At 39.5% G+C, this 124,367-nt stretch overlaps 1 protein-coding gene across 4 annotated transcripts; it reads right to left on the bottom strand.

The window, feature by feature from the left end:
- Positions 1–12,993: 12,993 nt before the first annotated feature.
- NEIL3 (nei like DNA glycosylase 3) lies at positions 12,994–77,012 on the bottom strand. Of its 4 annotated transcripts, none has more exons than XM_049704151.1 (10): positions 76,918–77,012; positions 42,943–43,070; positions 35,266–35,400; positions 34,741–34,954; positions 31,917–31,991; positions 30,189–30,355; positions 22,889–23,058; positions 21,033–21,450; positions 14,735–14,909; positions 12,994–13,347 (listed from the first exon to the last, which is right to left on the bottom strand). In XM_049704151.1, the coding sequence occupies exons 2-10, from the start codon at positions 42,966–42,968 to the stop codon at positions 13,165–13,167; spliced, it is 1,563 nt and encodes a 520-aa protein (XP_049560108.1). In that variant the 5' UTR covers positions 42,969–43,070; positions 76,918–77,012; the 3' UTR covers positions 12,994–13,164. The 4 variants fall into 4 exon arrangements, with proteins under 4 accessions (XP_049560108.1, XP_004280971.1, XP_033263702.1 ...); XM_004280923.3 differs by lacking the exon at positions 76,918–77,012 and adding an exon at positions 51,503–51,744; XM_033407811.2 differs by lacking the exon at positions 76,918–77,012 and adding an exon at positions 51,503–51,744 and having other exon boundaries at positions 22,889–23,055.
- Positions 77,013–124,367: the final 47,355 nt, after the last annotated feature.

The raw sequence follows: 124,367 nt of genomic DNA, 5'->3' as shown, positions 1-124,367 counted from the left end.
TAGTCTGTGCTAGAAAATGGATGGGCACTGAATATAAAACGTTACTCTGCATATAGGGCATCTGCCATTACGTGTTTACCGAACTGATTCCTCAGTGTCATCATTATGAACCTAGATTCCTATTCGAGGCTGTAATAAAGGGTTGACTTTACAACTGAATGAGACAGTAAGGCCCCTTAACATTTTGAATTCTTGATCTCTGCTTTTTGTGGTTTCCTGCATTTCTCTGTGTCTTCTTGCTTTTATGAGTGTGGATACCAAGAAGCAACCTCTCTCCCTAACTCTCATTTCTGCTTTGGTCTCCCGAAGTCTGGAATAATAGACATTTATAATGAAAATAATGCACGAAGAGTAAATAGGCTGAGAATCTGATCCTCATTTTTAAGATGGCAGGAGCTCACCCCGAAAATAAGTTGTGGAAATTTAGTGCCTAGACTTGGGGAGCTGTACTTTATCTCCTCAGAAGCATGTTTTGCTTATTCCATGGTGCTCTACTTCTGTACGACTTGGACACAGAGGTTCAAAATGCAGATGTCATGAAATCTGTTAGTGAGGTAGCTAAGGGTGTGCTAAACATTTATTCACCTCTGAGATGCGTGTGCCGTGGCCACTCCTTCAGGTGAAGAGAGTAATAACTTAGGGGCAGGCAGTAGGCAAGGGAGCAAGAGGAGAGTGGTTGGTGGTCTCCACAAGCCCCCCGCCCCCGCCCCCCAGTTATCTGCCACGTGTGGTTAGTCCAGGGGAGGACAGGAGAGCCCCTCCCCCACCCCACCCCCTGCCGGGGAGTTTGAGATAAAGTTGTCCTCCATGAATAAAATCAGGAAAATTCAAAAAGGTAATGGATGAGATTAGTTATCTGTGGAAATGACATACCTTAAGGAATAGTCAGAAAGATTATGTGGAGAAATTTAGAAACACCCTGAGGAATTTGACAATGGCAGAAACTTGATTGTATCCATATATTTCCAGCAACAATTGAAACAAAGTAAATGGATGAAGCTGTAACACAATCAAGCAGGAAGCTAATCTGTTATAGTGAATAGATTAAGTGCTCTAATCACAATCAATTGTACCGTAACCCACCTGAAGAACGAAGGTACTAGCGGATGCTGGGGGCTGGAGAGCCCAGGAAGCCAGGATTTGTCTGTGACCAGCTCCCTCCGCCAGGAGAAGGGCAGCCTCAGCCTCCACTTCCAAAACTGAGCCCGGGGCTGTTTCCATAGCAATTTGTATTTCAAAGGCTTAATTCACATGTAGATTTGCCTATGGGGAGAGCGAGCTTATCAGCAAAGCAGACTTCCCTATCAGTTTGGTGGCCAAAGGATTGCATTCTTAGAATTAAAATAACAGCCAAAGAGCAGTCAGTAAAACTAGTAAAGTAAGAGGATAATGTTAATTTAACAGCCGCTACGGAACGCCTACCATATTGAAGCCGATGGCCTAGGAGCTGGGAATCCCATGTTGAATAACAGAAGACCCGTGCCTGCGTGGAGGGTTACGTGGAGGAAGACAGACATTAAACAATTATCCAGTACATTATTTTGTTACAATTGTGATTATTTCTAGGAAGAAAATACACAGGATTTACTTGAACAGAAAAAAACAAAAAACCCACAGAGGGCCCTGAACTGATCTGAGGTTTAGAGAAAGCTTTTATGAGGACCCCTTTGGTTGATTTACGCTTGTCTGTTACAAAGGGGAAAGGGACGGAGCAAGATGAGAATACACACAAGTTGAGGGAATAAAATTAGATTAATACTGTGCATATAGTGGTGACAGTAAGTAGCTCAAAAATGACCTGTGACAAAACAATTATCCAGAGAGAGACTATCTAGAAGACCATTGCTAATATTCCTCCAAGAGAGGCTTACAGAGTGACCCACATTCCGGAGATGATGTACTCTTCAGAAGTGAACGCCTTCCAATATATTTAGACCAGACAACAGCTTTGAAGATTTTACACCCCTGGAGTTGACCAGGAATCAGAATTACCTATGCTCGCTCCCGAAACAAAATGAAGCGTCCTGGAGACGTGTTCTGGACGCACGCAGCCCCTTTGTAGAGCGCTGGACAATCGGCTACAGCGGACAAGGTCAATTTGGGGATGCAAGACCGGAAGACATAAAGGTGGAATGACTGCAAAGTGATGCTGAAATAGAGCATTCTCCTGTAATTTCCTATTCGAGGCAGAGAAGGGTTATTGAAAAGTTTTAGATCAACCAAGCACATGCTCTAAGTGGGTCTCAAGGGCGCTCGAGCAGAAGCCGCGTTACCCAGGAACATGTTAGGAGTGGGGTGCCGGCACATAAAACATGGGGCACCAACATGCTGTGCTGTGTAAGAGAGAGGAGAGAGAGCCCGCATGTGTCAGCCCCGCGGTCAGAGATCACAAGAGAAAGGGAGCTGCAGCAGATGAAGCAGCAAATACGTGACTCGAAAAACTGTCCCTCGTTGCAAAAACAGAGAAAATATCTTGGAGAGATGCTCCAAGGACTGTCAAGAGAACCAGTCTTACCGGGGCTAAGATTACAAGGCATTCAGCACCGATTCTTTAAGTCTGTATCCCTTAAACTTGTATTGAGAAATTATTTGTTTAGAGTGTGATGCAAAATGTTATGGGGGGTTTACCAAACCCCGCCTTTTAGAAGTTTACGGTTTCCCATATGCAAGATTTGGTGCCAAGGCAGCTCAACAGAAAGGAAATCAGTATAAGAGAAGATGGAAGGAAGGAAGGAAGGAAGGGAGGGAGGGAGGGAGGGAGGAAGGAAAGGAGGAAGGAAGGGAGGGAGGGAGGGAGGGAGGGAGGAAGGGAGGGAGGAAGGGAGGGAGGGAGGGAGGAAGGGAGGAAGGAAGGAAGGGAGGAAGGAAGGAAGGAAGGAAGGGAGGAAGGAAGGGAGGGAGGGAGGGAGGGAGGAAGGAAGGGAGGGAGGAAGGAAGGGAAATTCTAATGGACTGTGTACAAAGGGAAGGGTTCAGTTTTTTCTCTAGGTCTCTAGCTCCTGAAATCTTAACTTTAGTGAAACATTGTTTTCTTCTTAGTTCCCATCCCCTGTGAACTGTTCACTTGACATTCAAGACAGAATATTTCACACTCCAAGATAAAGACTATTTGTTTTGTTTTGTTCTAAAAGTCTATTGGGGAGTTTTAATCAAGGAGACTTCACGGGAGTTTTAATATGTATCAAAGTGAGGGGATCCCATTTTAAATAACTATGTAGGGAACCAATCACTGACCCCATAGCGGGAAGGTAGAAAGAAAAGGAGGTTTAAAAATGATGGACGGGAAACACGGCAGAGAGTGAGGGCTGGACTGCTTTCAAAAGACACAAGAGGAGAAAACAACTGAAGATCACCTGCAAAGAGACTGGCATGCATAAATTATTTAATTATGCAAATACTTAATGTTAAAACCCGTTCAGAACCACAGTATTTTAGACTTGGAAAGGGATTTTAGAAATCTTCCAGTATAACCTCTTCGTTTAATGGCTGAAGACCCCGAGGTCCACGAGAAGTTCAGTATCTTGGTGGAGTGAGACATTATTTAGCGGCAATTATTCTTACCATTTAGAGGCAGGGCTGGAGTTAGAAACTAGGCATCCTGACTCTCAGTGCATTCACTTTTTTTTTCCAACCTCACATCCCCATTTCACTTCAGATTAATTTACCTGTTAGAGCACACTTAAAAAAAATTGTCACATGTTTATTCTAGTATATTAGATTAAATGTTTTCTAAAACATGTGCAGATACTCTGCTCCAGAACAGTGGTTCACAAACTTGAGCCTGTAGAGGTTACCTGGAGAGCTCGTTAAGGCGGGCCTGCCTGGGCCTCCAGCCTGGAGCATTTACCAAGCCCTAAGGCGATGCTGGTGTTGCGGGTTCACATTTTTATCAGCACGTTTCCTAGCACTGGCCCTAGGGGACAGACAGTAGTTACAGTAACCATTCTTGGAAATCTGGATGAGAACAATCAACAACTTGCAATGAGTGAACAACACGGGAAAAATGACCAGCGCCAGAGTTACTTGGTTAGCTCTAGCCATCGATCAGAGGCGTCATCAAGAGCCCCTTTCCAGGCCAAAGCGCCTTTTACAAACCTTTCTCTCTGCCTACAGCCGCGTCCTGCATGCCACCTGGCACACTCCTCATCCCCAGCCTTGCCTCCTGGTGTCTTTCAGGTTGTCATGGGAGTTCTCTCCCCTATTTTCTCTTCGAATCCCCTATCTCTGTCACACTGAACTGTGACTGCGATTGCCGCTTTGAACGCTCACTTCAGCCTTGCCCAGCAACAGGCACAGAAATAACATCTGTTGAATGAATGCTTTTATAAATGAGGATAACTCGAGAGAAAACAAATATAAAATACATATGATAGAACTAATTCGCTGTGAGTGAAATTCATGGTTCTTAGTTGTATGTTTATTATCTTTTATTTACCTATGTATCCGTCTATCCATCTACCCATCCATTTTATCCTTAGTAGGCCTATAAATAAAATGAAAACTTCTGTCAAAAAACAATAAGCATGTGAACATGTGTAAATGTAATTTCACGGGATATCAAATCTTTAATGCAAGTATTCAGAAAGTACCACCCCGAAGTTTAGCACCATTGATGATAATACATTCATTTATTGCTGTACTATCTCCCCTACACATGGGATTTTACAATGTACCTTCTCCTCTAGTGTCTGAGATTACAATGGGGAAGAAAACCTTTGATAGAACCTGAGGTCCTTCTAAGCACATCCAGCCTTGCAGGAAGTCAGGCACTGAATTTAGTTGATGACGTTCCTGGCAGGACCTAAGCACCTTACAGTATACTCATTTCCATTTTAAGAACTCTGAAAATTTTTGGAATTTTGTCTTGTTATTAAATGTATAATCTCATATTTCTCTGGACTTGTATGGAACACACATAATTCTTTTTCCTATCAGCCCCTCAGATTTCTAGATTGTTATCATGGTCTATCCAGCATATTGCCTTTAGTTAAAAAGGGATAGAAAAAAATGAAACTGTGTTTTTTGCATTTTTTAATTTAAGAAAATACTTATCAAGTACATATATTAATTCAAATGCAACTATATATTTACTGTATATACCATCATTCAGATACATGTCTGAATATAATCTCATTCAGAAGGGATATATGGGAATAATAAGCACTCATTAAGAGAACTTTACAAATTGATTTCTGTCTTATCCTATTTCAATTTCCAATTTTACAGGAGCCTTTTGGTCATCGGTAGTATCCTTGCTTCCATATTTCTCATTTATAGAATTATATCCACATGAACATTAGGAGTATTATCAGAAGAAAATTGAAAGTGGCCATCTGCCATCCAGCCTTAGAACCGTCCTTGATTTTATTTCATGGTGACACTCCCGCCCAGTTCAAGACATAGCTGATAGACCTCCCTTCCACTTGAGGTCTCCATGTCTGTTAAAAAATGAGATACTTGAGTTTATGCAGCTGTTCACGAGCTAATTATCTGCAATCACTTCTGATTACTTAATAGGCCGTGGTAGGATGTGTGTTTGCTGCTGTGCGGACTTTACACATTAGGTTTTAATGCGCTGATATGGTTAATTGTTGTGCTCACTGCTGCCTGCTAATAGACCATTCCTGAAAGCGAGACCATATCTCAATGGAATTTGCTTGGTTATTTAAATAAGTAATAACTACAAACTCAGATCCTAGATCTAGTGTTTACCATTTTAAGAACACACTTTTTTTTTTTTTTTAGTGCTGGTCATTCCTAATGCATTCAAATTATTCAAGTTTGGAGAAAACGAGTTACTAAACTAATGAGTCCATAACCAACTCAGATAGTTAGATTTAACATTTTTCCTGCTCTGTTCAGCTTCCTAAATTGTTTTCTGTCATTGACAGCAAAATAAATTCTTTTTAAATGGAGCTAAACACTCTGAGTATAATAATATAATGAGAAAGATATATGCATATTAAAAGCAGATGAATATTTATTAATATGTAAACCAAGATGCCAAGGTGAGCGATTGGGAGTGATACAGAGATGTGCACACAGACAGTAGGTGGGGAACTGTTGTAATGAGACTGCTCATTTGCTTTGCAGTTTTGCATTTTATGATAGCATTTAGTCCAAAAGCTAGTGCTTAGTTTTAAAAATTTACAAGGCTGTTCTTTTGTTGACTATCCATATATTTGTGTTTCTGATGGCTAAAAATGGAGGCATAGTGTCCGATAGATGCTTTAGGCATTTCTCTGTCTTTCCCTTTCTGTTCATAAGATCTCTTTTTTCCTACCATCACTTTTTCATTTCTTCATCTCTTTTAATTTCCTGTGTTTTCCACTCCTTCACTATTCTTTTATTAGAGAAGCAAATAGGATTTGAATAATAAATAGAAAGTATTTCAAGCCCAAAACCCTTGGCCTTTATTCTGCAACTTCCAAGAACAGTAGAGTTCATCCACGCTCCATGTGTTTGGGGGCCTTGCTCTGCCTTGTCAAGCACTGGATTCACCCCTTTAAAAATAGATTTCAGTGAATGGGACTCTAGGCACTGCTGGGGCCCATCACTCTGGGTGAAACTGTGCGACCCCATGACCTGCTTTCCCAGAAACACTATATGCAGTGCTTCCGTGTGCTCAAAGCCAGAATCTCTTCTGCAGTCAAAGAAATAGGGAGAGAAGGGGATGCGAGTGATTGCAGTTGATGAAGATTTATACTCGCTGTTGGGATATATGATTTCTATCTAGAAGAATGGATGCCTGGATTCCTATGAACCTACGGCTCTCTCAGTTCTTCATGAAGGAAGGCTTTTCAGAGTTCCTTCATGTTTTGTGTTCCTAAGTCTCTGATGTGTCACTGGAAACTTAAAACTGAGTCCACCATCTTCTTCCTAATACCTTCCTTATGAAGTTCCAGGCTCTCCGTTCCCCAAACACGACCACACTTCCTCCTGTCCCCACGCTCTCCTCACATTGCTCCCTTCCATCCCGAGTCCTTCTCTGTCTGGTGAAATCCACACCCTTTTTTAAGGCCACTACCAGTGCTACTTCCTCCCCGAAACCTCCCACGATAACCGCTGTAAGGGTACAAGGAGGAGCAGGAACAATGAAGATAAAAAAATGAACTCTTGTGTTTTGACGGCCAGGGATTGTGCTCAGCCCTTTAAACAGATACAGCACTTTATCCTCAAAACAGCGTTGGAGATGGTATCATCGCCACGTAACAGGTGAGGTACCTAAGACTCAGCACACAGTATCCCAAACCTAATAAAATATCATGTTCAAGGTCACAGGGTCAAGGTCAGGGTCAGGGGTGGGGCAGGCTTTGAACAAGCGGTCTGACTCCAGAACTCAATGGTTTTCTAGAATCTAAGTAATTAAACACTATACATACCATCTTGCACAGCATTGGCAGAATAATTCCTTTTTTCATTTGTTCAGAAGGCCCACGGGTTGCATCATTAACCCAGCACAGGTCCCGGTGGTGTGCACTGGCTTGCTTCTCTGCCATGGGCTCCCTAAGGGGAAAGAGTGACTTTTTACTTTTATATCCTGGGAACAAAGATCTGGCCCATCCTAGGAACGCCATTGGTAGCAGCGAAATGGAATGAATTCTTCCTTTACAGATTTTCCCCCTGTATTTTCCTTCATATTCCCTATGATCTAGCCAAACAGGACTCTTTGCTATTCGCCACACAGTCCCTGTGCTCTGAGCTTCTTTGCTGATGCTGCACCTACAGCCTGAAATGCCCTTGCACATATGCAAATCTTCACCAAGGTGAAATTCCAGCTGCTGTCTCTCCTGAGGTCCCTCCAGCTCCTGAATCAGGTGTGGGCTCTCCTTCCACACTCTGCGTATAGAGCTGCTACCGCTTATTATCTCTCTCTCATTTAGGCATTGGCAAGATCTACTTTAAAAATACGTATCATTGGGCTTCCCTGGTGGCGCAGTGGTTGAGAGTCCGCCTGCCAATGCAGGGGACACGGGTTCGTGCCCCGGTCCGGGAAGATCCCACATGCCACGGAGTGGCTGGGCCCGTGAGCCATGGCCACTTGGCCTGCGCGTCCAGAGCCTGTGCTCCGCAACGGGAGAGGCCACAACAGTGGGAGGCCCGCGTACCGCAAAAAAACAAAAACAAACAAAAAAAACCGTATCATTGAATTTTTCACATAGTAGGTGCTCAATAGAGATTACTTGAATTAAACACTAAGAAGTGATTTAAACCAGTTGACTTGGTTTCCTACAAAATGAAGAGGTTCAAACTCATGGGCGTTGCAAGGGGTACTCAAATTTTTTTTCATCTCTATATGTTATGAAACACAGGGTAGCACTAAGGCAGACTTATGCTTTCTTTCCTTTCCAGTGAATGCATACCCTTTGATCTGAGTAGTTTGGGCCTGTCCGTGAAGACTTTCATTTAAATTACCAGAAAGATTTAACAGCTTTTAGACACCGAGGAATTTCTTTCTCTTTTATAATAAACCAGTGACACTCTTTTCAATGACATTTCAGTGACTTCATGTTTGAATAGTGGTAACAAGGTTAACAATGTTCAAAAGACTGACATGATATTAAACCTTCATCTATTAGATTCATCAAATGTTTACCAAGTTTCTACTGTGTACAAGGCACAATCTTGGGTAAGAGTCTGTGAAGAACAAAGAAGGGTTACATACAACCCCTTAGGTGAACATCAGGAAACGCAGACAGGACAAGTAATACAACACAAGGCAAACACTAGCATAAGCCCAGAAGAGATATAAGTGCTGGAAAGATATACCAAGAAAAAGGAGGTTAAATTTTTTGGAAACTCATTGGAACATTTGTTCCTTCATCCCACACCCCAACTTGCTAATAATGGTGGTCTAGAATATGCGATGCAGGTACCTTTAGAAAGTACATGAAAATAACGGATTTTTAAAAAGAATTTTAATAGAAATTAAATAAATAAAAGCAATGGAAAGTAATGGAGATTTCAAAGAAATTTATAGAAATTTTAACATGACAAATTTTAGAGAAAAAAGAATGACCACGATCTTATTATCATCCGACAATTATTTTCGTTTGTGTATGTTAGATATCTATACATATCAACAACATACAATTCTGGGTACAGACAATTTTCTTTAATACATGGAGAGGGGAGAAGCTTATTCAGAGCTTGCAAACTTCATTCAAACCACAGCCTGAGTGACACATATCTCTGACTTAACGTACAGCAAGCCAGCTTTCTTAAAGTGTAAAATGAGAAATAACAGTAATAGATGTCACAGGGCAGTCAAGAGGATTAAATGAAAGAATCTATGGAAAGTGACAGCAGCTGTCACCAGATAAGGGCTCAGAAACAGTGGCTCTTAAAATCACCTTCCTCATTTTTGCCCCCTCTCTCATTGTTTTCCCCCAATCATGAAAAGCCTTTATATTCACATGATATGGTTTGAAGTACCAAGAAATAGGCAGACAAACTCCAGAGAGATGAATACCAGCAGACCACACAGCAGCTTCCAAAGGTTCAGACAATGATGAACAGATGCATCTCTGAAGGCTGCCAGCCTGGTCCTGGTTCTGCTTCGGTGGGAACCAATGTGGTTGATGCGGAAGGTAACAATACCAGTTGCCTCCGCCCGGTGGCATAAGGAGACACAGGCACAGTGGCTTCTGCCCACACCCCTCTGCAGAAGATGTCCTAGAAGCACCAGGCAGCCCAGGGAATCACCTTCTGTGTCTGCAGACAGCACCAGAGGGCTTGATGAGGACCCACAGCAAAACCAGAAAAAAGCAGACCCGAACTGGATTGCTGTCACTGGAAATAAAGCCCACAATGTAAGTCAGAGCCTACACACTTAGCTAATCTGGGTGACTGCATGCTAAAATATAATATTTACATAGGACCTAGAGCCTCCTAACATAATAACAAACATCCCGGATACAATCAAAAAATCACCTGTCCTGCCCCAAACTGAAAAAAACACATCTGAAGGAGAAAAGACACTCAACTGATGAAGATACTGAGATAAATCAGGTATGAGAATTATCCGATAAGGATTTTAAAGCCGACATCATAAAAGTGCTTCTGGAACCAATTATAAATTATCTTGAAACCCATGGAAAAAAATGGAAAATCTCACTAAAGAAATAGAAATTATTAAAAAAGGACCAGGTGGAAGTTATAGGTATGAAAAATACAATTATTGAAATAAAAAATTAGCTGGATGATCTCAGTAGTAGAGTGACGATGACAAACAACAGTCAGTGAACTTGAAGACAGATCAATAAAATGTACTCAGTTTGAATGAGAGTGGGAAAAAATAGACAGGGAAAAATAAATAGAGCCCAGAAATCTGTGGGATAATAACGATCTAATGATCTAATATTTGTATCACTGGAATCTCAGAGAGGAGGAAGCGTGTGGAACTAAAAAAGTACTCAAAGAAATAGTGGTTGAAAACTTCCCAAGTCTGGTAATAGATATCACATATAGACACTCAACTTTTTACAATTAGAGTTAATATAGAACCACTTCACACAAAATGTAGAAAACTTGCAATTGTATAGCTCCTTTGACCTCTTTATGCTACAGTTCTCATATCTACATGCATTATAAATCTCACAAGACTATGTTATAACTTTTTTTTGCTTTGAACAGTCCCATGTATTATAATGAAACTAAGAGGCAAAAATAATATTTTATATTTATTTAGATATTTGCATTTAAGAGTTTCTGTATTGCTTCTTGAAGATTTGGTATCATCCCCATTTAGCATTTACTTCCGTGAGCATAGTTATATGGCTGCTTTAAGATCCTTGGTAGATTCCAACATCGTGGTCATCTTGGAGCTGGTCTTGGGTGTTAGTCTTTTCTCTGAATCTGGGTCACATTACTCGGGATCTTCTTATGTTGCATAATTCCCGACGGAACCCTGAACATGTGAGTATGCTATGGTGGAGACTCTGGATTTGGTATATTCCTCTGGACAGGAATATGATCCTGTCTAGAGGAATGTTGATCCTTTTGTCTAGGGCAAGTGGGTTCAAAGTGCAAATTCTCTTGGTTCAGTTCTTTTATCTATCCAGTTCTTTTAGCTGCTCTGTGTTGTCTGCCCCACACCAGTGTGTGTGGTCCAGAGGTCATTCAAGGTCATGGGCAGTTTAGACGCAGAACTTGGGCCCCCCATCTTGGAATCTCTTCTGAGATTTCCCTCTTCCTGGTGGCTGTGGTTGGCCAGACTGTCTGCTGGCTCTTCAGCCCGACTTTATGCTGCCCTCAGGATAAAAAACCTGGGAAATTGCCTCCAGGTAATTCTTCCACATTTTACACACCTCCAGAATCTGCCTGCTTTTGTTCACTCTCCATTATTGTTCTTTTGTCCAGAATCTGAAGCTGGGTTCAGTTGGAGCTTACTCCACGATGGAAGCAGAAACCTCCTTAAGATTTTGATGGGAAGTTTCCTTAAAACTCAAAATTATGTTTGGAAGAATGATATTTTTTAAACATCCATTCTTTCCAATCAAGATCCTGCTTTGTCTATCCATCTGATTCTTTGATGTTTGTCAGTAAAATTTTCTTTGTTTCTTAGTAGATAAGTCTCTAAACTTATATTGAAATCGATTGTGTTTCACTTGCCTATATTTCTTTGTAATTAATTTGCTAATTTTTGGAGACTGGAATTTATGGAAGCTTAATTTGCAGTAGGCCTTTTCCCTTGTTGTACAATTAATTTGTAGTTGTCTTCTGAATACACACTATATGTACTTCACATCATGTCACTAAGACCATCAATGGTCCAGTCTCATTCCTGGCTTGCTCTGTAGTTATTACCCTGTTGAGCAATTTAGGTGAAGAGCACTGATCTTAGGTTGGTTCTAATTGTGTCTCTTCAACGTAGAGTTCAAACACAGGACGATGAAATATGCTCTGTCCCTGCTGGTAATTTCGTATGCTGTTAACTTCTAGAGCTCTGCATGGGCCATTTAGTTTTAGAAGGGGGAAGGGTTCCAGCCATCTTCCATGCTGTCCTTTTTTTTTTTAAATAGATTGAACCAGATCTGAATGGAATTTTCCACCAACATGCAGAAATGCATTGATTAATGTTTTTCTTTTCTTTGGGGAAATAATACTACCTGAACTAAATTTTTTAAAAAAGGAGAGGAGTTAAAACTAGAAATAAAAAAATAATATCACATTAAGCTTTTGAAATGAACTTACTTTTAAAAATTAATTAATAAGTATTAAAATCAAGATCAAAAAAGTTTAAACCAACTTCTCTTTTAAAGATATAGAGATGACTTCTTTTCTTAAATGTTACTTTTATATTCTGAATCCCCACAGCTTTTCACAAAAATGCATTTGAAGTTATACAAGTGTTTGGCATATCTCTAGCATCTAGAGGAACTTGATGTTTTTATTTATTTGTTTGTTTATTTAATTTATTATTTTTGGCTGCGTTGGGTCTTCGTTGCTGTGCGCGGGCTTTCTCTAGTTGCGGCGAGCGGGGGCTATTCTTCGTTGCGGTGCACGGGCTTCTCATTGTGGTGGCTTCTCTTGTTGCGGAGCACAGGCTCTAGGTGTGCGGGCTTCCGCAGTTGTGGTGCGTGAGTTCGGTAGTTGTGGCTCGTGGGCTCTAGAGAGCAGGCTCAGTAGTTGTGGCACACGGGCTTAGTTGCTCTGTGGCATGTGAGATCTTCCTGGACCAGGGCTCGAACCTGTGTCCCCTGCATTGGCAGGCAGATTCTTAACCACTGTGCCACCAGGGAAGCCCTAGAGGAACTTGATGTTTGTTGAATAGAAAAAAAGAAGAAAATATGATTTTCTATAACGAAGATCCCATTTCTTACATTTCATTTAAGAAAACAAGAAGTTCCTTTAATCATATGTTATGAATAGTGGTGATACCGGAGAAATTATTCAGTTCAGACAGAATACCTTATTATTTTATTGTACTGCATACTCTACTCCTAAAAAAAAAAATCACTGCTTCCCCAAAGAAGATACAAGAGACTAAGAGCATACTAAGAATACTTTATTGTCATAACTAAATGCATTAAATATACATTCTAAATGGAATATATTGTATATTTGATAAAACACATATAGCATTCATCAAGGCAAAAAAAAACACTGAATGAAAAGATGGCACACAAATAAAAGGAAGAGTTCTCAAATACTGCAATAACTTCAGCATCCTGGAATAATGTTTATTCCTGGCCCATTTTCTGCCCATTGGAAAAAACTGCACTGTTTTTCCTTCCCAAGAGGGCACACAAAAAAATTCTTTCCATTATTAGGTCCAATCTTCAACACTGTTCTCATGATGGAGCGTTTGCCATGGCTGCAGAATGGGAAGGACAAATCTGCCCACTGGGGGGGAAAAAACAGATTGTGAAGTTTAGATGGAAGGTAGAATGACAGACAGGCTCAGCCTCGACGCATTTGATTAGTACTGTACTGTCTTCACTGCTGTTCCTATTAATTTGACATTGTAAGATACACGTAAGTCATTAGTCGTTGCCCCTAAAAAACCTTATATCCTATAAGAAGCATCTCTAACAAATTCGCTTGAATCACACAGAAAATTGTCATAATTCTGAGTTTCCCTCTGTCCAAAGGCATATTTACAGAAGTTCCTTCACTTTATTGAAAATCTCTCTGTAAAGCAAATCACCAGTGTTCCTGATATAGCTGTTTAAGCTATGAAGGTCAAAGATTTGTTATGATTTTAATATTAACCTTCCTTAGTCTCCTAGGAAAAGAAAGCATCCAATACAGAATTACCAGGACTAATTCACGCAAATTCCATTGTATTATTCTTATCCTTATTAATTTTGGCCTCAAGAGAGCTACCCAGAAGGCTATGATGTTGTTAATATTGCTAATAATATTTTCTCCATTACATCTATACAAGCTTTGAGGGGAGATCAGGAAGTTGAGTAGGACGGAGCCACATCTCGGGCAGGGGTTATGCTCTAAGATCATGATCAAATTTTCCCTGGGGAATTCCTTAGGAAGGTATCACACTGAAGACAGATCATTTCTCTCTCAGCAAGCCCAATCAGAAAACTTTGCTCCAGTGCCGAAACAGATCCATACTTTCTTTTTCTAGTTAGGCACCAGATGAAGCAGCTGGGAAAAATATGTATCTTTAAACCTTAGGATCACAGTCAGAAGTGAGAGGCTCTGGTTCTGTGGAAGGCAGAAAGACTGACCAAAAGCGCCCAGATTCCTGTCTTGTATCTCACACTCATTTGCAGTGACAAACTCACAGATCGAAAGGTTGGGGAATCACCTACGTCTAAACTGTTATTGTGCCATCACTTGTTTTGGTTAAGCCTGTGTGGTAGGATTTGCTACGTTTACTGTAAATCCAGGGCATGTAAATTATTTCCCTGGGTTCTTCTATCCAGTGCATAAAACAAAGGTTTGGATGTCACACTGAAGTCAGGAAGAGCAAATATCTATCTTGGATTATCAGTCACCTGGTGACTCAATACCTCTCTCTTTGTAAGCCAAGGGGGTTACAAGTATGATATACTCTAATAATGGAATAGCTGTCATTTGATTAATTTTTCTTTTGGGGATGAACCTCTTTGAATTTTCAGTTATTCAACATTCAGGTTTTAGACTAAATGTCAGTCAGCAGGGCTTTTAAATTTAAAGGTAAAACCAGAAACGGACTGTTATTTGTTACATTTTAATAACTGAAGTATTCAAGGACACTATCATTAAGCTTGATAGGTCGTACACGTACTTCGAAAAATCCACATTGTGCTTCTCTCGGTAGAGGACAAGCATAAAAGTGCCTGCCCTTGTTTTCTCCATCCTTCCTCACCACTTGGAGAACGCAGGGGCGGTCATGTTTACTGCAGCGGGGACTGCAGGCATTTAATGAACGAGGACCACCTGGCGTGTTACTCTGAAGCTCCCTGTAATGACAAGTTACACAATAACTGCAGCATGATCGTGCTAAAAGGGGTCATTCACACCACCTCACCCCGCATCGGAATCCTGCCTGTACAAAGAGACAGTACCAGAAAGCGACCACCGTCAACTTCCCGCAATTACTGGGTTGGCCAAAAAGTTCGTTTGCTTTTAAGTAAAAATAAAAGACATCTTTCATTTTCACCGAGAATTTTATTGAACAATGTATTCACTAACTGAACGATCTTTTTGGCCAACCCAATACATACACTCCTACATCTTTTTTTTTTAATAGTTTTTTTAAAATTAATTAATTTATTTTTGGCTGTGTTGGGTCTTTGTTTCTGTGCGAGGGCTTTCTCTAGTTACGGCAAGCGGGGGCCACTCTTCATCGCGGTGCGCAGGCCTCTCACTATCACGGCCTCTCTTGTTGTGTAGCACAGGCTCCACATGCGCAGGCTCAGTAGTTGTGGCTCACGGGCCCAGTTGCTCCGCGGCATGTGGGATCTTCCCAGACCAGGGCTCGAACCCGTGTCCCCTGCATTGGCAGGCAGATTCTCAACCACTGCACCATCAGGGAAGCCCCTACATCTTTTTAATTCTTGGTTTTCCCAGGTAATTTCCTTCCAAAGCTACCTATTTATGTAAATTAAATTTAAATTAGGCATATCATTTAAACTTCTCAAGAATAGAAACAGCTGAATTGCACATCCAATCTTCTTAGTTTTCATTTGTGACATCTGGTTCTTTTCTTACCCAACATGACAGGGTGGCTACTTTTATTTCCCTTAAAATATTCTCAAGTCCAGCTGTCCCCCGACGCCCAAAGGAACTAGAGTCACAATCTTCTCCAATTATTTTCTCATCAGTAGCAAACTCTCATCAATGGTTCTGACAAGGCCAAAGAGATCTGCTGTCCAATTTAAAGACAATTTTCTATGCTCTTCTTTGACCAAGTCTACCTTAATAGTTGCAATCATATTTCACCAAGTAACAGGCTGCCTGGCAGAGCAGAAATGTGTATTTTGTAAAGCTAGTGAGGAAGCTTTAGTCTCCCCCCATGATTAGATCAAGAGTGTCTGGAGGTTACCCCTGAATACAGTGTATAAAGGCCAGAAGCCAGGCTTCCACTGTAGCTGTCTAGGTAGAATTTTTTCTTTGAAAAGGAGCTTCATGATTATTTTTAATTTTTTTATATTTTGCATATTTTAATAATGCTTTTATAAAAGTCTTCTTAATAAACCAACTGAAGAGAAAAAGAGCTCTTATTAAAACCAGAAGTCCTTCCCCTTAATAGCCCCATTTTTAACTTTTTAATGATAAAGTTCTTCCTTTCTTTTTTTGTTAACTTCTAAAGAACAAAATACCATTCTTAAATGATTTTTTTAAAATACTTATAAATCAGAGGTTGGTTCCCTTTTCCTTGCTTCCTAAACCACATTCTTCCCATACTTGTTCCTATAATGATGCCTTGAGGCATCATATCTAATTAAAATGTTCAGAGTGTGAGATATTTTTTCCAGTTTTATTGACATAGAATTGACATACAAGGGATCTTTTATTTGTGGTGAAATTGGTTTACACTCGTTTATAAAATAGATGCTTAAATATATTTCTTTAAAGGGATGGACTCAAACATCCTGAAGTTCCTGAAGCTGCTTGGGCAGCAGGCGTGTGCAAGATGAAAGCAGCTGTGGGCACTGCTAAGGACACTGTTATCATTAAATATTTCTCCAGCAGCTATTTTGTTGGTAGCATTTTCAGGGTAGGGAATAGTGGCTTATATTTTAGCGTCATGGGGGATGCTAACCAGAAATAGGGAGGGTGAGGGGCAACAGACTTCTCTTTTCCAAACCCCCTTCACTTCAACAGCCCCTCTCCCCAAAAGGGGCAATATTAAAATGTTAACTTCAAGAGAAGCTGAACATCTGGGTGGTTGTAGAGAAGTTGAGTGATTTCAAAATTGAAGCAAGTGGGTCATAAACAGTGCTTAAAAAAAACTTAGAGGAGGAACACAGAAGGTTAAGAATCTTAAAGGAAAGAAAGAAACTGGTGCTTTCGTAAAAAAAAAAAAAAAGTACACACATGCGAACAGTTTTATATATTGGAAGGCTGTCTGAGGTAACAATTAGTTAAACATTTTCAAACCCACTTGCTTCAACCTAGAAATCTCCAGAGTTTCGCAAATCCAGGGAGATGTTTAGATTTTCCTACTAGTAAAGCTTTCCTGGAGAGGAGCACGGTGGAAGTCAGGATTAAGGTAGAAAGGAAAGATCCCAGTGTTTCCTATAGCTTCCTCATTTCTGTCTTCAATTCTGTTTCTTCCTTGGTATAAAGTTAAAGGAGAAAATAGCCACATGCTATCTTATCCCGGCCCTTAGAGTGGGGTCCATCTGACCAGAAGCATCAGCATCACCTGGCAGCTCCTTACAAGTACAGAATTATCCTCCCCTACTCCAGATCGCTGGCAGAATCAGAATCTGCATGTTAACAGGACTCCCAGGTGATTCATACACACATTAAGTACTGAAGCACTGAGTTAATGTAACCAAGACACTGATGCCATCTGTGAACACATCAGCTCTAAAGATGTACAGGGAATCTTAATTTTATGATAGCAAACATTACCCAGGGTAATTAAATGTTCTGATTAATTGAGGACATCTTGGTTCCTCTTTGTTTCAATCATTACTTTAAAAACTTCTGAAAATGTAGCAGAGCATTTTCTTGAGTAAACTTAGCATATGGGATAGCTTAACTTATTTTGATAACTAGGACCATCATTTTGAATACTAATACTGGATTATAAACGGTCAATATAATAGATCAGGGTTGGAAAATCTTTTGCAGAAGGGACATACGTTTAGGCTTGTGGGCCTTATGGTCTCTGTTGCAAAATACTCAAATCTGCTGTTTTAGCATGAAAAGCAGCCAGAGGGAATATGTAAACCAATGGGAATGGGATGTGTCCCAATAAAACTTTATTTATAAAAACAGGGGGTAGGCTGACTTTGGCCCTTCTGGCTGTAGTTTGCTGAGGTAGAGGTCGTCACTAGAACCAAGAGTAGTGCTTAATGTATAATAGGTTCTTAATAAATACTTATTAATAAATAAACACTGAACATGTTCAATAAGCATTGTTCAAGTAACACTGAACAGAGATCAGATAAAAACTATTATCAAGAAGGAAGACATTACCAAGCACAGGTTTGTAATTTTTAAAATGGGTATTTTTTCAGTGATCAATTTATCATGGTTTAACTTATTTTACAGATAGGGTGATTCATTATAATAAAAACACTGAACTGATCAGGCTCACTGAATGTAGATTTTGTAGCTCAGCAGTATTTCAAGGATCGTAACAAACAAACAGAGGTTAAATGACTCATCCTGGATGGTCCCAGGTGGTTCTGACATCCTTGGGGACTGAAAACACCAAAAGGTGAACCAGAAGCATGAACGAGAGGTGAATGCTTCACTGGTGATTAGAGGTAGAATCTGGCAACCCTGATGGCGGCAGACCCGAGAAAACGTTAGTGATTTTCATTTCACTCATCTCACTCATCTACGTGAGCCTTTGCATCAGCTCAGGAAAAGCTTCAACCCAAAACACGTTATGCTTCTTTGAAGTGGTTATCACTGTGTTTTGTTCTGCGTTTACAATAGTTGGATCAAAGACTTAAAAACTGTCTAACAGTCATTCTTAACTGCTTAAAAATTGGTTCAACGATCTAATTTATAATCCAGTAGCTGGATAAAATTCAAGTCTATCTAAAGACCAATCTGAAAATATGCCCCATCAACATGGCATGTATCATGTGGTGATGAGAGCAGTAATTAAGAGAACAAAAGGCAAATTAATTACCATACAATTATTAAAGAAACAATGAACTGGCTATAAATTCTCTGAGTGGACCACCTGCTTTAATCCTATTATGTTGTGAGCTTCTGCTCGGCATCTTGTCCACAAAATGAACACTGTAGCTGCCAGACAAGGAGAAAAATGAAATAAATGACAGTAATTTGCAATTTATTCCTTGTAAAGTAGCTGGGTGCAGAAGGGCTGCTGGGTGAATGTATTTCATCACTTGACATTTATTCTGCTAGTTGATGTTGATTGATTTTGGAGTCTCATTCCTGGGGTTCTTATATTCAACACATATGCACGCTGCAGTGTTTCTAAGTAAAGCTGTGTGCTGTGATTAATCATATGACCCTATTACTAATGGCTTATGAAGAAATCTTTAAAACTTAAGGTTACATTAATGTTTTTTTAAATCCATAATTCATTAGTTAAATTGTCTGAGATTTTCTACAAAGCACTAAGGAAATAAAAATATGCCAAGATACTTCATTTGAGTACAACAAAAGCCACAATATTTTTAAATGATCACATCTGCTTCTTTCCACTTAAGCTACACAACAGAAAAGGCTGTTCAAAAATGATTTTCCTACAGCATAGCCTCCCAACTAAGACACTCTTAACTAGCTCCTTCATGAACTTCCGTCATGACACATTAATTAGTGTTCAGTGAAAAGGTGGCATACTGATCAAGTCAGTTAAAAGTTTGCCCGCCATAGCCTAACTCAAATGTCTATATTTTTTGAGTATTATGGACAAAAGTCAAACCAGTTATTATACATGATTATGAACAACAACAACAACAAAAAATCAGCCAAGGATAAACGATCAAGATTAACTGATGGTAAAATTAGAGTCAGTACAAGAAACTCGAGATTAAAGCACCTATTGACCAAAAAACATCTCCGAATTCTGTTATTAAAGTATTCCCAGAGGTTGGTCTAGGTTTGTGCAATGGTGGTCCTTCATCTCACTGCCCAAAGAATCTTTCCATCAGCAAAGACATAGCTCATCAGATGAAAAGCTGGAGATCAGAACGCCCCTGAGATTATTTTAGATCCCGTCCACAGCAACTCTTCCTCTCCTCATCCCCCACTGGCAAGAAAAGGCACAGGGGAAGAAAACTCACCTTCACTCCGTTTAAAATACTCTTCCCTGGGCTTCCCTGATGGCGCAGTGGTTGAGAGTCCGCCTGCCGATGCAGGGGACACGGGTTCGTGCCCCGGTCTGGGAAGATACCACATGCCTCGGAGCGGCTGGGCCCGTGAGCCGTGGCCTCTGAGCCTGCGCGTCCGGAGCCTGTGGTCCGCAACGGGAGAGGCCACAACAGTGAGAGGCCCGCGTACCACAAAAAAAAAATAAAATAAAATACTCTTCCCTTCATTTAAAGGTGCTGGATATACAGTGTCCGCTTTCTGAAGGAAAAGAAAATTGTGGAGAGATCTCTCTCCCTGAGGAGGCATAATATCAGGTGTGAGAGGAGCCCCAGATAAAGAAATTAAACAAGGTTGGGGAAGAACATTTCCAGGATCTGCCAATAATCATTAAGGCACAAGGATGACATTGTTTATTAAAATGTCTCTGTCTCTGGTGACAGCAACTGGGGGGTCTTCTCCTGAACATGTAGCTGGTAGTCTCATAAAACATATCTGATCTGGTAGGGTTCATTAACTGGAATTACAACTTTTTAATTTCAGGTTCAAAAGTAGTACTCACGCTCTTTGAGCCTTTTTGGTTGAAACAAATACCACACTCCCTGCCCCCTGGCTGTTTGAAATACAGTCACTTTCTTTGGCAGAAATGTCACTAAAAATATCTCAGATCCCTCTCTTTAGAACAGAAGACATTTACTAAGTGTTATGAATGATAGTTTCCCTTCTAGAAGAACTATCTTTCATCGGAAGAAAAGCTTAAACAAAACTGCTAACAGTGGAGACTGCTAACCGGTAAGATTATGGGGGATTTAATCATTATTCTTTATACTTTCCAATATTTTCCAAACACTCTGTATTAAGCATGTATATGGTTACAGCCAGAAAAAAGCAAAACACAATTTTCTACAGATGGAGGAAATTCTGTTTTTCATTCCCTTCCCTTCTCTAATATTATAAGCTAGAGGAGGCAAGGGAGGCAAATTACCGTAATAGTCTTTCAGGTTTTGACTGACATTTCCAAGATCAATTCAGCTTCCTCAGCAATGGATGATCTTTCTGCATTCTTAAAACTTACGCAAATACCTTAAAGAGCAAGGTTAGAAGCATCATACCTGTTAGAAAATCCAGGGTTGCCACTTTTGAGATCCCATGATGAGCAGTGGGTTGTTTTTAATCTTTTATATGCTGGACTAAATAATTTAGAGGGAGAGCAGACCATAGATGATATGTTTACTTTGTTAGATAGTTGAGTTCTATAGTTTGTTCTCTCCTTGGAGGGGTGCACTGTATCACTAAAGCAAACGTTAGTAGGAGGGTTTGGAAATTCCCCATCTAGTATCTGGTTTTGGCTTTCTTCTCTTTCCAAAGCACTGGATTTATTGCTGAAATCCGTCAAAACAAGGGTTGTAGTTCCAAATGCAGTTTTCCTGTTGATCTTCACTTCCGTCCTTGGTTTTCCAAAGCTATTACAAGGGTATTTCACTAAACTGTTAAAGGCGATAGGATTCTCTTCATTCTTGGGTACCGAATCTGGAAGGAGAGACCAGTAATTCTGCATTATTCCTATAAATACACTGACTGTTTGAAACATCTTTTCATTTGATTAAAACATTTAGTTCATTTATTACAGTGACCTCATGTATAGAACTAATAATACAAAGTTAGCTTGAGCAATTCAGAGTTAACCACCTTTAGATTAGGAAATAAAGTACCATATGAAGTGCAAAATTTCCAGGGACTCAGAGATGGGTTTAATAAAGATTTCTACTTGTTATGCTTTATGTTATGTTTAAGCATTTAAAGGTTACTGAGCTATCAATTTTGTTGCTATTAGACCAAATATTAAAGCAGTGTAAATAAGAGGTGACACCCCACAAAGCTTTCGATCAGCAGTTAGAGCCTATATCTAGATTATCAGGAATGTTTCTGTGAATGACAAGACCAAGTAAAGGCCTATTAAAATTAAGTAAAGATGAATTACAAAGACTTACATTTATTAAATATGTTTCAAAAAAGCATCCTAGGATCTTGGAATCTGTAATTTATTCTAAAGTGCAGTTATCTGCCTTTCATACTCAGAAAAAAATAACAAGAAAATAATTAAGATGTGTAAAGGCATTTCAGAAGGTCAGAATAAATGTGGAAACCTAAGACTGGGGTTTTCTGAGGGCTCTCTGTTGAACGATACTGCAGAGGGAGGGACAGAAATAGGAGACACAGTCCCTTCTGCTACTAGCAAAGGTGTATATGGGGTGATGCCTGCATTTCTGGCCCAGCGAACACAACACAACATGACAGCTCACACGATGGGGGGTCCAGAAGAATGAACTTTCTCCCCTAATTGAAGAAAGAAAGAACACTTTGAGAACACAGAAGAAGCTGCATCAGGGAGATGGCTCTTAATCACAGGTTTCCTCTGAGCTTCTACATCCTCTGCACGCACGAAATTGTGAGCTACGATGAGTTATTCTGAAGGATTTCAATGAAATCAGTACAATTGTCTGAGTAAAGATTTTAATAACAAGGGGTAGGAGGCTAAAGAAGAGAAAAAACTCAGCATTTTCCTATTCCACCTGCAATGATATTCTTACAGAAATCCTCCCTTTCAATTTATGAAACACTTGGACTGAATAACAAACTCAAAAGTTGCTGAAATCTGCATAAAACAAAGCTTTATTGAATAATTCATTAGAAACAGTAGAGAACAGATGTGATCATCTCAGTTTTTTGAGATACAACGGCACATACTCTTTTAGCACAAGCGTGTTTCCCCCCCGTTAAAAAAAAAAGTGCTCAACAGAATGTCAGCATCGTTTACATGCAAAGACTGGCAATTCCTTTAAACCTTTCAGAAAGAGAGCATTTTACTTCGTTATGAAATATCAAGACGGAACAAGACATGTACCTGACTTTGTATAATTAACCCTCTTTGAAATGGAAGGCACTCAGAATCAAAATTCAGTCTTACCTGTAGGCCTTGAAGTCAGGCAAGCATCACATGCTTCAGAAGACGGCTTATTTATTAGCGTACAGACCTCACATGTCCACTGCTCTTCAGACTTCCGGGCCACAGAGTCCATAAGATGACCCCCTCTGCTGGATGGCCAACTGACTGTAGTATTTCTAGCTGGCAGCCTGCTACAAGAGAACTTCTAAAGTTAATCATTAACACTTTCGTTATTGTCTTGTTCTTATACATTCTGGATATCTCAGAAACAATTACAGAACCATTAATACCCAAATGCTACATGTTTACTATTGCTTAGAAGTTCTCTCTCTCTCGGAATAAAATGTTTTTACTTGGGCCCTGCTGATTGCTTTTAAAGACAGAAATAAGTTTAAAGTGAAAGAGTTGTGTGTGTGTGTGTGTGTGTGTTTTAAACTAACTAAAAATATTTGACATAACCACTAGGGAGCATTTCTCAACTAGTTTTTTGTTTTTGTTTTTTTTTGCGGTACGCAGGCCTCTCACTGTTGTGGCCTCTCCCGTTGCAGAGCACAGGCTCCGGACGCGCAGGCTCAGCAGCCATGGCTCACGGGCCCAGCCGCTCCGTGGCATGTGGGATCTTCCCGGACCGGGGCGCGAACCCGTGTCCCCTGCATTGACAGGCGGACTCTCAACCACTGCACCACCAGGGAAGCCCTCAACTAGTTTTTTAAGTAAGTGGGACTCTTCCCAAAGCAAAACTAAAATATCTTCATTCAAATTAGGGAGGAAATGAGTCATGTAGAAATTAGAGCACTGAATGTAAGGTGAGAAAAGTTTTACGTTTACTTCGTGTGCCTCTGGAATTTCTCAATATCTGCTGGGCACTAAATCAACTGATCTATAATCTGTAACGATGGAATTCCTAAATGACTCCGTACTGTTACAGGAAATGTCTTTCTAAAGCTCTGATACAGTCCTGCTCTTTAGCACACGGCTCTGGGGCTACAGAGCACATCACGCGGTTCAGCAGCCAATGCAGTGTCATGGATTCCTTTCATGATTCCAAACATTAATACTGAAAAAAAGTTCTTTCAGTAAAGGCTTTGTACCTTACGTTTCAGAACATGAGTTCTTTGACTTTCAAAGGTAGCCTTGTCTTCTGTAACATTTTGCTCCTACCCATAATTATAACAGGTTTAAAATTCAGACTTGTCTGGTAAAATCATAAATAGCATAAGAAAATCTGAAAGTAAGACACATCTCATTATGGTTATTTTTATCTTTACTTACCTTGACTTTTAATGCCATTCAATATTTATCCCTGTAGATCAACTATACTTTAATAAAATAAATTTTTAAAAATATTTCTTATTCCTATGGAACACCAGACCTTCTATAGAATTTACTTCACCTAATCCCTGCCCTCTACTAACTTACTCTGAGGCAGCATCATACATTTATTCATAATTAAGTAAACACAATTTAAATAACCTTCAGATTTTCAATGTGCTCCAACTTTTAACCATTTTCATCTTCTATCCTATAAATTCCATTAACCATGAGGGGATATTTATTGTTACATAAAGAAGCTCTGGAAGCATTCTCTCCTTGCTGCTCCGTTTCTTAATCGCCTACTAATGAATTCTTTCCGATCTCCAGTTGGACGTGTAACAGGAATTCCAACCTTAACCCGTCTGTAGTGGGCTGAACGATGGCCTCCTAAGGACAGCAGGTCACAAAACCAGGAACCTGTAACTGTTACTTTATGAAGAGGATCTTTGCAGATGTAATTAAGGATCTTGACATGGCGAGATGATTCTGGATTATCAGGGTGATCTCTTAATGCAAACACAAGTATCCTTATGAGAGAGAGGCAGAGGGAGATATGATACACACAGAAGGGGAGAAGGTAACGTGACCACACAGGCAGAGACGTTAGGAGTCGTGTAGCCACAAATGAAGAACACTGGCAACCACCGGAAGCTTGAAAAGGCACAGAATGGATTCTCCCCTAGAGCCTCCGGGAGCACAGACCGGCCCACAGCTTGACTTTGGCCCGATGAAACCGATGCTGGGCTTCTGGCATCCAGAACCGTGAGAGAAGAAATTTCTGTTGCTTTAAGCTGTCAGGTTAGTGGCAACTTGTTATGGCAGCCATGGGAAACTAGTACAAATAAGTCAGGACCTCCTGCCCCCATCTGCAACTCTGCTAGTTTGTCACATCTCAGCAAATGGCATCACCATCACTCAGCTGATCAGGCCAGAAACCTGTGAGCCGTCCTTAACCCTTCTTACCCTCATAACTGGTCCACCAGCAAGTCCTGCAGGCTCTGCTGCAGAGGCAAATCTACTAGAAGGTCACGAAGTCTCCACGGCTTGCTGTGCTGTCCTCTGTGGATCGGAGTGGCAGGGTGCAGAGTGCGGGCAGTCACTCCAGCTGCACGGGCGCTGAGGACACTGTCGCTGGTGTCAGTCCTGGGGCTCTCTCTGGGCAAGGCCCACGTGCTGCCAGCACCAGCTCATACCTGCTCGGTGCCCGGGGACGGTGTGCTGGCCTGGCACAGGGAACAGGTGCACTGTCTAAACTTCCAGGACAAGCGATTCTGCTCCATTCCTCTTAGGGGACGTCATGACCTGGGCTGCGAGTGCACTCAACACAGGCGCCACCCACCACTGACCCGCAGACAGCCTGGTAGAGGCGCAGGGCAGAGACAGCTGAGGGAGAGAGACCCAAAGGCTGGTGGTTCTCAGAGAAAGGTCCTTGGGCTCACAGCGCCAGCACCACGTGGGAACTCGGTAGTCAGAGTCCAGGCCTCTCCCCAGACCTGTGAATCGCACACTCGGGGTAAAGCCCAGCAATCCGTCCAAATTCCACTTCAGCTGAGTCAGTTGCCACAGTCTACTCTGATCCCTTAGTCAGGGAGCCACAGTACTTCCTGGAAGCCCCCCAGAATGTGTTTCTCCTGCTGAAACCAGAGAGAATCTGCTATCATGAGACTTGAAATGAAAGGGTGAAGCAGGAAGCAGCTTAGACCTGCCTGTATTCTTTCCACTTGTTCCATCTGTGGGCAGCCCAGGCAAGGTCACCTTTGGGAGTTCCAGTTCCTGAGATGTGGGTTTTTATAGTTTTTGCATTGATGCTATGAAATTACCCCAACATTTATTTTGGCTCCATAATCCATAAACTCCCATTTTAATTTAAGATAATTTGTATTGGGTATCTTTCACTGTAGTCAAAATTTGAGTCCTTTGTAAACTATGTCAATGTTACTCTCTCACTTAGTCCCAGCTTACCCTTCCCCATCCCCATGTCAAGTCCATTCTCTACATCTACATCTTTATTCCTGTCCTGACCCTAGGTTCATCAGAAGCTTTTTTTTTTTTCAGATTCCATATATATGTGTTAGCATACAGTATTTGTTTTTCTTTTTCTGACTTACTTCACCCTGTATGACAGACTCTAGGTCCATCCACCTCACTACAAATAACTCCATTTCGTTTCCTTTTATGGCCAAGTAATATTCCATTGTATATATGTGCCACATCTTCTTTATCCATTCATCTGTTGATGGACATTTAGGTTACTTCCATGTCCTGGCTATTGTAAATAGAGCTGCAATGAACTTTGTGGTACATGACTCTTTTTTTTTTTTTTTTTGTGGTATGCGGGCCTCTCACTGTTGTGGCGTCTCCCGTCGCGGAGCACAGGCTCCGGACGCGCAGGCTCAGCAGCCATGGCTCATGGGTCCAGCCGCTCCGCGGCATGTGGGATCTTCCCGGACTGGGGCACGAACCCGTGTCCCCTGCATCGGCAGGCAGACTCAACCACTGCGCCACCAGGGAAGCCCATGACTCTTTTTGATTATGATTTTCTCAGGGTATATGCCCAGTAGTGGGATTGCTGGGTCATATGGTAGTTCTACTTTTAGATAAGGAACCTCCATACCGTTCTCCATAGTGGCTGTATGAATTTACATTCCCACCAACAGTGCAAGAGGGCTTCCTTTTCTCCACACCGTCTACAGCATTTATGGTTTGTAGATGTTTTGATTATGGCCATTCTGACTGGTATGAGGTGATACCTCATTGTAGTTTTGATTTGCATCTAATGATTAGCGATGCTGAGCATCTTTTCATGTGTTTGTTGGCAATCTGTATGCCTTCTTTGAAGAAATGTCTATGTAGGTCTTCTGCCCATTATTGGATTGGGTTCTTTGTTTTTTTGATATGGAGCTGCATGAGCTGCTTGTATATTTTGGAGATTAATCCTTTGTCTGCTACTTCGTTTGCACATATTTTCTCTCATTCTGAGGGTTGCCTTTTCATCTTGTTTATGATTTCCTTTGATGTGCAAAAGCTTTTAAGTTTCATTGGGTCCCATTTGTTTATTTTTGTTTTTATTTCCATTTCTCTAGGAGGTGGGTCAAAAAGGATCTTGCTATGATGTTATAGACTGTTCTACCTATGTTTTCCTCTAAGAGTTTTATAGTGTCTGGCCTTACATTTAGGTCTTTAATCCATTTTGAGTTTATTTTTGTGTATGATGTTAGGGAGTGTTCTAATTTAATTCTTTTACATGTAGCTGTCCAGTTTTCCCAGCACCACTTATTGAAGAGGCTGTCTTTTCTCCATTGTATATTCTTGCCTCCTTTATCAAACATAAGGTGACGATACGTGCGTGGGTTTACCTCTGGGCTTTCTATCCCGTTCCATTGATCTATATTTCTGTTTTTGTGCCAGTACCATACTGTCTTGATTACTGTAACTTTGTAGTATAGTCTGAAGTCAGGGAGCCTGATTCCTCCATCTCTGTTTTTCTTTCTCAAGATTGCTTTGGCTATTCGGGGTCTTTCGTGTTTCCATGCAAATTGTGAAATTTTTTGTTCTAGTTCCGTGAAAAATGCCACTGGTAGTTTGACAGGGGGTGCATTGAATCAGTAGATTGCTTTGGGTAGTATAGTCATTTTCACAATGCTGATTCTTCCAATCCAAGAACATGGTATATCTTTCCATCTGTTTGTATCATCTTTAATTTCTTTCGTCAGTGTCTTATAGATTTCTGCATATAGGTCTTTTGTCTCCTTAGGTAGGTTTATTCCTAGGTATTTTATTCTTTTTGTTGCAGTGGTAAATGGGAGTGTTTCCTTAATTTCTCTTTCAGATTTTTCATCATTAGTGTATAGGAATGCAAGAGATTTCTGTGCATTAATTTTGTATCCTGTTACTCTACCAAATTCATTGATTAGCTCTAATAGTTTGTATGTTATTTGCTGCTTTTCCCTTGCTGCTTTCAATATTTTTTCTTCGAATTTAATTTTTGATAGTTTCATTAATATGTGTCTTGGTGTGTTTCTCTTTGCGTTTATCCTGTATGGTACTCTCTGTGTTTCCTGGACTTGATTGACTATTTCCTTTCTCATGTTAGGGAAGTTTTCGACTGTAATCTCTTCAAATATTTTCTCAGCCCCCCTTTTTTCTCTTCTTCTTCTGGGACCGCTATAATTTGAACATTGGTGCGTTTAGTGTTGTCCCAGAGGTCTCTGAGACTGTCCTGAATTCTTTTCATTATGTTTTCTTTTCTGCTTTCTGGCAGTTATTTCCACCGTTTTATCTTCCAGCTCATTTATCTGTTCTTCTGCCTCAGTTATTCTGCTATTGGTTCCTTCTAGAGTATTTTTGATTTCAGTAAGTGTGTTGTTCATCACTGTTTGTTTGCTCTTTATTTCTTCTAGATCCTTGGTAATTGTTTCTTGTAATTTCTCCAATTTGTTTCCCAGATTTCGGATCATCTTTACTAGCATTACTCTGAACTCTTTTTCAGATAGGTTGCCTATTTCGTCTTCACTTATTTGGTCTTGTAGGTTTTTACCTTGCTCCTTCATCTGTAACATATTTTTCCGTGGTTTCATCTTTTTTTTTGGTTTGTTTCCTCTTTTTGATAGGTGGTGCTGTATTCCTGTCTTACTGGTTGTTTGGCCTGAGACGTCCAGCATTGGAGTTTGCAGGCAGTTGGACAGATCAAGGTCTTGGTGCTGAGATGAGGACCTCCGGGAGGCCGTACTCCGATTAATATTCCCTGGGGCCTGAGGTTCTCTGTTAGTCCAGTGGTTTGGACTCAGAGCTTCCACCACAGCAGCTTGGTCCCGACCTCTGGCCTGAGAACCAACATCTCACAAGCTTCATGGTGTGGTTAAAAAAAAAAAAAGAAAGAAAAAAAGGAGCAGTACAATATCAAAGAATAAAAAACAAAATAAAATTAGAATGATAAAAAATACATTAAGAGAAATAAAAGTATAATTGAAACAACTGGTCGCTGGGGATTCCTCCCGTCCCCTTAGGTGTCTGTGGTCTCCCACCAGTGCCTGGTAGGTGCCCTAGCTGTGAGGAGACAGAAATTCCGCATCCTCATAGTACGCCGTCTTGACCCCGTCCCCCTATCTCTTTAAAATAAACTTCAAGTTACACTTTTTCCATGAGATTTTCCCAACCTTTTGTATACCTATAAACTTCTAACATCCCCCAAACTTTTGTAGCACTTTATGTGCTTCATGTCTGTACTGATTATTTTGGCTTGTAATCACATATAGTTCAGCTCCTTTATACTGTTAATATTTCAGCCAGCCTTCCCCAAAGAGACCTACGGCCTCTTACCAGGGTAAGTACACTGTGGAAAAGGAAACTGTCAAAGCTTTGAGGACTTCTGGACACTAGTTCTGAACTGACACTAATTCCAGGAGACCCAAAAGTGCCACTGTGCTCTGCCAGTCAGAGTAGGGGCTTGTGGAGGTCAGGTGATCAATGGGATTTTAGTTCAAGTTCATCCCACAGTGGGTCCCTGAGCCCATCCTGTGGTTACTTTCCCAGCTCTGGAATGCAGAGTGGGAACAGACTTACTCAGCCACTGGCTGAATCACCACACGTGTGTTTAGTAAGTAGTCAGTTATTTCACCAAGAAGACTGCAATTTTGTAAAGAGAGCTTGCTAACGTTTTATAATATTATTTCAAAAGCAAGAACTTTGGAAAATACTTGCATTTTCCCAATTATTGACAAAACTACACCTCCTGGTAATCACTTTACAAATGAGATGAAAGTCAAAGCCTGGATATTAACATCAAAGTTAGAGATTTTCTACTGAATTCAGAAGAGGCTCGTAAGTCATCTTCAGCTCATTCTGGTTTTTGGATGATATTATTTACTATTTCCTTCCAAGTGTTCAAATACTTGTGAGTTATGTTCTGTTCTTAATAGCCTGATAGCTATTCAACTATGTTCTCTTATTAATAGCGTTTTTATTAGAGAATTAGGGCAAACAGTAAACTTTAAATTAGATTTCTCACCATATGTCGACATGTTGAGCATTTTCCTTCTGACACTGAGGACAGAAATATGTCATTCTCTTATTCTCCCCTAAGCGACACACAGTTATTTTGCAGCAGCACTGACCACAATTAGGACGCTTGTAAACCTTATAGTGGTTAGAGACAGCAGATCCTGCTTTGTGGCACTAAAAACAAACAAACATTACAATGTTATCTACAAAATAGTATTGAAAGATATATTCTTGAAAGTCATTTCCAAAAATAATTTGTTAAAAATGTACATATGTTTATACATATGTCCTCATAATCTTTTCTTTCATTTGAGAAAAAGATATTGACAAGATTCAGCAACATTTGTCAAATAAGATTTGTGTGAAATAATTAAGTCATTATTGTATAACTTATTAGTATTCAAAATTGTTCTTTGCATGGCTTTACCCTCCTATCTAAATGGGATATAAAAGTTCTATAATTTAAAATGTCTTTCATGCCTTTAAGGTTTTTATAATTAAACATAATTATGTGGTTATAAGAAAAAGACTAGATTAGCTTTAAATCTGATTATTTTTAGAACACCGAAGCTGCTCACTTTGTTTCAACAGTCAAAAAATTTATTCCTAGGGAGAAACACTTAACAAGATCATCTTCTTTGTTGACCTGAAAAGGGACAGTTTTTTTGTTTTTAATCTTACAGACTCACTGAAAAAGAAAAATTTAAATGCCATCTTAGCAGCGAACATGTTCTGTTTTGGCATAAGTTCTGATACTCTCTGTCACAGTTTTATTCTACTCACATACAGTTAAAGCTCCTACAAAGAGAATGTTAGGGATTTACATCAGCAGTGTGAAAATTTAAAAGCCCAGAAGTATGGTGGATCATATTAGAAGCTGAAAATTACAGGAACAACTCATATTAATTTAAGCAAAGTACTGAAATGCCCATCTTAATCTGAGCAGAAAATGGGTAGGTATCTGTAATCATCTTTCCCTAGAAGAATAAGTGAGCGTATGTAATACTAAAATAGCCATCGATACTCAGGACAGGTATGTAAAGCAAGAGGCTCATTAACACTTCAGGCCAATTAATGAAGAAGCCTACAATACCTGACTTTCCAACAGTAGTAAAAACAAACATTTAGAATACAGGAAATGGACTGTAGAGAAAAAAAGACATATTTATGATACTTCGTTTAAAGGCAAAATGTGTTTACTTAACTCTGTATATGCATATATATGTATATATACAACTTACAAAATTTACAGTTTAGTGAGGACTTATTCTCAAAACAGTCTCTGTGGTAGATAGAGAAGTATTATTATCCCGTTTTACAGATAAAGAAACTAAATCTAAATTAAGTTACCTAAATAACATTAACCACACTGATAGGTAAGTGGCAAAATCTGATTGAACTGAAGTCTATATTTATCCCAAAGTACTGAATCTCTCTCTAGGCTACCTATATGTTACTTTTATATATCCAAAATTAGAACAAGAGTCTAAGTAAGTAAAATGCTAACATAGTTGTCCCCCAACTTAGTGTAAAGATAATTTAATATAATTAGAGTTAGACAAGTTTGGACCGACCTGTGACCTAATTTCAAGGTGTTAATTATGCCCATAACATGTCACTCTCCCCTATTGCACCTCTATGCTCTTACCACTAGATGGCTACATACAGCCTTGACATTTCTGGTGCAAAGGGAAATAACTGACATTTTACATAGTTGAAAATTTTTTGCTCTTACCCTGTAAAAAAGAAGGCTGAAATCACGTATCATTTTCACAAGGTGATGTGTCTGTTCATCTGTTAACTGACAAACCTTAAAATAGAAAAACAACTCAGGAGAGTTTCATAATTTGTTCATTATTGTAGAAAAACAATACCACTTGCCAGTTCTACCTAAGAGAACTTGAAATAGATTTGAAATATATGCATCTCTTCTAAAACTCATATATCTATTCAGTGTTATTAACAGTGTATATTTTTAAGTGATGGTACTACAGATAAAAAATACCATCCATTCTCGAACTTATTTACAAAACAGAAATAGATCCACAGACATAGAAAACAACTTATGGTTACCAAAGGGGCTAGCCGGGGGTGGGGTGGGAGATAAATTAGGACTTTGGGATTAATGGATACACACGACTACATAGAAAATAGATAAACAACAAGGACCTAACTGTATAGCATGGGGAACTATACTCAGTATCTTTATTTTTTTTTAAGATTTATATTTTTTTGTTGTGGACCATTTTTATAGTCTTCATTGAATTTTTTACAATATTGCTTCTGTTTGATGTTTTGGTTTTTTTGGCCACGAGGCATGTGGGATCTTAGCTCCCTGACCAGGGATCGAACCCGCACCCCCTGCATTGGAAGGCAAAGTCTTAACCACTGGACCGCCAGGGAAGTCCCCTCAGTATCTTTTAATAACATATAATGGAAAAGATTCGGAAAAAGAATACATATATGTATATAACTGAATCACTCTGCTGTACAGTTGAAACTAACACAACACTGCCAATTAACTATACCTCAATTTTAGAAAAATTCAAAAAAGAAAAATACCATCTTATAAACTTTAATTCTAAATTCAAATATTTATTGAATACCTATTCTGTACTGGACATCTTCAAAGTCCCAGCATTGCCTATCAGCCACCTTGAAAAGTCTTGCAGGAGAAAAAAGGAAGGAAAAAAAAAAAAAAGACCAGAAAGAAGGGACAAACAGGTACAGGAGTAGATGTTCTCCAAGGTCACTATCAAGCTTTAAAAAGATATGAATTTATAGACATGCTTTAATATTAAAGTACATGTTAACACATGGAAGAACGCAGAAACAGACCTTGCTGAAGAATTTTTTTGTGACACAGCCTAGCATAAACCTCAGGGTCACCCTTTGCAGAATTCATTATCATTTGGCACATGTAGTTTCAATAGTAATTCCAGAAGAAATTCTAAAGACTCACCTTTGTTGTGTGTATATGAATACATATGTATATCTTTATACAACAGAAACAAATTTATCAGTGCCTCTAAAATCTAAAACCATCTAATCAACATAATCCTTCTAAAAGTATTTTTTCATTTATTTAAAGTTTAAAACATATGTACTTCTCAAATTCATTTATTTCTTACCACATCTTACTTACTACGTTCAGTCACATCTTAAAAGGCTAGATTATACTTTTTCAATCATTGTGCGTGTGCTTTTAGGGGGCTAATAGCTAAGCTTCAGAAAGATTAATTTTTAACCCCCTCACGCATTACGGCCGGCTGGACGTACTGATAAAAAGTAAATTGTCAGTTTATCAAAGGTAACAACAATGTTCTGGTTAACAACACTCTGGGTACTTTTTTCAAAAACATTTTCCATAGAGTTCTAGATGATTTTAAAAAGTTCATAAGCTCATTAGTGTTAAAATTCCGTCTCATTATTCCCATATTACAGAAATTTGACAAGCAGGTTCCAAGTGTCAAAAAACAGAACCAAATCTACAACAATTATTAACTGGTTTCTTTGAAAACTTATTTCCTACTGATCTGAATTTTATAAAAACTCTCTGGGAAGCAATTACACAAAATAAACAGGTACCTTTGGAATCACGTAAAAGATGGTTTAGTTAATAGACACTATTTGGGTCTGGATAAAAGCCCTAATGTAGCTTTCTTCCCTGGAAACTAAAATATATGTATCCTTCCACCTGGTTTTGAGTTCTAACCGCTCTGACCTTCTTACAACTTGGTCCTATTAATCACCGTTCCTTTTTTTTACAATTTTAACCTCTCCCTCTCGGCCAGTTTGGTTTTTTTTCCCAACATATAAATAAGTTCATGTCACTCCAGTTGAAGAACAAGAAAAAAAAACCCCTAAAAATCCAGTTCTTGTCCCAACTTCTCCATCCAGCAGTCTAATATTTTCCCTTTGTTCCAATCTAAGCTATTTTAACAATCACTCTAAGTTTTGTTTCCATTTTCTCACCAATCACTTATTCCTTATTCTCTGCTACCTGACTTCCATTCTTACCATTCCACCAAAACAGCATTTTCTAATGTCATGAACAGGTACAAACAGGAATATATGAGTGTGTGTAGAGTGTGAATTTAATATGCCAGATAGTAAAAGAAAGTTGTGAGCTTCGCTCTTTCATACATTCAACAAATATTTCTTTAATGCCTTCCAAATGCCAGACACTGTATTCTAGATACTTGGATACATCAACGAACCAAACAGACACCTTCCTCCTAAGGGACTGTGTTCTAGCAGAAGTCAGATCCTAAACAATGTATATAACAAGTAAGTATCAGGTGATCAGTGGTGTGGAGAAAAATAAAAAGCAAGCAAGTTATGGAAGCCTGGGAGGAAGAAGTGGGTGGCAGGGATGCACACAGCAATTTTTAAAAGAGAGGCCAGGGTTGGCCTCACGGAGAAGCTGGCGTGAGCGAAGACCCCGGAAGTCTGTCTGGGGAGAATGTGTTACTGCCATGCCGATTTAAGTGTTCCACGTTGGTCCCTTCACAGTATTTAAAAATATAGAAATCATTTAAAAACTACTTAACACCTACTTTAACAGCGGGATGGAGACCACTGTCAAAGAGAGCTTCATTTTTGATGATGTTTCCCACGCCGGGTAACACTTTCTGATCCATTAACACGTCACATAGCATCCGTCCTCTCTGCTTTTTCACTTCACTTTCTGCTCTTGGGAAACTAAAGTTAGGTGAACATACATCTAATTCTTCCATCATTCTTATTCTCTGTTGGCTTTCTGCTGAGTTTCTATAGAAAGGAATAGAAAACACATTAATCATGTGCCTGGTTACAATTCACAAAGTGTCATTTAAAATGATCTTTGATATAAACATAAACACTTTATGTTAACCAGCTTATAAGAGTTACATAGCCAAACAATGACGACCCTAACAAAACATGTTATTTGAAGAATCTTTTAAAATGACGTTTTATCAGTTATAAACTACTTTTAAAATTTTTGTTTATTTATTTATTTTCATATGTGACATTCCCAAACCCAACTGCAGGGCAAACTTTGCAGTTTTGCAGCTGAAGCAATTTTTAATTCAATCTTTTACCTGATTTCTACTGATGAGTCAAAGAAACAAATCAGATCTTTGGTGAGCTGTACTTCAAAAACAGGAGGAAGTCCATTTTTATTTTTAGACTTAACTGGATTAATCACGAGGAAGCCTTTCATTCCAAAATGAATCCTAGAACAAAAGCAAACCCATCTTTGAGCGGCAGTAAGTATATCATGCAAGAAATTTTTGTTCCTTCACTTTTTGGAATATAAGCAAACAAATGTTAGTCACAATAGACACTTCAAGGGCACAAAGTGATAGCTAATGTCGTATTTTTGTTAATGGCTTTGTATCCTTATAAAACTAGATATGGCAATCATTTTTTCAACTCACAAAGAAAATAAGTTCCTAGAGAAATAATAAGGCCCTGATAGTAAGCCCAAGAAAACACACCCCTGTTCTCTTTTCTTGTCAGATGAGGTACCTTTTATTCACACCACAGTCTACTGTCTCTCAGCTTTTTCTCTGATTCAAAGGCTTGGGGTGAGATAAGGCTAAATTTAAATTGCCTATAGTTGGTGTTTTTATGAATTCTACAAAGCCACCAACATTCACATTCCTTACTTCTAGCTACAGTATATTGGAAATGTTTACCTATTCCAAAATGAGATCTATAGTTTAAGACACTTACTCTTTTCTACCCCCCTGCTTTGGGATAACACAGTGAAACAAATTTTTGCAAAATCTTTCATATTAAAAGAAAAGAGAACAAGTCAAAATGCTATTGTCTTCAATTCTTTTAGTTTCCTTCTACCTTTGTATGTATTGGGAAGAGGGGACTTGTAAATATTTACGGTTAACTTGAAAGCCACAGTGCAGTGATGAAAAATTCATAGCCTTTCAGTTTTTACAGGATTGATTAGTATGTCCAGTTTTAAAAAAAAGAAAAAAAGAAAGTGGTTTTACAAGACTTCTGATGATGAAGATCAGAAATGACTCTCAAGATGAAATAGTTTTCTGCCTTTCAAACCCTTCTCCTTATAGCTTTGTTGAGTTAATAAATATGGCTCTTTGGGCAGCAAACGTTACTGCTCTGTGCTTCTAATTCCAAAGCACCATGTTACAGTATTGTACAAGGTTAACCAGTCTAACTTTAAAGATGTGGGTTTTAAACGCTGTGCGCCCTACTGTCATTCATAAATGCATTTTACATGCCCCACAGTTCTTGACAGGAAACATGTGTGCCTGTAAGTACTCCATAACTTGGCCTACGGAGGTTCAACGCCAGTGAAAGGTGTACAACTGTCATGCCCAGAAGCCATCATACCTAAAATCTTTTCAGCTGCATGGCTCCTACAGTGGATTCTAAATCCCTTTCCATAATGAAACTGCATCTACATATAAAATCTCAAAGGTTAAGACCCAGTTCAAATGCAGGAGTAGCCCCAGTAAGAACCCCAAATCAAAGAAGTATGCCTTTTTTGGTCTTATAAATCTATTCAGGGGGAAATGTGCATAAAAATAACTATTTTTATAATAAATTTTATTTTTATGAATTTTTATGAAATAGAGAAATGTTATGATGACTGAGCCCCAATAAACCAATGAATTTTGTGTTTATTATTAAGTACCCTTTATCTTAAACTAAGAAAAACATATCAGTACCATGAACATTTTCAAGGCACAGTAAATACCTGTACTGTCATATTTCTATCTCTTGATCCTCTCAAGCTCCACCCACTCCCAATCCAACTGGCTACCTGAGACCACTCACTCTGCATAACATGATGGCCTGCCCACCGTGGGCTTTAGGCCCAGCCGGGAGTGGCCTCTGTCCTTTCCTCTGATCCCATGCTTTTTACACAGCTGATTCAGGAATGGAAACCTGGATCAAGCTGGATTCATCAGCATTTTCCTGAGGAATTTATCTGGGACACAGAGAGATCAGTTTCTTGTTAGGATTGGGAGATCTATCATGGGAGCTGTCTAGGGTAATGTGTCCTGACATGGGCACCAGAAAAGCCATGAGAGGCCTGTCTGCAGAGACACAGACGACAGGAGATTTCAGCGGGGAACAGAATCAGGAAATGCAGAGAGTCCTCATAGCGTTTAGTCTTCGCTTCCAGTTCTACCTGAAGCCTGACTGCATTATCTTCCGGTATCAAAAGACACCCATATTCTTATAATAATTACTAAGCTTGTTTAAGTTGGGCTTCTGTCGCTTGCAACCAAAATTCTAATATAAAAATTATGTTCAAACTAAAAATTGAAGTGATAGTAAGAAAATTCCTCTAGTTAGAAATAACTGCCTAAAACAAATCAATAAATAAGACCCAATACTATTTTAACCACCAGCCACATTCTTCCTGTTATCACTAGCAGAATAATCTGAACCTCCTTAACCAAACATAAATAGCATCAACGACAGTATTGTCACAGGTTCAGATTAATGACAACTACACATGCAGATGAGGCAACTGCTTATGAAGATTATCAAGTGGTCAAAATCGTCATATGGATACTAGCGTGTAAAACAGTTGAATATAAAGATTGTAAAACTTATGCTGGGAATTCAAAGAAAGAGGTTATAAAAAGAAAGATATGGTCTTAACCATGTTGAAAAGGAAAAAGGGAGTTCTGCTTCTACTTAAGATATAGAAGCTAAAAGTGAATATGGATCCTACCCTAATAAGGAGAGAAAAATCACAGTATTTACAAAATCCTAAATTTTCTTGAGCAGGCAGCCAGGTGAAATAAATTCCAAAGAGTGACAAGCCCCTCTGTGGAAAGACAGACACACAAGTTATTCCATCTGGGAAAGAGTACGGGAGAAAGACAGCTACTGTAGAAATGGATAAGAAGAAAACAGCTAATATTTTCAACAAACTTTTAAATAGTGTGGCTAGTATGACGGTTTAGAATCTCTGGAGCCCCAGACACAAGGAGTGTGCCCTCACTTGTAAGCTCTTTCCCACAGGCATCCACAAGTTAGCTGCCCACAAGTAAGATGTGAGTCATGGCAGGGGACCTGAAAGAGCCACCCTTGGTGACGTGGGACCTGCCTGCATGAAACCCTGTCTGCTTGCTTCTTGAACATGCCTCTTACGTGAAGCAGAGGTCTTAGAAAGTTTTAAGATGCTCTAGCCAATAGAGAGGTACAAACAAAAAGCTGAGTAGTAACAGGAGTAACAGGAAACTACCTGCAGGCAGAGGAGTAACAGGAAACTACCTGCAGGCAGGGGAGTAACAGGAAACTACCTGCAGGCAGGGGAGTAACAGGAAACTACCTGCAAGCAGAGGAGTAACAGGAAACTACCTGCAGGCAGAGGAGTAACAGGAAACTACCTGCAGGCAGAGGAGTAACAGGAAACTACCTGCAGGCAGAGGAGTAACAGGAAACTACCTGCAGGCAGAGGAGTTACAGGAAACTACCTGCAGGCAGGGGAGTAACAGGAAACTACCTGCAGGCAGAGGAAGTCTTGTGCCAGGTAACAAGGATAAGCAAGCAGTCTGCCACTGGGGAGGGAAGGAAACCCTTCTGCCTCCAGGCCCAGGCCAAGTGCACTGCTGTTCAGAACGAGCCCAAGCAAAAGCCATCTGCCTCTAGGCATGAGGCAGGGAATCAACCTTGGTGCAGACTCCTGCAGTGATACTCCAGGCACCAGTCCCATGGGAGAGAGCGAGGAAACTCTCTGACCTAAGGCCACCCACACAGCGAAGGAAGCATGGCTGCCTTAGGGAGGAGAGGGGCAGCAGCTCTGAGAAAACTGCAGCCCTGAGGCCCACATGCTCAGGGCCTGTCCAAAATTAAAGCTGGTCTGGAAGAAACAAGAACCTCTGTTTCCCCATCACGAACCTCTCACTGAGTAACAGGCAACAGCAGTCTGCCACCGGAGGGCTGGGGGACCTGAGTGTGGAGAGACTCCCTTAGGACAGGAATATGCAGGGTAGGTAGTCAGTAGGTAGCTGACTAAAAAAAATGATGATACATCCATAGAGTAGAACACTTTGTGCACGTTAAAAATAATAATGTACATTTTGACATTGACCAATGCAATACGCATGTTATGTAAAAGGGAAAAATATAAATTAAAATTCCTATTTATATAAAAATCATAACATGCAATATCATATAATTCATGCATATGTAATATAAACTATGGTATATATACAATTTATATTTTATCTATGATATTTACAAAAACTGTTGAGTGTTTTCTTTTTAACAGTAGTAATTATGGGTGGTATTTACTTTTTCCTTTAGATATTTTGGAACTATCTTAAGGTTTTACAATTGGCTTATATATTACTTTAAAATATGGGAAAAACTGCAATAAAATGATGTGTACTGTGAAAAGAAGCAAGACAAGGAAAGTGGCAGAACTAGTGACCCTGTAGGCTGTCGGGTGCAGAAGGGAACGTAAATGACTGCGGTAAGGATTTCCATATTTTCTCCAGTTACGCATGAAAGCATTATGGTAACTGAAATACAAGATAAAAGCTACTATTTAAGAAATTAAAAATATGTATTTTTCCACCTGTAGATTACTTTAATGGTCAGTTTTCTTACATTGCAAGTGACAGAGACCCAACTCAAAAAGCTTAGGCATTAAGGGATATTTGGTCGCTTATGGAGTCAGGAAGGCTGAAGAATCACACTGCAGGAAAGGCAAGAATGTGGCTGGATCTTAGCAACAGAGGGAATTGGGGGCTAAAATGCCTCTGGGATTCTCTCTGCTTTATGGAGGCTGGCTGTATTTTCCATCACCTTGTCTTTCTGGACAAGCCAACGGCCACCTACAAGTCTTAAGGCCTCACAGCCCCAGCTTTCCTCCATCACCGAGAGCCTAATCTGCCTCGGCTCCAGCTGAGAAAGTTCACAGAAGAACTTGGGCTGACCCAACCGACTACGTGGGAGAGAAAGTTAAGTAAGATTATGCTAAATTCAACTTGAATTCTTTGGTTATTGTGACCAGATGATCAGTTTCCAGAGGAAATGCTGTCCCCAAAAGATAAGTGCGCATGTTGGACAAACAGTAGGTATTCACTACTCTCAAGTATAAAATTTCATTTGGAGTCCTTATCACACTCCAACTTTTCCTAACATGTTACGTGACAGATTACAAAACTATGTTTAAGCTCTAAAACCCTCTTATAAGTAGCATATGTATCATGGATTCCTTAAAGACCTTTCAGCAAACCAGAAAGAACTGTCACATTATCTCTTGCATTTCTCCTTAGAGGATCATATCACTCAAGCTCCAATAAATTACAAAATTGATTATGTATAACGCTTCACTAAAATGACAAAGCCTCCTAAATATTTCAGATACAGTTTCTGGTCTCTGAGTATGCATGTAATTGCAAACAATGGGAGTCACATAAACCATAAGTTGGAAACACCAAAGTGTTTTAGAAAAGATATTCATTTAAAAAAAAAATATATATATATATATATATAAGTTCACGATATAAGCTGCGTTCATTTTGACTGAAAATAGCAGCTTGTAGGATGGGCATGCCTGGGTGAACAGAGTTACAAATATATGCACACATAGTACCGGCAATACATGCACTCATGGTTAATAGAGATTCTATTTGGTAGTGGGATTGTGAAGGTATAAATTTATTCTTGTTTGTTCATTGTTTCTCAGTTTGCTCTAATGAGTATTTGATACATATTTAACAAAAAGTTAAACATGACTTTTTTTTTGTTGACAGATGAAGAGCTTCTGTAAAGTGTTCAGAAAGAGTATAGGTATTAATCACACCTAACACCACATCTGCGCTCCTAAAATAAACGTATACCAAATCATTTTTATTGTTTTCTGGCACTATTCTGAGCACTCTGATACATCTTTTAGCAACAGAAACAGTCACTGTCTAATTTATATCTTTCTGAAGTGTGGATTTTACATGGCAGATCCTCTTCCAGAGGGCTAGGCCTGTATTCTACTTTCATTAACAAACGAATCCCAGGAAGATTCATGGCCTGGCCTATAAGATGTACTAAATCCATGGGCAATTTGAGTTGTGAGAAGCTGCCTATTGAGGGAAAACTGTGATCATTAAGCATGTTTCCTACTATCAGCTTTCTAAAGAGCAGACCAGCCTGGTGGGGAGGAAACAGAGGTCAGAAATGAAGACTACATTTCTATCTCACGCTCACAGACCTGCAGCCTTACACAGGACCCCATTTCTCTGACACTGTCATCCATCCTCCCAAGAAGCACAGGTTAGGAGAGCATTTTCCTAACTTACATTAAATTGTGAAAGGGAATACAGGTGATTTTAGGTTGTTAACTTCATATTCAAACAGCTGATCTGCCAATGACCTTCAACTGTTACATCACATAGCAGTCAAGGCCATAGGAATCACACTGGTCTCCATCCATGTACTGAGACACATACTCGCCAGGGATGGTACTAGTTACTTAGTTTGAGGAAACAGCTGCCCTTGTTTAGAACTTCATGGAACACTTGCTGACAGCTCTGCACTGAGAAATGATTCCCCCCTTATCAGTCTGGTGGAGAACACTTGGTAAAAACCTCCCTCTCGTGCTATAGAAATAAATCTGCACCTCACAACAGAGAATCAATGACATATCAATGTTTTCAACTATCTTACATGGATCCCATTGTGTCCTACTTTGTTTGGAGCAAAGAATTTTCAATCACATCAATCAATCTATTACCACAATAATGTAGCCTGCAGTAGATCACTGCTGCCTGAACCGGGAGGCGGATGCTGATGTTATCAATTCCAGGCTGAGAAAAACCATGAAGGGACAACGCTGTCCAGGGACAGCAGCTGCTGACAATGAAGAGACCACGTCAAAGGAAAAGCAATCACATAAAGTCTGAAGTACTCTAAACATGCAATAGATGAGATGCAATAAATAACAATCACAGAGTCATATTATCTCTTTGCAACCATTATTCACCTTCACTTAGAAGCATGGGGTCTGGTAACAGAACTTTTAAGCAGGTGAACACTGTGTAATATCTTAAGGAAACATTAATAAAGATTCAAATTTACAGTTTGCAACAGATTAGGCTAAACTCCGAGAAGACAGATTTGACAGACGTATTATTCCACAGGCCTTTTTTTGTATGTTTTGCAAAAATTAGATAGGTGATTACATACATTTCGACATTTTTATCATTAAGTCAACCAATGTGTTAGCAATGAATTTCCATAAGCACTGTGAGACAGCAGAGAACCGGTTACTTCTGTGGAAAGTTTTGAAATCTATAAATAAGTTTCCCTTTCCGTACAAGGCTTCAGAGAAAGAAGGAAGAGAGAAAAATGTAAAAATCTAGAGAGACATTCAAACCAAATGAGGAGCTGTCATAAATATAAACAGAATAATGTCGCTAAATGCAATAAATATTTGGTGGAAATTAGAGGGAAAAGAGCACCCCGGGGAGTTTGAGGAGGGGCAAAACAGAGCTGTAACGCTCTAATATCCCTTGGGAAGCCCTGCCAGACTGTCATCTTTTTTTAAAAGAAATAAATTGACTAACCCTCCAAGGAACGATGACATCACAATTTATTCTTCTTCTGCTTATTGCTTTCCATGATAGAATCTCAACCTCTTGTATTAGAGCTCTCTTAAAAATGGAGTACTTTCTATGTATTTAAATGTGACATGCAGCAAACTGCAAGAAAAGCCTTCTACACATCTCTAAACATAGAGAGATAAGACGTACTGTACAGATTTACCTTACCGTAAAGCTTTTGGCCCAAAGTACATAAAGAGCTCCTTCCCCAAAGTTTCCACGCCGCTGTAAATGTGCCCATTAAACAGTCTCAAGAAATTCTGGCTGGAATCTTTATTATTATTCAGTGCAGCAGCCTAGGAGAAAATACATACACATATGTAAACACACACAAACTCAAAACAAAAATCATAATTTAATTCTTAAGGTTTTTATATTACTTCATGCCCAGGTACATCCAATGAGAAGAATAATCTCCAACAAGTCGAGTAACGTAATCAGCTGTTTACATACATTTTGTCAAATTACTAGGCAGTCATTTAAAAAGAGAGAGGCCAGAGCTTCCCTGGTGGCGCAGTGGTTGAGAGTCCGCCTGCCGATGCAGAGGACGTGGGTTCGTGCCCCGGTCCGGGGGGATCCCACATGCCGCGGAGCGGCTGGGCCCGTGAGCCATGGCCGCTGAGCCTGCGCTCTGCAACGGGAGAGGCCACAACAGTGAGAAGCCCGCGTACCGCAAAAAAATAAAAAAAATTAAAAACAAAAAAAAAACAAGTGAAAAGTGAGAGAGAACCCCAAAGGTAAGAAGCCAGCTTCTATCAGAAATGCATTTTACCAGACATAAGGAATGAGCGCTTCAATTTCATGGTCTTGTGGGATACGGGGTATCAGAGATAAAGCCTGGGGTCCCCCCGAGGAGGGGGATCTGATTTGAGGTCTGCTCCTCTCTCCCTCCCCAACTGCAATGTTCAGAATAAAGGAAAAAGAAACCCACTACTCCTTCCCCCATCAGCAAGCAAAACCAAACAACATAGTGTCAGAATTACAACATATGAACTGAACATTATCAAGAAGATCAAGGAAATTATAAACATAAAATCTCAGTTCTTCTGTGGGTGAAGGAAAGGAATGGGCTGAGTTTAGATATCCCTTGAGAAGCCCTGCCAACCTATCATTTTTTTTTAAAAGAAATCAATTGACTAGTCTTCCAAGTAACAATGACATAATGACATAGAAAATGATGACATAGATAATGCTCTTTTTCTTAAGCTGGGCAGTATATATACTGGTATGATAAACCGATAAAACAGTTTTAGATACTGTCTGTGAGCAAATCACAACTTTCCCTCCACTTATGTTAGGATGTTACCATTCAGTGATTCTCAGACTTTTGGTTTACAGACATGTCATCCTATATATTTAAGATGATATGTTCATTCTATTCTTTATTTGACTAAATTGGTCCTTGTTAAAAAAAAAAAGACACAACTGTAGTATTTAGCTCAAAGGGATAAGAGATGTTAAAAAGAAGAAAAAAAAATTGCAAATTGCTAGGGACTAAATTGTGTCCCCTCCAACACTCTTTACGTTGAAATTCTTACCCCCATTGTGACGGTATTTGAAAATAGGGCCTTTAAGAGGTAATTAAGGTTTAATCGGGTCATAAGGGTGGGACCCTGATCCAATAGGATTAGTATCTTTATAAGAAGAGACACCAGAGGACACACTGTCTTCCTCCTGTATACTCAGAGGAAAGGCCATGTGAAAAGAAAGTGGTATCAGCAAACCAGGAAGAGAGCTTCACCAGAAACAACTGGCTGGAACCCTGGTCTTAAACTTCTAGCCTCCAGAACTGTAAGGAAATTAATTTCTGTTGTCTAAGCCACCCAGTCTGTGGTATTTTGTTATAGCAGCCCAAGCAGATGAAGGCATGAACAGACACTATTCTTCCACTAAATCCATTCACAGTTGTAATGGCTACAGCCAATGCCAAACTTTCCCAAACTGCCTGAAGTTCAGAGAACTGGCTTTACATCTGTCCTTTGCAAAATAAGAACTGCGGAATCAATCACAGACTTACAGCGACCAATGAACGAATGCACAGGAGTAATTAATAGCGACAGCCTTGCAGTTCTGCACGAACCAAAAAACAAACAAACAAACAAAACCCCCCAAAAACCCATGGGAGATTCTAGCATCAGGAACTATGGACACATGTCACCATGTCCTCAGAACATCTGCCTCTGATTCCTCTTCTCTTTCTTGGATGAACTCTAGTGCCAATTCACTGGACCACCAGGGAAGTCCCAGAATTCGTTATTTAATACTTGATGAGGTGCTTGGGTTTAAAATGACATGTTAGTATAACCTCTTCCTTGCTCACATGTATTGTGTGTCCCTCTCTCTGGTACTGGAATTTCCCCACTGGAAAGAGGAATCATCTTGAGGTTTTCAAAGTGCCAAACCCAGCACAGTGTTTTCACCAACCACTATGATGGGACTTAACAAACTAAATGATGATCCGTCTGTGACTTGTGTTTCTCCCTTATTTGTCCATAAGCTCCTGGGGAAAAGTAACTCTGGTGTTTAATATCCCTGGGAGCCTCACACAATGCCTGGAATTCAGGAAACATCTGTGGGATTAATCAGATCCCTCCTTCTTCCCCTCTTAAAACTGAGTGTGGCTTTAAAACACAGGGTTGCTGTCTTCCCCACCCATCATCCCCATCTTGCTTTACCTTTCCCAAGGTTTCTTGGCAAAAACTTCTACTCTACCACCTGTTTTATCTCCTTTGAAAATTATTAACACCCTAGTCTCTTATTTTCTAATTATCTTCAATGGAGTGAGGCTTAAATATAGGAGGACCAAATTCTCATGACTACCAAAAGCTAGATGGATGTAAAATACTATATTTACCAGTTTCCCATAAAGTAAAAAGAACTTTATGGGAAGGTTTAGGAAGAGATTAATGTATTTTCAGCGGCCAGTCCCAGCCTGTCCCGGTTTTTATTTAAGATGCTTACTTAGCATTTAAATGGCTGCTTTGAAAACATCTATTCCAATACCTTATTTGGGTTTTGAGGTGATACAAAAAGATCTTTTTATCCAGTTTTCTATCACGTGAGCACCTGACCAAATCCCCTGATTCCCAGTACACTATCATTTCTAAAATAATCAGCTTTAGATAATATACTCAGGGCAAAATAAAAAATTCAACTTATAATCGCCCATCTCAAGCACTTGCATATATTTTTAACTGTTTTTTAAAAACTCCATTTAGGGGAAATTCTGGTGTACCAGTGATGGTTTGTTCCATTTATTTTGAGAGCGCCTGTGTACAAACTGGGAAAGGCTTCTGCAATAAACCAAAGATTTACAAGATATTCACTTGCCCTACTGTGGAATCTGGGGTTATCACCTCTTTGTATAAGCTCCAGCTGTCCAGACAAATTCAAAAATTAATTTCCACAAGCCTATTATTTTTGCTGTAACTATACACAATGGCCCAATATATACGTGGCTTTCTCATTTGGGCCCTTATAATCCTATTACAATATTATTTGAACATTTCATTCTTTTTTTTTTTTTTCCTGAAATAGAGAGGAAAATCTCCTTTGCCACAATTTTAAGTATGATTGAGAAGGGTTCACGTTCCCATTTTCAAGTAGCTTAATAATATGAAATCGTCAAAACAACATATATCTTCGGAGACAGCACATGATTTATTGTGCTGATTACCATTTATCCTGCCTATCCATGGGTGAACAAGGAAGATGAACTTTTCAGAACAGAATAAGACTTTTCCATAGATAAATGTTTCAGCTCTAGTGCGGTTACATATTTTCCCCACAGAGGAAGAAAATAATACCATATTTACATTCATAGTCTGTCCTCCTTTTTGTCTCCCACATGCTTTACCTTCCTAATACAACGACACTTCCAGTAATCAGAAGTCACTTCTCTACCAATTTAGACCACCAAAGAACCTAGTTTTAAAATGGTCTCTAAGCCCCCAAATAGAGGTCTTTAGGTCCTTTCATCAAAATATATTCTACAATTTTGTAAGAGGAGAGGCTATAAGCGCTTACTCAGAGGCTAAATGCTTTATACACAATATGAGGGCACCACAAGATTACACCCCTTCATAAGGCAATAGGTCATGCCTCTGATAAATGGGTCTGGTGAGAAAGCCCTGATGTGGGAGAAAAAGGAACAAACAATTACCAGGACGTTTACTTTACATCGCTAGGCACTAAGCTAAGAGTTTTATATGTCCTCTAATCTAATCCTGACCAAATAAGCAAAGATGTAAGTCATAAGCACCTCCAGCTGAGGAAGTAACAAAGGAGCTGGAATTCAAAATCATGTCCTTTTCTCTACATCACCCCCAATACTTCGTTGTTTGGTGAAAGCTCCAGTGGCCATGGAAAGTCATCTCCCTGAGTTTCCTCATCCGTATGTTATCTGTTCTCTGTTGACCCTTGTTCCACGGCTCTATATAATGCTGAGTGCTGGTAATAACGATCCTGAGTCATTAAGGTGAAACCATTATCAGTATCCACTGAAGAAGGTAAGCAAGTACTCTAATGCAATGTTAAAAGCCCTTTTTGGATGTAAACAAATAAGCTTCATTTGGCTGGAAAACGAATCTCTGTGGATTAGCTCCTTCCTTTACATACTGGCAATAAAAATGAGCTATGATTCTTTCCCCCCACTATGAAGAAGGGAAAGGAGGGAGGAAAACGTTTACTATGTGGCTTCATGATTTTCTTGTAATAGGAATTTCCATTTAACATACATAACAAAACACATACTCATAAAGAAAGATTCTGAACTGCTTTTAGTTTTAAATCCTTCATCAAAACTACTTTGGCACTATTCAGAACTTTGCGCTTCTCCATCCATTCAAATGTTTATGAGGCCTACTCTGCTCCAGGCACAGTGAAGGGCAGATCAAGAAGGGTAGGAAGAGGGCTTCCCTGGTGGCGCAGTGGTTGAGAGTCCCACGGGTTCGTGCCCCGGTCCGGGAAGATCCCACATGCCGCGGAGCGGCTGGGCCCGTGAGCCATAGGCGCTGAGCCTCTGCGTCCGGAGCCTGTGCTCCGCAACGGGAGAGGCCACAACAGTGAGAGGCCTGCGTACCACAAAAAAAAAAAGAAGGGTAGGAAGAGCTAGCTACATGTATCGAACCTGAAGGAGTGACTAGGTAGCCAGAGGATCATGTTTCAAATGAAATGAATACAAGTAAACTGTTTCCTATCCTGTTTTGTGAAAGAAGATCGAAAACTTATGCAGATTACATACCTATTTCACTACAATACTGTATCCACCCAACAATTAAAATCGGAGGATTGACTCTTCACAGCTCATTAACCAGACATGTTCATTTATATTCCAATGTTGCTTTGTACCATAAGGTTCCAAAGCTCCAACAGAGTTTTATGCAATGTGCTTACAGAGTTGCATAATTTTATGCTGACAAGACAGTGGATCAAAACTCAGAGAAATGATACAGCGCGTGCAGGACTAGCGAATGCCGGGACCTTCTATGGCTGTAACCTTTCTTCTTCTCAATGAGGATCGCTTGTCACCGAGAGACGTGCCTTAAAACGTGTTCTCTATGGACTTGTCAAACTGCAGCAAAGAGGAAGGCTATATGCCACAGTAACTGGTTCATTATGGCAGTAGCTACGGAGGTGTTTTTTTTGGTACAATGATTATCTGGAGTTTAAATCATTTATTTTAAATAGATAATATTTCTTTAACTCTCCTTTGTATTTTTCCTGTTTACTGCAATATAAAGAAGATTGTATGCTGTTATTTTTCAACTGCTGCCTTGTGAAAACTAATGACTTCAAGCCAGTAGCAGACACCTTTAAATAGCTTTAACTCTGGCATAAAGGCCTAGAAAACACGGGATCATTACCTGTTACAGTAATGATCACGCCAGAGATCTGTGACAACCTACCATGTTCTGATGCAATTTACTATGGATCGAACAACCCTCTAAAATGCAAAGAACCCTTCATGTTGATAAAGATTATTATTTTTTTAGATCAAAGGCCCAGAAAGTGAAGCCATGGCAAAATATTTAGAATATTCCCAATAACGACAAAGGGATTATTCATTCCATATTGATTTTCAAAGCCAGTTCCCACAGAACCAGGTTCCTGAGATCCCAATCATAAAGACCTTTTCTAACTTTTAATACCTCTTTATGTCAAGGTATTAAGCATAACAGCTTTACGTTCAAGGCTGTTTACTTAAGGGGTATATAGCTCATTTAGTAACGCTGCCAAGTGATACTAATTGCCCAAACACTGACTAAGCATGTGTATTATATTATCAGGCTGCACTGTGAACATGGGAATGGTAGCCATTAGGATTATCAAATTAGGTACGAGAATCAACCAAACTGAACAAGACTAAAAATGGTGGCAGACACAGACAAAAACCTAAGGTCTCACTTCGCTGGTTAATAAGTAATCACCACTATATGCTGAGCAATATGGTGTTCCTGACAATGAATCAGCCATTTTCCTACTGAACCGTTTATAACTGAGGGGATCTATGGTTAGGAGTGTAGGCTTTGGAGTCTGAAAGCAGGGAGGTCAAACCCTGGTTCACCCCTTCCTAGTCATGTGATCTGGGGCAACTTAATTATTTAAACTCACTCTGAGCTTCACATTCCTCCTCTGTAGAAGCAGGTTAATCCTTTATCATTGGGTTATTATTTCTTGTAACGAAATGAAATGCAACAGTTCTTCAAAAGCACTTTATGCCTTGCTACTAAAGAGAATCACAAACTAAAGGGAATGTTCATGCTGTTTGGGCCTAAATACCAATGAGGTGATGTCTAGTTAAAACATTAAGTGGGATTCTCACAGAAGGAAGTTTATCTAACTCATCTTTGTATCCTCGGGAGCGAGCTTAAGACCTAATACAAAATATATTATTGTTGAATGACGTCAGTGATGATATCTGTAACATGTCATGCCATAGTTACCAAGCCCTACTGCCTTTACTTCCGAAATAGCGACTCTGTTCCCTTCTCTTCATCTCTGCCCCCAGCACCCTCCTCCAAGGTCCAGGCAGGCCTCCCGGGATTCCTACAGTCCTCGTGTAACTGAGGAAGCGGCATCTACCCTGCCTTTCCTCCACTCTTCTTACCTTTGCAAGGTAGAGTGATCTTTTCAAAGTGTCAATGGATCTTATCACCTTTCAAAGACCCCCATTACTCCCTACCCAGGTCTACAAAAATCCCCAGCGTCTGACTCCGACTCACCAATCCCAATCCTGTCTTATTTCAAACCACCTTCCTTCTGTCTCATCCTCTCTTTTCCAGCCACACCAGGTTTCTTTCATCCCTCACGTATGCGCAGCTCTCTTCCTTTGCTATTCTTCTGCCTGAAGCGTTCCGCCTGCCAACCTTCAGTTCAGGTCTCCTCACCCTTCATACCTCAGCTTAACTGTTACTTTCTCAGCAAAGCTTTCCCTGAACTTCCTGTAAGTTCTTATGGAACCGTGTATCTCTTCTTTAGAGAAGTTATCAATTTATATTTCTTTCTGTTCTTACTTCATGAATGTCTGTGTATCTACCCAACTAAAGAATAGACTCCACAAGATGGTGTTCGTTTTTGTTCCTCCCTGGTTCCTTGAGTATTCAAAATTTTGTCGAATGAGTGATTTTTCTAAACATTAATATTCTTAAGAGACCACTCAAGATCCATCTCTGTGGTACCCTGAAATGATTTTGAGAGAAACGCTACAATAAAAGAATAGGTGCAGAGTACTAAGTGACATATAAAGTCAAAAATAAATAAAATACACTGGCAACTGGAAGGAGATGCAAAACTAACTCTTCCAAGTTTGAAAATTTATTTTCTCAGACTTAGAACCTCATTTCTTTCAAGTTGTAAGCAGATGCTAATTTCATAGCAGGCAACTTTTTCTTCCAGGACCAAAGGCTACGATGAAGCTTTGCAGGAGAAATTGAAGTACGGCACAATACTGCCTGCATCCATGAAATACAATCATCCGTATATCTAAAAGGCTTTTAAGGCACGATGGCTTAATCAGAATATTCTTAGTTCTAAATTCTAAATTCTAATTTAGTTCTAAATTCTTACCAAATGAATACCACACCATCTGGAATGCATGCCTGAGTGGCAAGAAGCTGTGCTACAATTTCCTCTAAAAAGCAAAAAATCCACTTAAGGGAACCAAAATGGGTTTCACTGCCCCTTCATTAGACGGCAATATTAAGTTGAGTGGGAAGGTTGGTGCTAAATCTTCTATGTGAAATTTCAGAATTATATATTAGTTGTGATACATTTTCAATTGCAGAATATTAGGCAAGCGAGAAGCTAGAATTTTATCCTACAAAGCTTATTGTCTTAAAAATGTGAAGAAAAAACACGTCAGGGGGTGCGGAGATCTGATAACATTAACAGCAGAAAATGCAGCTCTACACAGAAGGAACCACCTTTCGCTGGGCTGTAAAGAAGTTAAGCGACCTGGAATAAAACACCTTCCATCACTCCCGGCCCGGGCCTCTCCACGGCAGCCTTAGCCCAGCAGCCCAGCGGCCCAGCGGCCCAGCAGCTCTCAACTGGGCGCAATAGCACGGCCTTCTCCCTCCGGTGAAGTCAAGGTCAGCTTTCGGGAACGCGGGGCCCCAAGGAGCCTGAGCCAGAGCAAAGAGATGACTCTTTGGACCCTGGAAACCCGATGGGGTTTTTATTCCACTTCGCCTTGCTGGTCCCCTCGCAAGATATAGGAGCGGCTTACCTGTGAGGAGCCCGCAGCCCCAGAGGCCGAGGGCGGCGAGCCGGGCCCCGCCGGGCTCTGCAGCGCTCGGCCCCGCATGTCCGTCACTGCCTGGCCCGGGCGCACTCGCGCCCGAATCTTCTCTCCATTGAGAGTACAGCCCGGTCCTTCCACCATCTCCCGGGCCGCCCTGTGCCCCTCTATGTTGCACGGCCCTGCTGAGAAAACTGCCGCGCAACCTCACGTCTGCGCGAGCGCGTACCTCGGCCCCGAGGAGATTCAAATCTCCCGCGCGCCCGGCCCCGCCCCGGAAGCCCCGCCCCCGTCCACGAGCAGGGCTCCCGGGCGCAGGCGCAGTGGCTCAGCGCTCCGGGCCTGGACGCGGGATTGCAGGGAACGAAACGTGAGCGCTGGCGCAGCCCATCTGCCACCCACCGGGGCTGAGTCGTAAAAGCGGAGGCAGTTGGAACCTCAGAAGCTCCAACTTGTTCTTTGCTTTGAGGTTTTGCCTTTCTCTCTGAGCTGCTCTGTACACCCACATTTTGTACCTTATCCTCTTATTCTGTCCTAAAATCCAAGGTTGCCTGGCAGGCCTTTGCTTGCCCTCTTTGGACGTGGGTGGACGCAGAGGGAGTCAGGGGAGGGTTTTAGAGCAAGCAGCTTTTGCTTTTTCTCTTATAGGTTTAGCATGTCTTAGAAAACGTGGCCTTATATACCAAATATATTTTAGTGTGTATATTAAAATATAGCGAGACCCTACCCAAATTCATGCAACAATTCTATTTTGGGTTGAACGCTATTTGAAATTGCTTTGTAAAAGTCAGGGCTCTATATAAATCAGAGGGCAATACATAGCTTTTCAAATTTACACAAGGATGTGTGCATGTAAATACATAAATATAAGGACTCCATACAATTTTTTTAAAAAATGAAAAAATCGAATCATTTTTGAAAATTAAAACACAGCACATTAGAACACAGTGTCAATTTATAAGTGATTTAATAAGCATACCACTGCTGTCGTTAAACCAGAAAAATATATGTAGTAGAGACTTGAATTAGAATATATTACTAAAGACTTGAATTCAAAAATTTGAAAAGTAATAAGTCTTTCTGTAGGGAGAGATTAGTGGTCAAAAGTTAGCTGGATCAGGTTCAGAATTCTTTGTACTTCCTTGCTTAATTTTTGTTTTTTTAATAAATTTATTTATTTTTGGCTGTGTTGGGTCTTCATTGCTGCATGTGGGCTTTCTCTAGTTGCAGTGAGGTGTTCAGGTTTCTCACTGCGGTGGCTTTCTTGTTGCAGAGCAAGGACTCTAGGCACATGGGCTTCAGCAGTTGTGGCTCGCGGGCTCTAGAGCGCAGCCTCAGTAGTTGTGGCCCACGGGCTTAGCTGCTCCAAGGCATGTGGGATCTTCCCGGACCAGGGCTCAAACCCATTTCCTCTGCATGGGCAGACGGATTCTTAACCACTGCGCCACCAGGGAAGCCCTTCTTCTTTAATTGTTGTTTACTCTTTAGGTCAAGTTACTAAATAATCAAGGAAGAATCCTATTCCCTACAACCCAGATTCAGTCATAATCTCTGCCCTTTGATGGAAAACAATTCTCATACACCTTATTCACGTTTACCTTTTTATTCATTATTTTTTGCTACCTAACAAATTGTCCCATTTGTTATTTCAAAGTTTCTGCAGGTCAAAAAGTTGGCAGGGGTCTGGCTCAGTGGTCCTGGCTCAGTGCTTGTCAAGCAATTACAGCCAAGACATTGGCCAGGGCTGCAGTCATCTAAAGGTTTGATTGTAGCTGGGAGATCCACTTCTGAGATGGCTCTCTTGCATAGCTGTTGGCAGAAGGCTTTGGTTTCTCATTTTATGGGTCTCTCCATAGCGTTGCTTGGCTGTTTTCCTGACATGGCAGGTGACATCCCCACCGTGTGTGATCCAAGCCGGAAGGCAAGGAGGAAGCTGTACTGTAATGGCCTTTACTACCTAGTCTCTGAAGTGGCACGCCCACACCTTCACTCCTTCAGTTCATTAGAATCCAGTCATTCGGTACAGCCCACAACGGGTAAAGGAGGGGAATTAAGCTTTATTCCTGGAAGGGAGGAGTACCAAATACCTTGTGAACATATTTTAATGCCATCACAATCTTCATTCATCTGATTGATTCATCATGAACTTATTCTCTTTAGCTGTTGTGTACTGGGGCACATTTGGATCAAATAAAATCTTTAACTTGAATTAGGTTTACCATTCTCCAGAGAGCTGAGTAAGAGCTGGGGAGTAACACTGAAGACACTGAGAGACGTCATTGATGTGCCCCTGCAAGGCCAAGCCAGATTTTGTTTATCTGTGACGAGACTCTGAGTCTTTGGATACTTCTCTTTTTTATCCTTCCTTACATGCAATTAAGGGTGACATCGCATGCACTCTGCATCTGCAGTGTTTATAAAGTCATCTCACCACTGCAAGCAAACCTTCCCTGGTATAGACTCGATTTCTTCTTAAGCATTATTTATTACTTGATGACTTTATAAAAGTCATTCATTTTCTCTAAAACACACTTTTTTCTTATGTAAAATAAAATATACATTTCTTATAAGCCTCCACATGGTTTGTTTTTTGTTTTAATTCCCAAATAGCATAACATATATGAAAGCAGTTTGAAAACACACACTACAAATTCAAGGAATTAAGATAAATTCGATTTGCTCTGCCCAGAATATGCTCTGTACTTTCTGTTTCTTTGCTCATGCTGTTACTCTCACCTTTTTGTATCCTTGTCTTCATCCCAGTTTACTGAAATTCTCCCAATTTTTAAGTCCTAATTGAATGCATACCCTCTAAGAAACCTTCCAGGTACACTTTACAAATGAAGGAACGGAGAGGGTCACGGAGAGGTTAGGTAACATGCTCAAGGTCACAGAGTTGGGATTCAACCAGGCAAGCCAAGGTCTTAGCCAAATGCTTTCACCAACATCACTTACATGACACTAGCCCTCAATCAAATATTTTTAGGAACAACTTATGAAATGGTGGTTTAGAGGAAAAGCACCTTTTAGCCTTATATGGGGATTAAAGGCAATCTCAAAACCTTCCTTTAGCATATTAAGTTTTAACATATTCTGGATAATGAAACTTTGTTTTTACCCTTCTCCTTACAAGGTCTGTGTGCAGATTTTTAGTTGGAATGATAAAAATGTAGCCCGGGGGAAATGTCGTTAATTTCTGTGTTTTACATAAATAACTTGAATATATTTAACAGGTAGAGAGATAACATCCATCCTCTCTGAACACCCTCTTAATTTTAGCTCTGAATAGAGGAAACAGTCATTAGTGAACATTACGTGCAGGTGTTTTCAGTGGTATTTACTAAAGAGTCTCCAGTTTATACCCATTAAGAGAAACTTCTAACGTTAGATTACAAGAAGAATAAAATGCACAGCAGCAGAAACCATTTTTGACGCTTTCATTGTTTGAAGCATATACCAAATGCTGGGACTTTGCAAAGCAGTGGATTTTGTTCCATTGCGAAGGCTGGAAGCGCCAGGTGACAGTTTTCTGCTTGCAAAGCCAAAATCTAAATTGCAGAATCAACCATGGGCTTCTGGGTAACTCACGAAACCGCCCTGACATACCTAGCCTTTTCACAGTGATGTGAAATCTAGGACTGGGTGCTTTGGTTTTGCCAGATTCTCCATGGAAGGGATTTTTCTAATTTATTTCTTAATTTAAGCATATTTAGTAAGCAAAGGTAGTTTCTGAGCATGAACTTAATTTGGGGGAAAATAATAACTAAATAGTTATTAAACACTCATAAAAGAGCCCAGATAATCTCTTTGTGAGGGGTTCTCTCCATGAGAGAGGACAGGAGAATTAATTCATTTTCTATTTTGAAATAGAAAAGCAGGTTATTTTTTGTCAATATCTTGGAGCAATATTCTTCATCGGTCTCAGGCACTGGAGAGCATATTCAGGTTGAGGCATGAAATCCGCCATTTATTCATTCATTCAAAAAGCAATGCGATTATTGGGCACCTAATTTGTTGCAGGAAGAGTGCTGGATCCATGGATACAGATATAAGTCAGAGATCTAAACAGCTCACCAACTAGTGCAGCGAGAAGAGGAAATAAACACCAGCGTGCTGACAGGTAACCTCAGGGTGCTCCCGGCAGACACAGGAAGGAGACCTCGGTTTTCCGACATCTCCGCTAAATTTTGAGGAGACATAAATAAAAGTTTGTTGCATAAAGGATAGGAGAAGGGGATTTTTAGGCAGATAGGGGGAAACCTATTTTACAACGCCAGGAGGTGTGAGAGAACCTCATATTTGGGGGGACCACAAGAATATCTGGAGGACAAGAGGATAGGGAGTGAGGGCAGATGGGGCCGAGAGAAGTCAGCAAAGCCAGATGATGGAAAACCTGAATGGTATGCTAAGAAGTATGGGTCTTCTGTTGAAAGTCATAGGGGAACAAATAGAGAATTCTATGCAGGAGATGGACATGCTTAGCTTTGCTTTATTAAATGATCCCCAGTATGGTGTGAAGCAGTGGGTCTCAACCGGTGACATTTGGTCACAACTAGGGGGAGAGGTACTACCGGCATCTCATGGGTCGAGGGCAGGGATGCTACTAAATATCTAACAGCGTGCAGGACAAGACACCACCGCAGATCGTTAATTACCCAGTCGAGAAAGCGTTACCAGTACCAAGGCTGAGAAAGCCTGGTGCGGCAGGCTGAATGAGGCTCCCCCCAACCCTAACGTGTTCATGACCTAATCCGTGGAATTTGTGAACACGTTTCCTTAAAGGGCAAAAGGGATTTGACAGATGTGATTGGATTAAGGATTGTGAAATGAGGAGATGATCCTGAATTCTGAGTGCACCCAGTGTAATCACAAGGGTCTGATAAGAGGCGGCACGAGGGTCAAAGACAGAAAAGGTAATGTGAGGACAGACCCAGGCAGTGAAGGAGATGGATGATGATTTTGAAGATGGAGGAGGGAACAAGGAACGCAGGCGACCTCCAAAAGGAGCAGCCCTGTTGACACCTTGACTCCAGGCCCGTAAGACTGCTGTGGGACTTTTGCCCTTCAGAAAAGTTAGAGAATAAATTTGTGTTATTGTAAGCTGCTAAACATGAACTACTTAGAGCAGCAATAGGAAATTAATGTATCTGTCTCGGAGAACAGGACAGATGGGAAGTGAATCTTGATGCAGAATAAACAGTAAGCAGGTGTCAACATTGCCAGGCACTTATCTGAGCACTGGAGACACAACAGTGATTGAGGCAGGAAAAAAAATTCTACTCTCCTGAAACCTATAGTTTTTTTTTGTTCTTTTTTTGGTATGTGCGAGTTCTTATTATAGTCCAGGAAATAATGTCTGTATAATGCTAACTTCCTTTCCCAGTCCATCATACATCAGCTAACTTTCTCTAAAACTTGAGAGTTTTACTTCTGACTTATTCGAATTTATCAGTGTTTTACGTTACGATTTGTGCTTCCCCTCTCTAGTCCAAGGTATTTTAATGTCATAAAAATACCTTCCTACATTTTTCTATTAACTTTGTTTATAGTTTTATTATGATAGATTATTATTCCTAATTACCACTCACTTCTTCATATCACTATTATTAACCCATTCCTACCACGTGTCCCTATAAAGGAATAGACTTCACCACACCATTGTCAGGACAGGCCACTGGACTACCTTTGGCTGACTGAATGCAAGTTCTTTTATCTGATCATAAACTTGTGAGGGAGAAATAAAATGACTATTGTTGGAAGCCACTGAGACCTTGGGATGGTTCGTTGTGCAGCTTACCCTCGGGAAATTTGACTAAAACATTTATGTTTACATTTAGGCCCTTTATCTATGATGCCATCATTGTTACATGCAGTTATCCTTTGTACATAAGTCTGTTTGGTCTTCCTATTCTGTTTCATTGATCTATCTGTTCGGGTACCAATTCAACACTATTTTTAGTCTTGTGAATATTATAATGTGTCTGAATATTTCATGAGTTTCCACTTTTAGTCTTCCTTCTCAAAATTATATTAGCTTTTGTATGAATGTGTAAACTTCATTATATTTAAAATCAGTTTCATGTTCTCTTGCAAATTCTGAGATACTGATTATATATATACATTTAGTTTATAGATAAATGGGAAACCGTTAATAGCTTTACAATGTTAACATGCCTTCTTTTATTAAGGTCTCATTTGATTAACTATAGAAATCTTATAAATGTCTCTGTGAAGACGTTGTGTTTTCTTCGTTGGTCTAATTCCTAGGATTTCATAGTTTGGGTTGATATGTTGAGTGGCATATTATCTTCTCTTATATTTTTAGTTGGTTTTTACTATGTAAGGTGCTGGACTCCAGTACACCCAATTGAGGAAGAGAAGAAAATATTAGCACTTCTATAAATACTTACTTTTTATTTTATTTTAACATTTTAATTTTTAGGCAAATAGTACCTAATATATTAATACATTAGTTCTATAATAATAATTATTATTATAATAATAGCTAATTTTTATGAGACACCAACTTTGTGCTATTCAAATGCTTTCCAAGTATTAATTCACTTAATCCTCACAATATCCTAAGTGGTAATTTTTTTCTACTCATTTTATAGGCAAGAAAAATGAGGCAGGGAGTGGTTATGTAACTTGTCTAAGTTCACACAGGTGTAAATGACTGAACCAAGATTTGAACCCAAGGCAATCTTGCTTTCAATCTCTACACTATGTTGTTTGTAAAGTACATAATTGCAGTTTATAAATAAACACTGGGATCATACTGGGCTCATAAAATGAGTTGGTTTGCTTTTTGAAGATAAGAATTATACATTTTTTAAAGTTTATTTATCAACTTTTAGAGGAACCAATATTTTGCGACCAGTGGTGTCGAAAAACGCTATTAATCTTTAAAGTTTATCTTGTATCTGGCAATTTCACTTAACTTTTATTAGATACACTAATTTGTTCATTCTGTTGGGTTTTCTACATAATCTTATCATTTACAAATGACAGTTTTATGTCTTCCTTTCCAATTCTTATCATTGCTAATTATTCTCCTCGTCTCATTGTGTTGGTTAGAGCCTTCAGTACTATACTGAATAGCAGTGGTGATAAAATATATCCTTGCTTTGTTGAGTTCAAAATTTCTTCAATAAACACTATCTAGCTGAGTCTTTTCAATGAAGACTTTTATTAAGTTAAAGTTAAAAAACTGCTCCCAGTTTTCTTAGTTTCTTTTGTTTTCTCATTAAATAAGTGTAAAATTTATGAAATGCTTTTTCTGTATCTACTGAGGTGATAAATGTTTTTTTTTTAGTCCACTGTCATGATGAATTACATTGATAAAGTTTTGATCGGTAAGCCATTGTACCATTCCTGAGATAATCCCTACAAATTCACTGTATTGTTCTTAACAGACAATGTTTACTTGGCTAATATTTTATTTAGTATTTTCTTATCTGTGTTTAGAAGTGGACTATTTTCCTTTTTCGTTTGTATTGTCCTTATATAGTTTTAATATCAAGATATTAAGCTCATAAAGTGACTTGTGCAGTTTTTATTTTTTTCTGGAAAAGCTTTTATATGATAAAATTATCTGCCTTTTAAAGTTTCACTTAACCTCTAAAGGACCTTATTTCAACTAACTCCGAGGTATTTAGTTACCTAAGAAGAAAAAGAAGGATATCAAAACTGTACTGTGGCATTTTCTAGAGATATCTTATTTAGTCAGTTAAATATGTTGTGCAATTCATCATAAGATAAGTGAACTTTAAAGCTTCATAGTAGAATTTTGAAATATGTAGTATTTGGCAATTTTGGAAAAGATTAAGAACGTTAGCGCTTTCGTATATTTGCTTCATGGCACTGTCATTTGGTTGCCAACCATTTTTGCAGGGTGTTTCCTATCAGATTATTAATGAAAAGAATTAAAATAACTACGTCAACATAAACTAAGTTTTATTGAGCAAACTGAAAGACGGAAAGGAATCAGGTCTCAGAAGGTAATTACTATAAACATTAGATTTCTGGTGCGGGAACCACATTTGTTCTAGTGAGAAGTTACATCAAGGATATCCTTCTTCAAAAATGTGGCATTGCACAGGAAATTATACTCAGTATTTTGTAATAACTATGAGAGAAAAGAATCTGAAAAAGAATATATGTATATATATACAACTGAGTCACTTTGCTGTACACCTGAAACTAACACAACATTGTAAATCAATTATACTCCAACTAAAAAAAAGAAAGAAAAAATCATCATGTTGTACACTTGAAATATAATTTTAAGATGCGGATTGCCACTTGAAGCAAAAAAAAGGCAACTGTTATTTGCCTTGATTGGGTCAGAATGCGGGGAAGGGTTTAGTGAAGTGCCCTCCTTAAAAGCTGAGCACAGAAATCTTAACAGCTTTCAGGTCTTAGGCAGGGACTTGGTCATTTTAGACCAAGGATGAAGACTGCAAGAGGTTTGCAATCTTCCTAATTGCAGATTCATTGTTGTTATTTCAAATGACTGCCAGTTTCATGTAATGAGTTACTGGAAAACTCTTAAGACCTTAGCAGGCTGTGTGCTCTTTTAGGAATGGCAAGGCATTTGGAGAAGTGGAAGCAAAACAGAGAGGGAGGTGACAGCAAACAAGACAAGCAGAGACTGAGCCACTACAAAGAAGAAGAGCACAGGAAATTGTCTTGAGTCTGAGAAAAGACCTGGAGTTTAAAACAGAAATGCTTGCATTCTGTCATTAAGCCACGCTATCTATACTTTGTGGACATTCCAAGTTTGGCTGGATTGCACTGGGGCCTGATGTGAAGTTAGGTAGCTGTGATAGCTGTGAAATGACAGCAACAGATGGACCTCGCTAGCATGAAGCAACCAAAGGTGTGCACAGTTTAAGGAACAATCCTCACTCCTGAGCTTGACAGACCATATAGAAGCAGGTTACATCATTAACTAAAGGTCAGATATAAATACAGTGAGCTTGTTTGAGACAGTTGGGCATGCTCTAGCCTTCTCAATCACATTTATCTACCTGGGAGATAACCTGTCAGCTCTATGTGTATCCATCTCTACCTTTGTAACAGAACAAACAAAAATCTCAAGAGATGGTTGAGTCCAATCTATTGTATTTGATGTCTTATGAGAACACAATGGGCATAATATAGTAAAATAGATTTATATTCCTAGCAGAACAGAAGGGCCCAGTTCAGCAGACAAATATAAGATCACTTCTTGCCAAAGTGATAGCATATATAATTTAGCATATATAATTTTAATCAGCTACCCAAGTCAACAGAAAAACTTAGTCTTAAGTAATTTGTAGATGTCTTGAAACCCATTAAAAAAACAAGAACAATATTTTGACATCGTTCATATTATGCAGACAGGGCTCAAAGTTTATCTGTTAAACCTCAAGAAGGATTCTTTGGCATTTCTGATCTAATTATTATTGGCTTGGACCCCATTTGGACTAGTGATTAATTCACAACAGGCTCTATTTTCCATTATTAATCTCTCAAGACTTGAAAAGTTTATCAGACCCAAAGCTATTAGATATTTCAAATTCTGTACTTTTTGCTTACTTGCTATATATTGACTCCTAGTTTTTTTTCTGTTCCACTATTTTCATTCGTGAAGCAACTGGAAAATGCGAGTGTGTGTGTGTGTGTGTGTGTGTGTGTGTGTGTGTCCCTGTGCACACACAAGTAGAAGTTTCATAATCTTTCAGGGATAAGCACACTCACCTTCACAAAGTATTCAGATTTAAGCTTCTGAGGTTCAGTGCTAATGCGGAAGGGATTCGTACTGCACTTTGGGAATTCAAAACTCCCCAAGAGAAAAGGGTTAAGCCTGACGTCAATTCAGAGTGAAAAGGCCAAGGCAGTTACAGAAACACATTTGCAGAGACACCAGATAAGAAAATAATTTTGTACAAACTTTACCTTGTAATGTCTTTCAAACTGTGCAGGAAGTCGAATTGTTTTACAGAAGGGCAGTCAACAATCTTCCTCTGTATAGCCTGGACTTAGTGTTTCATTTTAGAAAAAGGAGTGACATTTCAAAGAGAAAACCACTGCTTGGAGGACTTCTGATTACCAAAATGATGCCAAATGGGTGAAAGTCTGCACTGAGTTCTTTGCATGATAACGTAGAAAGTTTTGAAGTTTATTTTTTAAAGAAATTGTTCTAGAAGAGTAGAAAGTTGTGAAAGTATAACTCAGACAGAAGTTTGAATTTGGCTTCTGATAGAGTAATCAGTCTCTTAATACTTTATCTTTTTAAAGTTCAGCTGCATATAACACAAACACAATTATGGCAGCTTAACCAAATAGGGGTTTCTTGTTCTTATACAGTAATCCTGGACATAGGCAGGCCAGGTGGTGTAGCAGCCTTGTAATATCATCAACATCCTGGATTTATTTTGTCTTTCCGTTCCTTCACTCGCACGGTTACTTCACGGTTGCGAGATACCTCTGACCCCCCTTCTGTACTCCAACCAGGAAGAATAAGAAAGCTATGAAGAGGAAGGCTGGCACCTGTGTCAGGAAAGCAAAACTACACAGGAATTCCTGGTTAGGTTCCAGCTAATCTCACCGACGAAGCCATGCCATACCGTCAGCCTTTGCTGTAATAGAGTCTGAGAAACGGTAGGGTCGGTTTGTTTTGGTTTCTTTGTTTGTGTGTTTTTTGGCTGCATTGCCAATAAAAGCTGAAAACAAGGGTTCTTTTAGTAAAAACAAAGGGGAGCGTGGCTCCCGGGTAGGCAACAGCATGCTGAGCCCCTGTGCGGCGTATTGACCAGGTGCCCGTTCTGAGCTGGCACTGCCGTGACGTTCCCACTGCTGTTTTGTACACCGTGCCCTCCTGTCCTTATTTTGCTTGAGTGGAAGTAGATTTTGTTCAACACAGCCCTGGTGCACAGAGCTGAAGTTCTCGGGGAAAAACGACACTCCGAGAGCTTGCTGCTCCAGAGCCCATGGCTCCACAGGCTCGCAAACGACAGCTATGATGACCGCCCACGACCCGTCCACGTGGAGAAGCTGCCCAGGTGCAACAGGCTGCCAGCCCGGATGCGAAGTCAAAAGCAAGAGTCATACAGAGTGAAGTAAGTCAGAAAGAGAAAGACAAATACCGTATGCTAACACATATATATGCAATTTAAGAAAAAAAATGTCATGAAGAACCTAGGGGTAAGACAGCAATAAAGACACAGACCTACTGGAGAATGGACTTGAGGATATGGGGAGGGGGAAGGGTGAGCTGTGACAAAGCGAGAGAGAGGCATGGACATATATACACTAACAAACGTTAGGTAGATAGCTAGTGGGAAGCAGCCGCATAGCACAGGGATATCAGCTCTGTGCTTTGGGACCGCCTGGAGGGGTGGGATAGGGAGGGTGGGAGGGAGAGAGACGCAAGAGGGAAGAGATATGGGAACATAGGTATATGTATAACGGATTCACTTTGTTATAAATCAGAAACTAACACACAACTGTAAAGCAATTATACCCCAATAAAGATGTTAAAAAAAAAAAGGAAAGAAAAGCAAGTCTGGCGTCATTCTTCATGTGGGGCGGCGCTGAGACCTGAAACTTCAGGGATAAACCGTGTGGGTAACAAAAAGCCCAAAGCAAACACTGGTAGAACTAATAGGATAAACCTAATGGAGATTTTTAACATCCCTTGTCAAGTGCATACAGTAAAATCTCCAAGAGAAACTCTGTGCTGGGAAAGAAACACATTCAATAAACTTAAAAGGCTTGATTTTTAAAGCATGTTAACTGACAGTAACAGACTCAAATTAGAAATCAATAACACATCTAGATAAGCCTAGACGTTTGGAAATTAAAGAACTCCCTTCTAAATATCAAAGAAGTCAAGGGGAAAAAATCACAAAGAAAATGAAAACTTGATTTGAGAAAAACTATAATGAAAATATAGCCTATGAAATGTTACGGGATGCTGTGGGATGTTGCTAAAGCAGTACTTAAAGGGAAATTCTTAAATTAGGAAAGGAAAAAGACTTAAGATCACTCTAAATTTCCACCTTAAGAATCTAGAAAAAGACAAGCAATTTGAACCCAAATATATAAAAGGACAAAAATAATAAACATAAGAGTGGAGATCAAGTAATATAAAGCAAACAATGGAAGAAATTCACAAAACCAAAAGTAAGTCCTCTGAAAACGTTAATAAAATATTTCTTTTGATAAAGACAAGCAAGTTAAAAAGAAAACCAAAACTATTTCTTTCAGAAATAAATGAGAGTTTGGTTTTTTCCATATATTATAGATATTAAAGGAATAATAAGGGAATATTTTGAACAACCATATACCAACATATATGACAATTTAGATGAGGTGGACAAATTCCTTTAAAAGCAAGTTACCAAAGCTAACAAAATAGAAAATCTGAGTAGCCCCATAATAATGGAGTTGAATCAAAGGGAACTCTACTCAGTGCTCTGTGGTGACCTAAATGGGAAGGAAATCCAAAAAAGAGGGGATATATGTATACATAATAGCTGATTCACTTTGCTGTACAGTAGAAATTAACACAACATTGTAAAGCAGCTATACTCCAGTAAAAATTAAAAAAAAAAAAAAAAAAAGAATCTTAACCACACGTAGAATGTGAGTCTCAAATGGCTTTATTGGTGAATTCTATCAAACTTAAAAAAAGGAAATAACGCAAATCCTGCAGATAATTTCACATAAAATAGAAAAGGAGTTAATCCCCAACTTTTTCTTTGAGGCTTATATCCAGCCTGGCAACTGATCTTATCTGACCTACAGGTTAATAAATTAGCCTATTCCTGTTTCATAGATTCAGAAGACTTGAGACTCTTGGGTGGGAGACAAAGGAGTTTGTTACTCACAGGCACCAAAGCAACATGAGTGCCATCGTGCTTGTAGCTGTTGCCCTTGTTCTCAAGTCCCATGGAAGTGACACAAAGGACCCAAATAGATGCTGACACACACAGGGACCTGCATTACAGGAGAGGGGTCCTGAGTCTGGAAAACACACTGACTGTGTGTCTGCTGACGTGGGCCTGAATGAAAGTCAGGAAAAGGGTTTGGGTGTTAGCTCAGCTACTGATATATTCCCAGCACAAGACAAATCACCTGTGTTTTGGGATCTCAGCTTCATTATCCATAAAATCAGAGGATTTGGACCAGGGGATCTCTCAAGTCCCTTCCAACTCTATGATTTTAAGTGTCCATGTCCATGAACTAAAGAGGTTGGAAAAACAGAGGCTTAACTTATTTTATATAATGGAATTAAGAGCATGAAGTTAAAGACATGAGGAACTAAGTCCTTTGGTCAACTTTTGGTCTGAAAGTATCAACCCCCCTAACCCTATGACTCATACATTACCTGGGGACCTATAACTTCCTGACACTTATATCTAAGATTTCAGATTTGTACTTCTCATAGTATTGTATTCTTTTCTTATCCAATTAAAAAATATCTCTTGATGGTGAGAACAAATCCAGTAAATATACCTAGGTGTTTCTAGGTGTTTCTAGGTGTATGCAAGTACCTAGCAAACATCCAGATATATGGGCACATAACTATATTTACATATGTACGTGGATATATATGTGTGTGTGTATATATAAAATATACAAATGTGTGTGCATGTGTACACATTGATAAACACACACATACCTCAGAGACACTGCCTGTTTGATTCTAGACCATGGGAAAAAGACCCACACCAATTTTTTGGTTTCCCAGTCCATATAAAAGTTATGTATTTAAAAACAATTCCACCAATAACACATGCTCTACATAACATCATCTTTGGCTTTGAGCTAGAAAAAAATCTGAAAAACAGTGGCTTAAACACAGAAAGGGCTTCTTTTTCTCACATACAAGACACTGTGTAGATAGGGAGTCCGAGGCTGCTGTAGCTGAAGCCCTGCAAGATCATCAAGGCTTCAAACTCCTGTTTCCTATTCTGCCTTCCTCAGCAATGTGGCCTTTGCACTCATGTTTGCATAATGGCTGCTGCCCCTCCAGCCATCACATTCTGATCTCAGGCAGGAAGAAAGGGAAAGATCCAGAAGCCTTTCCCATAAGGCTTTGTCTTGTCTTGAGAAGGGATCCTTTCCCCAAACATGTCTGCCTATACCTTACTGGCTATAACTAGATAACATAGCTTTCCCTATCTGCAAAGTTATTTGGGGGAAGTGAAGATATTTACATAGTAAGCTGGAAACCTTGATGATCATCTCCAACAAAACTGGAGTTCTGTTAGCAAAGAGGAAGGGGAGACTAGATCATAGTAAGCGACAAGCAGTTTCTGCCATATGCCTACTGTAGAAAAGTTAGAAAAAAACGAAGAGGCATTTCTCCATTCTTTTCATTCCATTTATTTATTCCTTTGTTTAGCCTTTCTCCTTCTGTCTCCTGATCCATACCTTATTTGAAAAATAGAGATTTTCGTGGTGTTACCTCAGAGTTAAAGCAACGTTGAGGCTATATCCTTAAGTGATAGCTTTCTGATACAAATAACATTTACACACACACACACCACCCCACCCCGGGAGAATTTAGGAGCCCAAAGATAGAACCTTTAAGGGGGAAAAAAATGTACATAAGGGTTTGGGGCAAAAAATGGTTTCCTGACGAACTGTCAGCATTTTATTTGGGTCACAAAACAGGCCATTTCCTGTCTTTGCGAAGCCCCACACTTCTTAAATCACTGCCCTGTAACCGGCGGGCGTGTGGAGCCAGACTTGGTGGAGGCCACAGAGGCAGCAGCCTTCCCTGCCTGAGTGCCCGGCGGCTGTTTACTAATGGCTCTAGACACTGATTGCTCCCCATTGTCATAATCGCCGTGGGTTATATTTTTGAGTGCCCACGGGGGGCAGGGCACTGCACGGTGCAAAGTGTTTACTGTCCTGTGTCTGCTTCCGAATCCTCAGATGTTGTGCTCACACTGAGCTCAGCTCAGACTGCAAGGAATACTGTCCGCTGCTGTCAGCTACCGAAAGTTAAAGCTTTTCATACTGTGGACATTCCCGGAAGGAATGCGATGAGACAGTGACACTACCACTTTTTAGCTAAGTTTCTTCATCATTAATGGATTTTCTCAACAAGCCTATTAGCAGGTACTATTTTCTTGATTTACGGAGCTCAGCAATGGCATCGCTGACTTCAGGGTTGGCCAGAACCTTAGGGATTTGGAGGAAAAAGAGCTGATATTTATCAGTCGTGGGGACAGTCTTACACACTACTAGGTATGAAACAGATAACTAATAAGGACCTGCTGTAGAGCACAGGGAACTCTACTCAATACTGTGTAATGGCCTATATGGGAAAAGAATCTAAAAAAGAGTGGATATATGTATACGTATAACTGAATCACTTTGCTGTACACCTGAAACTAACACAACATTGTAAATCAACTATACACCAATAAAAATTTTTTTCAAATAAAGATAAATGCTTTATATTTCATTCTCGAATTATCTCTCTGAAGGTGTAATCAGTACACACATTTTGTAGACGAAGCAGCTGTTAGAAGAGTTTAGATGAGTTGTCCAAAGTCACATTAGCTGGTAAAAGATCAAAGCTGAACTTGAACCTGGGTCCTAATTTAATTATCTTTCAGCTACAGTACACTGTTCTTTAAGAAGTGTCATAATATTTCACCAAGAGGTCACAAAACCCAACCCTCATTAGTGAATTGGGTTTAACCTAAACTGAAGGACCCTCATCTCTTACTGACATCAGTGGTTACCCCATATGAGGAAGAACAGGTGCTTTCACAAAGTAAGTGAAGGGACTTAAGAAGTCTAACGGAATTCACGAATAAGGCATATTATTTTCTTCAAGGTATATTATGTACTATGTACATTTAACATAGCAGAACTAAAATTACACTCTATCCTTGTTTATTTTGCTTTATTTCCTCCATACATATTTACATTTTTATTCTGCTTACTGACTTTATGAGTCCTCCATCATAGTGATAGTTTTCCTAATAGAGTTTTCCTAATAGTTTATCCTTGCTCTTAACCCTTCTTTCATTGAGTAGCAGTTCCTAGCGATGCTATATTTGATTCGTGCTTTCTTGCTTTTGTTCGAGTGCTTTCGTAATTTTCATCCTCATTCACGTCTGCCTCAATCCCCTCCTGCATTATTTCTGAGTGGTACTAACTGCACATTTATTTCCTGAGTATGTTTTAGAATCCTCCCTCTACCCTCTGTACTTTACAATTGCAGATGGCTTTTCTGCAGCATTCGTATTTTCTCAGAGTCTCTACTTGTTAGAGCTTGAGGCTCCGCCCACTTAACGATTCAGTAAGAACCTGCAGGTCTGCGATTATGATTGCTATTGAACCTGACTGTGCCTTCTATTTCATAGGTGTCATGATTTTCCTTATTTCTAATAATTCCATCTGTAATGATTTTAAACTGTATTATAACTTTAAAAAGGAATCTTGAAGATCTTTTTTTGCACGTTTCCTTCTCTACAGATCTTGCTGTAAAGAGGCTGCTCTTTCCTGTAATCGTTCTCAGTAATGAAAAGTGTTTATATCAGACACTAAAGCCCAAAGTTGTAGCATTAATCTCTCCTGTTTCTTATGCCACACTCTCTGGCCTTTAACCCCCATCTACCATCTGATAACATGAGATACACCATGTTTGTAGCTTTTCAAAGCATTTTTCATTAGCCTCATACTGTCTCGATATTCAGGCATTGCGTCTGACAAGCACGATTATTTAATAATGTAATATTCTGGCCCGTGTACTTCCCTACGATTACATGGTTAGAAAAAAAAATGATTAGCTATATAATATATTCTGATAGAGACTAAAACAAAATATAATAGCAGATCTAAATACAGTTTTGAAATAAACAGACCAATTGAGGAAAGAAGGCTTGCATAAGAACCAAGAAAAGAACACAAAGAACCCTGGGACCAAATGTAAAGGAATAGTGAAACGGCAACAGCTGTCTACAAAATACATGAAAATTAAACATCAGGTTCTTGGCATATTTTACCTCACAGAATCATGATACAGTTTTTAACCCATTTGAAAGAAAACCAGCAAGCATTAGAATTACCCACAGTAAATGGCCGAGTAGATACTGAACAAGGCAGCCTGACATTCGACCTGCCCACATCAAAACGCTGGGGCAGACAAGGGTCCAGGTGTGCCAGCCTTAGCTGGGCTCAGAAGACAGTAGCACTAGGGACCCAGCCTGGTGAGCAAAACGTTGGAGTCAAGAGAGGACACAGGAGGGGCTTAGGTTGGCTTTAAGTGTGTAAGTCTGAGCACTTAAGATATTCTGGGGTGAGGCAGACCTGCTCCATTTACAGCTGATTCTGATCATGGGAAATGCATAGCGCGTGTAGTCGGAAACTGCATTATATCCCATGCTGTTATTTATCAGCCAGCATGTACGCGATGCATACACTAACGGAAGGCGGCAGAGAAAATAGTTCAGGAGTCAAAATAGTTAAGTGGAGACAATCAATCTATATTAGTTTTAAAAGTTTGGAAATCCTTGCCTTGACAATAGAAAAGTTGAGTTTTTTATTTTCTGTCATTTTCTTGCGTGATTTAAGCTTATCTATTTGTGTACTATTTCTCCATTAATAAGAAGCTCTAGTCACTTCTTTTCATTGTACTACATAAGCACTCAGTGACAATTAAATTTCCTACTCCTCTCACATTTTGATTCTTTAAGCCCGCTTTTAGTAACTTGTAAAAAAAAAGTCTCTCTATAGACGAGGATTTTACATGTCAAATAGTGGCCTTGTGAAGGGCTACCAATGAGATATCCATCTGTGCATAAATATTTCCCTTAAAAAATAAGTCTAGGAAGCTTAGTTTATTTTGGCACTCAGGGTAAGTTTCTTTCATCAGCATATTACTGGCCCTCCCCTCTCCCACAGTTTTCTTCCTGCTGCGCCCCCAGTCATGACACCAGGTGACCAGAGGGGTAAGGACTCTCTGAAGCTAGCCTGAGCGGACACATGGCAGGAGTTGCTCTGAGAGACACCCTCAGGGCCCTCCACTCTCCTGGGGGCCCATCGCTGCGTCCCAGCGGCTCACCTCACCCACAGGTGTTGCAGCGTGCTTTGTGGACCCTTTTCATACTCTTTGCCTTACACAACGCCTCCATCCAAGGCCTCCCCGCCTCAAACCTTGGGAGCTGGTTGTTCACGGCTCCCTTGCTCATGAATAGTTGTTTCTTAGGCTTTGAATAAAATTTAGTCCGATATTTGTTCACTCACCTAGCCGGAGGGCTTCCTTTGGAGAGCAGAATAGTTAGGGGGGCCAAGACCCTCACTCCCCGGGGACCCCAAACCCGGCCTCCACAGACTGGTGAAGACTGGAGGACCGCTAAGCACTCAAAAACAAGATTTGTGACAGAGCCAGGAAAGGAGAATGGAAACTCTGGAGTCCAAGGAAAGGCCTTGGCGGGGGGGGGGGGGGGCGGACACACCCAGCAGTGAGTGGCCGTGTCAACCTGCCGGCATCTGTAAGGCCGAGTCGGGGGCGGGACTGGAGGGGGCTGGTCAGCAGGGTGAATCGTTTTTAAGAAGAGACAGAAAGTTCATAAGTGGGAATTCCCGTCTAGGGACAGGTAGCTAGCCGACAGCTCTGAAAGGGGAATGATGTGAAGCCAGCGTTTGCTGGAATTAGAATAGGGGTCAGTAAGATTTTGCTACAAAGGGTCAGAGGGTAAATACTTTAGGCTTTGCCCGCTATGAGGCAACACTGAAGACATTGTGCAGGAATTTATATGGCAGAAGAGAAGACAAATTTGCACAAAGATTTTATGGATGACCTTCAAAATATAATGATGACACTTAAGTTCGCTTTTAAAAATACAGGCCTACTAATGAGAAGAACGGAATTCTCTTCTGAGGGCATGGCATTTTGCTTAATTGAGGTTCAAACTTAGTTTTCACTACCGTCAGAATCAATTGCAGATTTATCTGTTAATGCTGATCCAAAATGAGATCTTAAGTATTTCATCTTCAAAAATATCTTTTCACACTTACAGGTATCACCAAACACATGTCAGTAGAGGAATGTATGATTTTTTAATTTTTAAAAATTTTTTGGCTGCACTGGGTCTTCGTTGCTGCACACGGGCTTTCTCAAGTTACGGTGAGCAGGGGCTGCTCTTCGTTGCGGTGTGTGGGCTTCTCACTGCGGTGGCCTCTCGCTTCAGAGCACGGGCTCTAGGCATGCGGGCTTCAGTAGTTGCGGCACGTGGGCTCAGTAGTTGTGGCTTGCGGGCTCTAGAGCGCAGGCTCAGTAGTTGTGGCGCACGGGCTTAGTTACTATGCGGCATGTGGGATCTTCCCCGACCAGGGCTCGAACCCGTGTCCCCTGCACTGACAGGAGGATTCTTAACCACTGCGCCACCAGGGAAGTCCCGGAACATATGATTTTAATTGAGCATATTTATCGATTGGAAGGCATATAGAATTCTATTATATTTTTCTCTTGATGTTTGATTTTAGCGTGCCATTATATTACATATCAGTAATTTCCAAAGGAAGACTACATGAAAGCTCCTTCATTGCACCATTAATTGGATTTTTAAATATGGACTTTTTTTCTTGTATTTGGATTAAGGTCTGAAAAATGCTGCTAGAACTACATAATTTGAACTTGGAAGCTATATCTACTTCTGCAAATTTGTGTGGAAATAGAGATCTTGTTTTTTTGTTTTAACTTTTAATAGAACATGACGTATATAAGGAAGCTTTATTTTGTTTCAAACAGCATTAGTCATCGTAGAAATGACTTTACTGCAGAATAAGTTTTGCATATAAGCACTCTTTTACCTTGTAATTTTACGTCAAATTCATTACGAAATGTTATCCAGTCGGCACTAAAAGCTAATTTCCAACCATCCAGTGTTTCATAATAGTAGTTGAGGGTGGTACTTCCAACCACTTAAAAGTAGAAAAGCCATTCTCAGCTTGTGGGCTGAACAAATACAGGCAGCGGGCAGGACCTGGCCTGTGCTTTTGTTTGCCAACTTCTGACTTAGACTGTGGGGCCTCTGGAGTTGGACTCCCAATACATACTGAGCCTTGTGCCTTTGGGCAAATTATTTAACCTCTCTAAACCCTCTAAGACAGGATAAGAGTTTGCCCCCTTCCTAGATTTGTAAGGATTAAATGAAGGGAGTGCCTGAAATACTGTAAACAATTAGTAAATAGTCTTTAGTAGTAAAATAGGAAAACCACCATAATGCTATAAATGGATCAAATAATTCAACCACGTGAAATAAGACTGGGAGGGGTGGCAGGGGCGCGGGGACAAGGACGGGAGTTGCTCTTCTGGAAATGAAGCTAATGCAATGAACTTGGGGAGCCTGCTGTGGAGGACACCTGACCATCACCAGTCACCTGCTATCTGCGTTCTTGTTGAGGACTTCACTGTTAGAATTACGGTAAGTACTCTATTAATACTGCCATCATGACACTCTCTGTTTTGTTCTTTATAACCACCTTACGAGCTAGGCACTGATACCACTGTATAGGCCAGGGAGTCAAGGCTGCGATCCTGGAGTTTACCCAGTTCAGCTTCTCCCAGTGTCCTCGCTCAGCTCATCCACCCTCACCAGTTCCCGGCAGTCGCACCCCAGCTAATCCCACTTCTTCCTCCTCCGGAGTACCTGCCGGCAGAGAGCACGCTTCATGGGTTTTGCCCTTCCTCAGACCTTGAAGCCGCCTTTAAAGGTGTTAAAGTCCTTATATATGACCTTTTACGTGACCTGACTATGTGCCTACCCTCCTTCCACAGTGGGTGATCCTGAAACGGCAGGTCTTATTTATTTTTGTGTGAACAGAGATGACTACTGAGTAGTCATTCAGAAGAAAGTATTGAATTAAGTAATGGATGAATGAAGATCATTACATAACTGAAATAGTATTTTATTATTATTCCTCGAGGACTAAAGACAGTGAGTGCTCTTCAGGAATTTATTTCATGCATTCACTATTTTCATATTCTTTTTTATATTATATTATTTATTTATAAACTAAAAGTAACCTTTTACAGAAAGAACACATAGATTAACATGCATTCATGTTCAGGTCCCAAGTTTGCCATTAAAAAGCTATGGGGACTTAAGCAAAAAAGCTCACTTCTCTGTTCTTTCTTTTATTTCCTCATCTGAAAGTTATCTTTAAGATCAAACTCAATTCCGAAATTTATGATACTTTTCAAAGCATAAGGTTTACTTTTGATAATAGATTCTGTATTATTTATATTTTGAAAAATAACCTATAAGATTTAAATTAGGTAGAGAAATGCAAATCAAAGCTACGAGGTATCACCCCACACCGGTCAGAATGGCCATCATCAAAAAGTCTACAAACAACAAATGCTGGAGAGGGTGTGGAGAAAACGGAACCCTCCTGCACTGCTGGTGGGAATGTAAGTTGGTGCAGCCAATATGGAGAACAGTACGGAGGTTCCTCAGAAAACTAAAAATAGAGCTACCATACGACCCAGCAATCCTACTCCTGGGCACATAGCTGGACAAAACTATAATTCAAAAAGACACATGCACCCCTATGGTCACAGCAGCACTATTCACAATAGCCAAGACATGGAAACAACCTAAGTGTCCATCAACAGATGAATGGATGAAGAAGATGTGGTACTTGTATACAATGGAATACTACTCAGCCATAAAAAGGAATGAAATAATGCCATTTGCAGCAACACGGATGCAACTAGAGATTATCATGCTAAGTGAAGTCAGTCAGAAAGAGAAAGACAAAATCCCATATGATATCACTTACATGTGGAATCTAAAATATGGCACAGACGAACCTACCTATGAAACAGAAACAGACTGACATAGAGAACAGACTTGTGGTTGCCAAGGGTGGGTGGGGGAGGGATGGAGTGGGAGTTTGGGGTTAGTAGATGCAAATTATCACATATAGAATGGATAAACAACAAGGTCCTACTGTAGAGCACAGGGAACTATATATATTCAATATCCTGGGATAAACCATAATGGAAAAGAATATAAAAAAGAATGTATATATGTATATAACTGACTCACTTTGCTGTACAGCAGAAATTAACACATTATAAATCAACTATACTTCAATAAAAAAGATTTAAAGCAGGACTTAAAAATATCTCAGCTCTACATGGCTTTAGGAGATAAATAGTGTCCTTTTATTGTTTGATAGAAATATGTAAAAAAACATATTTGGTATAGGAATACTAAGTTTTGTTAAACTGTTTCCTTGAGTTTTTTTTTTTTTTTTAATATATCCCATCAGCATCCTAACTTGAGGCATCCTTGAAATTCAGCATTGGGCTCTTTAAACCACATTCAAAAATCACTGCCCATAAGACCAGTGTCTTACCTGGGGCTTTACACTGATGTAGTCAGCAGCCAAAACTGAAAGGACCCATCTGACTCTGGCAGGAGGAACCAAGGTAATTGCTCTCTCACTTCCCAGAAATGTGCTTTATCTGAGGGACCTCTTACAATGAAAGAAAACTCTAATCTGGTGTGTATACGTGTTTTTCTTTTAATCAGCCCAGTGTTGAGTAATGCTTTATTGATTACCAGGAAAGGGATTGGTCATTGCTATCCTCCTCCAACACATTGCAACTTTCTTCTTAGGAGAGTCACCAACTTGTGCAGATCGCTTTACCATGTTCCAAGATCTTCTCCCGTCATAAGGCAGGACTGCGGCTGTCGTCCTGTGTGTTCCCAGCCATTAGCTTAGAGCCTGACACCTAATCCCCGACTCAAATAAATATTCTCCGAACGAGAGAACGAATGAAAGCATTGTCACGTTTGACACTCATGACATTATCCCCATTAGACAGATGAGGGAAGAATGGAAAAGGCAGGGTAACTGAGGACTAGATCAGGGTCACAGAGATGATACGTGATAGCACTGAGCCTTAAACCTGACCTTCTGACTTGGGAGCCATTATCTTTTCAGTGACTCCAGGCTGCTTTTCTTGGCAAATCATTAAAGCTGTACGAGTTTTTAAACCAGACCTACCAAGTCACGTTATTTTTCAGTAGATTGTGTTATGAACACTTCAAACTTTTGTCTCTAGCACTTTTATGGTGTTTGGAATCATAAAACAGCCTTAAACTTCCTCAGCACGAGAGCACCAGGAAGGCCGGTTGCGAAACTTTGCCACAAACTTTTAATGGGCGTCTGTGGAGCATTAGGGTCCCCATAAACATTCCGGGGCACTCCCCAGGAGCTCTGTGGGATACTGCTTCCCAAAGCTGTCCAGAAGTTCCGTGAGGTTAGGAACATTTTTGTGTCACTTAGGCAAGTATGGCATCTGCAGGCTCTAATTTCCCAGGTCCAAGGAAAGAAAATATTGGTGATGGAAACTTTCTCCAGAGGCCTCTGTAGAAAGCAAGCTCACTGATCGCAAATAAACCATTTCTAAGACAGCAACAATTCTGTTGACTACGGTTAAAGACAGAACGTGCGGTTCCCGAATGCAATTTCACTTTTCCAAAGAACAGTTTTACTCTTTTTCGGAAATGCCTGGGTGATTATTTTTTGCTGTTTGGTTTTGTTTTGCTTAAAAGGGCTGCTTGGTGTGCTTCCTTAGTCAACACGACAAAGGAAAAGAACGAGCAACCTAAGTACCCCCTGAGGGCCTCAAGGGATTGAGGACACACCGGCTTAAATACAAACAGCTACTCCCAGGGTTGCTGGTAAAGACTTTTCAAATCAGGCTAAAATCCTCTTCCAACTCTGACCCAGTCAGATTGATTCAGATTAAATGTTTTCTTTTTTCCTTGAGAATGTCTGTTTTCCACAGTGTTTTTAAGAAATCCCCTTAAAAATACTGAGACCTCAGTAATAAGGTGTTAATCTCTTACATTAAGAATTGGATTAAATTTCCTTACAGTGGCCATTCTTGGGTTTTATTATGTTCGGCATACGAATTTTTTTCTTTTGACAACACTATGATTAAAATTACTGACTCTGCTTTCTAAATTTGTGCTATTAGGCCTTAGTATATGTATGTGTATTTACTTATTTTTAGACAAGAAATTAATAAGAATTTGGCACCAGGACCAGCAATGGCATCAATATTTTAGGACATTTATATACAGTTTTGGCTATGTAGGGAAGGAAAATAATTTTCCTTTACCCTTCTGAGTTCTTAGCTGAAACCCCTGTAATAAAAGACAGATTAACCAGAATAAAACACACAGGAATTTGATTAACATGCAGACCTCAGTGTATACATGGGAGATGCCCAGGGAAAAGAGTGACTCCCCGAGCAGCTTAGAACTCAGGCTTAAATACCATCTTAACAGGGAAAAGGGAGGGGAACTGTGCCCTCTGAGGGGACAGGAAATCATTTTCAGGAAGATGAATGGGCCCTTAGAAGAGCAGATGGGAAGTGTGCTAGTTTGCGACAAAGTGTGTCTAGGTGTGGTGACCACTTCTAGTTTCCTCTCCTGTGACAAGAGTCCATCTTCCCTGGTTGATGAAACTCCCAGGCAGGGGGTTTATGACAACTGGTTCCTTTTGGGGGATCTGTCTACAGGCAGATAAGGGGGTTCAGGGAAAGCGTCTCCCTGCATTGCTGTTTTCCAAGTGCCTACAGCTCCCAGTAATCAATACACCAAAGTGGGGACTTTGGGGTGTCCTGTTCTGTGACCCTGCATCAGCTCTACACCTCTCCTATATTCCTTGTAGGTAAGACATAACGTGGTTCAAATATGTGTAATCCCTTAGAAACGATATGATTTTCCCAGTTTAATTAAAAGTTTATAAGTAACGTTGTGACTACTTTTATCTGTAAAATTATACTTTAAAGTTGCAAAAAAATCTTTTCAGGATAATCATTTTGGGAAAATGAAGGATGGGCTTAAATTTGGGGTTTGTTCACTGTGAGCATCCTACCGGATTATGAGCTTTTCTATATCATCATGGCTGTATCCTCAACACTTAGTCGGATGACTGATTATGTTACACATTCAATAAAGCTTTGTTGCCTGGAAGATCATTAAACTATACACACCATGCGTTGCCCCAGGGGTCAGCACACTAGGGTCCAATCTGGCCCATGGCCTGTTTTGACATGTCCTGCAAGCTAAGAAGGTTTTTATATTTTTAAAGGGTTTTTAAAATAGCAAGGAAGAATATGTGACACAGGCTACACGGCGCACAAAGTCTAAAATATTTACCACCTGGCCCTTCACAGAAGAACATTTGCCGCGTTTAAAATCTTTATTCTTAAATATACACCTATTTTTTAGACATACTTTAGCCAGAACTCAGACCTATTTGCGGAGTAAGGTTATCCGGGGTGGGAGACCCTAGTATTGCCTATTCAAAGTCATCCTCCTCTCTTATTAACAGAACTCCTGTTGTGTACTCACCTCTCGGGATGAAATGCAGTAGGTCAAAGCCAGTCTGGCCAATCCCAGTCGTCTCTCCCAGGGATTTGTCTGGGGTAGACGTGTGACTCAGTCCTGGAAGATGAAACAGAAGGGGAAATGTTCAGGGAGACATCTGGGAAGGATCTTACTCTTGTTTTGGAAGCAAACAGAGAGAAAGAAATATACATGTTTGCTCCCACTTTGTTCTGTCTTTCTTGAGACATAGTTATGCGCCGATGTGTTTCGGATCCTTAGCTGTCATCTTTTAACCATGAATGAAAGATCAAATGATTCACAGTGATGCTGGCCTCACACTGTGTCACTGTTGGGCTCCTTGACCTCAGCACCACCCACCTCCAGTTTCCTCGTTATTTGGTAAAACAGCACAGCTTTTCAGTTTAGGCCATTAATTGCGTGTTCTCATACTTGCTGCGAAAATATCCGGATTCATTCAGGTTGTAAATCTGTTCTATTAATGAGCTAGAGTGAATTATTAAAAGTTTGCTTGGAATGAGGAGCTCTCTCAAATGACTTAGAATCGTGAGTGAAATGATAGTATAAGAGGGATTATAGGCAGGGATTAATATAACCTGGTACTGCATTATCTTGGACATAACCATTTGGGCTTAAATTTGTGTAAGAAGTAGCCTCTTGGAGAGCAGAGTGAATTCGACCATGAAATCAATTTAATTTTCCTATCTGATTAAGAAGTAAGTGTGTGTGTGGTGTATGTGTGTGCACGTTCTGTAGGAACATGGAATGCATGGATTACACCTAACTAGAGATTGTTCAGAACATACCAGACTAGGAATTGAGGAAAACACCTTTGACCTCTCAATAGAGACGTTACAAATCCATGCTCTAAAGTTCAGGCTTCTGAATTTCATTAAGAACCCCAAGTTCCTCCCTCAAAGCTTGTTTCCAGAATGAATAAAAACGCAATGCTAGGAGTCAAGATGGCGGACCAGGAGGACGCGGAATTTGCGGCTCCGCACAACTAGGGCACCTACCAGGCCCCGCTCGGGGACCGCGGACACCTAAGGGGACGGGAGGAACCCCCAGAAACCGGGTAGGGCGTGGGGTGTGGGGGGAGTGAGGGGGGAGGAGAAGTGGAGGCGGGAAGGGACTGGCGCTCTGAGGGGCGGCTGGGGGAGGGGAAGGGATCCCACACTCGAAGGGGGAAATTGGGGGACCATTGGGAGGGCGGAGGATCAAAAGGGAGCGTGGCCAGGTTTCCCCTGCCCACTTGGGCCCCCAGGAGCCTACTGAGACCCCCGGCCTGATCCTCTGCCCACCAGGCCCCCTCCAGCTGCGTGGGTCCTGAAGGAGTGGGAGGGAGGGAAGGGGGAGCAGAAGTAAAGGCCTGACCTCTGGGACCGGCACCCCTGGGGGTTGGTTGGGGAAGGGGAGGAGTTCCTACACCCAGCGGGACCCACCCACAGTTAGGGGAGACCCTGGGGGTGGGTGTGGGGGCACAGAGGAACGGAAGGGAATGGGGCCAGTGCTTTCCCTGTCCACTTAGGCACGTGGAAGCCTGTTGGGCTCTCTGGCCTAATCTTCTGCCCTCGGAGCCTCCCTTCTGCCCTGCAAAGCCCAAGCCCCGCCCCTACACCCCACCCAGGGTCCCGCCTCTACACTCGGAGACCCCCTCGGAGACCCCCTACAATGCGCTGGGCCTAAACCCCACCCACACACCCTCACCCAGGGCCCCACCTCCAAACTTCGGAACTCCACACTCCAGAGGCCCTCCTTCCACATGCTGCTGCTCCCCTTCGAGCAGGTCCTAAGCAGTGGCCCCGCCCCACGCTTGAACATTGCCCCGCCTAGGCCCCGCCCCTCGTTCAAACGTCACCCCCCCCAGGTCCCGCCCCACCCTAAACCCCGACCCTGCTTAAACTCCACCCCTGCCTAAACTCCGCCCCCATAGTCAAGACGTTTTGTTTTTTTTTTTCTTTTTTCCTCTTTTAGATTGGGGTTCTATTTTACCTTGTTGATTCATTGTTGTTGATTCTTTTATATTTTTATTTTTCTGAATAAATCGTTTATTTTTCTAATTTTATTTTATTCTTTATACTCTGTTAGTGATCGCTCCTTTTGGCTTGTTCCCCCTGCCCCTTTTTTTTTCTTTTTTCTCTTGTGGTTTTATTTTACCTTGTTGCAGTTGTTTCAATTACAGTTTTATTTTTCCTAATATATTTTTTATCTTTCTAATTTTATTTTGTTTTTTATTGATATTGCACTGCTCCTGTTTTTTCTTTCTTTCTTCCTTTTTTTTTTTCTACAGTGCCACGAAGCTTGCGGGATCTTGGCTCCCAGGCCAGAGGTCAGGCCCAAGCTCCTGTGGCGGGAGCTCCGAGTCCAAACCACTGGACTAACAGAGAACCTCAGATCCCAGGGAATATCAATCAGAGAGTGAGGCGTCTAGGAGGTCCTCATCTCGGCACCAAGACCCAGCTCTATCCAACTGCCTGCAAACTCCAGTGCTGGGCGCCTCAAGCCAAACAACCAGTAAGACAGGAATACAGCACAACCCATCAAAAAAAAAAAAAAAAATGAAATGACAAAAAAATTTGTTACAGATGAAGAAGCAAGGTAAAAACTTACAAGACCAAATAAATGAAGACGAAATAGTCAACCTACCTGAAAAAGAATTCAGAGTAATGATAGTAAAGATGATCCAATACCTCAGAAATAGAATGGAGAAAATACAAGAAACATGTAACAAGGATCTAGAAGAACTAAAGAGAAAGCAAACAGTGATGAACAACACAATTACTGAAATTAAAAATACTCTAGAGGGAATCAATAACAGAATAACTGAGGCAGAAGAACGGATAAGTGAGCTGGAAGATAAAATGGTGGAAATAAGTGCCAGGGAGCAGAATAAAGAAAAAAGAATGAAAAGAATTGAGGACAGTCTCAGAGACCCATGGGACAACATTAAACTCACCAACATTCTAATTATAGGGGTCCCAGAAGAAGAAGAGAAAAAGAAAGGGTCTGAGAAAATATTTGAAGAGATTATAGTCAAAAAATTCCTTAACATGGGAAAGGAAATAATCAAGTCCAGGAAGCATAGAGAGTACCATACAGAATAACCTCAAAGAGAAACACACTGAGACACATATTAATCAAACTATTAAAAATTAAATACAAAGAAAAAATATTGAAAGTAGCAAGGGAAAAGCAACAAATAACACATAAGGGAATCCCCATAAGGTTAACAGCTGATCTTTCAGCAGAAACTGCAAGCCAGAAGGGAGTGGCAGGACATATTTAAAGTGATGAAAGGGAAAAACCTACAACCAAGATTACTCTACCCAGCAAGGATCTCATTCAGATTCGAAGGAGAAATTAAAACCTTTGCAGATAAGCAAAAGCTAAGAGAATTCAGCACCACTGAACCAGCTTTACAACAAATGCTAAAGGAACTTCTCTAGGCAGCAAACACAAGAGAAGGGAAAGACCTACAATAACAAACCCAAAACAATTAAGAAAATGGGAATAGTAACATACATATCGATAATTACCTTAAAAGTGAATGGATTAAATGCTCCAACCAAAACACATAGACTGGCTGAATGGATACAAAAACAAGACCCATACATATGCTCTCTACAAGAGACCCATTTCAGACCTAGGGACACATACAGACTGAAAGTGAGGGGATGGAAAAAGATATTCTGTGCAAATGGAAATCAAAAGAAAGCTGGAGTAGCAATTCTCATATCGGACAAAACAGACTTTAAAATAAAGACTGTTACAAGAGACAAAGAAGGACACTACATAATGATCAAGGGATCAATCCAAGAAGAAGGTATAACAATTGTAAATATTTATGCACCCAACACAGAGCATCTCAATACATAAGGCAAATGCTAACAGCCATAAAAGGGGAAATTGACAGTAACACAATCATAGTAGGGGACGTTAACACCCCACTTTCACCAATGGACAGATCATCAGAAATGAAAATAAGGAGACACAAGCTTTAAATGACACATTAAACAAGATGGACTTAATTGATATTTATAGGACATTCCATCCAAAAACAACAGAATACACGTTCTTCTCAAGTGCTCATGGAACATTCTCCAGGATAGACCATATTTTGTGTTACAAATCAAGCCTTGGTAAATTTAAGAAAATTGAAATTGTATCCAGTATCTCTTCCAATCACAACACTATGAGACTAGATATCAATTACAGGAAAAAAACTGCAAAAAATACAAACACATGGAGGCTAAACAATACACTACTTAATAACCAAGAGATCACTGAAGAAATCAAAGAGGAAATCAAAAATTACCTAGAAACAAATGACAATAAAAACACAGTAGCCCAGAACCTATGGGATGCAGCAAAAACAGTTCTAAGATGGAAGTTTATAGCAATACAACACTACCTCAAGAAACATCAAAAATCTCAAATAAACAATCTAAACTTACACCTAAAGCAATTAGAGAAAGAACAACAAAAAGCCCCAAAGTTAGCAGAAGGAAAGAAATCAGAAAGATCAGATCAGAAATAAATGAAAAAGAAATGAAGGAAACGATAGCAAAGATCAATAAAACTAAAAGCTGGTTCTTTGAGAAGATAAACCAAATTGATAAACCATTAGCCAGACTCATCAAGAAAAAAAGGGAGAACACTCAAATCAACAGAATTAGAAATGAAAAAGGAGAAGTAACAATTGACACTGCAGAAATACAAAGGATCGTGAGAGATTACTACAAGCAACTATATGCCAATAAAATGGACAACCTGGAAGAAATGGACAACTTCTTAGAAATGCACAACCTTCTGAGACTGAACCAGGAAGAAATAGAAAACATAAACAGACCAATCACAAGCACTGAAATTGAAATTGTGATTAAAAATCTTCCAACAAACAAAAGCCCAGGACCAGATGGCTTCACAGGTGAATTCTATCAAATATTTAGAGAAGAGCTAACACCCATCCTTCTCAAACTCTTCCAAAATATAGCAGAGTGAGGAACACTCCCAAACTCATTCTACGAGGCCACCATCACCCTGATACCAAAACCAGACAAAGATGTCACAAAAAAAGAAAACTAAGGCCAATATCACTGATGAACATAGATGCAAAAATCCCCATCAAATACTAGCAAACAGAATCCAACAGCACATTAACATAAAAGGATCATACACCATGATCAAGTGGGGTTTATCCCAGGAATGCAAGAATTCTTCAATATACACAAATTGATCAATGTGATACACCATATTAACAAAATGAAGGATAAAAACCATACAATCATCTCAATAGATGCAGAAAAAGATTTTGACAAAATTCAACACTGATTTATGATAAAAACTCTCCAGAAAGTGGGCACAGAGTGAACCTACCTCAACATAATAAAGCCCATATATGACAAACCCACAGCCAACATTGTTCTCAATGGTGAAAAACTGAAAGCATTTCCTCTAAGATCAGGAAAAAGACAAGGTTGCCCACCCTCACCACTATTATTCAACATAGTTTTGGAAGTTTTAGCCACAGCAATCTGAGAAGAAAGAAAAATAAAAGGAATCCAAATCAGAAAAGAAGAAGTAAAGCTGTCACTGTTTGCAGATGACATGATACTAAACATAGGAAATCCTAAAGATGCTACCAGAAAACTATTAGAGCTAATCAATGAATTTGGTAGAGTAGCAGGATACAAAATTAATGCACAGAAATCTCTTGCATTCCTATACACTAATGATGAAAAGTCTGAAAGAAAAATTAAGGCGACACTCCCATTTACCACTGCAACAAAAAGAATAAAATACCTAGGAATAAACCTACCTAAGGAGACAAAAAACCTGTTGCAGAAAACTATAAGACAGTGATGAAAGAAATTAAAGATGATACAAACAGATGGAGAGATATATTATGTTCTTGGATTGGAAGCATCAACATTGTGGAAATGACTCTACTATCCAAAGCAATCTACAGATTGAATGAAATCCCTATCAAACTACCAATGGCATTTTTCACAGAACTAGAACAAAAAATTGCACATTTTGCATGGAAACACAAAAGACCCTGAATAGCCAAAATAATCTTGAGAAAGAGAAATGGAGCTGGAGGAATAAGGTTCCTGGACTTCAGACTATACTACAAAGCTACAGTAATCAAGACAGTATGGTACTGGCACTAAAACAGAAATATAGATCAATGGAACAGGATAGAAAGCCCAGAGATAAACCCATGCACATACAGTCACCTTATCTTTGATAAAGGAGGCAAGAGTATAGAAAGGAGAAAAGAAGCCCTCTTCAATAAGCGGTGCTGGGATAACTGGACAGCTACATGTAAAAGAATGAAATTAGAACAGTTCCTAATGCCATACACAAAAATAAAATCAAAATGGATTAAAGACCTAAATGTAAGGCCAGACACTATAAAACTCTTAGAGGAAAACATAGGCAGAACACTCTATGACATATATCACAGCAAGATCCTTTTTGACCCACCTCCTAGAGAAATGGAAATAAAAACAAAAATAAACAAATGGGACCTGATGAAACTTAAAAGCTTTTGCACAGCAAAGGAAACTTTAAACAAGACGAAAAGACAACCCTCAGAATGGGAGAAAATATTTGCAAATGAAGCAACTGACAAAGGATTAATCTCCAACATATACAAGCAGCTCATGCAGCTCCATATCAAAAGAACGAACAACCCAATTCTAAAATGGGCAAAAGACCTAAATAGACATTTCTCCAAGGAAGATATTCAGATTGCCAACAAACACATGAAACAACGCTCAACATCACTAATCATTAGAGAAATACAAATCAAAACTATCACCTCACACCAGTCAGAATGGCCATCATCAAAAAATCTACAAACAAATGCTGGAGAGGGTGTGGAGAAAAGGGAACCGTCTTGCACTGTTGGTGGGAACGTAAATGGATACAGCCACTATGGAGAACAGTATGGAGGTTCCTTAAAAAACTATAAATAGAACTACCATATGACCCAGCAGTCCTACTACTGGGCATATATATCCTGAGAAAAACCATCATTCAAAAAGAGTCATGTATCACAATGTTCACTGCAGCTCTATTTACATTAGCCAGGACATGGAAGCCACCTAAGTGTCCATCGAGAGATGAATGGATAAAGAAGATGTAGCACATATATACAATGGAATATTGCTCAGCCATAAAAAGAAACGAAATTGAGTTATTCGTAGTGAGGTGGGTGGACCTAGAGACTGTCATACAGAGTGAAGTAAGTCAGAAAGAGAAAAATAAATACCGTATCCTAACACATATATATGGAATCTAAAAAAATATATGGTTCTGAAGAACCTAGGGGGAGGACAGGAATAAAGACGCAGATGTAGAGAATGGACTTGAGGACACGAGGAGGGGGAAGGGTAAGCTGGGATGAAGTGAGAGAGTGGCATGGACATATATACACTACCAAATGTAAAATAGATAGCTAGTGGGAAGCAGCTGCATGGCACAGGGAGATCAGCTCGGTGCTTTGAGACCACCTAGAGGGGTGGGATAAGGAGGTGGGAGGGAGACGCAAGAGGGAGGGGATATGGGTATATACGTATGCATATAGCTGATTCACTTTGTTGTATAGCAGAAACTAACACAACACTGTTAAGCAATCATACTCCAATAAATATGTTAAAAAAATGCAATGCTATCTTGATGCTATTTTACCTTGTTTCTTTATTTTGACATTTCAACTTCGTAAGTTGCATTTTTGCTGCCACATAGGCAACTTCCCAGGGCTCACAAGAGTAACACTCTTCAGACTTCTATTAACTCTTCATTAGCTTTGTTAACGATTGCATAGCCTGCTACATACTAACATTCATTTTAGTTGGATTGCATATTTTCTGAAAGCTTTCAAGTTATTTTATGATTGGCGCAAATAACAGTTTGGATGGACATTCCACATTCTCATCCATCTCTGACTTGTATTACTTTTTATTATTGGTTAATCTATGAAATTTTATGCATTATTTTATTCCTGTTCATTCTTGTGAACTTTTAACTACCTGGCAGGGGTCCATACCTTCTGAATTTGTGAAGAGACAACTCCTTGCCCCCCACCAAACTGCTCTCAAATAACAAATTAAGGAGAGAAAATTTCTGTATCTCAAGAAAAAAGGGGTACATTTCTATAATGAAATTCTAACATGTACATACTGCTTTACAGTATAAAGTGCATTCATATTTCTTATTTTATCCTCATAAAGACTCCGTAAAATCAACAGGTGTGGCTTTCTGTATGTTTCGTATTGAAAAAGCCAATGCTCAGAAAGTTTGAGACGTGCTCAGGTCACTCTCCTTTGAAGAAACAGATTCTAGCTCTGAATCCGTGTCTCCTAATTCTAACCTCTAACAGAAGTAGGGCATTTGAACTGTTTTTTTAAAAAAATTTATTTATTTAATTTATTTATTTTTGGCTGCATTGGGTCTTCATTGCTGCGTGCTGGCTTTCTCTAGTTGCTGTGAGCAGGGGCTACTCTTCATTGCAGTGCGCGGGCTTCTCATTGCAGTGGCTTCTCTCATCGCGGAGCATGGGCTCTAGGCACATGGGCTTCAGTAATTGTGGCACATGGGCTCAGTAGTTGTGGCCCATGGGCTTAGTGGCTCTGCAGCATGTGGGATCTTCCTGGACCAGGGATCGAACACGTGTCCCCTGCATTGGCAGGCGGATTCTTAACCACTGCACCACCAGGGAAACCCTGAACTGATTTTTTGATGATGGTATTGCCACCATCTTTTTGAATGACTTTTGGAAATGATTAATTTTTTTTTTTTTTGCGGTTCGCGGGCCTCTCACCGCTGTGGCCTCTCCCGTTGTGGAGCACAAGCTTCGGACGCGCAGGCTCAGCGGCCATGGCTCACGGGCCCAGCCGCTCCGCGGCATGTGGGATCTTCCCGGACCGGGGCACGAACCCGTGTCCCCTGCATCGGCAGGCGGACTCTCAACCACTGCGCCACCAGGGAAGCCCGGAAATGATTAATTTTTGAAACAGAATTTTTGTCAGAGGTGGCCAATTTATTAGGCTGACCGACATCTGACATTTTCACTGAAATCAGGGAGCCTATTTAAAAATTTCTCCATCCATTTCTCTTTTAAAAACACATAGGAAAAATGTTCATCCCTCATTAGGAATATGTAGAAATATTTTGGAAATGTGTGAACACAGTATGTAAAATCAGTGTAGTATACAACTATAAAGTCCATCGGTGTGATGTGTCAGATAGTCAATGTCGGTGGGAGATGGTAATAAAAAGTGTAAACATGAAGGTCCCCAGTTAACCTGCCACGCTATCTTTCTTCACTTGTATTCTCAGTAGATGACAGAATTCTGTGTACCTGCCCATCAGGTTTTCCTTGTGGTCCACATATGTTCAATGTCGTTCCACTTTAATTAACCTCAAGATTCTAGTTTATGTGGCAGAGCTGGGTTCCCTAATTATTTTCATAAAACTAGTGATCTTCCCAGAAACAAAGCATGAGAGAAGATGCAAGCCATCAGAGCTACTGCTAAATCTCACACAAATAGGCAAGGGTACTAGAAAACGTAACAAACTACTGTTTTTATATTTTTTTAAAGACGCTCATATTATTTAATTTTTGCTGAATGGTGTTAGAGTTAACTCTAGAAATGACTCAGGGGCTAATTCTTTTTCTTTCTGGACATCTGTCTATCTATATGTATATTTTAAAGCATATTAAAGAACATATGCCCTATGGTAATAGTTTTCATCTTTATAACGTATGTGAAAAATTATTCTTGTTTTATCTTCTCAGGATAGTTAAGATGGAATTGAATTCACTGTTGCTCACATGCTGGCCTTGACAGAGAAAAGCTAGGATTATCTTCAGAATCAAAGCTTCATTATTGAGATAAAATGAAAGAGACTTTACCGCTCTTTATGTAATTAAATGCAATCATTATTAAGAAAATTTTTCTGCACAGCTGTTAGGTTGAAAAAAATTTGCATTATCAGTAATCCCTTTATATCTTTGACATGTTTCATAGCTCCTTATGTATTCCCTAGTCTGAAAATGAAAGAGAATTGGAAACCTTCCATAGGTAAGTGTTGCTTATTTGTTGCCTTAATAGCAATTCTATAACTTGTTTGTTTGTTTTTTTTAACTCATGAACCATTCAAATGATTAAGATGCCACGTCCTTACAATTTATCCACTCAGTGGCTTGTAGATAAAGGGTCAAATGGCCAAGCAGGTCACAAAATAGTCAATTCAGTTTAGTCTCAAGCTTTGACAACTGAAGTAATAGCCTCCAATGAGGCTGTTAATTAGGCAACTTGTGTCATAACATATGTGTGAGAGTGGAGGTTGCATTGTGTTCCAACATAAGGGTCTGGATAGGTCCATGGTTGGGGAACTGGGGTGACTGGTGTATTACCTAAGCTACTTGACCACATCTGACAAGATTTTCCAATATATTCATTAGTATTAAAAATATAGTTAAATTTCCTTTGTCTAAATCTCAAATGATTCTGAACTCAGGCAGGGAAGATAGAGGTGCAGCATACTGGGATCCTTAAAAACCCATGTATTTATCCAAGTTCAGTAATTAGTCCAAGCTGAGACCTGAAAGGCCTGGGAATTTCCCATGCCAGTCCCTTGGTAAGTGGCCCTATGCACAGGTCCTTCCTTAAGGGAATCTGTTGTACTCTTTATTTAATCTCGCTGTTTGTCTTGAGAAGTGATTTACACCTAGGAATTAGATGAGGTGGCCTTCTACTCTTTTCAGGTGTCAAAGACAGGCTTTTGCTTACAACACCCGAGATTTGTAAGTTGACTCAGACCAAGCTGGACTCTAAGTCATCTGCCCAACCATTTTAGTCCAGGAGATACCACGGTAAGTCAGAAGCTACTAAAGACCCTTATGGGGCAAATGATTCTGGTATCTTTCTGTCCCTGCTGCCTATCTTTGTAATCATGAGCACCTTGTTTCTAGCAGTTCATTGCTGCCGCTTAGTCTTTTCCTCTCTGGGATCCAATCCTTCTCATGGAAATCAGTGAGCCTATATCAACCGCTGCATTTCCACCTTACATAAGGTCTACTGGGGACGTCTTCCAAGGTGCTGTATGGGTTTTTTTTTTAATAAAAATATATATTAGGCTTCCCTGGTGGCGCAGTGATTGAGAGTCCACCTGCCGATGCAGGGGACACGGGTTCGTGCCCCGGTCCGGGAAGATCCCACATGCCGCGGAGAGGCTGGGCCCGTGAGCCATGGCTGCTGAGCCTGCGCGTCCGGAGCCTGTGCTCCGCAATGGGAGAGGCCACAACAGTTAGAGGCCCACGTAAAGCAAAAAAAAAAAAAAAATATATATATATAAAAAATTTTTATTTGGAAATAATTTCAAACTTACAGCAAAGGTGCAAAAATAAGCCTATATGAAGAACAACAAATGCCCTTGACCCTGGTTCACTTATTTTTAATAGTTTGCTCCATTTGCTTTATCAATGGACTCTCCCGCTCAACATTTGGGAGTAAGTTGCATACCTCTGGGTCTTTTGCCGCTAAAAACTTATTTCCTAAGCAAAAAGATATATTCTCATGTAACAACCGTGTAGTTATCATCTTCAGTAAATTTAACATAAATTTCATACTTTTGTTTATCTATCATCCATTTTCCAATTTGGTCCATTGACCCAATAATGTTCTGTTGAATTTGCTTGGCCTCCAGTATAAAATGTAGTCTAGGGTTAGGTATTGCACTCAGTTGTCATGTTTTTCTGAGACTCATTTAATTTGGAACACTTCTAAAGCCTTTCTTTTTCTTTTATCACTATTTTTACTATTTATTACTATTATTAACATTTGTGCAGAATACAATCCTCCCCTACCTTTCAAAAAACAGAAGAGAATGTTCCTCGTTTTGAGTTTGTTTGATGTTTCCTCATGATTAAATTTAGATTATGTATTCCTAGGCAGAACACTACATAAAAGACACTGTGATTTGATGTCCTTCTCAGGGTATCAAATCAAGAGGCATACAATGTCAATCTACATCTTTATCACCCTGTGAACGCGTCTGATTTCTTCACCTTGCCTTGTAGTGACTAAACAATCTAGAGGGACAATTTAAGATCATACAAATATTTTGCTCCTTATCAAAATTTGTCCCCCTGATTTTAGCATCAATTGATGATCCTTGCCTGTACCAATATTTACTATATTACTGTAATTCCACAATTCCCTTCACACTTACCAATCAACATTTGGCATTCTTCTAAAGCAAGAGCCCCTCTCCTCTTTCCTTTCTTTCTTTCTCTATCTCTTTCTTTCTTTCTTTCTTCTCTGTGTAAGTACATATCTTATATACATATATATAACCATATATATTTTCTGTATAAGTCTATACCAAAATATACAAGTAAACATATATATGAAGGTGAATATATATATATATATTTAATATATTTTAGTGTGGACTCATAGTTTCCCATTTTTTTACTCCAGTGGTTTATAACCAATTTATTTCTAAATGCTAGATATCTAATGCTAAAGTCCCCTCAAGAGAAATTCTTGCATAATAGATTGAATGATTTAGGAGCACATCAAATAAATCCATTCCATTCTTATCTTTCTAAGTTTTAAAATTCCTTCTTCCATATTATCCTAAATTTTTTTTTTTTTTTTCCTGCGGTATGGGGCCTCTCACTGTTGTGGCCTCTCCCGCTGCAGAGCACAGGCTCCGGACGCGCAGGCTCAGCGGCCATGGCTCACGGGCCCAGCCGCTCCGCGGCATGTGGAATCCTCCCGGACCGGGGCACGAACCCGTGTCCCCTGCATCGGCAGGCGGACTCTCAACCACTGTGCCACCAGGGAAGCCCCTATCCTAAAAATTTTAGGCATCTCACCTTCATTTAGTGCAGGCCACCCACTGAGTCCATATCCCAGGTGACCAACCAAGCCAACATTTAATACCATATTGGGAAGTTTATGTTAGCACAGTGAGCATATAATCCCTGGTAGGTACACCCATATTGCTATATTTGGCCTGATCAATAGTTATATTTCTTTTTCCTTTGTCTAGCCCTCTTGGAGCCATTCTTACACATAGTCCTCAGCTTTCTGCCAATATATATTAGCAGAGTCATAGATCCATCTTGATACGTGATGTACCTTTTTCTATGTCAGACTGTATTTGTCTTGTGGGGACAAGCTGGGACCTCACTCTCGGTCATAGCTACAGGGTGCAGTAGAGGCAGAGTTGAGGAAAAGGAATTGTCATCCATTTGAGAGGTGAAGGGATCACAGGGTCTCCACATGAGTCTAGGCTTGTTTCATCAGAGAGGGAAGAACTGTTGGCCGAGGTATTTTCACTGGTCTTTGGGGATACAGAGTGGTCAAGTCCATTTGAATCCACCAAAATGTCCTCAGTCAGGACTCCACTTTCTCTTAATAAACGCTCAAGCTTTGACATACAAACCATGGCAAGGCTTTGCATTCAATTTATGTTGTGATTTAGCAAATTAGAGGAACTGACTGTCTGATTTCTGGCTATGTCAGTTTCGAGCCTGCAAGAGATGATGATAAATGTTCCTTAAGTTTCTAACCATGTCTTGGGCTGAGAATTGAAAACTCAGAGAGCGTGTCCCTCCTCCTGCTTCCAGCACAGTGTAAAAACAGGATCCGCTCCAAACATCTTAAGGAGGAAAAGATGAAATGCAGAGAATGATAGGCTTACGTTAAGGAAGACTGGAAGGACAGATTGTAGTCGAGGCACCAGAAATGACTTCCACAATCAAGGGCAGAGATCCCCAAGGGACCAATTCCACTGGGACAATCACTGGAACTGAGAGTGGCCGCGGTGCAGGGACCAGGGATCCGGTCTCACAAAGCTAACGCCATACTGCCTCTGACGCGACTCCTATCGAAACAAAAGCAGCAGGAAAAAGGACAGTTAAGAAGGCAGAAAATCTTCAGATTTCCATGACCTTGTTTGTTAGGAAAACGTCAAAAGGGACAAGAGATGCTTTCGAACTCATTTTCACTTTACAAATCTCACTCGAGTGCATTCAGTCTGAGGAAACTAATTTGCATCCGGAAGCCTAGTTGCCATGGATAAATGTCATTTTCAGTTTTCCCAAATCTCAGTCAGAGACAGGGTAGAGATCTAGGCTGAACAAGCCAACCACAGTACTTAGCACGGCCCACCATCGAGAACCGCCACACTTGGACTCACAGTCAAAACCCATTTACCTATTTTTAATGAGACTTGTGAGCAGCAAATACTTGATTCAATGCTCATAGTGTGTACGTATAAACCATACTCACGAAGTTCATAGAACAGATGATTCCAACTCCCCCGGACTTAAGTGCATGACACCTCTTTTCCTCTTTTGTTTGATATTCTTAAATCATAAAAGTAAACGGCACCCAGCTCATGGCTAAAGGGATTTCGATGTTTCGTTTTATACTTAATGGTAATGCATTTTTCTTTTCTAACAAAGCCTTGGTATGTTAAAGTTAATCAACCAATAATTACATTCATTCCAATTAATATATTGCAATTAATATAAATTGCAATTAATATATTTGCAATTAATCAATTACTACAAATTACAATGAATATATTTGCACTTCAGGCACAGCAAGACCCAGCCGATCTTTCAACAACATGGTATGGAAGATCCAGTCCAGCCCTCAGTAAGGAAGAGTCTTATCTCCTCACAGAGGTAGCTGGGCTAATCTCAGTGTGCTGACCATACGACATCCTCTTGACTGTTAACTAACAGATTGGCTAACTTGATATATCTGTTGATATAGGTCGGATGTAAACATGTCTTTTATGTTGTTGCTTTTATCAGTAACTGCATTTTTAACTGAAGTAGAAATTCATGGGGAAAAAAGGAAAAACACAACTGTAGGCTAATTGGCTTTGAAGCTCTGGGGGATTCATTTTATTATGGAAGATTCAACTGAAAGATAAATGCACATACACAGCATGAAAAGTATCGACCACACGGAAACCACAGGAGAAAGCTCAGTTGGCTTGTGAAGCTATCTGATGCAGAGGTGCACAGACATAAACTAACTTTTATTGTGTTTGTTTTATTTATACTTGTTTATTTCTTCAAAGCAAGGATTTATTATTTGAAAAAGAATTTATTGAAAGGGAAAAAAGACTAAGAGAAGAAACTTTAAAAAGTGTCTTTCTAATATCTTATTTGAAGGTTTTCATTTTGTGGTAAATTATTTTGTTGCATTTTAAATTTTAACTTATGCTTGCAAACGTTTACTAGTTAACACATTAACCTTTGTAATTCTTGCCTAAGAATATTTATTCCCCAAGCTCTGTTGTGAAAAGAATCTCCTTTATATAATAAAGTAAGGTGGGTATATATTAGAGTCAAGTTTCAGTTATTATCTGGCCTTTTGTGTAGGAGTAGTTGACCCTTAAGAATACCTTTCCAAGGCAAAGCCCTCTGACTGCTTTGTAGCAATCAAATACCAATGGTGTCACAGGGAAAAAACACATCTTCACTTCTGATTGAGTGTCTAGAAGATTCACTCCATTCTCCAAATCTCTCTGAACAATGTAGATTGATCTTTGGAAGAGATAATGTTAACAGATATATGGTGCAAAGTTTTAAACATTATTTCATATGGTATTTTTTAATTTACTGAAAAGTATTTTAAATTATATCACAAAAATCAATATTCTGACCCCAACTACAGATATGGAAGATGACACATACAAAAATATCACTATAAGGAAACAGAAGAGGTAGCTGAGAGAAGGGTGATGTGACCTTAGGAGCTGCGAGCAGGGCAGGGAGGGGGAAGGAGATCATGTCGGGCTTTGGCGACTGTTTAACCATTTTTATTCCAACTGGAAGTCACTCTAAGATTTTAGCAGGGATGTGACATGATCCTATTTATGTTTTACAAATATCAGTCTGCTTTTTATACTTTTATAGCAATAAATGTCGTGATGATTTTTTTTGTTTGTTTTTTGCGGTATGCGGGCCTCTCACTGCTGTGGCCTCTCTCGTTGCGGGGCACAGGCTCCGGACACGCAGGCTCAGCGGCCATGGCTCACGGGCCCAGCCGCTCCGCTGCACGTGGGATCCTCCCGGGCCAGGGCACGAACCCGTGTCCCCTGCATCGGCAGGCGGACTCTCAACCACTGCGCCACCAGGGAAGCCCGTGATGATTTTTTTAAACTAATTAATTATTTAAAAAATTTTTTGGCTGTGTTGGTTCTTCGTTGTTGTGCGCGGGCTTTCTCTAGTTGCAGCAAGTGGGAGCTACTCTTCGTTGTGGTGCGTGGGTGTCTCACTGCGGTGGCTTCTCTTGTTGAGGAGCACGGGCTCTAGGCGTGCGGGCTTCAGTAGTTGTGGCACGCGGGCTCAGTAGTTGTGGCTCGTGGGCTCAGTAGTTGTGGCTTGCGGGCTCCAGAGCACAGGCTCAGTAGTTGTGGCGCACGGGCTTAGTTGGTCTGCAGCATGTGGGATCTTCCCGGACCAGGGCTCGAACCCGTGTCCCCTGCACTGGCAGGCAGATTCTTAACCACTGCACCACCAGGGGAGCCCTGTCGTAATGATTAATAGCACATTTTTGACAGAGTATTTATCCCTTTGAACAGATGTTTTCTTCATGATTTCAGCTAGTTCACTTGTAGCACAGACACCATGTGAAAGATGCTTTTAAACACAGGAACCATCTTTAAAACTGTTTCTGAATGAAGATGGGTTTTAACATAAATAAATGTGATATGTATAAAAAGCAAATTTAGAAGATATGTACATGTTACTGTGAAATAGAAGATATGTGACAAATATTAAGTGCGTCACGGTGTTGTTGATAAAAGTTACAATGTGGCTAAACAGTTCTTGTTGTAGGTTAGGTGCATGTTAACACTAGTGTATTAAAATATTTGGACAATATTTGCTATAAAGAATACTGATGTAGCAATATACAATTATAATGTAATTATAATGATATAATAAACTATTATCAATACATAATTCTATAATATATAATATTATAATAAACAAACTCAGGTTTACTATTTAACTCATAGTTTAAATATAATAAGTTAAAAGGCAAAAATATGCCAGCATTTTAGTAGAATTCAGTAAAAAGAATGCCTATTCTGGCCTGCATAAGGAACTGGTAAGACTAACAGGTTTGTACAGACAGTGCATGTTTTTTGCAAAACCACCACTTAGAAAAAGACCATAGCTACCTTTAGGGTGCTGGGTGTTTGTATCTCATTCATACACACAAGTTGTCTTTTGGAATCAGAAGCAAAAACCGTGGCCTATAACACTGGTTAAAAGCAGGAGCTATTGCTCTAACAAAGAGTAGTTCTCTACCTGAGCTGGTAGGAGATTGGCAGAAACTCCGCTCTTAATAAGCAGAGCGGGCTCACGGTCCCGCAGCGCCCCCTGGAGGACGACGGCAAAGTCGCAGCCCGTCAGGCCGCGGGAGGAAAACAAGGAACCCGTGATGCTGATGGGCATTTCTGACGCTCTACAGGCAAGGAAAGAACGCGGAGAGCTGGAAGGTGACAGGACAGACAGCACGAGAAACGGCGTAACGCAGCCGGTTAATGATTCTAACCGCTGAGAACGTCACAGCTGGTAAGGGAAGGTGGCGCAGGTGAATTACCTCTTGATAACAGTCAGGGAAATCCTTCACAAGATTTGCCTATCAGGACATGTGGAAATATTTTGCTTGTGATAATAAAGCAGTAAGGCCAGTTTTTTAAAAAGGATATATTATTGAATCTGCCACCTGTCAACTTTGAGAATGCAAACGAAAAGAAGCCTATGAATTACAGCCCAGAATGTGCGCTCATGATCCTGTTGTTACCGTCAGAGGATGTCCTGGTGGTTAATTTACTGCTGATAAATTTTTGATACAGCCACACTATCATTGGCTCTCACCATTGTACAGGAGATTGTTCCTTCATATTTTCAGATGACCTAAAAATACAGAATACTCAAAAGATAAGTGGGAAATATTATTAGCCAGATCCCTATTCTTTTTAATTACGCACAGATGCAATTCTTTTTTTTTTTTTTTTTTACATTTATTTATTTATTTTTGGCTGTGTTTGGTCTTCGTTTCTGTGCGAGGGCTTTCTCTAGTTGCGCCGAGCGGCGGCCACTCTTCATCGTGGTGTGCGGGACTCTCACTATCGCGGCCTCTCTTGTTGCGGAGCACAGGCTCCAGACGCGCAGGCTCAGTAGTTGTGGCTCATGGACCTAGTTGCTCCGCGGCATGTGGGATCTTCCCAAACCAGGGCTCGGACCCGTGTCCCTTGCATTAGCAGGCAGATTCTCAACCACTGCGCCACCAGGGAAGTCCAACAATGTAGTAACTAGTTTTTTTGTTTTTTGTTTTTGCGGTATGCGGGCCTCTCACTGTTGTGGCCTCTCTCGTTGCGGAGCACAGGCTCCGGACGCGCAGGCTCAGCGGCCATGGCTCACGGGCCCAGCCGCTCCGCGGCATGTGGAATCTTCCCGGACCGGGGCACGAACCCGTGTCCCCTGCATCGGCAGGCGGACTCTCAACCACTGCGCCACCAGGGAAGCCCGCAATTACTCTTTTAAATCGGGTTGGAGAAGAGATGCTCCTGAAGTACTGGAAATTCTGCAATTTAAATTAGGGGTGCAGGGGACAACTGTGGTTTATCAACAAGAGACATAAAATAGCAATTAACATTTTCAGGCCATGGCAAGGGGGTGTAAAGAGGTGTATTGGACCCTTCTTTGCCCAGGACTTCTGTGGGTTTTTGGTTCCCTGCCAATCACTGTGTCAGGGCAGCTTGCTTAGTGCACTTTGCTAACACCATGGCATGTCTTCTGGTTTTAGCTTAAAGCCTCTTGTTGAAAGTGTGAGTTAATATTGGTTCTAACACTACATTCATGTGATAATAAAATAATGCCAGAGCCAGGCTGTCTATTCCACTTTCCAACCACAGCAGGAATTGAATCCACAGCCTCAAAAATGAATTATTTTCACTTAAGTACTTATGTAACTAGACATAAGATCACAACATTAAAAAGCTCTAAAGACTAATATTTTACGAAGCACATACCTCTGCACATAGGGACTATGGTAATAAAACAGACATGGACTTTCTCCTTCACGGAACCTAGAGGATAATTATTAATCTTACGGCAGCCATTGATTTGGTTAATTTGTTGCTTGCATTTGCATTTTTAAGAAAGTTTAGAATGTTTAAAAAGATTGGCTTTGGGTAGAAAGTGAGATACCTGAGGTTTATTTCAGGCAAGTGCAGAGTGAGGAACCTGTAGTAACGACTAGGACGGAGCCACTCTAGGTAAGGACGGAGACGACGTGTATCATTGTCGTGACTAGGACGGAGCCACTCTAGGTAAGGACGGAGACGACGTGTATCATTGTCGTGACCAGGATGGAGCCACTCTAGGTAAGGACGGAGATGACGTGGATCATTGTCGTGACTAGGATGGAGCCACTCTAGGTAAGGACGGAGATGACGTGGATCATTGTCGTGACCAGGACGGAGCCACTCTGTGTAAGGACGGAGATGACGTGGATCATTGTCGTGGGCCGGTGTTCAGCCTCTGGAGTGGATGATCCAATATGATCCTCACACTGTCTGAGGAAGTAGGTGCTCTTACTATCCTCCCAATGCTCAGGGAGTTTGAGGTTTAGCTCCAATGAAATCAATTGCCCAATGTCACACAACTACTAAGTATATATTTTAGTATTTCTCACCCAATTAAAAATCTAGAAAGTGGAAGATTTTTAGCAAGAAATAATTAAAATAATTAGGGCTTCAATACACACAAATAGATATTAGTAAAACCACAGAGGTGCCAACGTCAGGCATCATAATGTGACTCAATAACTGTCACTACCCTCTGTGTACTTTGTTTTACTGCTCTTACAAACCACCAACTATCTCCTGCTAACGCTCATTCCAGAAAGAAGTCTTCAGAATATTATAATGATTAGACATGAAGCTGAAAGGTGGAACTGTCCGTCAGGAATAATCTCCTGGTTTTCAAAAACAAGCTCTTTTCAACTGTTTGTACACAAATCATTCAGCCAGGAGCAAGACATCAGAAATTCTTAGCAGGAGGCAGATGGGAGGTCAGAGCAGATTACTGCAGTCAGTGGGCACTCAGCGAAAGGAAGCTTATAAAATGAAAAAAAAAAACCCAAAAACCCCCCCAAAAGGCTTTGCCTCCTCTTGTTCATAATAAAATGCGGACACACCTTAATTATAGTGCTATGAAAAGTGCTTCACCATATGGGACTGAGTACAATAAATGTGTCATATGTTAGTTCTTGGGGAAGGAAAATGTTGTAGAATATCCTCTTTGTAAGAATCATATTTTTATGAGCCTGCTGAAGAGTTGAACGTTGAATCAAAGCACGAATTCTCAAGACCATCATAATCAGAGTAGGCAGAGTATATATTTGCTCAGGGAAACATCTGTTAAGGAATTTCTCCTGAGTCTCATCAGTAGTTGGCAAGCTTTACTGCATTAACTATGTTTTCATTATTGGCCTGTCGGCAGAATAGTTTACACTACTTGTCCTTCTAGCATTAATTCACTGGCCAAGAAACAGCCTTTTTAATGGCCTGCCTTTGTTGATAATGCTCACAACAGAATTTAAATTATAAATTCACTCCCTGATTTGTATTTTATTGAATTGTATTCCTGAATTTTATATACATGCAAAGAGCTCTAAAAAGGATATAAATAGTAAGCTATGAAATGAGTGTGAATCAACTGTGGTGTTAAAATTGACAACTTAGCTACTTTTGGAATATTACAGAAGCTGTATCTTTACCTTGTAACCCTTTGTTCACAGAGATCATGCCATAATTTCTGATACTTCTCAGTGAAATTATTGAAGTTGGGTAAATTATACACATAGAAAAATCTTCTTTGGTCCAAGCAGAGGCACTTTCAGGCAAAATATACTTTCATCAAACTCTCAAATCAATAATAGGAAGTAAAGCATTTTCTGGAAAAAAAGAAGCCAAAAAAATCATCTTCTTTGATACATTTATCTCATAGATGTATATTGCAGGTGGCATACATAAAATGTAGGATGGGCTCTTTGGGGATATGTTTTGACATTAAATACATTTGTGAACAGGATGATGTTATTTTCTTTCTAGTCTCCATTTGGTGCTTCCCATGTGTCATGTAGTCAGTAAAAGGCTGTCCTGATAAACCCATTTATATTTTGTTGCATAACGTTTACAGTTGATTTGCAAGTGATTAATTTTTGAAATTCTGTTAAGAACACTTAACATGAAATATACCCTCTTAAGAAAATTTTAAGAGCACAGTATGGTGTTGTCACCTATAGGCACTATGTTGTACAGCAGATCTCTAGGATTTATTGATTTTGTATAAATGAAACTTTGTACCTGTAGAACAGTAACTCCCCGTTTCCCCTCTCCCCCGGCTCCTGGTAACCACCGTTCTACTCTCTGCTTCCCTGGAGCTCGACTACTTTAGATCCTTTTATACAACTGGAGTCATGCAGTCTTTGTCCTTCTGCGACTGGCTTATTTCACTTAGCATCATGCGCGCTGGGCTCATACACATTGCACGCGGCAGGCTTTCCTGCTTTCTGAAGACTAAATAATATTCCATTCTATGTATATACATATTTTCTTCATCCATTCATCTGTTGATGGATATTTAGGTTGTTTCCATATCTTGGCTATCGTGAATAATGCTGCAATAAACATGGAGATGCAGGGCTTCCCTGGTGGCGCAGTGGTTGAGAGTCCGCCTGCCGATGCAGGAGACGCGGGTTCCTGCCCCGGTCCGGGAGGATCCCACATGCCGCGGAGCGGCTGGGCCCGTGAGCCATGGCCGCTGAGCCTGCGCGTCCGGAGCCTGTGCTCCGCAACGGGAGAGGCCACAATGGTGAGAGGCCTGCGTACCGCAAAACAAAAACAAAAACAAAAACATGGAGAGGCAGATATCGCTTTGAGATCCCGATTTCAATTTGAGGATGTGGAGAGATTGGAACGCTTGCACACTTTTGGTGGGAATGTTAAGTAGTGCAGCTGCTATGGAAAACAGTATTGCGGTTCCTCATAAAATTAAAAATAGGAGTACCATATGACCCAGCAGCCCCACTTCCGAGTATATGTGCAACGGAATTACGTTTGCATGGCACTCGCTAAAACCATATCAAAATATCATATAATTACTATTATAGAAAAAGATTTCAGTTTCCTCTAACACTTTATCTGGTCAAAATATTAATATAACTTGGCCAACAATGAGTATGGATGAGAATGAAGGTACTATTTCCGTTGTGTGTGATATCAACCTGCAGTTGCTGACGGTATTATTAAGTTTCAGTAATGTTTAGGTCATCAATCTCTCCAAGCACCTTTCAGAGTGCTTGATGACAGTGCAAACACCAAGCTGTGCTACATTAAAAAATGATGAATCTCTGTCCAGGTAAAAAGCTCTGCCCTTTGGCTGTCATAATGTATCACCATTTTGTTTAAAAATGGGTATTCACTGTGCTAAATGGCAACAGGGTACGGGGAATTTTATAAATAAGTGGAATGTTGGCACTAGCTAATGTCAGAACTTACGTGGTTGAAAGTGCAATTGGAAATCTAGGGGAAATCATCAGTTCCCCGTGAAATAAATGACTTTGTTAAATTAAAATCATGGTGATCAGTTATTTAAGCGTCAAAAGATGATTTAAAGTATCATGCTCTTCATAGGGTAACTCAATTTTAACTTTAAATTTTCACTCTTAAAAGATAAAGTCTATGTCTCCTACCTAAACATAACTTTACATCATCATACATAATTTTGGTAATTCATAAAGTTCAGAGGAATCTCTTTCTGCTCCTTGCTGTTCGATTCATTCAGCCCTTAGTCACATTATGGCCATGTTATTTTGTTTTGGACAAGAAGCTTTTATTTTTGACAGGAAATGTATCTCCTGAGCACACAGTGCAAATGACCGTCTTTAACTGCTCTTCTGCTGATTGATTTATAAGGCAGCTGCGCTCACTCCCACGCACACTTCCTTATTACTCAAAGGGGGCACTTTACAGATACAGAGGAGGAAAGTTGCGCAGTGCTTGCTGTAACTTTTAAATTTTATTTTATTTTACTCTTTTATTTTATTTTTTTGACTTATGTGTTTTGTCCTGTATCTGTGTTTACTATGATAATTATGTTACTTTTGGCTCTATTATCATTCCTTATTCAATGTACATGGTAAAACCTCCATTTTTATCAGCAAATTTTTTTAAGCATACAGAAAAGTATGGAAACACTACAATCATCACACCAAGCGAACAACACGAAGCTTTATCAAATCTTTAACAATTTGATACATTCAATCTGTATTTAAAAAATACAGATTTTTTAAAGAAATGAAAGATCACAGAAAGAATTGCAGTACTTGGCTACCTTTCCCAGACTGTCTCTCTGCCCTCCATTCATATCTTGTTCACTAGAATGTTTGTCAGTTTCGTGTATGCATTTATACTATTACTGCACAAGGATCTATACATCCACACTATGTCATGTTTTGTATATTTTCAGTCTTTATACAAATAGTCTGAGACTGTGAATATCATTATTTAACTTGCCATTATTTTTCAGTATTCTGTTTTTGAGTTTTCACCGTGTTAATACATACATCCCTGAATGATTCATTTTTAGGTCCTGTACATTCTGCTCTTGATGGAGTGCATCACAATTTATTCAATGAGCAGTTAGGCCTGTGCCCTATCTTTCACTGTCATAAACATGCATGTCACACCATATGTCTGCTTGCCACACACACTAGGATTTCTCTAGAAGAGTACCTACTTAAATGTTCAAATGTGTGTATCTACAACTTTACCAGGATGGTGCCGTATTGCCCTCCAGGGAATGAGTATACACTTTACGCTTTTGGCAGTGTATACAAGTTCCCTATTTTTCCACAACCTTACCAATGGTTAATATCATCAAGCACTTTCAATGTTGTCAATCTGATGGATAGGAAATAATATTTTGCTATTTTTTTTCATTTCCCTACTTAGAAATGAGCTTGAGTATATTTCCATACCTTTATCGGACATTGGCTTGTCATTGGATTAACTATTCATTTTCTTTCTCACGTTTTTGTTGTTGGCCTATTTTCTTATTAACTAGTAAGAGCTCTTTGTATGTTCTTATACCTAATTCTTAGTCAATTACATGAATTGCAAATAGCCTCTCCCAATTGGCAACCGATCTTTTCACTTGTTTACGGTTTCTAGTTGAAGAGTTAAAAATTTAATGTATTTAAATTGATCAACTTTCTCTTTTATGTTTTGAGGCTTTTGAATTATGTTTAAGAAGCCTTTCTCTACCTTGTAGATATAAAGATATCTACTATGTTTTCTTTCAAAAATTTTACAGAGTAGATTTTCATTCACTTAGAATGGATTGTAAAGTATATCTCTTATTTTATTTTTATTATGTATAATAAAATCTGTTCTCACTGTAACATTTATTGAAAAACAAACTTTTCATTTATTTCTAATGCCCTTTCTATTGTGTATCAATTTTCTAAATATTCACAGGTCTGTTTTTGTCCTCTGAATTCTATTGCATATGTCTAATTTATACCTTTATACCAAGGCTTGTCATTTGTTAGGACAAGACCCACTGAGCCATGCAAACTCATGCGGCATCGTTGTTCAAATTAGGAAATCTCTCCTCTTCCTCAAGATGTCCTTGGAGATCCCTTGGAGACCCCCTATTTTTTTTTTAAACTTATTTTTGTCTCATTGTTCTCCTATGTGAATTTGGGATAAGATTGTCAAGTTCTATAAAAAAACCCACTGGAATTTTGCTTGGAATTGAGTTGAAATTAATAATTCATTTGGAGAGAATTATATTTTTATAATATCATGGCTTTTCAACCATGAGCATGATTTATTTCCATTTATGCAAGTCCTTATTAATATTATTCAACATGTTATTATAATTTATGTTAGATTTATTCCTAGTTATTAGAGTTGCATGGAGATTTTGTTTGGCTTTGATACTTGGCCAAAACCAGCTATTTAGTGGAACTTCAACCTTGGTTCTTAATAGACTGAAGAGCTGCAAGCCAACTTCCATATAATTTCTGGCATCCCTGAACTTGAGTATGATCAATAATTCTGTGACCTCAAAGGTTTCTTTCATATTTAAATATGGTTACAACATCAGCAATACAAATAAAACATGTTATTTGGGTTTTCTGTATCTGAATATTCATTTACAAATATATATAAATAATCTAGATGGTACTCAGAAAGAAAATTCTCTTTATGTTGTTTTCGTGATGAAAGGCTATTTTGAAACAAAAGTGTCTATTTATTATTGCAAAAGCACAATGCTGTAGTAACTAATAATGACTATAAATATTAATACCATGAAGAAAACCACTACAAACTTTCAAATGGTTAAATATGTAGGACAATAAATCTGAGGATTAAGTTAGACTTTGAGAATGAAATTAGCATATTAACAAAGAGTATGTCAGCTACTTAAGAGAGAATATTCAATACTTTTTGAACCAACAAATGTTTACACAATTTAAGCAATACGAGGCAGAATGTTGGAGATTACATAATAAATCTAATCTTTGTGCAATTGTTCAGTGTACAGTACTCAAAAATTTAAATGAAGGAAACTAAGAACTCTAATTTTTAGCTGTTTAACTAACTTTAAGGCATTTTTCTCCTTAAGAAACTATAATTGAAAACGAATGCCCATTAATGGTGCAGCTGTTCTGTGTAGTGGCTGCACAAACAACTCAACAGCTGAAATTATGGAGAAATAATATTTCCTGCATTATGAAATTTAAAAAAATGATTTTGAGAACAAGCTTTAACCATTTTCAAGGTTCCTTGGAGAAGTGGTACATTCCAGGGCTGAAGTAGGGAAAATAAGAGATGAGCCTGGAGCATTGATGTCAAAAAGTAAGGAAGCCCAATAAAGATGTTAAAAAAAAAAAAAAAAAAGTAAGGAAGTTCTCGGGCTTCCCTGGTGGCGCAGTGGTTGAGAATCTGCCTGCCAATGCAGGGGACACGGGTTTGAGCCCTGGTCTAGGAAGATCCCACATGCCGCAGAGCAGCTAGGCCCGTGAGCCACAATTACTGAGCCTGCGCGTCTGGAGCCTGTGCTCTGCAACAGGAGAGGCCGCGATAGTGAGAGGCCCGCGTACGGCGATGAAGAGTGGCCCCCGCTTGCCACAACTAGAGAAAGCCCTCGCACAGAAACGAAGACCCAACACAGCCATAAATAAATAAATTAATTTTAAAAAAATAAGGAAGTTCTCAAAAAGCAATGGGGCAGATCGCAAGGGCAAAGGAGCCAACTTAAGGAGGTCCTGATGCCCAAAGGTGTAGCGATTGCAGGAACAAAATAAATAAGGAACCTATAGAATTTAAAAATCTATGAGTCCATACTAATATGAACAAATAAGTAAAAAGGTGGGAAGAAAGAATGGCTCTCTTACAGAAAAATTCCAATGAATAAATATATGAGAGAGGGAAACAGTGGATTGCCATTAGAACACCAGGGAATCATTATTTCAGGCAAGGGTTGCCAGTGCATGCTCAAATTCCTAGGCAAAAATTAGAAGAGAAACAGGATATTTGCCTCGTCTCAAGAAGTCTCCCTTAAGATATTTGATTAAAAGGGAGAAAATTATAACTTCAGAGTGAAAAATCACGGCAGACACCAGCTTAAGCAAGTGACATGTCCAATAATAAGACATATGGGCATTATGTGCTCCCTGCCAAGATGTACTGAAAAGTGCACAGCATAATTGTGGTATTCTTGCCCCAAATGCATAAACTCTATCTGATCATGAGAAAACATCAGACAAATCCAAATTGAGAGACACAAAATAACTGACCCGTAGTCTCCAAAAGTGTGATGCTGGTGAAAGACAAGGAAAGACTGAGAAACTGTCACAGATTGGAGAGGACCAAATAAAGTCTTTAATTGTGTTGTACTAATGATAATTTCTTAGTTTAATAATTACGTTTATGTAAGATGTTAATATAAAAGCAAGTTGGAAGCGGGTGTATGAAACTGTGTTATTTGTGCTATTTCTGCAATATTTCTGTAAGTTTAAAATTATTTGAAGATAGAAGTTTAACCAAAATGTACATATTTTATATTATTTGTATGCAGGATTTCTATATACGTACTAGAACAAACATGTACTGTTGAACATTAAATCTTTGATTATTTGGTTTAATCGGTTTCTGTTATACTTGTATTAAAATTCCCCACTACGATTGTGGAATTATTAGTTTCTGCTAATAATTCTTTCTGGTTTTGCTTTATGTATTTTGAAGCTGTGTGGTTAGGTGCATACAAGCTCATAGTTTTTCTATTTCATGGAGATTCTGTGTTCCTTTTATCCCTATTAATGCCTTTTGCCTTTAATATTATTTCATCTAATTTTAATATTACTAGAAATTAATTATTATTAGCATAGTATACTTTTCCAATTCTTTTATTTTCTTCCTTTCTGTATGTTTTTGTTTCATATATATTTCTAGCAAGAAGTTTATAGATGGATTAGATAGTAGTCACAATTTTTATCTTTTTGTATAAAAGTTTAATCTGTTAATATTTATTATAATCACTGATATGTCACAGCTATAAAAATATTTTATTTTGTGTTTTTATCTTTGGCAGTGTTCCACAATATGCATTCTCCCTTTCTTCTGAATGAACAGACCTCTTAGCTGGGCACATGGCTGACTGCAATAAATATTACATGTTCCAGCCACCCTGGAGTTAAGTGTGAGTATGTAACTACATTTTGGCCAATGGGATATAAAGCATACAGCCTTCCAGAGTCTTTATTAGGAGACAGTGGAGGATGTTCTTTCTTCCTCTCCTTCTCCTTCTCCTTCTCCTTCTCCTTCTTCTCCTTCTTCTTCTTCTTCTTCTTCATGCTTCCTTAGACCATGTAGACCAGGACCACATCCCAGAAATGGCTGAATGGTGACTTGAATAGTCTTTCAGGACAGCATTGAACTGTGTGACCAGAGCAGCTCTGGACTTCTTATCTCTGGACACTTATGTGATTAATGTGAGCACAAAATAAACATCTTCCATATTTAAATCTATATCTGTGTGTGTGTGTCTGTGTGTGTGTGTGTTTCTCATAGCTGAATCCAATCTTAAGAAATCTATCTTTTCCGCTGTAATTTTTCTCCTTCTGTGACTTCTTTGGGGTTGATAATTTTCTACACTCCCTTCTTTTTCTCTGCATGCATGGAGATCTTATTTTTGTCAGCAAACATATTAATTATATAGTTTAAAATAAAGTCTAAAGTTATTTCTACCTTCTCTTAAGCAAGATACAGACCATATTATAGTCAAATAGACACTGGATTTCCCTGTTTCCATTTGGTTATTGTTATCTAGATGCATTGCTGACCAGTAGAAATTTCTGTTATGATAGAAATGTCTGAACTGTCCAGTGGGGTAGTCACATATGGCTGCTGAGAACCTGAAATGTGTTTAGTGTGACTGAGGAAATGAATTTTTAATTTAAATTAATTTAAAATTATGTTTTAAGAGCTACATTTGACTAGTAGCTGAAATATCTGACTGTGCAGGTAGAGTTTTAATTATCATTTTATCTCCATCGTTTAAACAAAAGATGAGTCAAGACATACCTAAGCTGTACTCTCTGCCTGGGAGTCCTGTCTCTCTTCTGCTATGACAATCCTATACATTTCCAGGTCTACCTTAAATCCCATTATCATTCAGTACTTACCCTCCTTTCCTCACAGAGTCACAAAATATTCTATCTCAAATCATCTAATCTAAGCCCTTTATTTGACAGAAGGGGAAAAATAGACTAAGTGAGTTAAATCAGGATTATTAACTTTAACTAGTTTTCTGTGACATTTCATACTCTGTCCTGGCTTTTGAAAAGTTAATTTCAACGTTCTTGTATACTATGACTACACTAAATATTGCCCATAATAACTGTATATTGATTAAGGATTAGAAATATTCTTTTTTTGTATTGAGAAATTTTTATGGTATGTTATTCTATAAATCTGATAAGAAGTGCTTAATTGTACCATATATTAATGGTGGTAGTATTTTAATCCTGATTTGAAAATATCCAAATAGTAAAGTAAATAGACATCATTCTCAACATAAGTTTAAAGTGATCTTATAAATACAAGGTGCTAGTAGCTATTACATATCTGCATTCATATTTTCATTTGTTATGATAATCTGTCATAAAATATTGTAATGTCCAATTTAAGTGAAAAAAGGCAAAATACATACCAACTTTAAAGACTTAGTTTATATTATTTATTACTAGTCCCACTAAAAAAATTAATAATATGACAGACTCTATGGAGTCTAAAAACATTAAGATGACTGAAAAATTAGCATTTTTTGGTGTTAGAGCATATAAAGGTTTATGTCTAAGCATCCTGAAATGCTGACAAAGAAACTTTTTTTAGGCAACGAAAAGTGCTGCATGGTGATTTTTACATTTAAAAATAAAGGGAGTAAGAAGTAAAACGTTTAAAAATTTAAATCTCATTAGACTAGAATAGAAATTTAGACCTCAAAGAGACCTTAGAAATAATCAAATCCAATCCCTTCACTTGTAATGACACTGAATGTTAAGGAAGTTAACTAACTTCTCTTAGAAAACACAGCAAATTAACCAGAACCAGAGCTACAAGTGAGGTCTGCGGTTCCCTGTCAGGTATGCTTTCCACTAAACCAGGCTGTGTCTTTAGACATCATGTTTGTTGAGAATGTATTTTAAAGACTATGAGATGATACTTTTACTACAAGATTCATTCTACAGGAAAGTTCATGTATCTTTGGCTTAACTTGTAGGATAGAATGGAGTGTATAGCATTTCTACATCATTATTCCTATGGGCTAAATGACCTCTTTGCTGTCACTTATCAAAGATGAAAGGAAGAAGTATTATCATGAACTAAATACCTCGTCCTCAACATTTCCCCACTTTCTACTTTAATGATAATAACCATTATTATGACTGATTATGCCTGTCGTCATCAACTGATATAGAATTCTTCGTGAGAAGGCTTATTCGCTTAATGAGATTTTATTAAGCATCTATTTACTACTAAACAGAAACTGTGCTAGGCACTGGAGTGTCCAGTGAAATAAAATGAAGACCTATGACCTTCATGCAGGATACATCCTGTAGTAAAAGCGATCCTTACATATTCTTTATGTTTGCAGCAAATATAATGTTTAGAAACACAGAGTAATCAAGAGAATCGATAGAGTTAAAAGACATAAAGATCTTAAGTAAAGTAGAACAGAAAAGTATTGATTGGTTGAGCAAATAAAAGTTATTGATAACCTTCGTGATTTGAAGGATAAGGTGAAACGATGGAATAAATTCTGAGGAAATTACAGTGGCAGCATTGAGTGCTCAGCTGAGAATGGAAACTGAAGCTAGAAGGCAGTTGATGGTTTGCAAGAAGAAAGTGGCCCAGGGATTGAAAGTCTCACTGTAGGTGAAGAACAGCCAAAGCAACAGTTAGAAAGTGAGTGCTCTGGGGACTTCTCTGGTGGCGCAGTGGTTGGGAGTCTGCCTGCCGATGCAGGGGACACGGGTTCGTGCCCTGGTCCGGGAAGATCCCACATGCCACGGAGCGGCTGGGCCCGTGAGCCATGGCCACTGAGCCTGCGCGTCTGGAGCCTGTGCTCTGCAACGGGAGAGGCCACAACAGTGAGAGGCCTGCGTACCGCAAAAAAAAAAAAAAAAAAAAAAAGGAAGTGAGTGCTCTGGAAATGTGACTGGGTCAGAGGGAAGGAGCCATTCTGCAGTTTAGATTTTCCAGGGATGATAAGATGTATTAGTGAGTGTTCTCCAGAGAATAATAGGATATAGATCTGTATGTATCTGATTGAGAGATAGTTAAGAAGAGAGCAGACACTATGGACTGAATTGTGTCCCTTCCCCAAATTCATATGTTATGTTGAAGCCCTAACCTCCAACGTTATGATATTTAGAGATGGGGCTTTTGGGAGACGATTAAATTTAAATGAGGTCATGAGGGTAGGGCCCTCATGATGGGATTAGTGCCCTTATTAGAAGCAACTCTAGACAGCTTGCTCTCTTCCTCTCCATCATGGGAGGACACAGCAAGCAGGCACCATCTGCAAGCCAGGAGGAGATTCTTCACCAGGAACCAAACCCTGCTAGGACCTGGATCTTGGACTTCCAGCCTCCAGAACTGTGAGAATTACATTTCTGTTGTTTAAGTCACAGCCTATGGTGTTTTGTTATGGTTGCCTGAGTAGACAGAGAGAAGGAGTTGAGAGCGTGTGTGTGTGTGTGTGTGTGTGTGTGTGCGCGCGCGTGTGTGTGTACGGGTGGGGGGGTGTTGAAGGAATTGGCTCATGCAACTGTAAGTCTTGCAAGTGTGAACTATGTAGTTCAGGACAGTGGGCTGGACACTAAGGTGAAAGTTGGTGTCACAGTGTTGAGTCTGAATTTCACAGGGCAGGAAGGCAGGCCAGAAGCACAAGCAGGATTGGATGCTGTGGTCTTGAAGTGGGATTGGGGCGGGTTGTAGAAGTGAAAACAAAACATCTGCCTTTGGAGTTGACAGTGAGCACATGGAGAGCTACACTATTGGGTAATTCATCCACAGAAGTCACCCATTTGGTGGTGACATTAGGTACATGATGTAACTAATGTACCTTTCTTATTCTTAGAACACATTCATAATCTTTTTGCATTCTATCTCTTCAATGGTCCAAAATGCAACACGAAGACTGCATAGCTGGTGACACTTCCAATGTGTCTTCAGCTTAGTAACTTGGCTATATTTTTTTCATTTGCAATTACAATTTTAATATTTTCACACATCTTTTTCATTGTGGCCTAACAGTAGATTATTTTCTACAAAATACACGTACTATTGCAACTACTGTCATTTTAAATTTACTGAGTGGTTAGGAAATATCATGTTATTACATATAATCAGCCTCATGTTCCAATGATCAACTTCTGATTTTAAAGAGAATTTGGCTTTAGTATCTGTGCTATAAAAACTCAAAGACAAAAGCAATGCACAGACGGTTATGTAGAGGGAGCCCCTGCTTCGTATTTGCAAATCCATAGATACAACATATGCATTTTTTTGCAACTTGAGCGTAATTAAGCTGAGTGGAAGCCATTCATTTGTACTATAGTAATACTGTTCTACATTTAAATACAGAAAGACTCTTAGCTCTGATTCCAGGTTGACAATAACTTTACTTGTGAAAAATATAATAGTTAATCCAAGAGAATTAAGTGTGTAAATCTTATCGATGATAAAAATATAAAGTTAAATTCTTTTCAGAGCAATTGAAGGAATGCAGTATTACTATTAAGATGTTGATTCTTTTCTATTGTATATAAGTTTTAGTAAAAATATAGTGATCCAAGCATACCTTCTCATCAGCTCTATACTTGAAACAATCCAGTTAACCTTCATGCAACGGGGACATTTTTACTTTACATATTATCTTATAAATACTGGTTTAAAAGTTCATGAAACCAGAGGATTTTCTAAAACATGCCTACTGGATATTACACCATAGATTCACATTTCAGCTCAAAGAAAAAAGATAAAAAGGTCTCATATGTTTTGTGAAAATCCCATTCTGGAAAGAAAAAAAAAAATCAAAGATTGGTTGATTATAAATCGATTTTATGGGGTATAAGGAATTCCTTACCTTCACAACTCTTCACTCTCCGCCTATTTAACCTCCACCTTCTGGGGCTCAAATGCCTGAAGTGAAAGAAATGAAGATACAGGTCCAACAACAGAAGCTCATTTTGAATATTTCAATGTTATCTCCTTTTTACCGTAGCTCTGTGGATGACCTTAGGTGTGTTGCTTGCACCTATACAGGGCATGTTAAAGAAATTACATTCCTCTCCTCCTTGATACACTTTTATAGTGCTATTAATGAATTAGCCTTCTGGTACTTTAAATGTATTTTAAAAGTTTTATGTGCTGTGTTTATTGCAAATCTTCTGGTACACTGGAAAAGTATATGCCAGTATCTTTATAATCTTCCTTTGAAATTCTCTTATATCTATCAAGTAAATGACTAAATTAGCAGATAAATACATTACATACATTGTTACTGCCTCTGTGCTCAAGTCACCAGAGGCAAATGGTCATGAATGACTAATTCATGCCCTGGGGCTTCTTATCACCCCATGACGGATAATGTGAGTCTCTAAATTCAAATTAATCTCAACAGCTTTCTGATAGCATATTTTCCTTTTACATTTATGAAATATATTTGTGATAGATAAACAAATGCAGATTAGGAGGATGTATGACAAGATACCAGAAACCTGGCTTCATTTATTTTTTTTTCACGTACGACTTAGCATTTTGAAAGTGTTTGCCTCCTTTACCTCTGTGTCCCTTGTCAACATTTGGAGACAGCCAGTGTGCACTGTCATTTCTTTTACTTAATAAGTGTACTTGTGAGTATTTCAACATTTTCTCATCAAGCAAGTGTAAATGTTAAGAGCAACCCTGCAGCTTCAAATCATTGCTGAGCTGCAGGATTTAACTGGATGAAAATATGAAAGAGTGTGGAAATGTTGATATTTCCTTGAATGTTTTCCTTGAGAAAACATTGGAAGTTACAAGTTCTAATGTTTGATTTACTTATGTTTCCAAGTTATTCGTCCAGCAAGAGTTATCACATTTATTTGCTCTTCACTTTTACATGTCCTTCTTTATTAACAGAAAATGTCAACATAAATTAATTTCTAATTTCATACTATTAAGATGAGGGTTCTTTAAAATGTTTTGTAATATTTGCTCAAATTCTAAATATATTGAGATCTGCTAATTGACTCTGAATTGATCAAATCAATTTCTGTCTTCTAATATAGATCAGGACACGATAGTGATTATGCTTCATTTGTTTTTCATTGTGTTCTTGTTTTTGTGTACACGGTCATCAAAGATCGTTTACTGCACCGGAGTAGAAATTCGGATCAATCTCTTTAACGGTGACATTGCAAGAAGAGCTATCCAGTAAGGTCACTTTGAAAGGGAGCCGTGGCTGAGTCTGGTTGACACTGTAAAGTGGTTCTTAACAAAACCATTCAGTACAGCTGGACAGACATTCATTCAAATTAGTTCATATATCAATCAGAGCTATTAAAATTATAAGTGACAAAATTCAACTCAAACATGCTTAGTCAAAAATGGAAAAGGAACGTTTCACATGCCTAGAAAGGCCAGCAGCAGAGAGGTGTCCAGCATGACTGGTTGCAGATCAGGTGAGGTCAGCAGACTATTCCATTCCCACTTCTAGGCCCTGCTTTGTCTGTGCTGGCTTCATTCTTGGGCTCCACATCAGGGTCTCTGGGAGCACCCAGCTCCCATCACTCTTACTGGTAGCAACTGCATTCAAAAATAGCATATTTCTCTCTCCAAAGTCCCATTAAAAAATCCTTAGCTTGACAGTCATTGGCCTGAGTTGGGTGATAAACTCATTCCTGAATTAATCTCTGGGGATAGGGGCTGTGATAAATTTAAACTCAGTCACATGCTCTTGTCTGGTTCCAGGGGCTAGATAAGCCTTACCTAAACCATGTGCACTGAGTATGGATGGAAGGGGGTGAGGTGCAAGGTCTAAATTATACCCAATATAATGTGCTGCCTTGACGTCTGAAGCCAGGTGGGCCTTGAATAGCTGGACCACAAGGTCCCGTCCACATTCTGCTCTGCAGAGAAGGTCACCTAGCCAAACAAGCTTCCTCTCAAGAGGACCAGGTACAGTGCCTGCTTATCCCTGAGTCATGGATTTCAGTTCCCTACCAGCCTGTGGAATTATTCAAACAAGTTAATCACATCCTTCTGCGGGAGTGAGGGGCACTCCACCCTCTTGATACTACAAAGCCACAAAGCCTGTCTTGCACAGTCCCTGGTTGTTCACTCTGTTCCCAGGTGCAGCCTCCACGTGGTCCTGTGTGGCCTGCAGTGTCCTCCTCCCACTGGCTGTGTGTATACGTGACTAAGGAACTGTTGTCGACCTCCTCTGACCAGTGTCGGGTGTCCTGCGTTTGGCCATCCCCATAAGGGATCCTCCCTCACTAATGTGAATAAGAGGCAATTAAAACAGGAAGATTCCTCTAAAAATCAGGGGTTACTCACACATAAGGATGAATGAATGCTGAGGGTAGGTTCACAAGCCACTAACGTTAATCTTAGTTTTGATCCACAAGTCCACGCATGTTCTCTGCACCTGGAACTCCTGGTAGGAAGAGAGAATAAAACTAACAGATCTTCCCAGAGAACTTGAGAACGACACCATTTCAATTTAGAACCCCTTGCCCGAAGCAGGTCAGGATTATAGCGTAAAGAGAACCGGGACTGATTTTCTTAGCTGGTGAAGCACTGCGTGTTATTATCGCTTCTATTTTTTGGAAATTCACTGCACTAATTAACACTTTAAGGCTCCAATAAGCCCTGTAGTAAAAACATCTAATCAATATTTTATATCAAGAATTTCTCAGACATATTTGCACAGTATATTTTCATATCATCTATTAATACTTAATGAAAATATTTAATAAGATATAACACTGTTGGGGAATGCTGATATAGTCTTCATCTCTGGAATGTTATATTTTTTAATAATTTGTTTAGAATACCATGGGAATATCTTAAATCTTAATAATCCTACTGAATATAGTCATTACAAGTGAATATTGTGAGAATTATTTATGTGGTCCTAACCTTAAGAGATCTATGTTAGAAGGATGATTAGACTTAGATACTTAACTATTAGACTTAGATATTCAACTATTTAAGTTGAATTTCAGTTCTTTCATTCATTTCTCTATAGATTAAATCCTTTACAGGCTGTTTCTCCCTTAATTTAATTTCGGAATATAAATCCAATTGTTATAAAACCAAAAAAACTATCAAGATAGTTATCTCTCTTTTTATCGTAAACCCATGGGGGGAAAATAAGATTAACCTTAGACTTTCTGACCTAAAATATCAATATATTTTAAAAGACTAATATTTCAAATACTAATTTCTTTTTTGAGAAAACTATGAAAAAACCCACTTCTAATATTTGTCTTCTGTGGCCTTCACCACACTCCTGAAAGAGCATATTAAAAATAACATGTGATGCAAGTTATGATGAATGGTTCAAACAAATTTTCTGCACACTTCGTTACACAACAAGGAATCAATTATGCCAATAAAAACAACAGTAACCCACAACCCATGATCAAGTGGTTGTGATTTTAAGTATATTTCATTTTTATTTGCACATCCAACTAACAACTATGTAAACAGTCTGAGTTTTATCTTTGTTATCTTTAATCTATACCATATAATTATGCAGAATTTGGGGTAATCTTTTTCTGGAAAAATGTGACTGGCTCTCAGTGAGGAAGATGGTTTTATTTCTTACAATAAAGCAATCATGATAGTTTAGATATAACAGGGAAATACCTGTTAATAAGGTAATTATTGCTGTTTTTGAAACAGTGTTACCTTAAAATGAGTAAAGAAGGTAAAGAAATGTATTTTTAAGTCTTATAAAAGGCATAATCAGAAAAATTTTGATGGTTTAAAAATAAAATATCTTAGATGCAAAGGAGATTAACTGCATTCATTAGCAAAGTATTCTGACATGGGGGGCAATGTATGAGGATTTGGGGGATGTTTCATATAAAATATGAAAATATTCCAACTTAGTAAAATCTCACATGATTCTCCTAGGTCCAGAAAATTTATTTTTGAAATTTCTATTTCTATTTTTTGGGGGGAAAACATGTTTAAATCCTCTCCAGTTCTACACTGACAATATAGACATGAGCAAGGTATAGCGACAAATAAAGTGGCACTTGCAAAAACTCCCATGCTCTTTCTCCTGTTCTAAATGATTTTTTGGATTTATATACATGATACAAATCCTCTTGAAATATAAACAGATGACCAACTCTGTATCTATAACTTTGGACCATTGGGACAAGTGTGTGTGTGTGTGTGTGTGTGTGTGTGTAAATTTAGTCCCCAGTCCTCTTGACAAGGGAAGCCTGGGTGTTAATGTACAGGTGGCTGTATTTCTCCTCAGTACCTGCCACAGTTGTAAATGTGTGATGATTTGTGTATGTTCGTTATTGTCTGTCTCTCCCTCTAGACTCTTACTCAAAGGACAGGCAGCAATACTGAAGCACTGGCAAATACAACAGAGACATAAATCCATACCATACATGTAAAATACACATGTAAAATACATGTACTTTTTTATTGCTGCAGTAGCAAATTATCTAAAATTTACCTCTTAAAACAACACAGATTTATAGCTCTATAGGTCAGAAGTCTCACTGGGCTAAAATCGACGTGTTAGCCAGGCTGTGTTCTCTCTGGAGGCTCTCGGGGAGGACTTATTTCCTTGTCTTTTCAAGCTTTTAGAGGCTCTTGCCTTCATTGGCTCCTGGCCCTTCCTCCATCTTCAAAGCCAGCTGTGTAGCATCTGCCCATCTCCCTCGGACTGACACTCTCGACTCCCTCACATAAGGATCCTTGTGATTCCTTAGAAGCAAGAGTTTATATAGTTATAAACTATAACTATAGTTTTATAGAACTATATAGTTCTATATATATAGTTATATAGAACTATAGTTATATAGTTCCTATTTTCCATTTATTCATCCATCCATTCATTCAATAGTCATTGAGTGCCTATGTGTGTTGGTCCCTGTACCCTTGGAATATAAAACATGAACAAGGCATCTAACCTAATCTCAAAGAAACTACTGTCTAATAAGACGAAACCATAAATAAATCACTGTAATACATTCTAGTAAATGCAGTGATGGAAATGTGCATGACGTATTATGTGAGTACTGAGAACAGAGATCTAGCTGGGAGTGGTGTAAACTTTGATTAGCAAAGGCTCCTTGAGTTGCTGACAGTTGAGACTTTACAATGAGAAAGAGTTAACTAGGAATATACAGGAACTGCTAGAGCCAAACCTCAACATTCCTTGAGGACTAGAGATATATTTTCAATTCAACTCAACAAACACTTATCGAACTGTGATGCATGTTAAGGAGAAGTACGATGACCTAGGAGAACGTTTAATACCGATACTTCCTCTTGTCAAGGGGATTAGGGAGAGCCTCGCTGAGGAAGTTACAGACATTAAACATGTAATTACAAGTGTGATGAGTGCTACAGAGCAATGCTATGGTGATGCAGGGAAAAATAATTTAACCCAGTCAAGAGGGTCAGGGACTGCCACACTAAGAAATCAATGTTTAAACTGAGACCTGAGCGATCAGTAGCATTTAACAAGGCAAGGAAGAAGAGCTGGGTGCTGGAAGAAGAGTTAGGAAGCTGTTACAGCATCCAGACAAGATCCTGACTTGGGCTAATGGTGTCAGTGGTCAATTTATTCAAGAAATATTTAGGACACACGGTATTTATTAAGTTCCTCTTACGCTGAAGGCGCTATGCTAAATTCTGGAGCGACTATAATGAATGGCACAATGCTAAATACTTTCAAACTGATTCATGTTTGAGACCTAGAGTGAGCAAGACACAGAGACATGGGCTAGATCACCAAAGTTTTATACACCATGTGTCATTCTGGTGTCTCAAACAAGAGTACTTGGACACTGGCATTTGCATTTTACTTGTCATCTAGTGCCTGTTTGGAAGATGAATTAGAGGGCGATAAGATTATAGATGGGAATAGATGTAAAAGAGGCCACTGAAGTAGTTCAGGTAAATGATGGTGGGACCTGAACTAGTACTAGGAGATACAGAAAAGGAGAAACACACATGAGAAACAGTTGAGAGGTGAAATTAGAATTGATGGTTGATAGAGGTAGAGAGAAAAAAAGCAAGAGTCAAATATGAAACCCCAGTTTCTAATATCAAGGGCTGAGAATGATAAAGGGAGTCTAGGGACAGAGTAAGCACCCCAGCACTACTTGTCAATGACCAACACATAACTACAGCCTGGATTATCCTGCCAACCTAAAGCCAAGTATAATCCTGCTTTAATCTTCCCCCGTTTTCCCACATGATGAACACAAGTTTTTACTTTTTATTCGAACCATTGGTGATAATTGTTTCGCTGTCAGTTTTTTTCTGACGCTTCAAATGATGGGGGCGGAGGGAATCCCGGAAAGACAATGTTTTGGGAGAAAATCTGTTATTAGTGGATGCATTTTTTTGTAGTCAATACACTTTCTCCCCTGAGTATAAATTGTTCACTCCTCTGAGCATTGGAAGAACAGCTACTGAAGAGTTGTTTATTTTTATATGAATAGCTTTCAGGAGAACCATTTACTGATATTGATCAAATTACAGTGAAAACCACACCAGCACTCTTCCCACAGCGCCATTATTCTCTCCTGGTCACCACCCAAGCAAAACTATATTCTGGGTAAAAAGGAAGAAATACATGAAACATACCCTCTGGAGACCAACAACAAATAATAACAAAATTACTTCCAAATCCCAGACTCAGCGCCGTATAATACAACTCACATCCTTCGGATTTCCAGCACCTTACTGGTTATTGTTGACTGTGTTTTGTCACACATCTATCTTGTGACACATCAAATTTTGAGGTCGCAATTTTTGACTTTATTTTATAAAAGAGGTGACTTTAATTTTGCAATAATGTAATAAGTATTATTGGTATTGACATGGAGAAAGAACTGCAGATAGGAATCTCAATAATGAAAAAGAAATACCCTTCATAGACGTGTCTTATGTTGTTTCTCATGCCATTTCTTCTAAAAATTGTATTTTTGTTTGGCTATGGTTCACTCCTGTCATAACTTTTATAAAACTTGACTTTCTGTTCCTCCTACATACTGTGTTGGCTTCAATTTCATATTTGATTAACTTATAGAATAGATTAGTTATAATTTTTTAAAAAGAGAATTTAAGGCATATAAATGTGCATCATAAATGGTTAGGAGAGAATGAGGAGCAAAACATTTTTTACATAGACTTTTTTTTTAATTTAATTTTATTTATTTTGTATACAGCAGGTTCTTATTAGTTACCTATTTTATACACAGTAGTGTATATATGTCAATCCCAATCTCCCAGTTCATCCCACACACACCTCCGCCACTTTCCCCCCTTGGTGTCCATACGTTTGTTCTCTACATCTGTGTCTCTATTTCTGCCCTGCAAACCGGTTCATCTGTACCATTTTTCTAGGTTGCACATATATATGTTAATATACGATATTTGTTTTCCTCTTTCTGACTTACTTCACTCTGTATGACAGTCTCTAGATCCATCCACGTCTCTGCAAATGACCCAATTTCGTTCCTTTTTATGGCTGAGTAATATTCCATTGTATATATGTACCACATCTTCTTTATCCATTCGTCTGTCGATGGGCAACACAGACTTTTTTAAAGCACAAAAAGAAGACAGTTTCAGCCTGCCAGCTTTGCCAGCCAAGTTAATCTCTCTTCCTGCCCTGTCGCCCCTGCAGACTCATCACACTGGCCTCTGAATTTAAACAGTAGCAGCTGAGCCCCGTACAGCTCGGGCAAGTCTGAACGGAGCTGACTTGCTCTCTTTGACAAGGATTTAAAAGTGATATTTAAGAGATTATTATGCTCAACCGAAGCCATTTGTTCAAGTAAACTGCTGGGAATATCTTGTTTCTTTGGAGGTTTTCTAAAAATATCTAATTCTTCTTGATCAGGGGGATGTAAAGAAAAGAGAAAGTCTGGTTTATTATCTGGTGATGACTTAAAAAAATCAGAGTCACGGGTTAGAGTTCCTCCCTTGCAGACACAAACTTTCAGGCCACCCCTCGTTGGAGTTTTCATAGGTAAGAAGAGACTCAGGTCCCCCCACTTGAACATTTTTGACAGCTTTAAAAAGTTAGGGGATTTGCAAAGCACCCATTGTTCCAGGAGACAGTTTCCCTGCTGGGTTTTAGCATTTTCTTTGTAAGTAAAATGGTCCATTTTAACAGCTTCGGTGTGAAAATTGGCGCAGGTACGTCCTGAAATACACAGCCGAGGTTCTTTAAGATCTACTGTGAGCAGGCAGTCTGTGAACTTCCTAACCTAAAGCCTCCTCTGATTCCTAGGTAACCAGTCCTGATTGCTATTGTCTTACACAGTTAGGAAGGAGGGAAGGAGGGAAGGAGGGAAGGAAGGAAGGAAGGAAGGAAAGAAAGAAAAAGAAAGAAAGAAAGAAAGAAAGAGGGAGGGAGGGAAGGAAGGAAGGAAGGAAGGAGGAAAGAAAAAGAAAGAAAAAGGGAAGGAAGAAAGAGGGAGGGAGGGAGGGAGGGAGGGAAGGAAGGAAGGAAAGAAAAGAACAAAAGAAAGAAAGAAAGAAGGAAGGAAGGAAGGAAGGAAGGAGAGAAAGAAAGAAGGAAGGAAAGAAGGAAGGAAGGAAGGAAGGAAGGAAGGAAGGAAGGAAGGAAAGAAAGAAAGAAAGAAAGAAAGAAAGAAAGAAAGAAAGAAAGAAAGAAAGAAAGAAAGATCTATCCACTGAGTGGGCTACTCCCAGTGAGATGGCCCCTGGCCCTGCTGCTAGGACTTACAGGCCTGACATGGACCCTGTGGCAGGTGAGGCTGTGTGGCCCTGGAATTACTGTTCCTGCAGACAGCTGAGGAGCTGCCTTCTACTGGAGGCCTGGCTGTGGGTTCTCAGCAGGGGAAGAAGAATGCCTCTTTCCTGGTGTTAATTTGCCTGTATTATCTCTCCTTGCCAAAGAGACTGGGGTTCCCAGTATTCATTCTTATGTGATCTGAGTTCACTCACAAGCACGACCACTTTCTGTGGTTCAAAATCTGCAGCTCAGAGGTCTGAGTCTGGGCCAGAGTCAGCTGTGCCACTAACCCAGAAACAGCACCTGTCACCACCTCATTCTAGGCTCAGGGGCCGTCACTCTCGCCCTGACTCTGATTTTCACAGGGATTTTATCTTAGGAATCTGTTGCCCTTCACTGTGCTTCTTGCTTCATTACTTCTAGGTGTTGGAGAGGGCCCTCTCCATCCATCCCAACTTACATGAAAACTGTCTTTGAGAAGACGGTTTCGATCTCTTCCAGAAGGTTTTGGGGTCCTATTCAAACCTATTCCTTCCTCAGTCACCTTCAAGCTTTCATTATTAATGCTCTCTTTGAAAGAATAAAGTTCTCTCTTATCAGCTATACTGCTACAACTCTGTAGGTACCAAGCTGCTGAAAAGCCCTCTACCCAATCTGTATCTGTACCACACCTGTGTTCCTAATCTACCCCATCTCTATTTTTATTTCTCTTTCCATCTTTTGCTATCTCCATCCTTTCCCCTTTCTCTTTCTATCTCTCAAACTAACATATTCTTTACCTTTTCCCCTGCTTAGCTCTGTTAAATTTTACTAGCAATATTTCATCAATAGATGAATAAACTGGTGTGCTGGGACCTCAGGGGTGATTCTAGGGTTTGCAATCACATGGTAGCCGGAAAAGAAATCTGGAGAAGACATGAAGGCATCCTGAGGAAAGGTGTCAGGGCTTGATGAGCCGTGGTACGAACCACTGAGGAAAGACAGACATTCAACATGACTCCATGCTGACCACCCGACTGATTTAAAGAGTGCCGGGGGGATCAATGTCACTAAGAGAGTTAAAAGACATGAGTTATTTTGCAGGGGAGGCACAGATAAATCTGAGAGTACATTTAGGTATCTAAGTGGGAAAGGCCATCGCACTGATAGAATTTCCAGGACCAAAGATGACTGCGGTGAACTTTGGCTACCATCTTGGTACTACGTATATATGTCACTGTTCACAGATGGTAAAATCAGTCCTTCATTCTCACTCAAAAATGAAAGAATCACCATCGGTAAAAGTAAAGTTTTGCTCTCTTGCGAAACAGAAAATGCTAAAGAATATCAAGGAGGTTCTCGTATATTTACATGAAGAAACGCAGAGTGTTTACTGAGCCGTAGTGGGCTTCTGCGACTCTACCGTTCAGGAGACTGACTGTGAAAATTGTTCGGGGCCAAGGAAACCTCAGACACATGAATCAGGACTTGGACACACCTCATCAGATTTGAAAATCTAAGCCTGTTGTAAAACATACTGGAAACGACATTTACCGAATAACTTCGCAGCCCTGGCCCAAAGCCCTAACCCTGAAGAAAAGAGGAAAAGCACAGCCTTTTGCAGAAAAGGAGCCCAACACTCTCTGTGACAGTCTTCATCCTCCTTTCAATGCCTTTGCCTTTTCTTCTGAGATCTATGTCCAGTCATGTGATTGTGTTTCATAGCCAGTTAGGATAAAGGATTGTAGAAAAATGGAAAGGGGTAGGGAGGAAGGACAGAGTCTTGTATGCGGCCTAGTTCGATGAAATGTCATGAGCCATTAAAAGGCGTAGCTAATAAATAATGCTTTGTGATTCAATTATAAATAAAATACTTCCTCCGCTTCTTTTTTCTTGTCTTATGACAAAGCTTAATCAATTACGCGTTTAACGCCCACAAAAGGGCTTTAGGAAAAGGTCTTTCTAAACATACAGAATGGCATAAAACTGGGCAGCTAGACACACATAAAGTGATCAATATCGCCTGGCGATGTTTTCGGCTTAATATTCACACTTATTTTTCTGTCAGCAATTCTTGATGTGGGCAAACCGATTAACACCACTCTCACGTTATCTGTAGAATTCTTTTTGAACCATTTCAGATAACAGAAAAATAAAGCCGAGGTTCAAAACTTATAAAACATTGTAAGGGAATACAGTCCCACAAACCCTAAAATGTCCATGCCTGTTGTCTGTAAACATGAAATGTAAATACACAATCATGTTTTTCAAAACTGAATTGTGCATTAGAATCTATCTGCTCACAAACGCTCATTTTACAGATAACGAATCAGAGGCCAAAGGTGTTCAGGGACTTGCCCGCAGGCACTGAGCTGACTGGCGTTGAATCAGAGAGTCTGGAGTCACTGGGGCGGAGGTGGGCTTGGGGGTGTGATGGGAGTGGGGAGAGGGGACGGTGATCTTCACAAACGATCTAATAAAAGCTGAAGAGAGTAGACCGCGGTCAAAGTAACTCAGATTCTCAGTTCTTCAAATATCCTACTTTTTATAAAAGAATATGAAACAATGATGCGTATAGTGTATTTCCATAGGCTCTAAAGTACTTTCTTATTTAAAAATCACTTTCAGTAAAATCACAAACTGAAGTAAACTTGCCACGTTTTTTTGAGGTTCACACAAGTTCATTATGTTGACCAGAAATCATGTGACGGTTATGTGAAGTTTTGGCAGAGACTGATAGGAAAAAAGTCCCTCCACAGTCAGAAGTGACCCTTTCATTCCCTCAATCAGAGATTTAAACAGTGGGAATATTGGGGAAGTAACATTTGGCTCAGTGCTCTTATGGCTTCTCCAGCCTGGCTGTCACCACTAGGTACCATTTATCCCAGCCCTTCTAAGATTTTCTAGTTCCATGGGTCAGGAATGTTCAGATCACTTTTGGCTAAGCACCCACGTTAATTTCTTCCTTCCCCCTCATTTCATGGACTGGAAACCCCCTCTCACTTTTCATTTTATGAATATGAAACAAATGCCAAAATTTTAGATTTAAAAAGTTATTATTCAACCCTTACGGCACACTCAGCAAATCTTACCTATAAGAAAGCTAAAGTTGCCAAAGTAGTAGAACAAGATACAGTTATTTCATATTCAGCTTTGTTTTGCTTTTTTTCTGCTTTTATACGTTGTGTTTCTATAGTGATGAGAGCCAGGTATTTCTTTCCCCCAAATTCCTCATTAATGAATAATGAATAATTGCGTCGAAGCACAACCTAAGATGATAATTCTAGGCCACATCTATAGAAACCTTCACATGCTAGTTCAGAAGTGGCAGGGACTGGAAATTAGGGCTAGCTGAGGTTTTTATATACATGGAACAAAGCTCCAAATAATGCAGTTATGAAACACAAAACACGGTCTGCTGAACGACCGCTTCCCTGCTTGTATTAACGTGGTTCAGTATAGCGCCCTCTAATACTGGACGGAGTTTACGACTTCTTGAGAGGGTCCCATTGCTCAGACAGGTTGAGGTGCTGTCACTGCACACCTGTGACATCAGAGTCCTCTGACCAATTTAGCTGAGTGGGTTAATGTATGGTGACCATGAACTCAAGGTTGCAAATCACTCCTGGCTTCTCAGAGAGAAAAACTACTCTGCGACCATTAACTTTCTCCACTCACAGACGCCCGCTGCTCTTCATTCCTGGTCGTAGAAAGTGACAAAAGGCAAACCTACCAATTCCGCTACAGACTAAACCTAAAGCTCAGAGGTTAAAGGTATCTCACACAGCCTTGTGGTCAAGTGCACGGCTTGGAGCTTCATCACCCTGTTTTGAAATCACAGTTCAGCCTCTTAGCTGTGTAACCTTGTGGAAGCGATTTGACTGTAGAGGTCAAATCGGATATTTAACTCACGAGATTTCTGGGAGATTTAATGTGCCTGGCAAATAAGAGTCAATAGACATTAGCTATCTTTATTAATTATTTCATTTTTATGTACACATGGCTGGTTTCATGTCTACTCTTCCAATAAAATGGTCAACATTTATTCTTCTGTTGAGATCATTCTAGAAGTACTTCAGCTGTTGACTCCCATATACAGTCTGCATTATTCAGTGCATTGCTAAGTCACTTTCTGAAATGTTCTTCATTTATCTGTTCTTTGCACAGCATTTAATAAAATTGATTTTCGTCATGATCCATTTTCTTCATATAGATCGGCTATAAGTGGTAAACAAGTGATGAGCACCCTTAAACCAACTTTTAAACTTACAGAGAAATTGCATATTGTGCAGAGTTCTCACATACTCCTCACTCACCTTCCCCTGATGCTTACAAATTACATAATCATGGCATATCAGTGGTGACATGTCGTTTTCAACAAAAAGGAATACTTAATGATAGAACCTTTTTTAAAAAAAATATTATTCTAAAAATAATCAGTTACATTCTTACTTATTGTGAAGTGTCATTTTTTTTCTTTGAAAAGTTTAATTAAATGTGATTTATTTTTTTCAAAAGGCACTGCTTAGTGTCTTACTACTGATAGTTACTATTACTGAAATTGTTTCAGATTTGGAACATTACCTTTCTGTAAATATATGCTGGAAGAATAAATAATCCACCCATTAACTGGATCATTCATTCTTCTAGCATATAGTTATTGAATTCGTGACATCTGAAGAGCTTAAAGTAAGTTGCATGTTTTGCATTTACAGAAGGGTAATGTTCCAGTCTGTGTTGTGCAAAATAGTTTCGTGGCTCCTCTCCATATTACTACGAAGTTTTGTGATTAATTTATAGATTACACACACACACAAAAACACCTAACCACATGAATGACATCCTGAAAATTTCAGCTTTTAATTAGTTGACTGGAATTGCTTTTTTTTAAAAATTGGGCCATGAATGCATTTTCCCTGTGGTACTTTTTCTGTACACTTACCCTGGAATCCTGTTAAAATTCCAGGTAAGGAAATCAACTCATTTGTGGTCACACTGATGTTTTTTCCCACTAAAATATTAGTTTACTAAATAGTCATTACCACTGAGATATATTTTTTTCTGGTGTATTCTTTTTATAATCTCTCCCAAAATATTTCTTCATGCATTTCAAGATTAATATAATTACACGTTAGCCTAGACATTTTATAAACATTAACATTTTGATCCAATTTCCACGTTATAAAAATGTTCTAGAATTTGCTTCTGTCACATTCCTGACACACTTTCTGTACGCTTTCCACCAGCATTTGAAATGGATTTTCGTTTACTGCTGTACTGTATCTGTGAATCATTCCAGCTACTTTACTGTAGTGGAAAGAGCACGTTTCCCCAACTCTGACAATAAAATTATAAGATGGAGAGTGACCAATACAAGGATGAAAAATAGTTTTCAACTCCAGTGCTAACTCTGATCAGATAGTGCCAACCGGGATTTCTTTGCTAAAGACAGTTTGGAAGCCACATCCAGCACTAGTGCAAGGGTGCTCCACAGACATGGTGTCATGTCATGGAGTTTAATTGGAAACGACTAGTCAATAATTGGTGTTTTATTAAATAGCAGCGGTTAAAATCCACTAATTCCGAGGGAGGAGATTCGAATGATAAACAATTCATTTTCTTAGCATATTGATGCTGTCTGATCATAAAACAAACCATGTGGCCACGGTCTGGTTGTAGTCTAGTTATTCTCATTTTACCGCTTGTATCAACAACAGAGTGACTCTTGCGGCATCTCCAGCTCCACTTATTTCTCGGGTACATGTGAAAATGGTAGAGATAGTAACCATGGCTTGGGAGGAAGTTTGGG

This window comes from Orcinus orca, chromosome 21, assembly GCF_937001465.1.
Source record: "Orcinus orca chromosome 21, mOrcOrc1.1, whole genome shotgun sequence".
Classification (NCBI taxonomy): Eukaryota; Metazoa; Chordata; class Mammalia; order Artiodactyla; family Delphinidae; genus Orcinus; species Orcinus orca.
This window is presented reverse-complemented; position numbering and strand designations above follow the sequence as displayed.

Excerpts from the sequence above, each read along its gene's own strand:
- NEIL3 (XM_004280923.3), bottom strand. The coding sequence starts at position 51,658 with ATGGTGGAAGGACCGGGCTGTACTCTCAATGGAGAGAAGATTCGGGCG. Across the intron at positions 43,071-51,502 it reads GGGCTGCGGGCTCCTCACAG|GCTGCTGCACTGAATAATAA; the intron begins GTAAGCCGCTCC and ends ATTTTCTCCTAG. Across the intron at positions 14,910-21,032 it reads AACCCTGGATTTTCTAACAG|GGAGCTTCAGAGTAACACGC; the intron begins GTATGATGCTTC and ends TTGTCATTACAG.